Genomic DNA, 123625 nt, shown 5'->3' with positions numbered 1-123625 from the left:
GTGCTGGCGGGTGATGGAGTGATGCTGAGGAAGAGGTTTGGGCTGTTCCCGCTGCCATGGGTAGGAGCGGCGGGTGGTGGGGGCCCTCCACGAAGGGAGGGGGATGTTGTCACACGGGTAAAGCCGTTCTTGGTTTTCAATGTTCAAAATAACCCCAGGGCGGGGTGGGGTTTTACGCCTTCTTGTTTAAACTACTGCAAGAATATATTTTACCAACACTCAAAAATTCCTCATTCCCCACAAGTTCTTTGTTTTTTTATTTGTTTTTTTATTTTTTTTTTTTAATCTTTTTGGTAGCTGAACAGTTGGGAAAATGGTACAACCTTGGCGGCACCCCCCAACACCTCCCCACACTCATGTGCCTGCTCTAGCCCTTAGCAGAGCGCACTGTAGGTCTCCTGGGGTATGTACAGTTGTACTTTAATTGTGATTTGAATGGTACATTTCCACTGCCCACCTCTCCTCCTGCCTGCTTCCTCTCTCGCTGCATGGACCATGGCCCCCCGTTTCTGTTGGAAACAGCACTTTGGGGCAATGTCGTACCATGTGAGTGAATTCCCGCCTTACAATTTTTGGGTTTTTTCAACCCCATCCCTTTCTCTGCCACCTTCCCCTTGAATTTCTGCATTTTTTCTGCAGAAATAAAGTAACCAGACCTGGTACCCTGAGTCTCAACCCACTGTGGATGTGCTATTTAGAAAACACATTTGTTGTAATGTGTGTGTATATATAAATATATATATATAATGAATATATCAAGAATATTTCTAAATAAAGTTTTACAAAGCAGCCTCCACTCACTGTCTGCCTCTCTCCCAGCGCGTCGCTAGGATGCATCACTACTTTGGTATTTCAGTCCTGGGCATTGTGGGGTTAGGATGCCAGGATGGTTCATCCTCAGCTATTAAAAATCATTAACAGGCAGCAAAAACCTTGCAAAAGGATCTGCTAATTTTTTTCTTGCTTGGCTCAAACCATCCAGCCTGGACTGGGCTTTTGCAGAGAGAGCAAGCAGGAGGAAGAGCGCGCGGGGCCGGCAGGAAGGAAGACGGGCGGTGAAGCAATCCCCCCACCGCAGGCGAGCGTTACCAGCCGCCGCCACGTTACCCCCCAGCATATTATTTGCAGGTCCCAAAAAGGCTCTGATGGTCTTTTCCCCTCTTTTGGGGAGGGGGATAGTGCGGGGAGGGGGCTGCTTGGGGCAGTGCTGCTTCCCCTTCACAGACTGGCAGTGTTTGGTCACGATTTAATAGGCAATGATAGTAATTCCTCTTTTTTTTTTTTTTTTTAAGAAAAAAAAAAAAAGAAGTTGTTATCACAGCCATATGCACAAATACTTTAAAAACCAATTGAGCTGGTAAATTAGCTAGGGAGTGTTTACAGGCTATAGTGGTCCACTGAACATGTGTGTGTGCATGTGTGTATATATTTATATATATATTTTTTTCATATATATATATAACTACAGCACCATGCTGCTGATGGTGGCCAACACCATAACCATATCATGGAGCAGCTGAAGAGGAATGGCACAGTGGGTATTGCCTTTAATTTCTATGATTTTCAGAGTCCTTACCTACTTAAACAGGGTCTTTTAGCACATTCTTTGCTTTTTAAAGCATCCCCCCCAAATCCTAGCTGCTCACCCCGCCACACCCAGCAGCCTGGCGTCCAGTGTTTGCTTTTAAAGTTTCTAGGTGACATTTCCCCCTGGGTGAAAGATGGGGGACCCTTCTTGGGTTCCACCCTGGGGGGGTGTGGGGAGCCCTGCCCAGGCACAGCCCCACGCTTGGGACACGGGTGACCCCCCCCAGCCGGGGCCAGGCTGGTTTCCATCCTGGGTGCTGGGACAAGGCGTGGGGCAGTGTGGGGCTGCTGGGTGTTTATCTGGGGTTGGGCGATCATGGCTGCACAGCCGGTTTTAATTCCCGTCCCCCCGTCCCGCTGCCGGCCCGACGAGAGCTGATAGCTCACCCACCGTTTATCTCTCCCTCCCACCTCCCAGCCCTCTCCCTCCCTCCTTCCATCGCTAGAACAATTCTCCTTCCATCTCCCCCTTCTGCTTTTTTGTTTTCTTCAGTTAAAACATCCTACATGACCACACGGCCCTTGCCACCAGCAAAGGGAAGAACAGCCTCAAAGGGAATGTGTCAAACCACTCCCTGCACATATATATTTAATATATAGATCTCTAGTCTATAGAAAGGGCTGCGAGGGTGCCGATGCCGCCCTCTCTGTGGTGGGATGGCCAATGTGCATCACTCCTGATAAAAGCCCAGTGGTGGGGAGACCCTGGGAGCTGCTGTGCTGGGACAGGCTCCAGGGATGTGTCCCCACCTGGGTGGCTGGTGGCCCCGTCTTGGCCGAACTGAAAGGAGCATCGCCCTTCCAGCACCTTCCTCTCCGGAGCAGCTGGACCTCGCTGCTGCTCGGCCACTAAGATGCAAATGTCTCAGAAGTTAGCAGCCATCATCTGCCTTTTTTTTCTGTTTTTCAAAGTAATTTTTGAAAGCCCTTCCCACTCTTGTCTTCCGACAGAAAATTTAATTCATTTCCCATCAAATGTTTTTGTTTTTGGTTTGTTTTTTTTTTTTTACAATTGTGTTGCGTTGCAAGTGGTGATGAGCACTGCTCTGTGGATTCAAATATGTGGGGGGAAAAAAACCCAACACCAATCTACTTTTTTCTCTGTTTATGCAAAACAGAGGAGAAAGTTGTGAAAAGCACCTTAGGCCCTGGTCCCCACTGCACAGAACTAATCGGCGCAGCAGGAGGGCAATAGCCTGGGTGTCATGGGTGGCATTGCCCTCAGCTGGGACAGACCCAGGGTTCATCTCTCACTGGTGGCATCAAAAGGTGATGGGGGTTCTGGTCTGTCTCCTACTGTAGGGAATTTTCTGGCAAATAGCAGTTTCTTCATAAATTTGAAGCAGGTGCATTTAAAGATATTTTGTTCACCCATGTTTCTAACATGTGCTGGGAACCTGCTGACATTCAGGTTCCTGGTGGCAGAAAAATCCCCGTACCATTGCATGGATGACACTGGGGAACGAGAACAGAGGGAAAGTGTCACTGAGATAAAATTGAATTAAAAAAAAAAAAAAAAAAGAGAAGGTGGGAGGGACACATATGTCTGAGACAATGAAACAAGAAACAAAAAAAAAAAAAAACAAATCACCCAAAATATGGGCAGCTTTCACTTTCAAGCCGCATTATCTGGTTTTATTTGCAGCCTTTCTGGCAAAACCATGTTGAGGGCAGCCTGCACTGGCACCCCCGCCTGGGAACACCACCAGAGCCAAGAGCAAGGACCTGTTTTGTTAAGGGCATTCCCACATTATTGAATTAAATATGCTCACAGAAATGACAGGACCCAAACATTCCCACCCTGGCAGACGATAAGAAAGCTTCGCCTCTTTGCCATTACAGGCCAGTGACAACAGGAGGGAGTAATTTATGGCTCTCTGGGACTGCTCGATACGCTCCTCGTCCCGGGGCTCAGCCCCGACATTCCCACTGCCGCACAAAGGCTGCAGCCGGCCAGCGGTGCCCAGGGGACGCCGCGCTGTCACACGCCGAGAGGAGATGAGCAGCAAGCAGCATCCCCTTTCTCCTCCCAGCCCTTTTCTTCCTCTCCAGTCCTCCTGCCTCTCCCTTCACCTTATTTCTTGCTCACATTTTTTTTTTTTTTTTTTTTTTTTTCAGTTTCCATCCAAAAATTGGTGCTGAGGAAGCTCTGTCTCGGTGGGGCTGGGGGATGGATGGGAGAAGATTGAGGATGTTCTGAGACCCTGGGGGCTCATAAAGAGGGATCTGCACCACTGATGGGGATGCAGGAAACCTCCCATGGAGGGTCCAGCAGGCACTTTCAAACTTGTCCCCCTGGTAGAAATTCCTTTTCCCCTGCTCTCAGAGCTATTCTCAGCCGCCCTGGTGACCTTTCCGGGGAACAATTTACTATTGTGTTTTGGTGAAGCCCGGCCTCTATTTTTACACTCTGTTTTGCTGATGTGGGCGCAGGGAGCGAGACGAGAATCCAGCAGGAAATGGGAGGGAGCGTCTGGAGCGCGGCTAAAACTGCCCCGGCACTTTGATGTGCCTGGCCAAGCCCGGCCGGCAGCACGAGGTGGGGACAGGGGCTTCGTTCCCTGCCCAGCCCTCCCGTAAATCCCACATGGCACCAGCTTAACCCAGCTGTGCCAAGGTGGGAATAGATCTTGCACCAAAGGGCTTTTGGCAAAGCGGCCAGCAAAACCGCGGCGGTACTGTGCTCCTCGGTGTGTGCATAGTGCAAACTCAAAGGCAGCTTTCTGCTGGCATTGTGTTTCTTAAGGGATGCTGGAAACAAGAGGAGGAGATGACTTGTTGACGGGGCTGGGAGAGGTTTGGGGACTTGCCCAAGGGCGTCTGGGAAAGCTGTGGCAGGGCATCCTGTGTTGCATCACGTGAAATGAGCAGGTTGACAGCAGGAGGGGACGGCAGGTCTTTGTGTGAGGTGCTGTCGAGCCATGGTCCTCCCTGATGTGGGAGCCTGAGCTGGGCTTTTGGGGGTGAGTGACTTCAAAAATGCCAAGCCTAGAGTGACTGGGAGAGCGTGGCTGCCCACGTGCCCTGTTCACCCTGTGTCTGTGGCATGGAACACCAGAGCATCCCACCCCAGAGGTATAGCTAGGGAGGTGGCCAAGCCCTGGGGGTGAGAGCAGGGCCAGCCCTGTCCCCCAGCCGCTCTGCTTCCACCACCATCACCACCTGCAGCACCCTGCTGCCCCAGGGCTTGGCCAGAGCCCACCGAAACCAGAGGCAAGGTTCTCCTGCGTGTCTGAAAGGTCCAGCCACAGTCTCACCCGCTGCCCCTCCAAGGCTTTACAGCAGCTGTCCCATCTCCAGAGCCCTTCACTTGCATCCCACCAGCAATACATCCCTTCATGTGCTGCTGGAGCCGAACCAAAACACATCAACACCTTCCCAGTCGTGCGTCTTGCAACCATCCATCAACGCAGCATTGCTCCTCTGAGCAGTCTGCCCTGGCCCTGGGAACAGTGTTGAAATGGGAGCTGGAGGCTGGGGGGGATGGGGGAGGACTGGGGGGCAGCTGGAGCCGGTGAACAGCGTGCTGCCATGGGTGCTGTGGGTGGGAAGCTGCCACTCAGGGTCGTGGGGAGGTGGGCTCTGTCTGTGCTCGGTGGGCGTGCGGCTGGTGAAGTGGTGCCCTGTGGATGCTGGGCCAGGGAGCAGGCGAGGAACAAGGCTGAGGCTCTGGTGTGAGGCACCACAGGAGGTGCATTAGCAGCCACGCAGCAGCATAGCTGTTTGTGTGCACCAAGAGTCACAAATGTACTCACACCCCACACGTACCTGCCCGTGCACGAGTGCGTGCACACGACAGGCAAGCGTGCACCCTGACTTGCTCACAAACGCACGGCCCATGTGCTCTTACACGCGTGATGGTGCACAAACATGCTCACAAACTCATGCACTCATTCTCGCACGTCCCACACCTGTGGGCACGTTTGTGGATGCAGCTCTGGGGACACAGTCCTAAATACGCATATTTGGATGGATGTGGACATGCCGTCCTGCGTGTGTCGTCAAGCCACCCAGGCCCATGACTTGCTCACACACATGTGTCCCCGGCCCCTTGCATGCTGCCCCGCTGGTTGTCCCCACGCTATAAAACACCCGGGGTGGTTTTGCTCTTGGTTGCATCATCAGAAATCACTTCCAAGCTGCTCCCTGCCTCCTCTGAGCAAACTCTGAGCTTCTTTTTCCCTGCTTCTAGGTCGGGTGGCACCAACGTGTCCCAAGCGGGTACCGGATGCTTTTCCCACGGTGTTTTTTGGGGTGGCGGGAACGGCTGAGCGTGCCCAGCGTGCCAGAAGTGACAACCGTTGCTCCTATCTGGGCAGGCACTGGGCGGGAGGGCTGCCTGCCCTGTCCCTACCCTCCAGCTGGCTCTGTCGCCGCTCCGAGCTGTCTATCTTGCTGCGTGCAGGCATGGGGGGGGGGGAATGGGGATGGTGTCCCCCAGCCTCCCCCCTCCTCCAGACAGCACACGCTGCGTGTGAGCCCCGGCGTGTTTTGTCCCTTCCGACGGCGACACGGTCCCAAGGGTGGCGGCGCTGGGGCAACATCCCTCACCCCCACCCTGCGCGCTGGGACCTGCTCTCCGGCAGCAGCTCGCAGTGGGTGCCCTCGCAGTGCCGCGGTCTGGCACCCACGCGGGTGACGCGGGGGGGGTCCCGCCCTCGCCCGCGCCACCGCTGCCCCAGGCAGCCGCCTCTGGGCGGGCGCCTGCTTTGAACAGCGCCCGGGGATCCCCTTTCTCGCCGATAAACGGCGGATCAAAGCCGACCGCAGCACCAGCGCTTCCTGCCAGCGTGGGGGGGGCGCGGGGGGGCGCGGGGGGCGCGGGGGGGCGCGGGGGGGCGCGGGGGGGCCGGGCCCGGGGATCCGCCCGCCGCCGCCAGAGGGCGCCCTCGCTGCGGCCCCGCCCCGCCCTCGCGCCGGGCTCGGGGGGGTTAGAAACGGGATTTCTTAAGGGGGTTTAGTGTTTTCTGGGTGTTATCCGAATAAAGTATGGTAAAGGCATATCTAATATTGACGAGTTGAAACACTTAGAAATTAAGATCTTGGCTTTATGTATATTGGATTTATGGACTGAAGCTTCCTCTCTCCTCTCCTCTCCTCTCCTCTCCTCTCCTCTCCTCTCCTCTCCTCTCCTCTCCTCTCCTCTCCTCTCCTCTCCTCTCCTCTCCTCTCCTCTCCTCTCCTCTCCTCTCCTCTCCTCTCCTCTCCTCTCCTCTCCTCTCCTCTCCTCTCCTCTCCTCTCCTCTCCTCTCCTCTCCTCTCCTCTCCTCTCCTCTCCTCTCCTCTCCTCTCCTCTCCTCTCCTCTCCTCTCCTCTCCTCTCCTCTCCTCTCCTCTCCTCTCCTCTCCTCTCCTCTCCTGATGGGCTCTGTGCCTGTGGTCACAGGACCCCAGCTGGCCAGGGGAACACGGGCTACCAAGTCCCCCGGGATTTTGGCAGGGGCAAGGCGACCCTGCAAAGGATCACACTTCCCGGTGGGAGAGCCAGTGGCTGTGCCAATGCTCTGCTATTTATAGAGTTTTAATTAACAGCCCGCCCAGTCCTGGAAACAGCCTCTCTTCCTCAGTCCCAGGCAAAGGCATCTCTCAGGGGTCTTCACCTTTTGTCCTCAAAACCTATTCAGGGCTGGATGCGAGGGCAGCCTGTTCTCAGCCACTGAGGCACAACAGCACAGCTCAGGGTTGTTCAGCCCTTCCCTATCCATCCCATCCCTCCTGCGGGAGCCCTGTCTCCCTGTCCCCATCTCATGGCACCCAGTGTGGCTGTGGCAGCATCCTGACAGGGCTGGCAACCTCCAAGGCTTCAGGAAGGGGCTAAGGCTCCCCAGAAGCTCCCCCCAACTTCAATGTACCCTGAGAAATGCCTCTCTCACCCCTTGGACACACATGAAATCCCTCTGGCCTTTCATGTCCCTCCTACTCCTTTCCCCAGCAACAGAAGCCACTGCTCAGAGCAGAAGATGATGTGGTTTTTCCCATCTCCTCTGCTACCTGCATCTGTTTGCTTGTGTGGCAGCCAGAAAAGTGACTTCATACATTTGATCTTTTTTTTTCCCCCCTTTTTTTTTTTTTAATTTTATTTTATTTTTCAACCAGCCCAATGCTCTAGCCTGTTGCAGAGTCGAGGGTGAACCATCCAGGCCAAATCCTGCGCCTGTGTTATGGTAATTGCGGCTGCCACCCAGCAGATGCAGCCCACTGAAATAATAAGGCTGTTTAACAAGCACGGAGGAGGAGAGGGGAGCTTTTGTTTGGCACTTGCTGAGGTTGGAGTACACTTGTAAGGCAACAACTGGAGCTCGTTGAAAAGAAGTGGAGGTTATTAGATGCGTTTCGCTCACTGCTGATGGCCCCATTATTTTTTTCCCTTCAGATGCCAGGCAAAAACACCGGTGCTGAGAAGGAAGAGGAGAGAGATGCCACCTGAAAATGTGCTGTTTTTGCTGGTGAGCGTAGAAATAAATAGGGCTGGTGCCTGCTGGCAGGGCCCTGGCAGGTTGAACCCCACAGTTCAGGGATGCTCAGGGTGATCTCCTGTATTGGGGGGGGCTGTTCACTCTGCCCAGGGCCCACCCTTGGCCCCAGTAAGGCTGTGGAGGCTGGAGGAAGGAAAGTACCTTCCTCAGATGGTGCTGAGAGGGGCACCCTACTGAAATTAGGCTCTTCTCTACCCATTGGAGACCCAGAGGGTCATGTAGGGGTGTCCTCATGGGACATGGCCTTCCCTAGTGCTCCTCTGCTTTCCAGGAGGCCGGGTCCTGCCTGTTGAAAGACAGCAAAGCCAAGCAGGGCTCAGTGGTGCACTTAATAGCACTTGAAGCTGTCGAAACCCCAGGCTCATCACCAGCAAAGGAATTTATCAGGTTTTAGAGGGCAATGGGTTGCTGATGGGGGATGAAACCTTACCCTTGGGGATTATAATCCCATTTTGAAGTGTTGCAGCTTTGGATAGGAGGCTGACAGAGGGTAGATCTGGGTGCAAAGGGGTTTTTATCTTCCCCCAAGTAAGTGGGGACAAGAAGATGATTAGATGGGTTGGAAGTCTGCCCATCCATCCCTTTACCTACTTATCTACCCCTCTGTTTCGATGCATCTCTCTCCAGCCCTATCTTTGCTCTGAAGAAAACACCAATCCCCTTCAGAAGCCGGGAATAAAATCGATATATTCCCTCTCCAATTCAGGTAGCTCCCCATAAATCTTCCCAGCTTCAGTCTGGTCTCCCAGGACTCCCGGCTCTGTTGGGAACCTATTTAATCAGCTGAGATGATCAGCGCTGTTTGCTCCCGAAAGGCTCTTTGAACTCTTTGTCTCTTCGTTGAATGATGCTTGTGTCCCCCGAGGATTTAGCCAGACAGGCCTATTCTGCGTGACAGCTCGCAGGTTAATAACGCCAGGTGCTGGCAGCACCCACCAAAGCCGGGCCGTGAGCCCAGGGCGCTGGGAAGAGTCCCAGCCCCTCTGCCAAGCCCTTATCGCAACATCTTCCCGTGGCCCCTTGCTTGGCTCGCTGCAAAGCTCCATAAAACCACACCAAATTGCAAGCCCAGCACGAAGAGCATCCAGCCTGGTGCCAGGGGAAGAGAATTATAGCTCCTTTTGAGGAGGCTTGGCAAATGCTCAAGGGGGTGTGTGTGAAATTGTAGCTATCCCACCTCACACCCCACCCTCCCCATCCTGGGGGTGCAGGCTCAGTTTTTGGCATATTTTAGTGCATTTTAGGTTTTAAGTGGTTGGGAATCAGCCTCACATGGGTAACTTTGCTGAGGGATGGTGGTTTCTGGGAAAGGTTTCTCATGCTGGTCCAGGCCTTGGGAGCAGGGGGCTCAGCATTGATCAGAATCTGGCCTCCAGGTAGCAAATATGGAGTTGTCCAAATCAGCAGGACTCCTTCCACTGACTTGGACCAGTGTTCAACCAGGGAAACGCTGAAGTGTCACCTTCAATAGCCAGGCTCCTCTTCTAAGCTGTGCTGAAATAGTACTGGAGGTGGCTGCTACCTGCCTCTCCAACAACCTCTGAGCAACTTAACTTCGTGAGAAACTGCCAGATCCTCACGTCAGCTCCATCCAGCTCTAGCCTGAGGGGTTGGTGTTTCTCCTTCCAAAGGCTGCTGCTCTCCATAAACCACAATTTAGCATGGGCCATCATCAAGACAGGCAGAGCAACCTAATCTACGCATGCATTAGGGTGTTGGAAAACAATAATCCAAGAAGGAAACACATTATCTGGCCTTGTTACTTTACAAAGTAATTTAAATTAATTTTTCCCTAGAGTGGTTAGGGAGCACTGCAACTTGCCCTTGTCTATTCTCTCCAGCTAATGAAGCTTTACCAGCGACTACTCGTGAATTCCTATTAAGACCTCATCTTAGAGGTTACAGGGCAATGCAATTTCTGCTCCTGGGAAAGATGCCTATGAATTTATAATTGTAAGTCCATGTTTGATAGGGATTAGCATCTGAAAGGGGTAGAGTGGTGAGTAAGAGAGAAAACATTATTTCAATTAGCAGAAGAAAAGCAACTTAACGTCTGATTGTAGTTTACTCTTTTAATTTTCTCCTATTCTGGCATCTGGGATAATTATTTCCTGAAACGATCCACCCTCACCAAGCCAGCCAACTCTTTCCTTCTCCTCCTCTTGTCCATCTTGGTTGTGATTCACATGGAAATGGTTGACCAGTTGTTTTTTCTTCCTTTTCCTCCTTCTCCCAGGCAATAGCCAGACTCATCAAATTTAGGACTGGAGAGGAGGATGCTGTACTACGCCAGACTGAAATGAGATGTGATGTTCCTCTTAACACCAAGGAGGTGCAGGACACGAAGGATGGGGCGTTGCTCCACAGCCAGGCTCATGGCCAGGCTGTGGCCAGCAGCTTGGCACGGTGCCGGTGCCCGACTCTCCCAGGCAGTGCCCCGATGCCTAAAGCTTCGTTCTGTGTTCAGAAATGACTTCCAATCCCCCCCCTTTCCTCCCACCCCATAAACGCAGGTGCCATTTGCTCTGCAGGGCCTTGGCGCTTGCACTAACCTGTGCTCCAGCTATTTTCTTCTGGCTTCTTGGCCTCATATTTCCTAATGACGGTGCAATCAGTTTTCAGGTGGGAGATTCCTCGTGAGAAGGCTTGTTGTTATTTAAGGAAGATCATGAAATCCATCCTTAATGAAAGGACAGGAGAAAACCCTTCCACCAAGTTACACTGAAGCCTGAGATTATCATTTTTATGGGCTTCCAATCTTTCCTGCCTCATGTCTTATCAGTGAATGCAGCTGGAGGCTTCAAAAACCCTCCCAGCTTGCTGCTGATTTTATGGGATGAAGATTAGAGATGATCGGATAGTAAATTATTCATTCAATTCGATATCACTGGGCAGGAGGGAATATCCAGAGCAGAGTCAACTCCCTTCTCCCTTTCTGAGCATCATGTAGTGGGATCCCAGCTATCTGCCACTCCAGCAGTGCAGTGGCACTTTCCCTTGCACTCAGAGATGATTAGGGGTGCAATACACCCTCTGAACAGATGGGAAAGCTGAGGCAGAATCACAGATGCAGGCTCATCCCCCAGAAATAAGGCAGACCAAAGGCAGGTGGATTTTCTTCTTGCTTCAGGGATTTTTAGGTTGATTCCTCTTAGCCCAGGGCAAGGCAGGATGGATCAGGTAGGTGTTTTCTCAGCCTAATTTTCCTGAGGTTGATGTGAATGTGCTGTCGGATCCCTAGCAGCTACTAACCTCATGGACAGAGGAGCTGGGAGCTCAGAGGGGACAAATCCTGGCAGCTGTGTGAAAATGGGCAGCTGGATAGAGGAGAGAGCCCATTGCTGCCATTAGATGTACAGAGCAGCAGCATCAGGCCTCAGCACAGACAGTGGTCGGTGTGAATGCTGCCTAGAGAACCATGCCAAAAATCAACTGGTGTGTAAAACATCATCCAGAGAGTCCCGCAAAGCACGCATGGGTCATGGTGATGCTACTGAGCAGCTCTCAAGAGAAAATGCAGGGCACACGTAGTGCCTGGTGCTGGTGCCATGTCTGGGCCCCATTCAGGCAGCTGCTGGGTACCAGCTCCCAGCGAGTGTCCTGCCAGCAGCGGTCCTGGCTGATCCCAACAGGATCCCTGAAAAGGGGAGAATCCAAATTCTACCCAAATGAGGGTCCGGGAGGTGTCACGGCCACCCCCATGCCACCCTTCTCTCCATTCTGCTTATGCAAGACCTGCAATTAGTGTCAGCCCTGGGGGACTCATGAATGGTCTAATAAAGTGTCTAATAAAATGCTGAGAGGTTTGTTTTTTTTTTTTTTTTCCTTGGCCCTGTGTGTGTGTGCAGGAGGGGAGCAATCAGCCCAGCTGAACCCCAGGCTAGTGGGGGTGGACAGTGATGGCACAGGGCCATGCCCCATTGCCACACTATTGACACCAGGGTTTTCATCAGCACATAAATAAGAAAATATATTGCTGTTTAAAGGCATTTTTAAAGAGGGGGAGTGAAGCACAGAGCTATGATGGACAAAAAGCCGCCTTCTGCTGCTCTTTCTCCACACTGGCATGCTAGGCCAAGAAAATGTCCTTTTTATAGTGGCTGTAACTTCTGGCTCTCCTCTGGCAGCATCCATCCCAGGCTAGATTTGAAAGCCAGTGTCCATGGGAAATTAGAGAATTCTGGGGCAGGTGGGAAATATTTGATTTTAATGTAAAGTATCAAAGTAAACAAGCAATTAAATATTGTCTTTGTGGCTTTGTTTTTTCCCTTTTTTTTTTTTGAGCAGTAAATTCAACAAGTTTTTTGAAATGCAACAAATTCATCAAGTTTTTTCTCTAGGGGATGTTCAGGCTTGCTTTCATCTATTTTCTTTATTTTGATGGGTCTTGCTGAGCGAGGGAGAGGAGATGGAGGGGTGACGGAGGGAAGGAAGAAGGGACGAAGGAAGGAAGGAAGGAAGGAAGTGAAGGAGAAAGAAAAATAACCTCCATAAAAACACAGAGCCCCACAACGTTTTTTGAAGAGGAACTGGCATCTGTACTCTGAGCCGTATCACCCAGGAACACATTAGGCTCAGGAATGTGCTTTGAGCGAATGCTAATTTTGGTTAAAACCGACGTATTTCTTTGTTGGAAAAAAGATGTCAATTTTTGGAGGATATCTCTGTAAATCCTGAAATCCCAAGACCCTCTTTGTGTGACCTGTTGTACAGGCAACTGCTCACATGAGTCATCGGTAGAGAACTGAGCTGGGTTTGGGTTTGACTAAATGCTGCCAATGTGATTTGCCCCTTCTGTGCCTCAGTTTCCCTCACCTGTGAAATGGACCTGTAGGGCTTTGACTCACCATAGGTATGTGATGCTGAGGGCTTAAATGAGAAAGACAGCAAGATTTCCAATGTCCTGCAGCGGATACGTGCAGCTTCTCACCTCTGCAAGTCCCAAGCCAGGGCCAGAATGACAAAAGGATGAGCCAGATGGCAAATTATTTGCTGAAATTTCAGACTTTGTCCCTGCAACAAGCCTGTTGCCATTACAGTGACTTGCTGTTTCTCATCCCCCTAGGCCAGACCCATCAATATACAACCAAGCAGGTGCCACAGGCAGTTCTTTTGGCCCCAATAGCACATACCTTCCTAATAGCTGCTAGGGGCTAAAGGAGATGCACTGGAGCCCAGGGGAGCTTTGAGATAAGCAAATTACACATTCCCTGCCCTCATCAGCAAGCCCAGAACAGTTAAATTTCCTTAAACTTCATATAAATGTTGGAATGTGCAATAGTAAAATACTATTTGCTCCTCAGGAGGGAGCTGACAACAAGACCCCTGTCTGGAAGGCACAGCAGCTCTGCCTTCATCTCGGGGTCTGGTCCACCACATTCTGTCCCCCCAACACACCGTAGTATATGAGTGGATCCTTGAGACATCTTTATCCTTGGAAAATCCACCTAGGGTCCCTGGAGGTGGGCTGGGCAGAGTGCTGGGGCAAGAAGACAACCTGGAGTACATGCGGAGGAGGACCAGAAGGAACCTGTGAGCAACCTGCCACAGCCCCAAGCGTGACTGGGGGGTGGATTGCAATAGCAGAGAGATGTCTCTGACCATGAATTTTCCAAGGGCAGCAGCAGGACTGGCTTCTCTAGTACTTCTGATCTGCTGATAAAGCCTTCTGCTCTAAATAGCTAGGTTTTTTTGCTGGACTTTTGCTAAGAGACAAGCAACAGGCAGGCAGAAAAGATCGCAAGCTGTGTGCTTTCCTGGATAGATAACGTGGAAACAAGTCATGGGGAACCCAAAGTTCACTGTCATTTTTATTTCTTCAAAGGCCATTCCTTTTTCCCTGTAGCAGGATTAGATTGCTTATATAGGGCCTTATTATGGGCAGTTCCCTGTCTTGCCACTTCCTTGCCGGGTTCAGCAGGAGAGTCCCTGCCCCACGGAGTTCATAAGCAAAAACTAGCAGGGTTGGGAATGGGATTCTCCCACTTTGCGGGTGGGAATTTGGCCATGGAAAGGAATTCGGGAGAGAGCCAGGAACTGACCTGCAGTCTTGTGTGGCTCAAGTCAGGTCCAGCTAATTTTCAGGATAAATTGCATTATTCTAGATTCAGGGGAAAGACGAGGGATGAAGGATGGCAATCCTGCATCAGTGGGTATGTATTCCTGAGGGTCCTGCACATTCCCGAGTGTGGGTCCCTTGTGGGTGCCTGCGTGGGGACCCGGCACCCAGGTGGGATCCCTGATGGGGGGAACACCAGACCCAGAGGTCCTGGAGCTCAGATGCTACTGAGGGGGATTTCTCAGTGGCCCTGGGTGCTGGGCTTACGAGATGCTATGACACACCACAAGAAGAGTGACAACAAAACCACTGGCTCACAGTTTTAAAATTTCCTTCATGAATAACTGAAGTTGCTCAGCTGTGAAGCCAAAGAGCTTTTATTCTTCCTGCGGGATGGGTCTGTCATCAGTCCAAACCTGTCATGGGCTGGGAAGCTGCTTAACTCGGGCCCTGCAACCTTCCCTGTCCCGCAGCATCTGTGTGGCTGGTGTGAAGGGCCAGCCTTGCTATCTGCTTCAGGTCTTTTGGTGTTTCTACGTCTTCTGGTGTTGAAGAAATTTTGGAAACAGCCCTGAAGACTCAATAAAATAAATGCTGTGTTTGCTCTATTTAGCAGTCTCTCCATTAAACAAGGCGTGGGAGGTGGGAGTCAGTACTCAGCATTGAGTCTGGTTTATTAAATGGATGTTTTTAAGACACAAATGTGTTTTGCTGGGTTGTTAATGACACTTGCTGAACAGAAAAGAGCAAGGAAGAGAGTGGGAGCCATGCCAGGCAGCTCCCTGCATCCCCAGGACCTGGGGTCCCACGGGGTGGGAAGGGATGTCAGAGCTGGGGCATTGCTGGACCCCTTGGCTCTCCTGCTGTGGGGAGGGGGATTTGGGGGACACCCAGGTCCTGTTTAACCATGTTCCCCAAACACCACAGCCGTGCCAGAGAAGAGGTTTACCCATCTGGGCGTCGTTTCTTCCTCCTGGGCTGATGCAAATGTTTTGTGGCTGAGTCCCCTTCCACGCCCTAAGGGGACTGTCGGGTTCAAGTCACCGTGCCCCAAATTCCCCGCCGGCCTCAAGAGAAAGAAGCACCTCCTTCCAACCCTTCCCGCAGCAGGATTTGAATAACCAGGTGTGAGCATCAGCCTCCCTCGTTAATGCGTTTGATAATTGACCAAGTGCTCATTCCTGTGGGAGGGCGGCGTGCCCAAGCGCAGCGCCCTGCGAGGAGGGGCCGCGATCGGCTGCTCCTTCGTGCCCCGAGAGCCCACGGCCCTGCTTGTCGCCATGCGTGCCCGCTGCCTCCTCCTCCTCCTCCTCCTCGGGCTGCTCCTGGCTCTGGAGCCTGCCTGCTGCCAGGAAGGTGAGTGCAGGCAGCTGCCTGACCTCCCGGGGAAACTGAGGCAGGGGGAAGGCAGGAAGGCTGGCGGGAGCTGCTCGGTGGGGTGGCTTTGGGGACAAGGGACAACTGTGAAAGAGCCTCTTGGGAAGAGAAAAAACATCCCAGCTCTGGCTTCACGTCAGCAGGCAGTGGGGACGGGTGGGTGTCCGGTGGGTTGGGAGGTCTTGGCGGAGCCGGGGCATGGAGACTTTTCTACCTGTTTTGCTGAAGGCTGAAACTGCCGTCCGGGGCTTATCTTACCTGCTTACACGGAGATAAAGCAGCTCAGATTTACCTCTGGCAGGACTGTGCACCAAGATGAGTAATCTGTTTTCTTAAGGTTTTTTTTTTTTTTTCTTTCTTTTTTTCTTTCTTCTTGCTCTCGTCCCTGGGCAAGTGTTGTGCTGGGTTGCTTCCCGAGCTTGCAGGTTTTCCTGTTAATCTGTAATTTTGATCATTGCCGAGGTGAGGGAGCAAATATTTTCCTCTGCAAATTGTCCTCCTGTCCCCTTCCCAAAGACTTAAATGAGAAAGTTCCTATGCCTAGGACTTTATGTTTATGAAATTTGTGGAAGGACTTGTCTAACGCTAGAAATAATGAGTAATTAAAACTCATCTGATACTGCCAAAGACCTGGAAAATTCCCTCCCCCTTTCTCCTCCTGATGCCCCAGCCCTGACCTCTCTTCCTGTATTTGTTTACCAACTTGTTGAGGATTTAATAGTGTGGGGTCTCCACTGTCAGCAGGATTGAAAGTTCTGCTCTTGCCTGGAAAGAGGTAAAAAACCCCCAACTTTAATGAGGATTCAGAGCCTGGCACAGATTCCTCAGAGAGGGGAAAAGACGGGGGCCAGCTGATGCTTTCCAAGAACTCGGGGAAGATGTATCAAAAAGCAGATCTGTGTCTTCAAACCAGCCGTTGTGTATGGAAATGGAGTTACAACACATTGTCATTGGCACTTCTCTTGGTCTTATTTGTAGCTGCAGATGTGTGTATACACGTCTGCCAGGGGTGCAGATCCCACATTGTTTAGTTAGCTTAAAAGATCTCATTCAGGAGGGAAAACCTCATCATTGGGGTGGGGTGAAACAGAGAGGTGGCAGAGCCAGAGGGACAGGCTGTCCCAGGACAGACATCCCTGGGAAAGCATTTTTCCAGGAACACAGTCCTGTTTCCACTGGTGAGACTCATCCTTACGGGCCATCCCTCCTGGCAGGGCAGCAAGGTGTGCTCTGGTGGGGCTCCAGCCAGGCACTGCCCCCCAGGGCTGCCATCTGCATACTCACTCCCCAGAAGATGCTATCAAGGCCTTGCCTCCTCCTGGTTCCCATTCCTTCTTTCTTATGCCCACGCGAGTTCTCCACACCCCACTGGGGTATTTCAGTCTGAGCCTGATGTGGAGGCTTTTGCCATTCCCCTGCCATCTTCATCTCCCCTTGCAGCCAGGCTCTACATGGTCTCTCAAAGCCAGAACTGCTCGGGGTTTTTTTTTTTTTTGTTTTTCCTTTTGGCCTTGGGTGCTCTGAAATTTGGTTTAAACAGCCATCTGAGCAAGGTTTCCGCACAGCTGCTTGGAGGTTCCCTACTACTTATCTTCTCGTCTCCTTTGCTTGAAGATCGTGAGGTGCAAACTTGGCAATTTCAGTCATTGCCGACTTCATTCCCCAGTTGACCTTGAACTCTTTTAACCCTAGCAGAAACCTCACAGAGGGCTGGATCTGATCCCCTCCTAGGCTTAGGCTGGAAATCCTGGCCCTGGCAGGAAAAATAAACCACAACTAATAAATAAATGTGGCTGAGATAACAGCCAAGAGCAGAGTGAAGGAGGAAGCAAAGCGGGACAAAGCTCATCCTGGAGGCAAAAGGTCTGTTTGGAGCTGCACCCACAGGGAGGTTGGCAGCAGGAGCATCTCCTGCCCATCAGGTCAGGCAGGAGGGGACAAAGCTCTGCTCTTCCTCACTGCCACCACCCCCTCAGTGCCCCCACGATGGGTTGTCAGCCAAAACAGGCTGATAGAAGAGGGAATTTCCGTCTGAATTCCTCCCGCTTGAGTTTTGGCCCCGGGACCTTATAGTAAACACAGCAAGTATCCCAGTGGGGGGGATGAAGGCCGTTGTTCAGGGCTGCTCTCCCAGAGGTGCCACCACTTTCTGGCCTGGCACAGGCAGTAAATCAGTCAGCCAGGCTGATTTCACTTCCAATAGGAAAAGAAAAGCTTTGGGATTGTTTTTTTTTTTTTTTTTATGTGTTGTTTTTTCTTTTGTTGTTTTGCTTTGTTTTAATTAACAAAAGCCTCTTGCAGTAAGGCCTCAAGGAGCTGGAGGTCTTAACAAAGGACAGTCCCCCTCCCCAAAACCAGAGAAGGGAGATGAGAGCTGTCAGCAGCGGAGCCGGCGTGGGGCTGGCTGTGAATGAGGAGTTTGCACACGTGGAGCACACAGCCCACTTTCATTGCCACTAGTAAAGATTATCTGCTGTTTATAGTGGAAATTTCTCTCCTGTGAGACAGATGAAGTGTCCAGCTAGTGTAAAGCTCCTGAGTGAGACCAAAATACTGGGGCAGCTTGGCCTCGCAGGTGCCAGTGGCATGGGCTGGGTCCAAGTAGTCCGAAGCTGATGCTGGGGCTGGCAGAGAGCATCCTGCCCCATCTGCCTGCACAGAGGGACCTCATCTATGTGCAAGGGTTGGTGTTTCACTCAGCAGAAAGTGGAAAAGCTGGGCCTGAATAAATGGTAATTGAATCCCAAAGGGATGTGTCTGCATGGACAAGGTCTCCTTTCAGTGCTGATGTGACAACACTTAAGGATGGGTTTGACTATGTCTGAGTGTTCTGTTGCCCAAACGCTAGCAGGAAGAGAGGAGCAGCCATCCCAAGCAAGGACTGGGACAAGGTTTCCTCTTCTCATCACCCTGCCCTTGAGCTCCTCTCACATCCAGTAATACATCTAGCAGCCTTCCCACCAGTGGCTGGATCACTGCTTAGGTCTGGCTAGAGAAAAATGAACCTGTGAGTCCATCTGACCCCAGGGGAGCCAGGGATGCTGTGGCCGGCTCCCGGCCCCTTGCCAGTGCTTCCTGGCCTTTATGCTGGAGGCTGTTGCTCTGAACACTTCAATCTTCAGTTTCCCATCATAAATCAGCTTGCTGCTCTGGAAGCTTGTTGAATGGTAGATTTTACCGAAATCCACATCAGCAACCGTTTGCTGTGAGAGCGGCAACTGAATTTTATGCTGTCCCTGTTGTGGGATCCTTATTTTACCAGGTAGTATTTGGAAAATAACCTGGGAACAATATCTGTGGCATCCGGGAATGGAGAATAAACAGTTTGCTGAAACCACTCTTCCTTCTTTCCCCTGTCACTTTGGGCAAACATCCTCCTTCCCTCCATGTTACCCAGTCCTTTGTTCCCCCATTGGAGTCACCTGTGCCCCACTGTGTACATATATGTATGTATATATGGGGCTTCACAGCTGCAAGGCACTATACTCCACATGCAAACATCAGCAAAACTGCTGTTATTTGCACTTTTTTCATTGCTATCACCCAGGTAAACCTGCCTGGATTAAGAGCAGCACTCTCTGCTCAGACTTGAAGGATCAAGCTCTTGGCTGAATGTTGGTGAAGCTGGACAGGAGAAGCTCAGCCAAGCAGATAAAGACTGAGGATGTATTTCTAACATGTGCCCTCTTTTTTGCTGCAGCCCGGGGCAGTCTCCAGCCGTGGTCGCAGGGTGTCATTGCAGTGGTTGTGTTTCTAGTCCTGGTGGCCATCGCTTTCGTGGTCAATAGGTTCTGGTGTAAGGAGAAAGTGTAAGTGTGGGAACCCTGAGGGTTGCTTTGGGTTGGGCTTAGTTGCCTCTGTACAGGTCGCTTCCAGCCGCCTCCATCCCCATGCCAGGGCTGGGAACACCATGATCGCTGTGCTGGCAGCTGGGCAGGGAGAGAAAAGACTCCCTGGCCTGGTCTCTCCTCCCTGTTACCAGACGCGAGCGTGCACCATCCGTCCCCGCTGCTCCCCACGCAGGGGCACCCCCAAGCAGAGCACTGGGATGCTGCCACAAGAAAGTGCTGTGCTGGGGATGGGAGAGCCGCAGCATCGTGGCTGGTTTACGTGGATGCATGTCTCAAGGGGCTGACCTGAGCTCAGTTTCCTAGAGATTTGGGGGTGCAATTCCTAGGGGCATTATATCCATGGGAAAACAAGCTTAAAACAGCTTAATTTGCAAAGCAAATGGAGCCAAGTCGGCTGAAGGCAATGAGAAGAGCTGGGAGAAGAGGGAGGTAGCTGAGCCATGGCAGCACTGTCTGCCTGGAGCCCATGGCTCAGGAGAACAAGGTGGCCTTAACCATCAGAAAAAGGCTCTGTGGGACCAGTTACCTCTTCCCCACTGCCAGCTGAGCAAAGCCACCGGTTGTTGGTCCTGCTCAGCAGACCCAGGCTAACTGGCTAAGTTGTAGTAATATAATCTTGAACCTGAGCCCAAAGTCAACTGGGAATGAAGAGACAAAGTGCCCTATAGCTTGGTTCCCAGTTCCTCTGCACTGGCACTGGCACTTTGTACTCAAAGTTGCTGGAGTCCTTTTGTATCTGCACATCCCTGCAGCCTCTCCAGGCTGAGGACATGGGGACTTGGGGTGTACCCTGATGCTCAGCAGGTCAGCTTCTGATCCAGTTGTATTTAAAGAGGGCCCTTTAGGATGCATTCGGGGCCAATGGATAGCACAATGTGTAATATATATGTATTTATATGGTCTGATTTGCAACTGCAGTCTTTGTTTCCCAAAGAAGAACCTTTGTCCTCAAACTGGAGGAGCCCCCAGCCCATGGACTGGGAGGCAGGGATGGTGTTTCCCACTGCTGCCCGTGCCCGGCTGCCTCTTCCCAGCCTGGAGGCAGAGGATGCTGAGGAGGGCTTGAGGGGGAATGGCGGCTTGTTTAATTAATCTGGCCCCTCTTCAGACGAGCGGGCAGCGAGGCTCGGCAGCCTGGCACGCTGCCAGCTCCGCGCTGTCACTGTGACAGCAGCTATCAGCTCATGCCACTGCCTGTTTATCCCAGTCTGTTCCTTGGAAAACCTCTGAAATTGCCTTTGGGCGAGTGCTGGAGGAGGCAGGGGTGCACACGCGGCGTGGACCTACACCCACCCTCCGCAGCTAAACCACCCCCAGCAATGTTTGGGCCATGGGCCCACTCCAGAGCCAAGCCTTTAGGCTCCTGCTGGGGTCTAACACCCAGTCCCTGCCCCGTGACTCCTTCTGTGAGCAATCCAGACTCACATCTGAGAGAAAGCAGCTCAGCTTTGCACGCGTGGACGTGCACCCGTGCACCCCTCCTGCACCAGGGTTGCGGCACCCACAGAGCCTCGGTGTTTGTCTCGGTGTCACTTGGGACACGTAGGGGACTATTTTGCAACCGATTACACAGAAGAAGACTGGAAAAACCAGTTAGTGGGAGAAAACAATCCCACGTACTGACAAATGAGTCTTGCTGATTGCCAGCCCAGCACTGGGAGTCCCAGCTCCAGAGACAGGGATTGTTACTCTGCAAAACAGCTGCGAGGGCGTCTCTCCTTGCCCATGTCCTGCTGGGAAGGGGGCTGAGCTGGGTGTCGAAGGCCAGGATCACACATCCAGGTCCTTTACTGTCTCTGTAGTGTCAGAGCAGTCCCTTCTTCTCTGCCATCACCACTGCGAGCTGCTCCCCAGCATGGCATCTCTGTTGTTCTGTCTCAGCTCCTCTTTTCTCCCCACTCCAGGGAAAATGTCGAGACAGTGGTGAGTGTTGAGAACAAGCAAGACGCTGTCATGTCCAACGGCCATGAAGGGAGATACCTAACCTCTGCAGCTGACTTCAGGTGAAGGACTTGCTCAGACCTCCTGCCCATGGTTCCTGGGCTCTGTTCCATCCCCTTGGGGACAGCTCAGACATGCAGAGCTGCGGTCTCTCCCACTCTGGTCTCACATGTCCCATGCACCTGGTTTTGGGGATTTTAACCGCTTCAGGGGCTAAGAAGAAGGCAATGAGGGAGTATCCCCTTGTCCCTAGTCTCTCCCTGTCCCTTCAGCTGAGCACCATGGTCCATCCACCACCTTGCAACCTGCTACACAACATTTTTCTTATGCTACATCACACCTTTCAAACAGAGGAAACCACCAAAAGTGGCTGTAGATCACCACACAGATGTTGACTCTCAAAACAGCCCTTGATAGAAACTAGAGCAATTCCCACCCTGTGCTTGGCTCTCGTCTTGGCAGGGGGACCCCTCACCATCTCACCCCTCGGTTCACGGCCAGCACCAGAGAGGTCAGGGTGGTGGCTTTGGGGAGACTGGTCTTGCTGGAGGTGAGCTCACGGCTGTGCTTCTCCCTCCCAACTCAGGTCCAGAGAGAGCCACCATGCCTACGAGAACACCCTGGAACCCGAAGAGAGGGTGATCACCACTGCCATGTAGCGGGTGCCCCAGCCAGCTGCCCTCCTTCTTCCTCTCACTTTGCTTCCCGCTGTCACCATGTGCATTTTCACAGGGACGTTCTGCACTGGCATCCCCCATGCACGATGGCTCCTGACCTCTCCATGGCACCGTCATGTCCTGATCTTTTCTCTTCCTACTTGCCGGATGTGCTCTTCTGCCTCGGGGGCAGGTGCCCACACATGTGTACATCCCCAGGAGAGGTCCAGAGGTGCCACCTCTCCTGTCCAACAGTCACCCCATCTGGCTGGCGAGGCTGATGTCCCCAGTTCCAGGGGGATGTTGATCTGCTCCAGACATGGAGGGGTCCCCGCTGGGTGCCTAGGACCTCCTCCCACCCCCAGCCACCCTCTGAGGAGCTGTTGATAGAAAACTCGTTCTCTTCTCCATATTTCACCCTCCTTTTTACAACTTACACCATGAATTTTAATGTCAGAACAAACCTTCTCCCCTGTATATAACTTCCCTGTGAGCAATAAAGAGAATTGTTGCCCATATGACAGCAAAGATGGTTGTTTTTCTAATCACCCAAAGGACTTTCTGGCATCTGGAAGTACTCCCAGCCTTCAGGCAGTTTGGGAAGGGAAGGACACTGGGGGAAGGGGACGTGAGGGTGGGAAGGGTGCTTAGACAGAGGTCAACACCCCCATCTTGCCCATGATCCCTCCTGGGTAGGATCCATCTCCTATTTCATCACTTGGATGAAGCCAAGAGTGCTTTTGCATGTGTCTGTGTGTCAACAGGGGACATAAGAAGATGGAACTTTTTTTTTTTTTTTTTTCTCAGCATTAGAACCACCCCAGAGCTGCAAAGGGCTGTATATGGAGGTGAGCATCCTTTCCCTCCATTTTCCAGGTGGGGAAACTGAGGCACAGCACTAAGCCAGCACTTCCAAGTGCTGCTTAATGGGTGAAAGGTAGCCTTCCCTGAATCCCACTGGCCACAGGACACAGACCCACAGCTAACTGTGGACGATTTCCAGGGCTGGAAGCTGGAAATTGCAATCAGTTACTGGTGGTGGTAGGATGTGGCTGGGGGTTGCTCCGGGCAGTGCTGGCTCTCCCCAGAGCAGCTGGCCATGGTGCAACTCGCTCTTGCCAGACTGTTCATTAACCAGGGTCCATTTTTTGCTGTTGTGGGATCAGTGCTGGGGCCACTCTGGGAGCGAAGAGTGCTCCCAAGCCATGGCATTTGCAGATCTGTAATGCCTTGGCCTTTCCTCAGACATTGGTTGCCCAAGGGGTGTGCAGGGTCCTCCCCTTGACCAGTGAGAGAAGGGTTAAGGGGCTCTGCAATCAAGGACAGCTCAGGGGCTGCAGGTGGAGCAGGACTTGGAGGGGTGAGATGGGATGGGGTGGGAGGATATAAGAGGGGTATTTTTGCCAGTCCCTGTGTTTGGGGGAAGCAGGGTGGTTTTGGAGCTCTGCTGTGCAAGTGGGATGAGGTGACAGGAGGACATTAAGTGCCTGAGCCACCTCCTGTTCCCTCTTTCTGCTGAGCATAGAGGCAAGGGGAAATGTTAGACCTGCTGTGAAACAGCAGCTGTGATGGGTTGGGATCTGGGAGGAGCCCTGGCCTTTGCTCAGGAGGTGTTTTGGAGGCCCATTTGCAGGCAGTGATTCCAGAAACAGGCAGGGGGTGGTTGGGGCTGGAGGTACCTCTTCGCCTCTCAGTAGCAGAGCTCCTGCTGCGTGTTTCAACCCTGAATGGGCTTTCCTGTTGCAAGGGCTGTTCTCTGCTCCACTGCATCTGCCAGTGACCTTAAAAGCTTCAAAGCTGTCCTGGAGGAGGTGCTGCCCAGCACGGCGCAGGCAGCCCGCTGCTTCCCCAGGTAGGGGCTTGCACAACACCCTGTTTTCCTATGACACTGAAACCTGACGGGTATTCACTCCCCAAAGTGAAGATGCGACAGTCCTAGTGGGGGGCTCAGCCCAAAATGGGCCACTTCCCATTGCTGGGAGCCCTCCGGGGTGGAGTAGGGAGCTGGAGCTGGACCTGGCTGCCACCACTCATCAGGAGCCACTCTCGCTTTCCACAGGTGAAGCTGTCCAGGTCCCTAGTGGGTGGTGACATAAAAATTCAGGCATAGGAGTAAAACAGGAGCCTTCCAGTAACAGACCTACCCTGAAAGGCATCTCTCTGAAAAGCCTCATGTAGGCAAGAATTTTGAAAACACCCTCGAGACTTGGCATTGGGAAATCACAGCTCCAGCTGAGAAATTGCATGAGGGTAGAAAAAAAACAGGCAGAAGGGTTGGAGGGGTCAAGCCCTTGGGTGCGGAGGCACGATGGCTGCCGTCTCCAACATCACGTCAGAGCTGTTCCCTTCTCCCACCTTCCCTTGGGCAGCTGGAGGCTGAGCCAGCCCCAGGCTGGGTCCTGGACCTCCCCACTTGTGCCTCTGATGGATGCTGCTCCCCTGACTTTTGCAGGTGCCAAACATCACGCGGGTTTGGAAAAAACAAGCTCCCCGGAGTTCCGGAGTTCTGCTTCACTCAGCAGGGTTTAAGGAGGATTAGTCATTGCGTGTTCCTGCCGCATCAGCACTTGGGCTGGGGGCTGGGGGTGTGGCGAGAGGAGAGGAGCACATTAATTTTTACCTCTCAGTTGCAAAAGGAGTTAGAAATGGCATCCTCATAATGAGTAACAGTGAGAGTTTATTCCCTGCCCTGTGCACACCCCGGGTATGTGACGAATGCCCAAGCTGTTCCCGCAGCAGTGCCTGGGTGTGGGTTTGGAGTGGAGGTGTGCTGGGGGCTCCGTGGGTCCCTTTCCCTGTGGATCCCTCCCACGGTCATAGTTCCAAGCAAGCAGAGGGATGGGGCTTTACCGCTGCATGTTCTGGGCTAGCTCAGGAACCTTGATGCTTGCTCTTATCCCAGCCAGTGCCCCTTCAGAGTTCACTTTCCTGGGGAAAACCTCTTTCTCAAGAGCCACTGCATTACCTGCCCAGTGGGACCTCACCTCTGCATAGCCTGTGATGTTGTCCTGCCTCAGTTTCCCTTGTCTGTCAAGCACGGCCCAAGGCTGGCTGTGTGAAGCAGGCTGCTTTCCCACAAGCTGTGCAGCTGGCTCATGGCTGCTTCTTGGCGTGATCCTAAAAAGAACAAAAGAGAGTGAGCATAAATGAAATTTATTGTTGGAAAATCTTAATTAGATTTTAAGCCCCAAAGGGAGAAAAGTGAGGTATTATCTGACACAGCTAATGAGTGTTAAGGGTCCATTGTTATATTTCTTGTTTACCTTTCTGTGCTGGCTGATACGGCCCGGATCCTTGCCTGTACTGCCATAATTAGGATATCTCATCTCTTGCTGATAGGGTCGGGGATGCTCTTTAAAGCACAATGCTGTCTCATCCCTCCCTGGCAGGATGAGCGTGATCAGGAAGGCAACTTCTGCTGTCCCAGCACTCTCAACCGCTGCGTTGACCCTGTGAGCTGAGGCGTGCCCTCCGGAGCCAGGGCTGTACCTGATATCCCTCAGGTGATGGACACCTGTAACAGCCTTGGTGACCTCTCTGAAGGGCCCTGAGCCAACTTGTCTGGGGGCCAAATCCTTCCCAGCACCTTTCTCAAGGCAGCAGGGGAGGTGGCCGTGTCCTCCACAAGTCACCCCACGCCCACCGATGAAGGGGAAGGACATCAGTGGGTACCCCATCCTACCTCTCACTCAGTAATGCCAGTGTCTCTGAAACTTGGGCTTCAGGAAGATGTTCAGGGTTGGGACCTGCTGTGGACAGGATAGTCTCCTTTTGGGTAGAAGATATTCAGGATGTTGTTTTCGCATTACCACTTTGTTACAAGATGTACCACAGCTTTCCTTTGTGGCCTAGGAGGGTACAGCTCATCTCTTGGACCCACAGATAACAGGGAATTTGTTGAAAGCTACCTTTACTCTGATGCTTCTCTGATCTCTCCTGAGGCTCTTTAGCTGTGGAGGCTTAAGGTGTTTCTGTTCCAGCTGTGACCACAACCCTGGAGCAGCATAGGCAGGTGGACACCTACCATATGATTTATTCCAACGTAGTTTAATTAAAGACTTGTCATGTGCAGGTAAACCGCTGCTGAAAGGACCACCAGCTCTAGCCCTGGCCTCAAGTAATGTAGCCTGGTCTTTATGTCCTGGCATAGGGTGCCTTGACACCCAAGCAATGTAATTTGGACCTCCAGAAGCAAATTGGGAGCCTGTCCTACCATCGTGGTCCTTCGGGCTGTGGAAGGAGCCCAGCCACACAGGTGGAAGCCAGGAGTGCGGTGTGTAGGAGTGGCTGTGTGTGGGCAAGGGGGCTGCAAAGTTTTTGGTCTCGATTCAAGCCACTGAAAGCCAAAAGTAAAATACCATCCATTGTTGGTTTATACAACCATAGTAGCCAAACAAACATCCCCGGAGCCTGTCCTTATCACTTTATTACACCTGCTAGAGTGAATAGATTAAAGAGGATGGGAGAGGGGGGAGAAAGCAGAAGAATCCAGCAGAAAAACTGGGGTTTGGGATTGTTAATTATTCTCTGGGGTCTCTAATCTTTAACTGGCAAACAGCATCACTAACTGTCTTAAAGCCCCTCCTGGAACATCCTGATAATAAGCCATCTGCATGAAGGCACCCTGTTATCTGCCCTCCTCCAGCCGCCTGTGACATGGCTGGAGTGGGAGATAATGAATGTGTGGTGTGTAATAACGACACGTCATTCATGATTATCGGCCTGATACCCAACCTTTTAGCTCCATTGTTTGTGCTTCAAAAAAGAAGAAAAAAAAATTAAAAAGGAGGAGGGAAAGAAGAAAAAGGGGAAATTTTGGTGCTACGGTCTGTCCCGGGGTCCCCGAAGTGTCTCCCTGCCAAAGGGGCTGGCTCTCATAGCATCTCCCAGAGGGTTTGGTGGTACCCTGGAAGGACTCGTCTGTGGATTGGTGGCTGCTGTAGTCATGGTGATGGAGGGAGAGCCGAGACAGCGCAAAAATGTCACTGCCTGGCAGGGAGACATTTGGGGCAAATGCTGAGGCGATTAGATCTGTGTCACTGGGTGCTGCCCAGCTCCCCGTGCTGCTGCTTTTTGCTGCTCTCAAAGCCATTTAGAGGTGGCTTGGCAGAGGAGGTTATCTTGTACATGCTGCTGTCCAGAAACTGCCAGTGTTTGAAGGTGAGGGGGATGTTTGAGTTGCCTGGTTTCACCTGGATAAGCTGAAAAATGGAAGAATTTTCTCTTGGTTGCTGCTGCATTATGGCTCCATAATGGATTGGTGCTGTGAAATCCTCCCCCCAAAGATTTGGTCCTTCAAACTACAAACTAGGGTTAAATGTAATTCTTAATGGGGAGAGATTTTAAAGTGTTTGTCTCAGGTTACCTCAATTATTGTCAGAACTGCCTGGAATAATGATCCTTTTTTTTTTTTTTTTTTTTTTTTTTTTTTTGCATAACAGATGGAAGTAATTTCTCCTCTTTCCTGAGCAGATTTCCCAGAGCGGTTTCCCCGGGGAAGGTCTCTGCTGGAAGTGGTTGGGGTTTGGCAGTTTGTAACAGCCAGCAGGACCCTTGGAAACCAAACGAGCAGCCTCCATCATGGCAGTAAGTAGGCTGATGGTCTCAAAACATAGGGCTGGGCGGCCAAGCAGGGCATGGTGTGGAGGCAGGGATGGGCTGCAGCTGTGGGTCCTCATCAGATCTAACTTTTCCTGCTCTGGCCTTATCCCCCCATGCCCAAACCAGAAGATGCTGTAGGGACGTCTTCAGGTGCCACCTAGTTTTCTTTGCAACCCACCACCAAGGAGACTGGGCTGGGTCTTTGTGGTCAAGCATTCCCCAGTCTCATTGCTTGGATCACAAGCCAGAAAGTGGATGAGCAGAGCTACGAAGCGGCTTTCTTGTTCCTGGATGGGTGGCTGAAGTGTCTGACAAACAGGGCCAGTTGTGAAAAGCTGTATCAAACTGCTGCCCTCCAATGGCCTCACTGTGCTGGAGCTGGCAGGAGAGCTGGAATCTGACCTCTGAGACCAACCTGAGTCCACGGGCAGTGCAAGGGTGGTGGCATCAGCACCTACACAACCCGCACCCAACCTCTTCCTGGGGGTGAGAACGGAACGGTCGGGAGAAGAGGAACTCAGACTCCAGCTGCCTTGTAAAATAAATAAAATCTGTACCTTGCTGGTTATTCACAGCACCCCTACCCTGCTAGGTACTGAGACAGCCAAAACAAAGGTCTGGATCCAACCCTAGAGGAACATTGTTTCTCAAACTGAGGACGCAGCAGGCGGCTGAGATGGAGAACAGGGGGCTGCAGGGGTTTGTTCAGATGAGAAGATGCTCAGATTTGGCTGTCCTGGTCTGGCCATCACCAGAGGTGAGCTTCCCAGACAGATGGACATGGTTTGTCTATGTTAGTGCCTGCAATGATACTGATGATGCTATTGCCATGGGTGAAAGCCGGACAAACAGATTTGTCTTTCACCATGGCATGGCACAGCACATGGGCAGCCCTCCGTGCCTCAGTTTCCCCTGATGCCTGCTGAGTGCCAGGCACTTGCAGTGACAAGCTTTCCCTGTGTTGTGGGTAATGCCACCATCATACTGGGGACTGTGACAGAGCAATGCCTGCTCTGCTGCCCTGCGTGGGTGGGGATGGGGATGTCCCAAGGGATCGGGCCCACCTGCTGCCCTGCTGGGCCTGGCAGTGCTCCCTGCCAAGCCCAGGGGGGGTTTGCCGGGGCCCGGGGAGGACTTTGGGTTTTTCTGGGTCTCCCACTGCCACCTAGTGATCCGTTTTCCACCCTGGACCTGCAGCTCACCCAGACAGTTCCCCTTGGCCTGGGACCCCACCTCTGGCTGGTGCTGGGATGAGGGCCTGCGGTGGGTCCCTACACCCCCAAACAAGCCCGGCCCCAGGGTGAGCGCCCACCTGCACCCCTCGCTCAGCTCACTCATGTACTGACAGTCAGTTCTCAGCCTCTGCAGAAACAGGCTTGAGATGGACTCGTGCTCCCTCTTGGGACTTCAGTTTTTTGCAAGCTGATTTTGTTCTTACCACCAGCATTTACGGGGCAGGGGGGTGTGTGTTGGCAGTGATTTTTGTTTTGCTTAGTTTGACCTCAGAGTGTTTCAGTTGTTTCCTTACCACAGAAACTCCCGGAGGCAGAGGTGAGGTCTTGGTGACCCACAGTGTGGGAGGGGTGGAAACAGGCTCCTCAGCCTCAACAGGGGACAAACGCACTGAAACAGCCCTTGCAGCTTGAGAAAACACTTGCAGGGCTGCAGCCCTGGGCACAGACTTGTCTCTGGGCTGCTGGGACTCATCCTGCACCCACTTTCTCCCCGCCCCCCCAAATACAAAGGAAGCCAAAGCCACGCTTGGGGAGCATCTCCACAAGGCTTTATTCTCATTTCAGAGAAGACAACAAGGCTGATTGCATGTTGTTTTCAGCATGGTGGGTGCTTGTTCCAGGTTAGCTGGTGACACGTCTTTGCACTGGCTCCTGAGCAGCCTCAACTCAAGGAAGTTCAGCGCCAGGGCAGAAAAACCTGCTGGCTTTTGTCTCTATAACAGCAGGCACAGCGTCAGCCCCAGAATGGATTAGGGGGAATAGTTTGGAGGGTGGTGCGTGGGGATGCAGTGTGGCTGCAGGGAGGAGCTCTCCTGCACCAGCACACCCAGGCTGGAGGCAGGGGAGGGACATGGTGCTTGGGCAGTGTCCGGGCTTTAGACACCCGTGCAAACCATGCCAGTGTTATTCACTGCCATGGCCGAGCAGGGGACTGGCAACGTTGCAGATACACAAGCAGGTGACAGTTCTGCCAGGCAGTGTGCAAGGGCAGGTTGGAGGTGAGGAGATGAGTAGGACATGGAGGATGCCCGTGGAGGTGAAGGCTGAGCCACAGCTGTGCTGCAAAATCTTCTTGGCAGTGCTGTTCCCTGTGCAAGGATGGGACCTGGACCTGCTGGGTTCAGCGTGTGTGTAAGGGGGCTCAGTGTGCCTCCCTGGACAGCAGCAGGGAAGGAGGTTAATGTGGGAGAGGACCAAGGTAGCCAGGGTGGGGCTGTTTGTTGTCCCCTTCTTAAACTTCTGGGTGGAGGGTGGTCCTTGGGAAAGCACTTGCCCCTCACCATGGTACCCCACAGGATCAGTGAATCTTCTTCAAATGCAGGTGGATCCCATTGCTGGACCTGAGGATGAGCTGTGGCATCAGTCTGGGAGGCCTGGATGGGTCAGGGCAGAGCTTGAAACGAAGCAAGGTGAGAGCCAGTGCCACCTTCATCTCATTCATGGCAAACTGCTGCCCGATGCAGTTCCTGAGGAGAGGATGACAAATGCTTCCACTGTAGCCTTCATCCCTGACTGCCCTAGAGCTGGGCTCAGCCCATGTGCAAGCTTCTCAAAGAAACACCTTTGGGGTGCTAGGGGACCTCCACCTGCTGCAAGGATGAAGCCACAGCTTATCTAGGAATCCCCTCATGACACACCAAAATGCATCCAGCTCTGCAGTGGGGTATTGCTGTTGTTTGTTAGTCAGTATTGAAAAAAAGCATATGAAATTGAGAGAACTGGGGATTTCTTCACTAGAGAGTGCTGTATGGATCCAGCTCAAAACCCAGACTCCTCAGGTTATTTTTGAGGCTGTGTGGGGTATCTCCTCTTGCAAGTTACTGGGACCTCAGTATCTTGCATCTGTCTATCAATACAGCATGGGAACCACAGGGACTTGGGCCCAGCTTGGCTTTGAAGTGCACTGGATATTTACCCCTGAACAAGGGAGATCATGTTCCCAGTGCAGGCAACAGAAAATGTAAATATCTCCATAAATCCACAATAAAATTGTGTGAAAGTCTACAGTGACCACATAGCTTGGAGTGTGGGAAATGTTCTAGAACATTCAGCATGGTGGAGATCCTGTTACAGAAAGCCTGCTTGAGCTGGCCAAACCAACTTGGCTTATGGGTGCTGAGAGAGGATTAGCTTCAGGAGCTTGGCTCTGAGCTAGGTCTCCCATGCAAGGCAGCCTATGGGGAAAGAGAGAGATGAAGGATCTCCCACCTGGATCCAGCAGAGAAAGGCAGGAAAGCATGGGAGTGCCTCTGTGCTGAGTTCTCTGGAGAAAACCTTAGGGGATCATATACCTGTAGGAGCAACAAAAGCTGTCTGGTCAGTGTTGGTTCTGACATGACCAACACCAGCTTCTCTCCCAGTTCCCAAGGTAGGGCTGGATGTGGCCTCTGCTGCCCCAGAGGAGCTGCAGCTGACATTCATCCCTCTCCAAAGCCAGGAAGGTGGATGAAAAGAAGGCACTAATGGCTACGTGGATCTTCCCCTTGGAGATATCCAGATCATCCACTACAATACCCAAGATGCCTGCAGGCATTTTCTCATCCATGGCAGCAATGATCAAGTTAGGCTCCCTCCTGTCCAGAGATGCCTGATCCTGTCTTGCCAAAGAGCTACTGCAGAGAGGCAGCTCCAGACCCTCCTCCAGGTTTCCTGACTATTTCTTTCCTTGAAGCATCTAAAACATCAGCTTTGAATCGCTTTTTGTCATGTTCAAAGCCCTTGGGGTGTTTGATAATTTCATTGAACTCTGCATTTGGACTGTTGGAATAAGAAGGGGAAAAAACCAAGCCATGGTAGAGAGGCACAGGCTGTCTTGTTCAAGGGGAGTGGATATCTGGGCTCAGAGGTCATCTTCCCCTTCTTGTTATAAAGGTAAAATACCTCGGGGTCTTGCCACACATCCCGGTTCCTGTGAATAGCAAATATGCTCAGTCCAACCTGGCAGCCTGGAAAAGTAAGAAAAAGCTGGTGACATCTCAGAGTGAAGATCCAGGAGAGGTGTTAGTGGGATGCTCTCCCTCCCTGGGCTCTGCAGGGGCTGTTGCAGGAGATCTGGCAGGGACAGTGCCCAGCCTGTCCAGGCAGGTCACCTCCTGAAACCCTCACATGGAAGAAACAACAGCCTCAGAGTTGGGCCCCATTTTGATACCAGGGAATGAACATTCAGTCTTGGTCAGGATCAACACTCTGCAAGTCAGCTTTGAGCTCTATGAACACCCCAGTGCCCTGGAGCACGTCCTTGGACTCTCTCCAGTCACCCTTCTTGAAGAACTGTGATGGTGAGCTGTGGTAGCCCTGTACAGCCCTTTGGAGAGAGAAGGGAGGCTGGAAGCCCCACCAGCTCCTCCACATAACATCTCTAGTAAGGATGTCCTACTTGCCATGGACGGCAGTGTGAAGGATGAACAAACTCAACAGACCTGCTGGCAAGCTGCGTCCATCAGAAAATGTGACAGCTTTAGAGAGGTATCGGGACACGGAAGGAACCGGTGGGAACAGACGCAAGCTCTCTTTGATGCACATTGTGGTGTAAGTCATCTTCCCAAGGTCCTCCCTAAAAGCAAAGCAGAGGGTCAGGCTGTTTTTGAGTGGCAACAATGAGGACACCAGCAATGGGGACTGAGTAGGCTGAACCACTGTATCTCCCATCTCCTGTTGGGGTTTCTCCTTCTCCTGGTGCCAGAATTGCTACATGAAAAGCAGAATGCCCCAGTGCAGGTGCAGTATAAGGTGGATGAAGTTTCCTTCTCAGAATGAGTGAAAAGAGTTCAAAGTAAAGGAATAAGACATCCTAGCTCACCACTCAATGGTATCTCGGTCTCCCAAGATCCCCTGGATCTCCTCCCTGCACTGTTGCTGGTACTCTGGATATAATGACAGGCAGTACAAGAGCCAGGAGATCCCACTGGCTGTCGTATCGTGGCCCTCAAACATGAACGTGTCCACCTCGGCACGCAGGTCCTCATCAGATAGCCCAACTCCATTTGCATCCTAACAAAGAGGAAAGTGCATCATTCTCAGGTCCACATCAATTGGACTTGCTCCTTTGAGTATAAAAATTACCCTAGATAGTGATGAAGAAGGGCCCAATTTGGTGTCTTTTGTATCTCCCTGTACACCAGGAAGTAAGCCGGTAGAAAATATATCTTATAGATGTGAAAACAGTCAGGCCTGCTGATAGCTGACTCTGCAGTCAACAGAGCTATAGAGTTGGGCTTTGTTGGGATACCAGATCCCAGCCCTTCAGAAGGACACCCTATTTTATCCCTTACCAAGGGTCCCTGTTATGTTTTTCAGTAGTTTGGTTTGGACAACTTTTGTTTCAGATTGAGACAGAAAAGGAAGCAGTGACTCCAGAAAAACAGAGTGAGCACAGCATGGATCTCTTTCCTGAACACCAAATGACAACTTCTGTCCAGAATATCTGAAGGTGTCTGTGATGGTAAAACTACAGAGAGTAAGGAACAAAATCTCTTGAGAGAACTACAGCCACGGTGGCACCCTTGTAACCTTTTCAAAGATGTAATTCTTCTCTGGTTTTTGACAGCTCACTTATTTTAAACTATTAATGTGCTCAATGAAAATGAATGAGGAAGATAAAAGTTTGCTCAATGCTCAGTCACTGCATCTCACACATTTGTATTTTCTTCCCTTTCAATCCACCTTTCCTCGAGCTAGCAAATCTGGAGTGGGGAAGCTGTTGCCAGCAACTCCAGCCAGGGGCAGTGAGCTCCCTGCTGATGCATCCTCAGTGTCATGTGGCTATGTTCTTTGGCATTTCATATAGTTATTTCAGACATTCACCTTGGAACAAAGAAGAATGTCCAGAAAATCCAGATGTTTCTTCTTCTGGATCTTGTCAAGTTCCTTCTCACTGGAGAGCAACATCTTTCTTTCTTTTATTACTTTATCTGCATAGAAGAATGATCAGTTAAGCGCGTCCTGCCCCTCCAGAGACCTCATGTCCTTGTCTGCTCAGTCAGCAGCTTGGACTCTGTTTAATGTGTAACCCTCTGGCCAGTGCATGCTGCAACCCTTCTCTGAGCTGTTCAAGATCCAAGTGGGAGAGAGGTTCAGCTAGGAGACAGGGCTGGGGAAAAAGGGGGAGAAAAATACCTGTGTGGGTATGGGCCATCTTGCAGGCATTCCGAAACTGATGGCCTTTGGGAGTCAAGTCATAGAAGACATCCTTGAAAGAAAAAGTCTGAACTCTGTCACTCACGAGGGAGCTCAGGTCATAAACAGCTCTGATATAATAGTCTGAGTTGCTGTAAGGAGACCAAGGTTGAAGCTGGGGTTAGCAATATGAGCGGGGCAACAGGAGCACTTGCTTTCCCAGAATTCTGAAGTTCAGTCACTGACCTCTGAGTTTGACAGTTGGTATTACAACTGAAGGCGCATTTCATGATGCTGTCTAGTGCCATCAAGCTAACGTCTTGAAAGAGCTCCACTGACTTCTCCTCTGTGTTCTGCTTTTCCCATTTATCCTAGTGGTGCAGACAGGGGTAAAGAGGGACAGACTGACACCCACAATCAGGCCATAATTTCCTGTCCTTCTTCCCAGATCTGCACTGCTAATTGCTCTCTTTTTTGCAAGCAGAGACCCTAGTTCACTATATATTCTGTGAATCTATTCAAACTCTTCTGTGCATTTCTTTTTCCAGGTTTTCTATTACTGGGATAGGAAAGGATATTCTAGCAGTGCTTGATTTTATTGGCAAGCAGATGAAAGAGAGAATAAGTGTAACGTCCAGAGGAAGGTGAGGGGAGAAATTTCAGAACTTCAAAACTACTCCAAAAGTTCAGTGAAACTCGAAGAAACATCTAAGTCCAGTCTCTTTCCCTCAGTCATTCTCAGACTTGATTATTTTCACTGGTGCACAGCTGAAAGGTAAAAGTAGCAGGAGTGATGATTCTTACCAACATCACTTTGACTGAGTCTGACATCAAGGCCACATAAGATTTCAGCACGTCATAATGAAAGGCTGGGGTGAGCAGCTTCCGATGCTGGAACCATTTGGTTCCATCCAAGAGCAACAGTCCCCGCCCTGGAAACACAAAGAGCAAAGGCACAACCAGCTCCTCTGGGCTCCGGTCACAGCTCTGGCAGTTTTACTACTGCTTTTGGCCAAGTGCATGCTAACGTGCAGGGTCTGGGAGGAGGAATAGCTGGTGGTGGAGCCTTTTCTTCAGCCTCTCTGAGGCCATTCACAGCAGCGCTCTTCGGATGGAGGAGAAGCATGCCCACATGTCCTTCACTGCAACCAGCTGTGCACACCTAATCTACCCTGAAACCAAACCCATGATGGCAGAGGCACGGGATTTTCTCTCTCAGATGTGTTTTTCTGCCGTAAATGAAATACTTGGGTGCCTTTTGTAGCACACGCTGACAGCTGTTAACAAGATCTTAAAGCTGTGTGCAAGCCATGAACCCTCCTGTCCTTTGTGTGTGTCATCCCAGTTATTCACAGTCGCATTCAGTCCCTGAGCACACTGAAGGTTGTTTTGTGAAGGTCAGGGTGTGTGATCCAAAGCATCTGATGTGCTCCACAACTAGGTGGGCACCACCAGTACTAATGCTCACACTCAAACAAACCCTCTCATTTGCGAGCTCTCGTTTTAGAATGGAAGAAAGCAAAATACAGGAAGACAAGACAATAGCTGCTGAAATGGGCAATACAGCTGAAAGTGATAAGGGAAGAGAATGACTTACCAATCCAGGGAGCTAAGAATTTGTAAGGTATATTGGGCTTGCCATCTATAAAACAAAATAGATACCAGAACAGTATGAATGGCTAATGAATTCAACATAACAAAAATTAAAAATCATGAAAAATTGACATTAGAGCTTGTCTTTTAAATCACAATATAGAATTAGTCTCATTTCAACATGTAAAATACTCTACTACAGATATGACCTCAATGAACTTGAGAAAGCCAGAGAAAGGTGTAACGAAAAATGCGTGTGGAAAATAAATGGCCATGGCAAATCTCAAAGTTGAGAACTATAGATGGGAGTTACTGGAGATGTCCATGTATGTATCACTCACAGACATCATGCTCCACGGAAAGCAGCAGACGAGAAAAATTAAGATGTCTTCTGAGAGCTATTGCCATGCCAGCTCACCCATATTACCAAGTTTACTGGGAAGCACAGATATTGTGGTGGTAGATGCCATAGAAGCAGTAAGACCAGTGATAATGGAGATAGTGAACTGGGAGGAATAGGCACGTGGTCACTGTTTTGTACAAGAATACAAACTGCTCCATGAAAGCTAGGGAGGCCTAGGAGTATGTGAAGGGGAGCAAAAGAGGAATTGCAATATCTGTGAAGGAAGTTGGCAAAGGGGATGACTCCAGGCAAGTTTCCCATGATTTTCTCCATAGGGAAGTGTCAAGGACATGACTTCCCAAAACCAGATGTAGACACTTACCCGTTTGGCCAAGTACACTTTTGGCATATTCAGGATGGTGGACTATTAGAGAAGGCAGGAGTGGTCCAAACCATCTGGGAAAAGCATAGTGGTATTCTTCTCCCCATGACACTACCTGTCTTAAGATTTTATCGGAAGTTATCTGCAATGACAGTTAAGCAGAGACTGAATTCAGGCAGAAAAAGAGGGATGTGCCAGGGGAAGCAGAGGTTAAACTTGCCCTCTCATGGAGAGCACATGCAATCCTCTCTTGGGAAATGGGGAAAGTGAGTGGGCCTTTTGTGGCTTTGTCTTCTTAAGTAGATGTAGTGGAAGAGACTCTTATTGGTAGCAGGTTTAGTGCAGGAGAGACATTTTATGGTTGCTCATATTTAAATAACTTAATGAAAATCCCAGAAATCACCTAACCCCATGTTGAAGCACATGATCCTAAACAATGTGGCTCTGCTTTTTACCAAAGTGATGCCCATCTCATATCCAGGCACCCTTTCTGCCTGCCCTGCAAAAGTCTTGTCACTCCCTGAGCAAAGAGGTCCTCTCCTCCGGGAAGGAGTGCTAACAGGGGACATGTACAACCCACCTGATGCCCTCTCACATCCTGACTGATGTCTTCCACACTTGTTGGGACAAACCCACCCTGATTAAGTGCAGATCCCTCCTTACCACATGATTGTGGCCATACAGCCAGTGTTTTGGGGGACCAGGGAATGCCTCCAGAGCTTTGATGAGTTTCTTCCTCTCCCGGTAGAACTGGGCCACCTTCAGGAGCATGAAGATGACACCAAGCACCACAGACAGCTGCAGAACGACAGCAGAAGGTCTGGCTATGTTGTCCAGCAGCGACACCATGCTGGCCCTGTGTCCTGATGCTGCCTTCTGCTGCCTGCTCCTCTTCTGCTCCTCCTGTGCCTGCGCCTGATGGGGAGCTAGGTGCAGGTAAAAATCCTCTCCCTCTTGCTCTGCTGGAGCTGAGCCTGGTGAGGCATTGCTGGCAGCAATTTATAGCAGCAGGAACATCACGGTAAGAGCTGAGTCAGCTTGGTCAGCAGCCCGATTGCCTGCTGCTCCTACTCACCCTTTGACCTGCTTCCAGCAACCTGTGGACAGAGGCGGTTTGTTAACAAACAACCTCTACATATTTGCTAGTTTCTTTGAAGTTCTGTAAACCCCAGCAGTAAGTGAAAGCACTCAGAGTCATCCATGCCTAGGTGGATGAAGCCACAGGACGGGGAAGGTAAGAGGCAGCCAGGCTTAGGCTCCAGCTGAGCTCCGTGCTGTCCTCAGCCAAATTCAGGTATGGAAGCTGTTCATCTGCCTGTATGAAGTGAGGAACAAATGGGCCATGTCTGCCCAACACACGGGCTGGGCAGATCCAGCTGCCTCCAGCTGTAAAACAGTGCTCTGAGTGACTGCAACATCACACAGCACCACTGGACTATAATCAAAAGAATGGACATAACCTGATCAGCACAGAAGGGGCCATGGCCCTGTTCTCCAGGAGGTCCTACCATAGACAAGTCAGGAGACAAAACTGCTGCCCAGAAGAATTACCATGGTCAATAGATAAGACAAGGAGAGGGAGAGCAGCAGAGCAGCAAAATGAACTGCAGTGAGATTGAGGACATGTCTACCCTGAAAGGGAGGAGTGATGGTAAGGTTGTGTTCCCTCTACAGTCCTGGTGCATCCTTCCTCCCCCATCTACATGACATCCCACCATCCTCCAAAAAAGGCTTCACATCACCACATTTACCTCTCCAATGCAGTGCTTGGTTGGGCCCCATTTAAGAGCCCTTCTAGCAATCCCTGAGCAGATCCTGCTGGTTACTTGGGCTCACATCCCATAGGCACAGAAGCCTGGAATGGCTTGGAGGGAATTATGGAGTTGGTGGAGGACTTGAGCAGGAAGCCTGCCATATGTGGGTGACTTCCAGGCATACTGCAAAGAGGAGGATCCCCGGATAGGCTGAAATCACTTCCCATTTGGATGTTGGGATATTATGAGGATCAAATGAGTCATCAGCTGCTGAACCTTGCAGTCTGATGGACTACTACATAGGGGCTGCTGAATTTTGTGGGTGTTTCTCTTCAACTTAGCTTCTGATGTTAGCAGGGTCTTCTGATGTTCTGACACTTTCCTTTAGTTTTTAGTCCAAATTATGCCATGTCCAATTAAAACTCATGTTTTCTGCTAATAGAGTAATTTTACTGAAAAATCTACTGTTTATCTGGTATTCATTGTCCAGATATATACTTTTTATAGCAACAAAGACATGGAGATTTTTGGCTGAAATGAATCTCCACAGCCCCAGTGAAAGTATTTAAACTTTTTAGACAGAAAAAATATATTAAAAAGTCTTACAGGACCCACTGTCTGGGAATTACCTGACTCCACAAAAATATTTGAAAGTTAGTGAAGTGAGTAACCTTTCCCTCATCTGGCTTGTGGCCTATTTGTTAATTAATGATCACGAAGATGAAGCCCTAGGTACAGACAGTACCGTTTATATTTCAGCCTCAGGGAGATGTGAAGTGTCTGGCTGCTATGAACCCGTGTGAGGGATTGTTGATATATTGCTCGTCTGTTGTGATATGCTGCTCATTGCAAATAGGCTGAAGGTCAAGGCATGTGCCAGTTTGGGTGCAGCATAGGAAGGTGCTCAGCTGTGAAAGCTGGACTCAACCTGTGCTCTTTGAGAGAAAAATCAACAGAACTTCAGCAATGCTTAGGTGTAGTGCACAGCACTCCTCAGGAAGAAGCATTGTTAAATCAACTCCCTTTTCACCTGAAATTTTCACATGCAACTGCTTTGAGCTTTCAAACCCTCTTGGGAACTCACAGTATAAAGAGCCATATCTGAGGGTATTTGGGGCAGCATTACTTTGCATCTGTTTAGATTCCTTTGCTGAAATACACAACCTAATTCAATGAGGCTTTTTTTCTCTTCATGTGTGGGTAAACTAGGGCACAGAGCAAGAAGACTTAGCCTGACTCTCTTTCCAACACAGGCACTACAATATTCCTTGTGGGTCCTTTCAAGGGAGAGGATTTGTTCTCACTGCCATGAGCTAGAAGATAGTGAGTGCCATTCAAAGACTGAACCTCTCAGCTTCACTGTTCACAGAGGGACCCTGCGAGTTCAGCTGGCTCCAACTTCCTATCCCTTGGAGGGATGTTTGTGCAGCCTACTGTTTCTGTCTCCTCTTGGAAGTTCAGCTGTGGATTTTCAGAGTGAACAATCAATCAATACCTGCTGATGTTAGCTAGTGTGATACACAGTCTCTGTCATGTGCATCATCACCTAGTTCTCAGATGGTGATATTTTGCAAATGTTTGTTCATGATGTATCGGAAGCAGTAGTTTCTAACAGTGGCCTCCAGTCCCAGCAGTGATGTTTCAGGAGCTCCTCACACACTTTTGGGTTTGCATCCTGAGGCTGGAAGCCTGGACATTTCCACATAAGATGGGACAAGAACGTTGACATTGAGACACCTGCCATCATGAGTACCCAGAGTGCAAAAGGCACTGGGCATGTCAGCTGGCTAACAGCCAGCTCCTACCATGTGTGTCCAGATGCCTGATAAAGTTTGGGCTGAAGATGGGGTCTGTCCATTGCTTCGGCATGCTGGTAGTAGAAGACTGCTCTAGAAACACGCTTTCTCTTGAAAGACATCAACTGTGATCTACTCTTAATCTGTTCCTGGGCTGCAAATACCCTTTTTCTAGTCTGCCAACGTTGTCTATAACACTAAGTTTCTTCAGCATTTCTCCAATTATAATAGTTGCATAAGTTCTTCAGCTGGAATGAGGTGACCCAGTCAACACTACGGCTGTCAGCATGGCACTGGGCTTTCGTTAGCACAGCAGGAAGATGCATTGGAAAGAACCAATGACAACAGCTGAAAATCTCCCCTGTCTCTCCAGACCTAGGTGCTTGGCTGCTTGAGCCTTGTTCTAGCACATTTCTTCATCTCCTCAATGTTACTGTTCCCTGAACTGGACCGCTGTAACTTACATTTAAATGGTGTCCCTGGTTCTTCAGACTGGGAAGAAGAGGAAGGAGTTATATTCTCTGGCTGGCATTTGTCATCCTGCTTTCTCCCCACCAGTTGCTGACATTCTGAGTCCTTTGGGCCAAAGACTAGTAAGCCATTACAGCCACACCACTCAAAAATTTTGAAGTTTAAAGAACACACCAACCTTCCTTGTGTTGTCTCGGAGAACATAGCTGTCAGGCACTGAACAGTGTTAGCTTTTCACACACTTGGCCGTGTCCATGAAACTAAGTCTATCTCATTATGCAGAGCCAACTGGATCTGTGCAAAAGTTCAGAGGAGAGTTAAAGGTTGTTCTTTAGGATGCAGAAAGCTGCAGTCTGTCAGCTTAGGCATTTCTTAGAGAGGGCTTTGGCTGTAGCTAGAGCAAGAGGGACCCTATTTGCCATACAATTTCACATTCCTGAGCAAGAGCACATGACTCCAGGGACCTCATGGCCATAGAAGGCGTAGGAGACACATCTAGCTCTTCCTATGATCCTCCACTTGTCTTGCAGCACTGTGATTAATGGGCTTCCCATCAGGAGAGGAAGCAGTGCAGGCTGGTTAGCTGGCTGGCCAGTTGGCTGGTGGGCGAGCTGACTGGGAAGTATCTGTATTGCAATTGGTCAGGAGGCTCCTGCCGATGCTTCTTGTCTACCTGAGGAGGAAGAGAAGGATTAACATACAGCATAAGGAGCCACTTTTGGGCCTTCTGAGCCAGATTTACAGCTCTGCAAGCTGCCTTCAAAATGTGAAGCTGACCTAAATAGAGTGGGCAGGTGAAGGGTGTGAGGAGAGCAATGTTATCATGTACTTGTTATCAAATGAGGTCACTGAGAGAGTTTGGACAGGTCTGCCATGATGCCTGGGATTAACCCTGAAGTTAGGTTTAAGTGGTATATGCTACAAGAGACCCCATTCCCCATCTCCAATGCATCATGGACTCTGTCCCGAAGCTGTCCTTCCTTCAGGCTTTTTTTTCATTTCAACCAGCTCTAAAATGGCCTTTAGGCTCTTCCAGGGACCTCTCTCTAGAAAACAGTCCATAAACAACTAGCTTCTTGTCTGGCCTTGCCCATGACTGTGGAGGGAGGAGAAGGGTAACTTCATGGGGCTGAGGAAAATGGAAGGTGGGATTGTTACTGTGGATCTCTCATGTGAAGACCTGAAGCACACCCGTAAATCCAGAAATGTTGTGTAGTTGGTTGATTTATAAGGTCCACATAAGGGAAACAGGGAGAGTTGGGGGTTGAGCCTTTGGTCAGCATCAGTGGAGCTGTTTTGGGGTGTCCTGTGGCATCTACCCACTTACCAGACAGTCTGATCTGGATCTAGCCAGCATCTTTCAGCAATCATCAGAATCACTCAGAAATCCCCCCAAGATCCACAGATCCACAGGTGGAGGGGCCAGGTCAGTGGAGTTGCTGTCATGGCCTCAGATGAAATTTATACCAACACAGGAATTCTCACTAGTGACAAAGTCCCTGGATAATGGGTTTGACCATGGGGTTACAGAACAAGGTGGATTTTTACCCATCTGACTCCCTGATAGATATTTAATAACCAGTGACAACTGTTGACTGTGGAACCAAGGAGATATGAGTTGCCTTGAAGGCCAAGTGACATGTCAAGCATTGAGCTGATAGGGAGGGAACATAGGGGACAAAGTGGCTAAATCCACATTTATGGGGATTTGGGTCAAGAATTTGAACTTGAGTGGTAGAAAAACTGGGTGCCTAATCCAGCCTCTAGCCTCTGCATTTTCTGTTTCATTGGTGGAGGGGAGAGAAATGCCTTTCTCACGTAATTTCAGAGATTTCATGGCAAGAAGGGCCATGAACATCTGGTCTGACACTCTTTAGAACAGCCTGGGGAAGATAATTCAGGGGTTTTTGCAGGGGAAGAAACCATGGAAATTCAAAAGGGAAAGTGAAGTGGCCACAGAGCTGCAAGTGGAGAAAAGTGAAAGGGGACAGCACTGGTCTGGTCATTGTAAGGGATTGGGACAAGGACAGAAACAGTCAGCTCTTAGCACCAGGAGAACCTACAGCCCTGTTGTTCCCAGGCATCCTGACTAAAGTACAGAGTCTCCAAAAGATCTCAGCATGAAAAAGCAGCTACAAGAGTGTCCTGTTATCTAGAGAAGTCCAGGGAGATCAGCAGGATGAACAGAGGCTTGGCTTGACCTTCTGGACATCTGAGGCTGACAAAACTACAGTTGGGTGTTAAAGAACACTTGAATACTTGGAAGGTCAAATATTTGCAGAGGGTCTCTGCATGGTTGACTTGATGCTGTGGATGTCCACATGATGGCCGTGTATGCCATGACAGGTCAGGCCATAAACATAAAAGAAAATAAATGTTACACTGAAGAATTCCTGTCCCATACCACAACCATGGACACATCAGGCTATGGAAGTTGCTTTCATGTTCTTGGGAATTTCTCCAACTAATATAGACATCTAAACGTAAGAAGATCTTCCTCACTGATTTAACTCATACTGTTGACATTCACTGCAGAAGAACTGGTTGACTGAGCAAGAAATTTAGGTGGCAAATCAGTACTTTGCCCCAGAGTGTGACCTTGCAGCAGCTGCTTTCCCGGGTTGTGTCTGTGTTTATTCGGATAGGAAGAAGAGTCCAGGACCATCTGTCCCTGTGTGTTCCTGCAGAGCTTAGTGCTGACAGATGAAATGGAGCTGTAATGCCAAAAAAAATAATAGCGTTTCAAGCTTCCAAACACATGATATATGAGGAAATCACGGCAAGAGCCCAGCAAGTGTTGCAGAGTAATGTGAGCTGCCTGGATCCCATCTGACCACACATGTCTCGAGGATGAATTTATATCTGGAAGCATTTAGTATAGCTGTCTTACAAATATGTTGCAATACTTACTTAATTTACAGGCTGCTTCGAGTGTAAAATTGCTGGTACCACCTGATAATGGGTTAGCTCGGAGAGCGGCGTTGGTCCTGTGCAGGAACCGCATCCCACAGCGGTGCGAGCAAACTGCTCTCGCTGCTGGTTCCGCTGCTCCCGTCGTGCTTGGCAGCACGTGAGAAAGTGCCACCACCAGAATGTGACAGACAAGTACCCTTTGCATGACTGGGATGTTGCTGTACAGCTATTATGACAGTCTCTGTGGGGAAAGGAATAACTGCATGAATAGGTGGTGTCTTTGCTCTGCCATTATTGAAAGACCAAGCTGTAGCAATAGGAAAAATCCAAGATCTTTTTAACTGAAACAAAGACTTACCCTGTTGCACCCCACATAGCCCGTCTCACGGGTTCTTGTTAAATTAGTTGTCTGAAGGTCTGAAACTGTCAGTCCAAGGTCAGCTCATCATTTTTGCTATTACCTTTTCTGCAAAAAGTAGGGACGGATTAAAGAATAGGTAACCTCTCTGCATCTAGTCCTTGACTGTCTTTATTGCTCTGAGTTATACAACCCATGTGACCAGGTCTTTTTATTACTACCATGTCTCTAATATCTAGGAGGGGAAAGGTAACTGGGGGGAGGCACTCTCAGTAATTACATTCTGGAAATATCTTGCTCACTCTGTCACTGGGACACAGTTGCCCCAGAAGCCCTGTTGCAGCCTCAGCCCAGCTCTCCAGTTCAAAAGCAGAGCAGCCATGGAAGATGTGGGATGCAGGATGTGGAATGTGGGATGATGCAGGATGCAGGATGCAGGATGCAGGATGCAGGATGCGGGGTGTGGGATGTGGGACGCAGGCTGGCTGGCCTGGCATGAAGTGCTGACCCACATGGCATGGGAAGATTAGGAGCTGGGCTGCCATGTGTGGCATTATTTAGAAGACCTCCTGTCCTCAGACGATGTTAGCACCAAGGAGAGCTTTGTGTGCAGATCTGATGTTGGGTTTGGGTATGGGACTGCAGGGACAACCGGGTTCCACTCCCTCCCCATGCCAAGAAGCCACAAGCACAATGCAGAGAGGAGGATGTGAATGCTGCTGAGCACCTTTCCTTTTTCTCTTCAGATATGAAAAGGCAGATTTTTATTGAATCCTAAAAGTCATGTAGGGGACAATGACTGAACAGGGTGGAGGCAGGACCAGCCTGGATCTTCCTTCCCAGGGCCAGGAGCACTGACGTGTTGGACAATCCAGGTGGGAAAGCAGCACTGCAGCCTTTCCTCTACCCCCTGTTCAGTCCGCTCCCAAAAGCCAGACCAGAGGTACCCTTACATCACAGTCATTGTCTTCTTTGGGCTTTTGGACTATGCAGCAAAAATGGTGACCTGCTTTTAAAACTTCTGAAAACACAGATTCCTCAGGCAGACTGTGTCAGGGCTTATGAAACCTTAGGGAGTGCTTTATGCTATGTAATGTGTATCTACTAAATGCAGTTTAGCAGCTGCCATTTGTTTTCATGAGGACTGTTATGCCAAGTTCCCCTAGTTTGATCCCCTTTTACCTACTTCCTTTCAGTGGTTACACCATGATTTTGGCCTTGTAATCCTCATCAGATGTCCTTGCTTTAATCTTTCACATTTGCATGCCTAGGTTCATCCACTCCTTTTTAGATAGCATTTATTTCAAATCTTATCTTTAAAAGAAAATTGAATCCAATATAGAGATGCATGTCATTTGCTTCCAGTGACTTCAGCTATTCTGATTAAAAAATTTCTCATTTTACACTTTAGAATATGTAGGCAAGGTACATTTGGGAGTAAATGTAGTTGGCTTTATACTTAAATCTCCAAACAGGGTTGAAGGACACTGTCTCATTTCATCTAGTGAAAGGAGATGCAAGTGAAAAATTTTTGAGAAATATTTGTATTTACGTATCCAAGTATGATGTTTGCTTTGATTACAACAGCAAGATATTATTGATTTGTATTACCTTTGTCAGCCTCTATATCTACAAAATACCTTTCGGAGAGATTGCTGCCTATCAGTCGTTTCCATTCTTGGTTTTGTGCAGTGGCTGTGGCTGCTCTTGTGCTTTGTGCTTGTGCTTATAGACTCACATCCCATTCACTTCAGCATTTTTTCAATTTATCAAGATAATTTTGTATCCTTATACCACCCTCCGCAGAGCTTGCAGTGTCTCATAGTTTTATAACGCTTTACATTTTAATGAACACACTCGGTCTCTCTCCATTGCAGGGATATCTCTGATTTCAACTCGAGAGCTGCACCTCGTGTCTGAAGAGGGGAGAGGCAGCTGGAATGAGCGGGCGTTCGCCCGGGCTGCCCCGGCGCAGCGGCTGCAGCCGCAGTGAGCATCCCCCACAAAGCAACTGCCATACCGTCGTGCTCACGTTCCTGCTTCTTTGAGAAGAGCTGGCTCAGGCCAAAATAAATTGGATTAGCTTGGAAGCGAAAATAAGTTGAACTGGGATTCAGTTTTCCTGGCATAGACAGAAAGCCAACATTGCTGAAGGGCAGGAAATAGAGACGAAGAAGCACATGGAAAAGCACATTTACTGAGAAATCTTATTTTCATTTTGCTTTCTGGAGTCTTGATCCTTATGTATATAAATGAAGGCAACCGCTAAGACTGTGTGATGATTGAGCTGACATTTGACAAGGACTGCCTTTATGCATAAGTTTAAATATATTTTGAAAATATATCTTTCTCATTTTAGTTCTTTTGGTGGAATTCATTACAAAGGAAGGGAGTAGCATCATCATTCAGATTGCAATATGAGGTTCAATAAGTTTCTGAGTTTTTCTTAAGAAAAAAATTTTCATCCTGGGAGACTTTACCTCCAGAAAGTCTTGGTATTCAAAGGAACAAGAAGTTTGAAAAGAGAAATGGCATTTTGAATCCCTTCTGCTTTTGAGCCCAGAAAATAGTAATAGGGTAAGACTGAAGTCTGATTCTTGGTTCTCTCATGTGCTTTTTTTGCCAGACAATATAGCATATAAAATAATCTGTCATATTCTGAAATCCCTTCTTACCCACCCAGACCACCTAAGGGAAGTGGGGTAACCCTAATGGCTCAGGCTGGCCCCTGAGCTCCCCACTTTCCCAAACTCCATTCATGGTCTTCCATGAGAAGTTGATGGAAGTTTTATTTTTTAATTATTTTTTACTTATTAGTATTTATTTTTAAATAATTATTTTTTTTAATTATCAATTCAATATCACAGATTTTCAAGTCTTTTGCCTAGAAATTAGTAGGTCTTCCTGCAAACCCTTTCCAGGCACCTGTGGTGCTCTCAATAAGCAGGACAGACTCATGAAGGTGTGTGCAGGAGGGACGAGGCTGGGAGATGCTTCCAGCACTGTCGATGGCTCCTGGCACTGAGGGTGCATGAACTGCCTGGTCTGGCAGATGCTCTCCAGATGTTTTCTCAAGGTGATGATAACAGCTAAAGGCTGTCCTCTCACCTAGGTGGCTTGCGCACTGCACAGCCCTGCACATCAAACTTAGGCACTGAATCCAGATAGCTGGTGACACTAAGCCTTTCTTTACCTTTAAATCCTCTGTCCTCTGCAAGCTCTAAGTGTGAATTTTAAATTGCACTTGTAATGTGCTTCTGTTCCCACCTGTGGGATGTCTGTGCATTTCCATGGCCCTGAAAAGATAGTTCCAATGGGTACATTTCCCATGGGCATAAAGAGCAAAGAAGTTCCTGGTGGGACACAGCCAGGGTCAGCTTCATTTGCAGCCAGTTCCGTTCATTCAGTGTCTGGCTGTGGTGGTCTGATCACTGACTGCTTCAGGTCTCAGCACAGGAGAAGAGAGGAAAGGGACTTGATTGGCACCTTGTCTTCCCTGACCATTCTGTACTGTCTCAGGTCACCAGGTGGCAATCTATAGCTCAGGTCTCACTTGAAATTGTAAGTTAAAGGGTCACAATCAACTAAAGGCAGGGAGAGGAACAGCCAGTACAAGGAGATGCAATCTTGCTCCATCTTCCTACCATCAGAGCACAGGTCTGCTGGTGAGCCATCTGCCCCGTGGCCTTCTCGGCACAGGGGCCACCTGCCTTGATATAAAAGCTTTCCTCTGCCTGCACTAGTTTTACTGCTGTCACTTGTGTCCTTGGTCAGTGACATAGGCCATTTTTGCAATCTTTGCTTTATGTTATTCCTTCTAGTGCTTTCGTGCCTTCTAGAGCTTTCATGCTTCATGCACAGCACTCCTGCTGTCGCTGTGATGGGTTTCTGCATGGCTCTGCTGTGCTGAACTCCACCGTGCTGGGTCTGTTCAATGTATGAGAACGACTGTGGGTTTCCATGGGAATATTGGCATCACCCCAGTATTTATCTCCTCAGCCACTGTAGCTGGAACAGCCCTAGTTTAGTAATCGAGGAGAGGTGAGTTTGCAACTTTTACCCAGTGAACTTTTACCCAGAGACCTTGAAATATGATTGAGCATAACTGAAGAAGTGAGGTGAGTTTGCAGCTTTTACCCAATAAACTTTTACCAAGTGACCTCGAAATATGATTGAACGTAACTGAAGAAACTGGCTTTTATCAACTTTTACTTGCCATATCACTAGAGGCTGTGACTGAGCAACTTTAAGCCAGGTGCATTTACTTCTTTCCTCCCACACCAGAGCCTCAGCAGGAAGAGATAAATCACTGCTTTCCTTTAACTTATTCCGGGATATGGAGTGACCCAGCTTTTGCTCCTTGCAAGCTATGGATGCAAAACCATGGCAGGGTGGGAATCTTTTGCTATTTTTTGTGTACCCAGGCTTAACAAAGTTGTAACTGAATTCAGGGTGAAGCTGGGTGGTGCAGCTGTGTCCTTTGTCTTACCCATGTGTGTAGGAGATTTCTTTCTTCTACCATTTCTTCTGAAATGGGATATTACTGAATCATAGCAATTGCTTCAGGGAAGCCTGGAGGTTTTGGTTGGAGGAGGAATTAATTTGTGGCTTGGGTGCCTGGAGCACCGTGAGGTATGGAGATCAGAAGTGAAGCTGGCTGATGGATGTGCCTTCTAAGCGAGCACCCCACGGCTGGCAGGTGTTATCAATGGCAGCTGGATGTGCTGGCACAGAGGTAAGTGGAGTGGTCGCAAGAAGGGTTTGTGGAGGGCTCTGAGGTAACTATGGATACAGATGTGGTTAGAGGAGGTACGGGTGATGTGGCAGAGTAGGTGCACGGGCGACCCTGTTTGCACAATATACTGGCCTGGTTTTTGCAGCTTCTCAAGTACAGCTGTTCTGAGGACGCTTTTGGTGTGGTTTGCAGTGAGTTGGTAATATGATCAGAGTAAGAGATGACAGGAGATATTTGTATTATTGCTGTTATTTATTGTGGGCACCTTTTCTGTACTTAAAATTAAAATTGGGCAAAACCTTATGTCTGATATAACCTTCCATTAATGGGACTCGCCAGTGACTGGGCTCATGGTGTTGATAGTCTATCACAGTATATCCCACAAAATGGTCCTGCTGTTTCCCCCACTGCTATCTGCCCTATCTCTGCAGATGAGAGCTGTCTTACCACACAGCAACCTGCTCATGATGTCAGGACTGCAGTCGACATCACCGCAACACTAACTGCAACAGCAGCATTTGGGATTTCCCAGCTTAACACTTTCTACCCCGATAATGATTCCTGCAGAGGCAGAGGACAGCTCGCTAGTGTCCTCCAGTGTGCCCCAGGCACACAACTCTTACAACTATCAGTTTAGGAAAATAATAATAATTAAAAAAAAAGGCAAAAACCCCCTTTCTAGCGATAATAACTCCTCTCTTGCAGCTTTAAATGAAGATTGCACATTGGACGCCCGTTAAGGGGTTGCCCATGGAAGGATATGCTGCGTTGGCTGCAACTGGAGACCTGCAGACAGGGGTCTGGCCAGACACCCCCAGGGTTGTCTCTTGCTGCTCATGGGTTTCCTCTCCATCTCCCATTTCTAAAGGGGTTTTACACTGTATTTGTGATGAAGTGGGAAAGCATCAGCAATAAAAACTGACACAGCTGCTGTTACAGGAATAATTATTGGTTTACTGACACAAAAATTACAGAATATTTTGCAGTTTAGGCAGAATTTCAGAGCCCAAACTGGAATCAGTGCTTACAACTAAACAGAGACACACTGAGTGTGAGAAGAAAGACAGAGGTCTGCCACGGGCTGACCCTGCTGCGGGAGAGGAGGGCTGACCTCTAGGCACTGAGGAAGGTGATGATAACAGAACAGGACTGGCAATGGTCACGGTCTCGGCCAGAACTTGTGTGCAAAGGCAGGATTTAGTAAGAAGGAAGCTGGTGGGACCTGCAGGTGTTCCCAGGCCAGGCCAGCCCTTACGGCAGAGCAAGGGGACAGTCAGCAAATAGGCATGGCCATGCCTGGCTGCTCTGAGATCGGTGCTCACGGAGCAGATGGCAGTGGGTCTGTGCAGTGCTGTCTAGACTACCCAGGCCCAGGCCAAAAAGGGCTTTCAGTTAGTGGAAGAAGCACAGAAATCAGGAATTCTTATCCTCAAATCCTGCCCTGCACCTTTTTCCCCAGAGAAACATTGTTCTGTCATCTGCTTGGTCCCTCCATCTGGCGAAGGCAGGATGTTTTCCAGCATCAGTGGATTTTTTTTAGATACAGGTGAATCCCATTCTTGGAGCGAAGGATGATCTGAGGTATTTTGCAGGGAGGCTTGGCAGGGTCAGGCGAGAGCTCAAAGCGGAGCAGAGTCAAGGCCAGTGCCACCTTCATCTCGTTCATGGCGAACTGCTGCCCGATGCAGTTCCTGGGGTAAAACAGAGCAACTCAGCCACTCCATCTCTGTGCTGGGCTCAACAAACCCCCGCATCCAGCTCCCAGCTCCCTCACACCAGCACACAGCCCTTCCCCTCTGCAGCTCTGGGGGACCCCAGGCAGTGTTTTGGGTAGCAAAAGCAGGGGGATGGGCTGAGCAAAGGGAACCTGGGGGAGCATTGGGAGCTCCTGAATGTGTGTTCAATGAGCACTGGGAGGGAGGCGAGAGAAGGAAGCCAAAGGAGACGCCAGCAGAGCAGAGGTGGTGAGTCTCCAAGCAGGAGGGTCTGCAACATTTTTGCCTTGGTGGGGTGAGCAGAGGGTGAAGGGCAGAACTGGGGGTGGGGGAGAAGGGGGAATCAAAGTGGGGGGGTGTGTGGGATGGGGTCTCTCCATCAAGGAGGCGAGGAGAGCAGGTAAGCCCGGGATGCTGCAGGCTCCTTGCATGATGCCAGCAAGGTAGTCCACAGTTTTAGGACCCAGTTCCCTGTCCCCAGGAGGAGGCCAGCAATGTTTCCTTCCCATTTTGCCTGCTGGTATCAGAAGCCCTCTGCAGCACAAACACTTGTTACATGTTTGTGAACTGTTTAACGCTGCAGGGCCAGGACTTCAGGTGGTGGTCTCTGAAAGCACTCTGTCAGTGCTTCCCTGACAGCAGTTGTAACAGCAGCACACACTTTTCAGGCTCCCAGTTTCCAGGGATGCATGTTTTCTCTGTGAACTAATCCTTCAGCGTTCAATACACTTTACCTCATTCCAGCAGAAAAAGGCAGAAAGGCGTGAGAGTGTCTGCCAGAGATGTTCTCCGGTGAAAACCGCAAAGGGTCAAACACCTGGAAATGAAGAATACACAGCAAGAAAAAGTGATTATTTAAGGAACACAGTACTAACCCCTACCTTCAGAAATGTGACACGCCATAATTTCTGAACAATTGCATTGGAGAGAGATTAATTCTGAGATGGACTGAAACTCATACATCAGACTCCCTTGCTTTCCACTGAGCCTGGCAATGGTGTTGCCAAGATAAACCAGACATAGATATGCTGAAAACCAGGGAGCCAGGGTTCAATTTTCTGTGTGGAGACAGAGCAAAAAATAATTTTTTTGCTGGTTAATACAAGCTCTTCAAAGCACTTTGTCTGACTGTTTGGGCAGCACCCAGCCGTAACGCTGCTGTCTGACCACCCTGTGCTGCAGCTAGTTGAGACTAATGCAGAGCGGTCGCTTCTCAGTGTGATTCCCATAGGCAAAGATGTTCAGGAGCAAGGGCAGGGCTCTGCTCCCCTGCTAACAGGTGAGGGGGACATTGGAAGAGACACAGCATAAAGGGGAAAAATTACTAGAAGGGCAAAAGAACTCACCAAAGGGTCTTTCCATACTGCAGGGTTTCTGTGAATGAGATAAATGCTTATCGCAGCGATGCTGCCTGTAAAGCAGTCAAGGAGAACAGGGGTCAGTGACAAAGAAACTAAAGGAAAGCTTGTTGTGTGTTCACACAAAGGTCTGTTTAAAGCACCATGGTCTTCTCTGTCAACTGGAAACCCATGAGGGTTTTGTCACTGGTTTCAGAGAAACCTAAACATTTTCCACTTGTTTAGTTGTAAGCAGCCAAACAGTGGAAATAAGGAAGGCACCGGCACCGTAGGCTCAAGGTCCCCCCAACAACATTACCTGCTTCTGTGCCAAACCAGAGAAGGAAAGCAGCAGCACAGGGCAATTTGCATGCCACAAGTTGGGATGGGACCAGTCCCTGTCCCCCTGTGTCTCCAGTTTGCCAAAATGGGTGAACCATGAACTTGTGCTTGGCCAGGAAGAGAAGGGGCTTTTGGCAATGGCATGGCTGCCCCACAGCGATGGTGGCAGGAAGGATGTCATGGGGATGCTGCTGTACAGTCCAGACATCAGTCTATCAACGGGACACCAACATCTGCACAATCCTACGTGAACATCTGTGCTGGCAAGGAGCAGGTCACAGAGGCAGGGCTGTCACCTCTGTTCTGTGGCAGGCAGCGAGGATGCGGCTGATGTCTGAGAACACAGTTTTGTGAAGTGGGAATAGGATTTACAGACCTTCTGGCAAGGTGCGTCCATCGGGGAAGGTGATGGGTTTGCTGAGCTGCCGGGATACGCCGGGCACTGGTGGGTAAAGGCGAAGGCTCTCCCTGATGCACATGGTGCTGTAAGTCATCTTGCCCAGGTCCTCCCTGCCGGGACAGAGGCAGGCTGAGCCCCAGGCTCCCCCCACTGCCCTGTGCTGGGGGACCACTTGCCCCACAGCCATCAGCCCCCTGGGCAGACCCCCCCTTGCAACAGATGGGGTGTACGGAGGGACCCGCAATGTCCAACCAAAGGCTGCTGCAAGCTGTGGACCCCAGGACACCTCTGAACAATCTTAATGACATCTAAACATGCTCAAGTGGACAGTGACGGTGAAAGGTGAAAAGCCACGACTACAACGCCCTGTGGCAAGAAAGCAGGACAGAGGAAAGAGCAACATTGGTGGCCCAGGTCTTGGCATGGCATCCAGCATGTCCCTCCTGGTCTGGGCTGGTTTGTCCTGTGTCTGCCCTGGTAATATGAGCCCTGAAGCTCTGAAGGGCAGAGAAGTAGATTTAGCTGAAGGATGCCATATCTGCTCCATCCTATGAAGTCCCTGTGCATGCAGCAACCTTTAGCACCCCAGCTTTCAAACCCTGAAGACATTGCTCACTTAGAAATGGCAGCGATGGGAAAAAAGTTACCAGGTGAGGAGATGTGCAGCCTTACCACTGAAGTGTCTCCCGGTGTCCCAGGATCCCCTGGATTTCCTCCCGGCACCGTGCCTGATGCTCGGGGTGTGATGCCAGGCAGTACAAGAGCCAGGAGATCCCGCTGGCTGTCGTATCGTGGCCCTCAAACATGAACGTGTCCACCTCAGCACGCAGGTCCTCATCGGACAGTCCAGCTCCGTTCTCATCCTAACAGTCCAGAGACAGTTTCAATGGCCCATGTATAAAAAACCCAATATTATAATATAAATAACATATATAATATAGATAATACAGATAATATAGATGATGTATATATCATAGTGGCCCATACATATATAATATAATATACCAGGAGGAACCGTTATATTCTTTCAGCTATTGCAAAGTAGAGTGGTGATGACCCTGGGATACATATAAACAAAATCAATCTCTGTTTAGACTGACTTCAGGGCCCCTTTTCCTTCACTTATAAATCCTGTTACCCCCCCCATATTAAGCTATCAGGACTGTGAAATCCCTCTGCATGTTGTATTCCCCAGCAGATGCTACCAACATTTGATGGAAAATTGTATCACCTTGGCTTCTCCTCAACTGGGCAGGACTGGGCTAATTTATTATAATGGCTTGTGCAGTCCTAAGGGTCTCTGGTAGTTTGTGGCACCCCTGCAAAGACTGACTGGCTTTTGCACCCTGCTGCCCTGCTGCACACCCGCTCCTCGCCACTTACTTTGGCACACAGCAGAATGTCCAAGAAGTCCAAATGTCTCTTCTTCTGGATCTTTTCAAATTCCTGTTCATCTTTAAGGGACTCCTTTCGCTCCTGTATTACCTTATCTGGGGAAGAAAGAGTTGAAGGTTCAGCAGAGGCAGATGCTGAGCTGCAATATCACCCTGTGAATGCAAAGCTCACCCAGGGGGGTGACCACTGCTCAGTCTATGATGCATTTGATGTGTGCTTCTGCATCCCAGGCAGTTTGCCCTTTTCAGCAGCACAGCAACAAATGCCATGCACGTTGTCATCCTTTTCTGTAAACTTCTTTGTCCACCACAGACTCCTCTGTCTATTTTATCCACCCCTCCTGCATTAAAATCACTGGAAAGGAAAATCATTCCTTGTATCGGTGTTGTCTACAGCACCCATCCCTTGTCTGACCAGCCTCTGGTCCTTTAACAGGAGTCTTCCCAGAGGGGAATTCCTCCGTTGGTCCAGTTTAGTAACACAGGATCTGTGAGACCCCCTTGCTTCATGCCTAGATCAGACCACTGCTGCAAGCTGATGCTCTGCTTGGATTGCAGCTCCGAGCCTCCGGGCAGGATCGCTGCATGGGCAAGGGGGTAACTCGAGTGCCTCTGGTCAGCCATCACGCACTCTGCATGAAAGCTTTGTGAGAGGATGAAGGCAGGGAATACCTGTGTGGTCGTGAGCGAGCTGGCAGACCTTCCTGAACTGATATCCGTGGGGACTGAGCCAGTAAATGATGTCATTGTGGTAGGGGAAGATGCGGAGGCGCTGGTGCACCATGTGGCACAGGTTGTAGACAGCCTGGATGTAGGTGTTTCTCCTGGGCAGAGGGGAATGGTGGAAGTTTGTAAATTTGGGAGCATCGCAACAAGCGATTTGCCCATTTCCCTTCTGAGCTGCAAACTTTCTGCCAGGGTCTGGGGGCAGCCAGCACTGACCTGTTGGTCTGGCAGTTGCTGTGACAACTGAAGGCACATTTCATTATGTTATCAAGAGTCATCAAGCTGATGTGCTCAAAGAGCTCCACCGGTTTCCCGTCTGTGATCAACTGCTCCCATTTATCCTAGAGCACAAAGGAGAAAGAAATGAGAAGGGAAGGGACAGTTCTGCGTGATTTAGCATCATTCCCTGATTGAATGACTGCTCAGCTAGGGATACGTCCCAGAGAAATGGAAAAAAAGCAGAGGATCTCTTAGTTGCTGTCAAAATCTCAGAGAAGGGAAGCCAAGAGCAGGATGGTTAATACAAGATTTGCCTCAGGCAGCTGCTACTCTTGAATCCTGGCATCCGTGAGCCCTGGTACATCTTACCCTGGGGCAAAGGCACCCTGGAGAAGCCCAGGATGGGTGCATAGCTGGGTGATGGGGCATGTTATCCAAGTCTTTCTTACAGTGCAGTGTCTCTCCTGCACAAGAGCAGCATATGTCAGCATTGGACTTCACCGAGTCTGTTCTCAAGTACATATGAGTTTGGTGCCTAAGATGCAAACTTCTGATCAAGGCTTTTCCTCCATCTCATGATCTCTCTGCTGCTGTGCTTTTCCAGCATATAATATAGGAGCTCTTGCTCAACTCTTCCTATAGGGGATCTTTACAGAAAATATAAACAGTATCTCTCTTGCCCAGCAGACATGAAATGATGTTGAATCCTCTGTCCCTTCATGGCTGTAAGGTACCGGTGGTCTCAAAAGCTGAGAAGGGGAGGAGGTGGAGGAATACAGTCACGTCTGATCTCCCACAGCACGAAACCAGGCTGGGGAACAGGGATTATGTGGACAGACATATGTCCTTAGCACATGCAACGATTGCCACCTGGTGGCATGGGCTCCTACAATAGGCACTTTGCATTGTCTGCAAGGAATTATAAACTGCCAGGCACTTGTGTGCATTGCAAAAGTTCTCCTGGCTCTCCAGCCCCTGGCTCCTGGCTGCTCTCTGGGCTGGAAGGAGGGAGGAGAGCCAGGATCCATGTGGAGGTGCTGGGGAGTTTGGATGGAGGGAGGCAAAGGAGAAGGAATAGGTCCAGCACCCAGACTCCTGCTGGTCCACATGCACAAAGACTGGTGCCCCTCACTTGCAATTCATACTGGTGTCCATCGTGCCCAGAACCAATGGATGGAAGAGCAGTGCAGTTTCACTGTGTATTATCCAAGGCAGAGATTGCAATCCAGTCACGGGTATGTTGACAGCAAATGATACTCTTTAACCTTAGGTCACAGCATAGCTCTGCTCCAATCTTTATATTTTTGGGATTTGTTATGAACCTTTATTTACTTCAGTTATTCACTTACAAAAACAATTTATAAGAAGTTGCAGATGGGATTGAGATTATGCACAGTTTGGGGATGGCAGTGACATTAATCCTCTAATCTTAGCCCTAGAGCCCAAAGCAGTACCAGAGACATAGTCCCTGCAGGAAACTCATGGGCAGGGATTTGTGGTGGCTCAGAAAGATTGACTGCCGGGACACAGCCTGTCCTTACAATTACCAGGTTGTGAGTAAGGACACTGCAAGAAAACCCTGCTCCAGCATTTATCTACTAAACAGTCAGGATCAGGAGAAAAAAAGAGGGCAGAGAGAGGAGCATCAGATATGAGTCCTACCAGCATCACGTTAGTAGACTCTGCCATCAGAGCCACGTACGGTTTCAAGATGTCGTAATGAAACCCTGGAGTCAGGAGTTTTCGATGTTGGTGCCATTTTGGTCCATGTAAGATCAGCAACCCATTCCCTGGGGAAACACAGGCAAGGCATATTTTGCTGGACATAAGCAGGCTGCTTTCACCTGCCTGTGGACACAGCCTCCACCTGCAAGGAGCATGATTAAATCTGCTGTCTGAGCTGCTACAAGAGAGTATTTCCAAATGTTGTCATCAGCTCCAGGGTTCCCAGGGCCAAGCAGAGCCCTGCTCACAAAAATGACACAGCACTGCCTCCATAAAGAAACAACCAACACTGCTGGAGCTGAGAGCTTCAGATCAGCAGGTGCATTTTTCACTGGTCCTCCACCGAATCTGAGCTTCTCCCACCACCACCCTTTGCTCTCTATGGACATGTAAGTGGTTCTCATTTGTACATATGACTATATCTGAACTTTGTGCCTCTGAATCACAAAAAATGGCATTATTTAATATCTTTTTCAAAAAATGTATTAATTTCATGAAGCTTTTAGCTATAACTGCATCAAGGAACAAGCACAATGCTGTTTATTTATAGCATGTTCTTGACTAACTTCAGAATCATTCCTGGTAGGCAAAGCCCCAGGAATACATACCGATCCAGGGGACAAGGTGTTTATAGCTGATGTTATCCTTGGGATCTGTAAAAAATCATCAAGAAAGAGAAAATAAAATGGTACATGTTTCAGTAGCATTAACCCACTGGTTTTCACCTGAAAGGTCCCTCTGGACTCTCACTTTTGGTTGGGTATGAAGCAGAAGCAGTGGCACCCCTGCAGAATTCATCAGTATTTCACAACAAAACATTTAGGCCTTTGGCCTATTTACAAAAAACACATATAAAAGCAGATGCCCAGATTGCAATAAACAAGAGTATTGGTAGTCCAAAGTCTGGATAAATTATTAACCCACCCAGACAGCACTGTTTAGCATCTTTCTTTCTGGATGCACTAAAAATAAAGCTCCACAGTAGGAGCCAGGGTTCTGATCTTAGAAAAAAGCTTCCAGCTGTCTTCTCCTTGCTGGGGTCAGGCACTGAGAAGATAACTTTTCAAGGAGCACTTGAGGAAGTTTGATTTGCCAGATTTGGAAGGTTCCCGTCACCCTCACAGCCCTGTGCCTGATGCACCAAAGGCATGGCACAAAGGAGTGGTATCTCTCCATGCTTTTAGATGATTTCTGCAAGACACCATCTCTGTGAAACCCTCCCTTGCTGTGAATTTTTAGGCTGGCATGGGAAATCTGCAGGGCTATGGTCATTGCTCCACAGCTGAAAGCATCATCTTCTCACCTCCTCTGGCCAACAGAGCCTTGGCATAGTCAGGATCAGTGACAACCAGGAATGCTAAGAAACTCCCGAACCAGACAGGGTGAGCATGTAAGTATTTCTGTGCCCAGATCTCCACCTTGTCCAGCACCTCTTCCTCCTTGAGAAACTGTAGTTGTGGGGAAGTAAAAGGAGAAAGAACACTTAGATTCAGAGAAAAAAAAAAAAATCTTCCAAACCACTGTCTTAAAAGTCTCAAAGTCTTTCTGTATCACAAAACCAGGTAATGGCAAATAAGGTATTGTCCCTCTGGGTTTTCAGAGTATCAGAAGTAGAGATGCTTGTTACATTTAAACCTCATATAAAATAATTCTTCCTTATCAATTGACCCTAACCATGGAGAATGTTCTTAGGGACAGTGGTGGTGCCTATCATGTACATACATTTTCTGCTCTTTTTCCATAGCCACCCCAAAGAAGACTCAGATTTGCCCCAGACAGCATCTGCATTTTGTGACATGCAAATATGTTCTCACTTGCACATGGCTGAGCAGTTAGCACCCTGCAGCTGTGAGAAAATACAGCAACATTTTTACAGCAGCCAACAGCATCGCTGCTGTGTCTGCCCTGGTGTAATGATGCCTCCTGACCGGGAAACCTGGGCCACAGCTTCCTCCAACCATTTAGGTGGAAAAGGCCAGTGTCCAGGTAAAATTCAACAGAATGAGTCCAAAGTCACCAACGGAGTGTACAGAGCAGGGGAGACTGGTTAATAACATCAGATTAAGATTTCATTGATTTTTAGGAATTTAATTTAATGAGTGATGAAGAGCTGGTGCTCCCAGAAAGGTTCATCTCCAGTCCTTGGAAGCCGCACACGGAAGAGTTACGTGAGCACCGGTGTTTGTATTAGTGACACTGGTGGGTTCACTCTTCAAAAGTAATCACAGTTTTATTGCTTTTATAGCCGGTGTTGTATATTAAACAGGCAATAGCCAAAGAACAAGTGGAAAGATCAGTGGAAAGATCCAAAGTCCCAGGCAGAGAAAAAAAGATCACAGAAACAAAAACATATAAGAATTCTCTTTTCTTTGAACAGAAACTATTCTGCCACAATATGCAGGGGAAAGGATTTTGGTGAGGTAGGGCTGACATAGATGCTGCTGCTTTGACTTGAAGCTTTAAGTTCAATTACATCTACATAGTAGTGTAGAAATCAGCCACAGAGTCACTCTATTGACTGAGTCAAGTGAATATTTGCTCAGTCGCTTTGGTGCTGAGTTATCTCAGCTCAGCTTTTAGTTTGGTCAGTGTTTCTCAATCCATGAGATGGCTTGTACCCAAATAATCACCCACATCAGGCTTATCTCAGAGAGGATGCTCAGGAGCCGTGGGGCATCTGCCAGGGGACTGCACAGGCTGTGTGGGGGCACAGCCACACTCCGTGCACTGAGGCTGAGCCCCCTTCCTTGTGAGCTGGGGGGGTTCCTGCAGCACCTCCCGTGTGTCTCTTGCATTTGGCATAATGACAAACTACATCCAGTTATCATTAATGATAGAAAATTACCGTTCAACTTCTCTTGCTCAAGTTCAAGATTTTGGACTTATTAAAGAGAACCATAAATTTCTCTGGTTGCAAGGACCAAGTTTTGGGGTAAAAGGACACAGCCCTTCCAGCACCCACCCCTTCAACAATGCCAGAAGAAGCAGGGCTTGGCTTGGTGCCTTTAGGTGAGTGACACTTGAACACGCAAAAGCCCTTTGATATGTCTGCTTGTGCTTCCTCCCGTCACAAAATCGCAGAAAGCATAAATGGAAGTAATTAGGAGATGCTGAGTAAGCCTCGCTGGCAGAAGTCCTAATGCTAGAAGCCTTTGCATTCAACCTTGTTTTTGGAGTGCCAGCCCGGGTTTATGCTATGAAGAACCATCCCTATGCTGGCAGAGGGTGGGATGGGTTTATTTGAGAGGAGAGGTTACTCCCAAGGTGAGTAACCTCTTCCTGCTGTGCCAAGCACTCCCTGGGCAGACAGTGTAAAGTTCTGCGGGCTGCGGAGGAACAGGAATGGAAAGCTCCTGCTTCTTAACAGGGGCTCCAGCTACCAGGCTCTGCATGAAAGACCATCACTTCTACTTCTTCCTGCCTTGGGAGCTTGAAAAGAAAAGTATAACCCCTGCTTGGATCTAAGGAAATGCAAGTTTTTAAATGGATCCAACACTAAAAGCCTCTGGGAAGAGGCTCTTAAAGGTGCTTTTAATGACTATGCACTGATAGCACACAAAACAGAAAACACAGGAGCTGAAATCTGAGCATGAAGTTGCGCTGTGCTCAGTCAGAACCAGGCTTGGCTCCCCTCCACCAGCCGCTGCATAGGGCAGATGCCGGCCAAGGGCTGCCGAGGGACCGACAGCCCCCAACACCCACGGGGCAGCGACCCTGCTCTCCTCTGATTCCCACTAACCATGGCCATGGGAGGCCGCTTTGGCCAGCTTGGGGCTGGCACTTTGTGTTTGAACTAAGTCGTGCTGCTGCAGCGAGACTGAAAAGCTGTACACAACCTCCCCTGATATTAATGTGATTTCTACCAAGTGACTTGAATAAGCAGAGGCAAATACCTAAGAATGTTTAAAACAAAGTGATGTATTCCCAGGAGACCCACTCAAAGTGTAACAAATATATTTGAGGTACTAAACTGACCTGATTCAAAACTGGCAATTAATCACTTTAAATCAACAGAATAGGAAATGTCAGTGCTCCTCCCGAATACAGCTCTAAGGTTTTCCTCTGAGGTGAGTGTAAACTTTGTATTCAGCACTGCCAGTTTCCTCACTGGCTCAGTGAACTGTTGGGCTCTGGTGAATTCAGCACCATTTGATCAGCAAATTACTAAATTTGTAAAACAGGAACTCTTCAAAAAATACTGCCTGAGGTAAAAGTCCAGCTATGAACAACCTAACCACAATGGGAGCAAGTGATTGGCCCGAATGGTTAAATCCTACTCCAGGATAAATAGTCACAACTGACAAACAGGCGAACATACTTTATTTAACTGCAGTTTTAAAGTCTAACTGGCAGTGCAACAAATCCCTGAACTGGCCCATCTTCATGCTTAGGTTGCCAAAAGACTGCCTGTCTGGGGCTGCCATGGCACAGTCAAGCCCTGGGACGTCCCCACCAGATTTCCCAGCTACTTTTCAGGATGCCAGTTATTTAATATGCCACATTTGGCTGGTGCAGGGCATCAGCAGAGCACAGGAGAGCTCAGGGCGATTTGAAGCAACCTTTAGCATGTATGGAAGCTCAGGAAGCTGCCAAAGAAATGTGGAAATCTGTTTGTCAAGGCAGCCACGCTGATCTGTGTGGGCAAGCACGAACCTTGGGGAAGAGTCATCCATGTCATGACTGCCCAGAACAAAGCTTGCTTATGTATGCAAGTTTAATTAGTCGTGGCCTTAAAAAGACCTGTGGCCCCTGTGCCGGATGCTAAACCTGGGGCATTCTGTGGCTTAAACACGGCTCAAAATGATCAATGCCCTGTCTGGCTCACCTGGTCACGAAGCTGATGCAAACTGGAGCCGAGAGGTGACAGCGGAGCCTGCCCCGGCACGGAGCAGCACGGCTGCTGGGTTACTGCACCAGTGCCAGGTTACACCTTGCCCACGCCACGTTCTATTATTGCTTTCTTTATTTGCAAGCCAGCTACCACCTCCTTCCAGCGTGCATTCTGCAGCAGCCCGAGCGTGCTGTTCTCTGGGCATCACGAGCAGAGAAAGCCGTTTGCACGGCTGAGGGAAAAAAAAAAAAAAAAAAAAAAAAAAGGATGCTCACCTTTCCCATCCCCTTGGGACTGGCAGAAGCAATTCTCCTGGACCACGGGTATGACTCCCGGCAGCATCATTCCCTCTGACGTGGGGAAACTGATCCTCACCCTCCCTCCTCCCCCCCACCCCACGGCAGCGCAGACCCGGCTCTCGCCCTACCTCGTGGACGTGGCCGAAGAGCCAGTGGGTCGGGTGGCCGGGGAAGTCGGCCAGCGCCCTGAGCAGCTCCCGCCGCCGGTGGTACAGCTGGATGGCCTTCAGCAGCACGCAGGTCAGGCAGAAAACGGCAGCCAAGTGCAGCACCCGGGAGACATCGACGCCCAGCCAGGAGAGCTTCATCCCTCCCGGGGAAGGCAGCGCCCGGCCGCCCGCCGCTCCCGGCTGGCTCGGGCGGAGGCCGCTGTCCCCGCCCGGGGACACGCAGCCAATGCAGGGCGGAGAGGTAGGTGGGGAGGCCGAGCGGCTGCCAAATCACGGCAGGGCTTGTTGGGAAGAAAGCAGCCCGCGGGGACCCGGGGAGCGGCACCGCTTGCCCGCGAAGTGAGCTCCGAGCTGTTGTTGTTGCTCGCCCTTCCTCCCCTGCTGCCGGCGGCCGCTTCCACCCCAAGGCCGCGGGCGCCGGCGGGGATGAGGATGAGGAGGGAGGGAAAGAGCTGTCAGGCTGCTCACAGCCTCCCCCCTCCCCGCCCTGCCGGCCTGTGCACCGCCACCCGGGAAAGCTGCAAAGACCGAGCGTGATCGGGGCTTTTAGGGAAGAAAAAAAGAAAGAAAAAAAGAAAGAAAGAAAAAGAGCCTGGCTGAGTGGGTGTGTGTAACAACCATCCCACAGGGCGTGGAAAGTCGGCATTGGGGAATAGCGCTCCTTTACATGCAGGTCTTTAGGCTTTTAGTGCGTGCAAGCCTGAAGAAGACAGGCATACTCTGGGCTTCCTCCTCCGCCCCGAGGTCTTCATCGCATTTTCCTGCCTCCCAAGGTTTCACCCTCATCTCTCCATCCATTCCCGTCCCGGCATCCCAGCCGCCAGCTCCTTCCCTCCCTGCCGCCGCCCCCCCTGAGCGAGCTGTCATTTTAAAGCCGCATCTTTAAAACGTCCGGGACACGATCTCCACCGCAGTGAGCGCGGGGAATCCCGCACCGGGCTGGTTTTGCGGTGCCGGGTCAGCCGAGCGGGGGCTGGCTAACGCGGCAGCTGCGGAGCAGCTTTGGGGCGGGCAGGAGGCAGGCGGGCTGCCAGGCCGCACCGCTTCCTCGCCACCGTTCTCTCTGGGAAGAAGGGTCCCCGCCGAGCCCGGCGGGCGAGGGGACCCGCGGGGGGAGGCACCGGCCGGGCCCCCTCCTTCCCCGCTCGTCCCACCCGCCGGGGGCGGGGCTCGAACCCGCGGTTCCCCCCGCCCGCTTGCCGGCCGCCGTGGAGGGCGCTCCCGGGCCTTTGCGGCCCGAGCGGGGGCGGCCCCGCGCCGCCCAATGGGAACGTGGCTTGCTGGCAGGTGGGAGGCGGCGGGGCCGGGAGCTGCCATGGCGCGGGCGGGGCGGGTGGCGGAGGCGGCGGGGCCGGGTGTGCCGCCGCGGGGCCGGCGGGGGAGCAGCGGCCCCGCGGAGCGCCTGTAGCCGCGGCCGGGCCGCGGGCTGGCGAGCCGGGGCGCGCTGGCGGCGGCGGCAGCGGCGGAGGAGGCGGCGGAGGAGGAGGAGGAGGGGGGAGGCGGGAGCCAGCCGCCGGCCGCGCCGCCGCTGCCGCCCCACAAGAGGATGAAGAAGCGGAAGGAGCTGAACGCTCTCATCGGCCTGGCCGCCGACGGCCGCAGGAAGAAGCCTGCCAAGAAGGGCTCGGGCCACCGGCTGCTGCGCACCGAGCCGCCCGCCTCCGACTCCGAGTCCAGCTCCGAGGAGGACGAGTTCGCGGGGACGCGGGGACGCTGCGGCAAGTGAGTCTCCGGGGCTGCCGCGGCGTCCCCGGCCCGGCCCGGCCCGGCCCGGTCCCGCCCGGGGCTCGGCAGCCCCTCGCCTCAGCGCCGGGCTGCGCGGCGGGGCTGGCGGCGGCTGCGTGCCCGTCAGCGGGGCCGCGCCGCGGTCGCGGGGGGGTCGTGGGGCGCTGAGGGCGGCCAGAAAGGACCCGCGGAGTGTGTCTGGCCCAGCAGGTCGCCTGGCAGGGGGTGGGAGTAGGGCTGAACCATCCTCTGGCTTTTTCCTTTTTGTTTTTGGTTTTGTTGTTTTTTTTTGTTTGTTTGTTTGGTTTTGTTTGTTTGTTTTGTTGTTTGTTTTTTGTTGTTTTTTTTTTTTTCCTGTTTTATGCTCACTGTAACTGAAGTCCTTAGAGCAGCTGGGGAGCAGTTGCTTGAAACGTTGAGCACAGTTGCCCGTGTGTGTTCAGCATGGCACAGTCCTGTGTCTGTGAGCTGGCGCAGCGCTGGTTTTCTCATGGACATGACGTGCTTTTGCCAATAAATAAACTTTTCGCTTAAGTAACAGCATTGTTAACCAGCCTCTAAGAATGAAAGTAGGCACATCACAGAGAAATACAGGCTTTTGCAGTTTAGGATTAAACATTATGGTAATACCCTTTCTTGAAGCCTGCTTTCCAAGCTATCAAGCAGATGTTCTGAACATAAGTTTATGTGAGCAGAGGGAAAGGGGACTAAGGGAAACCTGACAGCTGCTCTTAAATATGCTAGATGTGCCTCCTGAGCATAAACTGAACAGAGTAATAGCCCTGATATCACTGTGTAGCCTTATTTATTCTTGGAAAAGCTGTTTGTTAGTTCCTGGCAGTCAAAGCATGTGCTGGTCTAGTGCTGTCCCCTACTTTGATAGAATAGTATTTTAAATAAAACTTTCCTAGGTACTGTTGAATATTCAGTGGTTTATTTTTGTTTTATCCAGAGGAGACTATCTACGATGCTGCAAGTTCTGTTACCCATTATGTGCATTTGTCATTCTTGCCGCTTGTGTGGTAGCGTGCGTTGGCTTGGTGTGGATGCAGGTGGCTCTCAAGGAGGATTTGGATGCAATAAAGGAGAAGTTTCGAACCAGTAAGTATAAGTATAATTGCACTGTGTCACATTTGCTTTGGTCAGTATGAAGAGGCTTAGTTGCCTACCTGCTTATTCAAACTCTAAAAGTACTGACTAGACAAACTGCCCCTGAATTGAGGAGTCCTCTGAGCCAAAAACACTTGCAGGCTGGGTAAATTTAAGGCAAATGTTATATATTCTTGCCTGCTCTATATCTTCTGAGGAGCAGGGACACTGAACTAGGTGGGTCTGCAGTTGCTTGTACATACATTTCTGAAATTCCTGACTTTGGTCTCGGGAGTGCTCTTTTCCCTAATTAAAAATAAAAAGTTCTGATCAGCCCCATAAAAGCAGTCTAAGGGATTTTTATACATCCCTTACAAGAACATGGTTTTCCATTAATTTTTTCTTGAGCTCTTTTAAAAACCTCTAATACTTGCGCTGGCATTATTGCAATATGAATGTTGCTTTGATGTTATGTTTTTTCTTTGCATCCTCTAAATGTTTATCTTGCTTGCATTGACCTGTCCTTGTTCAACTTTTATGTCATGTTGCATATGGTATGGAATTAGGTCATGTTTAATACTTTGAAGTATAGAGTTAATGTGAAGCATTTTGCTTGTAGGTCTCAGGTTTTCTTTGTCCATGTAAGATTTCAGTATTAGAACATCTGCAGTGCTGAGGTATAACAAATGGTGAGATTTACATGTAATGCATGCTCTCTGTTTGCTATACCTCACCTCTGGACACAAGACATATTTTGGTGCCTTATTTTAGTAGTTTTCAAAATCTTATATATTGAAAAAACGCAAAGATAAGCTGAGGAGCTCTGTGAATGGACCAGAAGAGAGTGAAGCTTAAGCGTTCAGGTAGTCTCTAGCTGCTTCAGGAAGGCTAGGTATATTTTGCCTGAGGAGCACAGCTGTTGACTGTGGGTTTTATCGCATAGCTTTGGTCTTCATCTTTGAGTTTTTGTGCCCAGAACATGGGGATGACCTTAAAAATAACACTGGTAAAATCAGTTTCAAAATTAGGAGGCAGCTAGGGCTGGAGGTAAGCTAAGGGCTTGATTTGCTTGTGGTAAAAGACATATTGAGGAAATGTGTGTAGGAATTACTTGCTGTTGGTGTTCAGGGCTTCCTGTTCAAGTGTGTAACTGCTGTGAGGTGGGGAGTTGTCTGCCAAGGTGTAACCTGCTGACTGACTAGGAGCGAGAGAAAGTGTTGATGATAGATGTGCTTTTATATTAACTGATACTGAACTCTGAAAGTTATCTGTAACTGGTGTCCATCAGTTAGGGAGGATGCCTTTGGTTACAGGTGCTGTTTGGTGGCTGTAAGCGTACCCAACAACTCTGCAGTATCTGTTTCTGTGTCCTGGGTAAGCTGACTGCCACTCTTTGTGTACTGGTCTCCTCCTTTACCTACGTACGGGCAGTAGGAGTTTTGCATGATGACAACATTTATTGGCTTTGGTATAGATAAGTTTCATCATTCCTGTTCTATACAGACCTCTTTGTTAAAGCAGTTGTTCTTTCTGCGCTTACTGTCTGGCAATTACAGATATGCTTCTTTTCTCCCGAATAGCTCTGATAGAAAAGCTGTGCATTTAATACTTTGTCCAGTGATAAAATAGTCTCAGATTTCCTTACCACTGTAATAGCATACCTAGAAGCTGATTGGGAGTCTCATAATGGGGCACAGCATTAAAAACGACAACAAAGCAGACAGCAAGAATAACCTGATTCCAAAAGGTAATATTATGCTTTGGTGAGATGTGTGGGTAGATGAAGAAACAAAGACACAGGATCCATCTGTCCTACAGCAAGTTTGGAAAAAAGAACCTTCCTCCTCTGAATCTTCATCCAGATTTTGTCCCTATAAGAGCAGATGCCCGTGGCAGTATTTGTTAATGTTCTGCCATCCTTTGAACAAGCTGAGTACGGCATGAGTGCTTTTTAAAAATAACACGTCTTTGCATCTAGTATGTGTAGGATAGGGGGAAGTCATTGTGGTGTTTCCCTTCGGTTTAGTAATGATGGTAGGAATGCACATAGTACTTAACCTTCCTAGCACTGCAAAAATCTCTGGAGTCTCATTGTACACAGTGAGAGTGGCAAAACAGAGTAACTTCTCTACACAGGAGCTTCTGAAACATCAGATTCAGTGTGAACTGCTTGTGTCAAATGCACAATTAGCTCTCATCCTGTTTTGGCTAAAATATACCTCTCAAAGTCTGTCTTAACCAAATATGTTATTTAGATCTTGGGTGATAATGCAGATTACTCTGTACCTAGAAATTACTTTTAGTATTTGCTTCAAGAAAAGTGAAGCAAGTTTTTGAAGAGGCATGGCTTTCCAGTTATGTGGGCATCCACTCCACGGGCATGAAGCACTCCTGAAGGCTTCCCCTTCTGACCGGATGGATTACACATGGAAGTTTGTTCAGGGAGCTGCCAGTTACATACCACATAGGCCCCACTGCTCTTGGCAGTCTGGTCTGAACGATGGCAGTTTGTTGTGGAGCGTTCCCGTGCTGCCACGTTACAGGGTGGAGGTGCAGGTTTTGGAGAACTCTCTCATCTCCATCTCAAAACCTTTGCTTATTTGTTTCCCAGACCTAGGGATTTAGGATTGCCTAATAGCCCTTGCAGCTAAACAGCTTAGTCACTGCAGACCTGAAGAGCTGCATTTCTGAGGCTCACTTGAATTGGTTTGAGTTGCATGTTTCCCTCTTCCTGTAGTATTAATTGCAGTAATAACTGCCTTTATTTCCAAGGACCTTGTTTACTGATTTGTTTACCAACAGACATTAGTGGGTAAACTTACACATTTTTTTTTCAGTTGTCTTTCTGTCACATGGAACAACTGTAATCACATTAATCTCTTTGGAATTCACTTCATAGTCAGCTGCCCCTTTGCAAGCTTGAAAAGGGCACTGAGTTTCATTTCATGTGCTTCCTTTGCCCTGGTACTGTTGGCAGTTCTTATTCACAGTCCCATTACTATTTCATGTTCCTGTGTGAAAGTAATGCAAAATAACTGCACTAAATAAAGACCTGCTGAGGCTTGCCAGAGTGACAGTACTATTGCGAAGTGTTGAATTTAGTATGATCCCTATGTGTTCTCTCTGCAGATGTTAGTACTCTTAAAAAAAAAAAAAAAAAAGCTGTGATTCTGAACAAACACTTAATTCTGAATTGGCAGTAAACCCATATCTAGAAACTGTTGTTGCCTTCTTTCACTGCTGTAGATACTGCTGCTTGTAATTTGTTTTCTGCCTTGCAGTGTTGTTTTCCTGGACTTTTAAAAAATAATTTAATTTTTTTTTCTTTTTTTTTTTTTTAGTGGAATCTAATCAAAAGACATCATTACAAGAAATTCCTAAACTGAATGAAGATTTGGTGCAGAAGCAAAAGCAACTAGAACAAATTGAGACTGGAGAACTGGGGCTAAATAAAATTTGGATAAATATCACAGAGATCAATAAACAGGTGAGAGAGATCAGTGCTTGGTTTTGAAAATTAATAAAATATTCCATTCAAGTTTGTTTTTACAGAAATTAATTTCAAATGCAATGCTGAGCTTTTATCTAAGGACTTCTTTGACCATATGCTAAACTTCTGTTTTTAAAGTAAAAATGGAGTATAAGCCTCATTTATTAAACAAGAAAAAAAAGTTTGAGCATCCAGTTGGACAGGAACCTGATCAGAAAGAGGAGAAATCACACATCTAGTGGAAAGACTTCAGGCAGAACTTAAAAGAACCTGAGAACTGTGGAGTTCTTAATTTTCCTGCCAAACAGTTGTGATGTTTATGACAAGAGATTTGATATTTCAAGTTTCCGAGGGTGTCTGCAAACGTTTTGGAAGTGTGGAAAGGAGTTACCCGAACCAGTGCTACAAATGAAGTCCTGGTGTCTTGTGAATATAAAATCTACTAATACACACTTGGAATCTCAGCCAGCGTGAGTCTTAGCTCTGTTTATGTGGCTAGAACTAAGCCACTTTTCAGAAAGCTGTTTCCTCAGCTGCTGTATTAACTCATGCTTCAAACAAAGCATCCACCAAGGCTTTTACTGAAATTCTTGCCTCGGAGGGTAAAAGTTCAGAGCTGCTCACAGTTGGTAGTGTCGAGCTGTGTGTGAGGAACCCTCCCTGACACTGGAGTTTTGGGTTTAATTTTTAAGAGTACTGAGGTGCTTGCTCAGATTGTTTTTTCTTCAGTCCCATGCAGTGGTAAAGTGCTTAATGGGGCACATAAATATATTTGAAAATTTTACTTGCTTTCTTTGGCATCTGTCAGTATGCATTATTCACAGATACTTAGGTGCCTCACCGGACTGGGAAAATGCTGTCATCTGCACCTGGATGTTAAAGATACTTGCATATGTTTTTTGCAGGCCCACAGGTTACTTCAGGATCTGAGCCAGCTCTTCAATTTAGTTATTGTTTTTTTTCCATGAATTGTTAGGATGTGCTGGTGGGAATTATTTCAGCCAATATCCACAGCTGTGGAATCAGAGACTGCATGCCAGCTGATCAACATTGGCCTAATGTAAAATTAGGATCTTGACCATTTCTTCGGCTTGCATAACAACTTTTTTTTTTTAACCAGAAGAAAGTAGCTTTATCTGCTCTATTTTTGTGTTGTCAAATGTGAGAAGAAATTATTTTTCTCCTTTTTCACTACTAATGGCTACAAATTGATCTTAAAGTGATAGTGTTAGCAATTAACAACTAGCATGTAGTTATTTCTAGTGTATTTGATCAACTTCTCAGTTGGAATGAATAAGTAATCTTGAAGACCCATTGAATAATTTGCTGTGTGGGTTAAACAGTTGACAAATTGAGTTAACCTGCTGTACCTAGATTGTCACTGGTCCACTTCTGTAGCAGAAGGTTTGGGTGATATGTGCAATTTCTTTGCTTGTTACTCAGCTAGAGGAGTTCCATGGCTTCTCTGGGTTTTGCCAGGCAGGTTTGATTGCTAAATGCAGAAGTGGATGACTGTTTCCTCCATGTAAAGGCTTGTTGCACAATTTTTTAAATCTTTCTTGGGCCACAGTGTCTCTCTAAGGGAATGAATGTAAAATGGGCAGAGGGTGCCTTGCTGAAACGAACAGGCTTCTATGGCTTTCATTCAGTTAAAAAAAAAAAATCAAAAAATCTCGCTTTGTTATAAGAGGCAGAATTTTTTTTAATGTAACCTAGGCAGGACTTCTGACCTAGAAACCAGGGGTGTTTTGTGTGTTTGTACATATAATTTTGTCTTGCCTTTGTGTTATAAATGAGGTACAAATTAAGTCATTGGTATTGGGGAAGGTCAGAATCAATATTATGTCGTCTAATTCTAAATATTCCTCTTTGGTTTTAGATATCACTATTGACCTCAACAGTAAATCATCTCAAAAACAACATAAAGTCTGCTTCTGATCTGATTTATCTTCCTCTCACAGTAGAGAAACTTCAGAAGGCAAGTACTGCTATTGCTAAACATGTTCTGTGGTGCTAAGGTGCAGCTGAGCTCTTTGGGACAGCAGTGGCAACAGAAGTTGTCTGAATTGCATGTGAAGAATATTTGCTTCTCTTGTTTTAAAATTGGACTTCATATTCTTGATATTGTATGGTCCTACAGTAATGTATGGCAGGTAAAAAATAAGAAGGCCTTGTTTCTCCCTTTCTGGAGATGCATTTGTTTGTATTATGTTGTCACTTCTTTATCTTGGAACTGATCTTGCTGGTTGCTTTCCTTCAGGCTTCTAATCTTAAAATTAAGGCACTTGCAAAAAGTCTGTCTGCAGTTTTACAACTCTGCTTGCAAATAGGTGCTTTGTTTACAGTCTTGAGGTGGGTAGGGGTCTATCTTGGGAGTGGTGGGCCTGGAACATTAGCGTGGGAGCTTTCTTGGTGTTCAGTACATGCTCAGCAAAAGATGAATTGCACTGGGATGGTTTTCTGACAGTCCCTTGAAAGATGGGCCCTACTGTGTGACACAAGCTGACTTGTTAAATTGAATTCTGTTAATACAGTGTCTTACCACATGCCTTAGCTGAGCATTCTTTATCACAGAACTGTTCTATTTATTTTTGATAAAAAGAATGGCTTCCTGAAACTTTGCCAGCTCTTCCATGACAGTTCTGTTTATTTAGCAATAAACATTTATGTTGGGCTAACACCTAATGTCAGTCCAGTCTTTTTGGCTTTTATAGATTTCCACTTCTCATTTCCTATACCTACAAAATTAATGTGTAATCAACAGGCTAGTTGCATGCAAAGCAATTAGTGTGGTTTGGCTGGTCAGGCTGCTAGGATTTCTTTTTCAGGCAGGAGTACAAAGCTACTTCCTAAGCTTCTAATTTGCTGTTAGGAGCATGCTGGATTTTCGCTGTGTCATATCAGAAGTAAGTCTTAGGGTAGTACCTAGTCTGGAACCTGCACCTACTTTATATATAGAAAAACCTTGTCATCTTGCTGCCTTCATTACTGTCAGGACAAAGTGTTAGGGCCAACAGGTTTCAACTTGCAACGATCTGAACAGCAAGGTTTTTTCATGTTGAAATAAGTCTAACCTTGGTCTTACTTTGTGAAAATCAAAGATCTTGTGAACTTTTGAGTTCTTTCCAGTCTCTTCTGTTGAGTCTAAATAAGGTGTTAGATGTGGCATCTGTATCCACTACTGTCTTGCTTGCATTTATGTTTTGGAAGGTTGATATAATAAAACCAGAGCTGGAATCCTTCCAGGAGGTATATTTCAAGGTGTTGAGTGTGGAAAAACTATTTGGAGGTTTTAAATACAATAGTTTTAATGATTTTTAAGTATCATGCTAATAAAAAGTGATAGGTTTCAAGACTGACTTCTTTTTGACCTCAGTGTGCATGCTGCACTACCTCCTGTCACACAGGAGAACTTCAGTGGGTGTGGGTAGCCTGGCTTTTTAATAGCTCTGGTGAAAAATCTCCTCCTCAACTGTCCATTGCATCCAGCTGTCTTTGGAAATACCTGCCTTTCTTGGGAGAAATCATCTACAGCAGTCCTGGCTAACTGGGGAGGTCCCAGCTGACTGAAGGTTAGCAAATGTGACATCCATCAAGAAGGCCTGTACCTCTTCCAGGCCTGTCTGTCTGACCTTGGTGCCAGGGAAGGTTCTGGAGCAGATCATCTTGAGTGACATCGCATGGCACGTACAGGGCAACCAGGTGGTCAGACCAGTCAGCATGGGCTTATGAAAGGCAGGTCTTGATTGACTAACCTGATCTCCTCTGACAAGGTGACCTGCTTAGTGGATGAGGGGAAGGCTGTGGATGTTCTCTACCTAGACTTTAGTAAGGCCTTTGACACAGGTTCCCACAGCATTCTCCTGGACAAACTGACTGCTCATGGCTTAGATGGATATACTGTTCTCTGAGTGAAAAACTGGCTGGGTGGCTAGTCCCAAAGAGTGGTGGTGAATGAAGCTAAGTCCAGTTGGCAGCTGGTCGCAAGTGGTGTTCTCCAGAGCTCAGTATTGGGGCCAGTTGTGTTTTAATATCTTTATCAATGATCTGGACAAGGGGATTGAGTGCACACTCAGTAAGTTTGAAGATGACACCAAGTTGGGCAGGGGTGTTGTTCTGCTGGAGGGTAGGAAGGCCCTACAGAGGGATCTGGACAGGCTGGATTGAGTCAAGGCCAATTGTATGAGGTTTAGCAAGGCTCAGTGCCGGATCCTGCGCTTGGGTCACAGCAACCCCCTGCAATGCTACAGGCTTGGGCAAGAGTGGCTGGAAAGCTGCCCGCTGGAAAAAGACCTGGGGGTGTTGGTTGGCAGCTGGCTGAATATGAACTGACAGTGTGTCCAGGTGGCCAAGAAGGCCAGTAGTATCCTGGCTTGTATCAGAAACAGTGTGGCCAGCAGGACTAGGGAAGTGACTGTCCCCCTGTACTTGGCAGTGGTGAGTCTGCACCTTGAATACTGTGTTCAGTTTTGGGCCTCTCACTACAAGAAAGACATTGAGGTGCTGGAGTGTGTCCAGAGAAGGGTTACAAAGCTGGTGAAGGGTCTAGAGAACAAGTCTTACAAGGAGTGGCTGATGGAGCTGGGGTTGTTTAATCTGGAGAAAAGATGTCTGAGGGGAGACCTTATTGCTCTACAACTACCTTAAAGGAGGTTGTAGCGAGGTGGGTGTTAGTCTCTTTTCCCAGGTAACAAGTGATAGGACAAGGGGAAATGGCCTCAAGTTGCGCCAGAGGAGGTTTAGATTGGGTATTAGGAAAAATTCCTTCACTGAAAGTGTTGTCAATCATTGGAACAGGCTGCCCAGGGAAGTGGTGGAGTCACCATCCCTGGAGGTATTTAAACGATGTGTAGAGGTGGTGCTTAGGGATGTGGTTTAGTGGTGAACTTGACAGTGTTAGGTTAACGGTTGGGCTTGATGATCTTAAAGGTACTTTCCAACCTAAGTGATTCTATGCAAAGGCTGCTATTCTTAGAATAGGATTTTAGTTTTCTTAAGCCTTTTTCCCTGTAGGTACTGTTCCTGAAAATGGGGAGCTGCCTGCTGGTGTTAGTCCTGAAGGGTTACTGAGGGAACTCCTCTTGTACAGCAGCTTTTGCGAAAGGTGCTAAAGGTCTCCTTAGGCTCTCCAGGACAGATAAATTACTGAACTTGTGTTCAGACTTGTGGAATAAAGAGCTGGAGGAAGATTTGTGTGGATATAATTTGAATATAGTCTGGGTAGCTAGAGGGTCACTTTAGTGCCGTAAGAGTTTATGACTATAATAGGGTCATAGGAAAAGGGGATTTTTAGGTGGGTTCTGTTTGTTTTAATGATTGAAGAAAGTATTAAATATGGAATAAGAAGCATAGGGGCATGTTCTGTCCCACTACTGTAACTTTCACTAGTTTGTAGATGTCCTAGCTGACCATCTGACACTGATAGGTGCTATGCGGTCAGCTGCTGAAGCACCAGTGCAGCTTTACAGAATTGTTACTTTCTAACCTTAGAGCTGGGGCTAGGTGAAGGCAAAGGAAGAATGAGACAGGAGTAGTCAGAAACAAAGGCAGCTGTCAGAGCACACCGACTGTACAGGCAGAATTCACGGGGGCTTTCCTGATGCTTCAGAGCTATTACTTAATTTTAAAAAAGGCAATATGTCCTTGAAAAATCTTATCTGCAACCTTTGGCAGGCTAGTTTTGCAGTGTATGATGTGTCTGATGGGTAGTCCTGAAAGACAATTACGGCAGGATAAATTGGTGATGTCGACATCCTTGTATTCAATACATACACTCCATGTAGAGAGGAGGTAAGATATCTTCATATCAGGATTTTATTTGTTTTAATTGATGCCAGAACATTTCTGTTGTTTTTGGGAATAGTAAACCTGTAACTTTGGTTATTTAGCTTAAGCTCTTATGGTTGTAGAGTGTGTTTGTTTACTGAACTGGAGATGCGATGGGTATAATTTGCAGTTTTGCCTGCAAAGAAAGTTCTGAATACTTCAAATTCATGCGCATGTTTTTGTGGCAGTCTGCCTGCAGTTTCACTAACAAAACATTGTGTTTAGCACATTGAAACTTCGGGACAGTGTGGTTTGAGGAAGGCTGAGGTTTTTCTCATCTTCTTTATTCCAGACTGTAGCGAACATAGGTAGCATGCTTACAAGTGTTTCTCATGATGTTGAAAATCTACAGACAGCTATTGAAGAATACAAGAAATCCATAGAAAAACTCCAGAATGATGTGGTAAGAAAATGTACTGATTTAACATTGCATTTGAACAGTTACCTTTATGGAGCAAGTTTAAGAACTGTGTGGACTTCTGCCTTATGCCTTTGAAATACTTTTGAAGTTTCAGTAGGTGCTGGTTGGTATATTAATAAGTTAATTTTATGATCCCTGTATGGCATCTCCTATATGGTACCAAACAGGTATTTCTCTGGAGCCAGAATAGTTGATCCCTACTACACTTATTGTCCTGCAGATTTTTGCTTCCTACTACACAGATGTGGAGCTTTGGGAATCTCTGCTTCTGTGTGGTGCAGGGTACTATTTATGGTAACTGTCTGCACTGTTTTAGGGTTGGGGTGGGAGAAGCGTTGAGATACAGAGTTTGTTGGTTGAATTAAGGACGCATATAGGGATGAAATTACTGACCATCTTTACCAGAAACTACCCACTGTATTTATACTGACATCTCACGTGGGGCTAATAGAGCCAATAATTAAGGCTTTTCAGCTAAAGTGCAATACAGCATTACTTTAATAGGAGTACTTGCAGATAAAATCTAAATTAGATACATTTATAAAACTTGATTCAGTCAGTGGATGCTACGAAAACATTGCAGATACGGCAGTGTGTATGATAGCAGTAAAATGTGAATCATAATACTTCATTAAAGGGATAAGAGATAATTAGGAGGGTATAATTAAAATAAATTTGGACTTTTGTTTGAAAAGGAAAACTGTATTAGCTTAGTTAAAATACTTCATTCACAACAGACATGAGTAGCTATAATTGTAGCAAAAGATCCTTAACTACAGCCTGCCAGTTATTAAAAGCTTAGTATTTTTTTACAGGCATTTGGTAACATAATTTTCTACTTCTTTCCTTAGAAGGAATTAAAACAGATACCTTCACTTCCCTCCACTGTTGTGCCAAGGACTGAGAGAAATCAGACAGAAAATTGCAAAAAGGTATTTTTCTCCCTTGCATAAGTAGCACTGGTACAAGTATCACTGATACATAACTTTGTGTGTTTTGCAGTACTGTAGTGTACAAAAAAGTATGTTTTTTATCAGAACAGTACAGATGTCATACATCAAATCAAAATAGATAATTTTGCTACAGTTTGTTCCTGTGTTTGTGCAAATGGGAAAGTACCCTAGTCAGTACTTTTTTTGTGTTCTAACTGGGTGAGGAGTAAAAAGACTGAAACAAATATTCGACAAATTATAGGTGAACTTTGCCCATGTAAATGGAAATGAGTTAAAGGCTTTTTATGGAATGGCTTTTATAGCAGGTATTTGCCAATCTGAGCAAATTGGGAGTGGCATGTAGTGAGTCACCCTTAATGTAATGAGGTGTGGAAAGCAAGATTTCAGCAACAACAAAAAAAAAATGTGTGGGTGTTTAGCTGAATGGGTTGGAATGGAATGACTGCTTTTATTTACATTTAATACAATTGATATCTTCCTCAAAAATGAATCTTGTGTATAAATATGCCTAGTACATGCTTTCTTGGGAAAAATAGTTGTTGCGGTTACTAAGCTTGCCCTGGAAAATTAGATGAATAGGCTTTCTGTGTTTGCTGGCACAGCTGAAGGGATTACATTAGCAAGAGAGGTTAGCCCTGAGGAAGAATCTCAGTTTCAAACTTCGAAAGCTGGAATAACTTTCCGGAAGCTTTCAGTTAAATGTTTTCAGCAGTGTCAGTAGAGAGCCAGTCTGAAGTCTGCCCAGTTAAACTGGGTCAGTCACCATGTTGCTGATAGCAAGAGCACTGCAGAAGTTGAGTAAACTGATGTGCTGGTTTTATATTTCAGGAAAGCCAGTCACTGCATGTAGCTTTGGAAGAGCTAAATACTACTGTAGTGGCATACCGAAAGTTGAATGACATAAAGCTTCTAAATGTGGATTCAGCCATTGGTAACCTTAGCCGGAGGGTTATGCTGTTAGAAAACTCTCCCCTTGCTTTGAATAATCTGGACAAAAGAGAGAACTTGTCTACCAATGTGGTAAGTGATAACTAAGGGTGTCTACTCAGAGTAGTAGTTTCAATACTTTCTATATACTACAGATACAATTTTTCAGACCTAACTTAAAGAAAATGTCAGAATTAAACTTGAGACACTTAAGATTTCATTTTAAAAGGCTGGAATTTGTTCCATATTTCTGAACAGATAACCAACATTAAGAGTATCTCTGAAGTGATCATTTCTATCCTGCAGAATCTACAGAAAAATGTTCAAAACACCGTGACATTTAAGACTTTTGAGACTGCTTAATGGGACAGGATTCACAAACCTCTTTATGTTTTAGGAAGGCACTCTAACATGGGTCCGTTAAGACCACTGAGGAGCTAGGTGGGCCTCTGGATTGTTCATCAGTGCTTAAATGCTAATGAAAAAAAAAAAATTGCTTTCTGTATGCCAGATTGGGGCCAGTAGCTGAGAAGGTGTTCTGTATGTTTAGCAATGCAGTTCAGACCCACTGTCTTCGTATTTATTCTAGCCTGCATTTGTCCTGTCTTTTTCCTGCTTCATGATTGCCAAATTTGAAGCTCTGTTGTAGAAAACAATAAGCACATGAATAAACTCTGCTGTTGTTCTTTTTTTCCTGTAGGATGCAACTACCTCTCTAAAAGTGGAAAATGAAGATCAAATAGATAATGAAACTCATTCAAATAAAGAACTGAAGGTAAAGTAAGGTAACACAAATTACACTGGATTAGTAGAGCATGTCATTGTCTTTGTAATCATGTTTTAAATGTAATTTGAGGAAAGACCTGCAAGCAGGCTAGTCAGATCAAGGTTCTTCTAAAAATCCAGAGTAGAAGGACAAGCTTATTTACCGCATTTTAGGGACAGGAAGTCAATGAGGATGGAAGAAAAGTTGTAATAGTTTGAAGTCTTGCCTTTCTGACTACACATGGGATAACATAGCAGAGCTGCTGTAATAGCCTTCCCTGCAGCTGAAAGAATGTTGGGAGGTTCAGACCCTGGTCCAGTGGAACAGGGGACTGGCAGCCAGATCATCTGAGTACCCATTGCGGTGCTCTCAGCAAAGCTAGCCCAACTGTTGTGGGTTCGCACCGCAGATGGGGTTACGGCATGGGTCCAGGTTTAAAAACATTCCTGGGTTGACTTGGAGTGGAATTGTTGAAAGCTGCCTCTCAGTAATGATCTGATGACTGAGCAAGTTTAACAGACTAACTGAATGGCCAAATTGTGGGCTGGGGATGAGAGGCAGCACCGCTGAAGTTAGTTTCCATCTCGTGGAAGGAAGGCAGGTGAACGAACTGGCTGGGCTGTCAGCTCTAGGCTTAGACTGGATTGATGTGAACCCAACCTGTCATCTGGAACCTACTCCTAAAAAGAGCGAAGGAGCCCCAGATTAAAAAATGTGGTGGTTTTACTTTGACAGAGATATAATGACTTCTGCACTAAGGTGGTCAGTACTGCAGACAAACATTCGAAACAATTATGCAATTCAATTCATGTATAAATCACTCCAAGTATGCTTGACTGTTTTATATTACGATTTTTCAGTCTTGCTTGTTCATATAAGAAATATGGAAATTAAATGTCAGATCCTTTTGAAATCAGTGTCTGCAAAATAGTTGCCTACTTTTCAGGTTGAGGTACTGATTCTGTTATTTTCCTGCAGACCATGTGAATTTATTCCTTACATCTTTCAATAGAATTTTTATTTAAGAATATTGTTTACAATTTTAAACTTGATCGGCCTGGAGACCTCCAAGTCACTCAAATGTACTTACATGTTTTAAATTACTTCTTTTCCTGATCATCTCCATCTACTGAAGAGGTGCTGTTTAAGAAATTTTTTTTCTACATATGCAGGAAACAGCAACTAGAGATTCTCAGGTATCAAAACTAAGAGAGAAGCTTCAGCTGATCAGTGCTCTCACAGGCAAGCCAGAAAATGACAGACCCATTGCGACATCAAAGAATGGTAAGAATGTCTTATAATAGCAATCCATAAACCTGAAGGTTCCCTGTGTAATTCAAAGAATAACTAATGAAGGGGGATAATGTACTGTTCCTTAAGATTTTGGTGAAGATTATTTTAACTGAAGTGGTAGGAAACCAGTGGCTCTAAAACAGAAAACAATACATGAATATAATAGTTTGAAGGTGTTTTTCCATGTGTATAGCATGATTCACGTGCATCAGTAGCTTGTATATGAAGGCATACCATGATTAACCTGTGGAAATTTATACCCAGTAATATCTGGTTTTGCTTTTTCAAAAATCTAAGTGTAACATAAAGGAAAGGTCTGCATCTCTGTTGACTTGTCTCAGTTCTGCACTTCTGCTGTATAGATGCAGGTAGTGCTGAAGATAAGATTTCAGGTACTTCATTACAATAGAACTGTGCTTGTTAATATGCTAAGCAGCAACTTAGAAGTTTAGACGTTACTGTTGGGGAAGATAGATACCTGAATTGACAAGGTGGAAACAACACGGGTGGGCAGATGTAATGAGCTTAATAAAGCTTGTTCAGCACTTCTAGACTGGGAAGCAGAAGGCACTTCCAAGTCATTCTTTGTATGGGGTTTACAAATACACATCTCCTAGTACAGCAAGAAAGATTAAAGCTGTATAGCTGTCCAGTAAAAAGTTTTCTTCCTCTATTCTTCCAGTTACTGGTTAAAAGGGTCAACACTGATGTATTCTGAAATGATTTTGCAGCATCTTTATCCCATATAGCATCTGTGATGGGAAAAAAAAATTATTGGATTGGGTTTTTTGTTTCTGCTAACTGTAATTTTGTGGAATCAGTGAGATTAATAGAAATTGTTTTGTAACAGCTGAAAGTAGTCAGAGTACTACAGCAAAGCCCACAGACCTTTCCAGGCTGGCTTCAAGGTCGGCTGATGACAACACAGAGAGTAACGAACAGCTGAGACATCTGTCTGTACCAGGAGTTTCCAGCATTGAAGGTATGTCCTTTGTAGGCTGACCTTTTTCTGAATATTTCATGTACATGTTTAGGAGACAGTAAGTATAAATGGAATTATAGTGGAGTGGCTGGGCATTCTGGGAGAAGTGAGGTCAGCTTTAAGATCTTGAGAATTATGGGCTTTTTTGTCTTTTAAAAATAAGGTAATTGGGGAGGGGGGGGAACCCAACAACAATAAAAAAAACCCCCCACAAACTAAAAGGAAAGAGTAGTATTTAAAGAACAGAAACTGGGATTTAAACAGGAGTATGAATTATAATTGAGTACCAAAGTATTATACCAAGTGCCTCAGAGATTGTGAGAAAATTTAAGGGCAGAATTAGGGTGCTGAAGGAAAATGAAGTAGGTGTTGAGTGTGTATGTTTTGCTTTGTGCTTTTTTTTTTTTTTTCTTCTTTTTTTTTTTTTTTTTTAAGAGAATACTGGTCAAATGAATGGTTTCTGGGTCTTGCTGTTCTCTTCAGCTACTGAAAGGGCAATGCTTTGCATCAGGAAATGAATAGACACTTTTCCCTTTATATCATCTGTGCTGTTGGTATAGCAACAGTCATTCAGAGCTTGCTTTTGTGGAGGGTGACTGCATCTGCATGCAGTTAGTGGTTGTAGAACGGGCTATTCGTTGTGGCCAGAAATAGGGATTGCTTTTTTCAGATTTCATGTAACTTAATCCAGAAATGTTTGTGTGCTTTTTCTCCTAAACTGTTAGTGACAGCTTGCGACAATGCAGACGGCAAACTACATACTAGAGGATGCTTTATTTAATTACTAAGCAGTAAAACATAGTGCAGTAAAACTGGAAGAGCAGTTTATAGGATATTCCTGTGTACTTCAAGGAGCTACTTTTCAATCCTTGTTCTCTTTGCAGATCTTAAGAATTTGTTTGAAAAAACAACTGGAGATGCTGATGGAAAACTGTCATATGAAGATCTTCAAAAGCTGCTTGGCTCTACAGCCCAAGAGTCACAGAGCTTTAAAAAATTTGATACAGATGGAGATGAGAAATACTCATTACAAGAACTGAGATTAGCATTAGATGTATAGGATATATATTTAGAAATGTGATACTGATGGATGCTACTGTAGCTAAAGGAAACTATGGGACATGAAAAACTACATCTGCACTTTCCCAGTGTTTTACTGATCTTTGGAGCTAAATTACTGTACACATTGCCACCTCTTTTTTCATTTGCATTTATTGAAAAGGAATTTTTAAATTTATATGTCGATAGAACATAATATTGGGACTGTGTTAAAATTCAGAAAATTCCTAAGCTTGGAAACATTTTATTCTCATTCTTTCCTTTTCGAGGGAATTCTTGTTTTTAATTTAAAATGTGTACATACTAAAATAAAACTATGGTTTTATATTTCACTGAAATTTGCCTTAAATTAGAGAGCTGCACTTTATGTAGAGCAGAAGGAAATCTGTCTTGTAAAGATGGGCTGCTTCTGCTTGTAAATATTTGAGGTAGAGTAAATTATGCATATTTAAGGGGAAGTTTGTGTCAGGGGCTGTGTTGGTAGTAAGCTGTTGATAATGAGAGACTGAGCCTAAAAGGAGTGTTAAGAGCTTCAGCTAAAGTTCTGATTTTGACTATATCCATGAATGTGTTTATACTAAGACAGAGGAAAGCAGAAGTGGTAAATCATGCCCATCTATAGCAGGATTTATTTTTAGAGAGAAGGGTCGAAAGTGTTTTTACATCATGAGCCTACAGGCGCAATTACCTACCAAGTGCTTGGGTTTTCACTTCAGTGTTCTTTTAGCTTTGCTGTATTGCGTCCAGATTACATTTTATGAGATAAGCCTATCTGTTTTTTAAAAAATAAAGTATTGAATAACAGATGCTTACAAGGTAAAAGTCTACAATGCAGCCTGCTGAGTAGCACCCAGATAGTTCATGCCTTGGGTACAGTCAGCGCTGTGCTGATGGTCTCGCTGACTGGAGATCTTTTGAACAGGGTTGCTGGTGTGGCCGGGTTCTTCCATCCACTGTTGTTTGGGTCGCTCTGATGAAGTGTCCAGAGTAAAGCTCCTGGTCACTAGGAGTGTGAGCAGGTAGGGAAGGCCCAGAGTAGACTTATGGGCTGTTTCCTGACTAGTGTGAGCATGATCACTTCTTGGTACCTTTACCTTTTGTGTTCTTGCCAACAGAAGGATGTAAAAGGCAGGACAGGAGTGTGCAGTCGCATCCGTGTCCTTTACTGACACATGCTTTGTAAGTGAGGTTTCCTTACTGTAGAGGAAGTTAAGAGTTTGTTTATCCTAGTGGATCTAAACACAGACGGTTTATAGCCTTCTGGAACATAGAAAATTACTTTTGCAGAAGAGATTCTCTTGCAGGCTAGATCAGGGCCAAGTTGGATGATTTTGCTCACAGATATTACAGATCTTGTTGGGAGTTTTTTGCATGATTAGTGAATTGAAGTTGCCCCCCTCACTGAAACCTGTTTATGTGGAAGTTGGTTCACAATTGTTGACTTTTATATAACTCTAGACTGGATGTTTTATGAATAACTGTATTCTGGAAGTATGAATCAGTGAAGGAATGTACAAAATGGAACCCTGTCACCCATTGCCTAGGCTTCTTTCACTGTTGCTCTTCTATCCTGTTTGGGTAATGCAGATGTGACCCAATACAGAAATGCTTTTGATGTGATGTTTGAAAACACAGTATTTAAAAACAAAACAAAACCAACCAACCTGGGCTTTGAGAGGACAAGAAGCCAACACTTGCTTCTTGCTGCTTCCCACACCCTTTTATACGCTACTGTATAATTCCTTAACCAAATAAAAAAAAAGAGCAATAAAATATAACCATTCTGGTATTTTATTTGTACATACTGTATCATAGCCACATGCCAGAGTTTGCAAAATATTTTTGGAAGTATGGTTTGTGTGAAATGTAACTTACCTTAAAATTTAAGGGATTATTGTATCGCCATGTGAATCTTAGTATTTTGTTTTGTTGCGGTCTGCTTTACTTTTAGCAGGCTCTTCAGCAGCAGTAGCGAAACCGTCGGCCTAGAGACGGCGCGTCCTGCTCCAGCCGCCCGCGTCCTGCCCGCGGCCAAGGAGCCGAGCTGGTCTGCAACTGGCACTGGGGCAGAGCTGTCAGCAGTGCTGCTTCATTTCCCTGTTGAGAGCATAGGCGACTGCTAATTGCTGTAGTCACTACTGTTGCAGGATGGACTCGTGCTATCAATTTAACAAAATCCGATTGTCCCCGAGTACAGTGGTCGCTTCTGTTTGGCCTCGGGCAGCCGGTAGCGGTGTGCTGCAGCCTGGGAGCACTGGGCCCTGGAAATTTTTTGCCACGCCACCGGTCTCCGTCCTGCGTGCTGCCCGAAGCCGCGGCGTTGGCAGACTTCCTCCCCCGTGTTTTAGTCGCGCTGCAGGGCGCGTAAAAGGCACGGGCATAGTAAACACACTTGTTTGGATCGGCTCTCTGCTGTAGCTCATGCCTAGAGTCCGTGGGTTTCCAAAGGGGCGGTTATTGGGTTCATTTTCAGGCTGTATTTGTGGGTTTTTTTGGGTGACCCCTGTGTAGGGACCACTGTCTTTCATGTCATTGACTGACCTTTACAGGGAGGGCGTGCATCGTCCTGTGCGCCGCTGGGTTTGCGCTGCGGCTCTCCGCGCTTTTTTTTTTTTTTTTTTTTTTTTTTTTTAATTCTCTCTCTTTAACCGTGTCACTGAACTTTCAATTTCTCGAAATAAAAGTTCCTCCCCCAGCGCGCGTCTCCGGCCGGTTGATTTTGGGTGCGGGACGGGGCGGAGCGCTGAGGCGGGCGGAGCGCGAGGCGGCGGGCGCCATGGCGGGGCCGCTGCAGCAGGCCGGGGCGCTGGGGGCGGCGCTGAGGAGCCGCGCCGCGCTCCGCCCGCTGGGGCTGCCGGCCGCGCCGTGCCGGGAGCTGGCGGGGCCGGGGCCCGGGCCCGGGGGGGCGCCGCTGGAGGAGAACCCCTTCTACGGGAAGTACCGGCACAAGATCCAGGAGCTGCGGAGGTGCGGGCGGGGAGGGGGTGGATCTGAGGTAACCGGAGGGCCTGGGGGGAAAAAAGGGCAGCGGGGGGGCTGTGGGGGGGCAGGGGGGTGTGTGTGCTGCTTTTTGGGAAGAAGGGGTGCAGGGGGAGCTGGGTTTTTTTAGGAGGAGGGAGGTCAGTTTTAGCTTTGATGAGACAATTCGTTTGGGCCTAATGCTGCCTTTAGATTCACATGCAGTTGGCGCCAGGTGAATGAGAGTCGTCTCCCAACATGATCGGCTTGATAAGAGATAGTTCTGCTAACAAAAAATTAAAGTTTTAACATGAATCAGTACCACAGTAAATATTCTAAAAGGCCAAGTGATGTTAATCACCCAATACTGTTAATAGTCCCTTTTCTGATTCAGATCCAGTCCGGAAGTGTTTGAATCCCGTATGGAAAAAAGAAATGAAGTGAAAAAGCAACCTGTAGGATATTCCAATCAAGGAGAATTTATCAGATGTATGGAAGAAAAGGCAAGGCCAATTTTCTTTGTAATTCACATATATTAAAGCTGTAATATCATTTATATAGGATCAGCATAATGCTACAAACATACAGTGTTCAGGTTAGTAAGGAGCCCCAGAATTTCACTCTCGAGTGGCTAGAAGTATTGCTCTGTATTCCAGTGTATTTTGCTGTTTTTCAGACTGTAAATTATGTGCCTAATACCTTAAGTGTTTAATTGGCTCCAGATTAGTTTGGCTAGATAGAGTGATGTGGTCTTGTGTTTATCATTTTTTAGTGAATGCAAGAAAACTGTTGAATAATATTTGATCCAAAATGCGTAATAGTTTGCTTTTAACTAATCCTTTCTGGCCTTGAAATTTGTAATTCACATTGTTGTTAATTTTATTTACTTCTCCTAATCAATCATTTATTTTAATAAAAATGCACATCTGTGTGATCTTGAAGTATCTTAAACTTGAGCTCCTACTCAGGTGACTTTTGTCAGCAGCCATGTTATGCATGGAAAGGAAGGCAAATAAATGGTATTAAAGTATCAGCTATAAAAGCTAAAGAATAATGTTTTCTTCTAGGCAGAAGGCTTGGGCACAAAGACATCAAAGGGAGGATTCACAAAGGATAAGGTAAGGGAGACAAACCTAAGTGTTAGGAGAGGACATGCTGGCAAATCAAGGACGTAGATTAACTTGTATAGCTACCATCAATGCTTCAGCAAAGAGCTGCTTGACATAAAACTAATGTTCCTTATGCTGCACTTGAGTATAAGATTTTAATTTACTGTTGGGATCATGTTTGATCTTAAAACTCCAGCTCTCTGGGTTTTTATTATCCTGTCCTTTCTCTTTGAAAGTTCCTACTAGTTAGGGGCTCTGTACTGAGTGTTTTCAATATAAATGGAAAGGGTTAAACTGCCTTTACAGCATGTACATATATTTTCAGAGATCAGCCAGCAGAGGGACTAGAGAATGATTTTATTCTCTTTCACATTTTCCTATTTTGGCAAACTTTCTGTGTAAATCTGCCAACAGAGCATGTGTCTGAGATGGCTGCAGGCAAAAGGCTGCAGCTCCTCTTGCAGCTTCAGTATAGATCTGCACAACTGGAGCAAAATGTATCTTGTGTCCTGATGGAATTTCTTCTATTCCATCTGAAGGTGTGAGTCCACTTTTCCGTGCGTTACTGCTTGTAATTTACTAGTTTCTTTGGCAATTAAGAGGACTAAGTCACACTGTAAATTGAATTAAGTTCCTCTAGCTTGATTTTGTTATCTGTAATTGCATCCATTCTGTATTCTCACTTGAATCAGAGCTGTTGTCATGCCAAATTCCTTATGCTTTCTTTTGCAGACGCTTGACTCAATTCTTAATGTTGAGATGGTGAAGGAAAAATCAGCAGAGGAGATAAAACAGGTGATAAATTTAAATGGAATAAAGTTTGCTCTACATATGTGCTTAATAGTAATCTACATGTGAGGATGGAAATTTTACTTAGACTGAAAAGTAAAACTTGTGTGGATGTATATTTATAAAAAGCACAGTCACAGTTTTCTCCATATAGGTAAGTCCACCTAGGATGTACCCACTTCATAAAATAACACATCTGGACTTGATCACTCAAAAACTGTCTCTGCTGTAATTCTTATTGTTGCCATTTAATGTGTGGTCTTAGCAAGCTCCTGTCAGGTTTGAAGCCAGGTAAAGGGAAATCCTAGCAGTAGCTCATATGGATTATGTTACATCTGTTTTGCTGGAATAAAACCAAAGCTTTTGCCACCTTGTACCTTTGTTTGCGCTGTCATTCAGGAGCCTCAGTACTCATACTAAAGTTGGTTAGGGTGAGAAGGAGGTGGGTGGATCTGTTTGAAGAACAGTGTGAATTAAGTTATTCTCCCTAATATCTGCTTGACTTTGCAATGTATTCCCTTTTATCTAGTTATAAGTCACATCTTTTGTCCATTTATTAAAGACTTTTAGCTTTTATGTTGGTATTGCTGTCCTGCTGTGGTGAAGAAAAAGATTGTAAACACAGGAATATTATGCAAAGTCTTGTCTACTGTTGAAAATGTTTTGTATGTTCTTTACTAAAAACAAACAAACAAACAAAACCAAAAACCCCTCAAACTCTTTAGAAATTGTTAGTGTGATTGTTGGGAAAAATGTTAGAAGTAATTCTGATGGCTAGTAAATCTTGAGCCATCTCTAAGCCTACTGCTTATTTCTGTTATCTTGTTGAGATTTGTTCTTTGGTACAAGTACTCTGGAACCTTAGGAGAAGCATATTGCATTAGCAGGCAAGTCAATCAGGCTTGATCAAAAAATTATTTTTCTAAGTGCTTATAAAAGTAAGTTGACAAATGCAATTCTTCTTAAAGCATTTAATATTACTGCTAGATGCTTGATTTTAACTGTATCTAATCTCCTTTGTTTGCAGATTTGGAATCAGTATTTTTCTGCAAAAGATACGGTTTATGCTGTTATCCCTGTAAGTAGTTCCCCTATAGCTATGCACTTGAAAGGCCAGTGTGCAAAACTTTCCTTTCTAACTGTGATTCTGTTGCTTTTAAAAGCAATCACTGAGGGAAAATGAGGTTTCAAGAACAAACTTTTTCCAGATTGAGTGATCCTATTGCCCCAAATAAAGACTTTTGTTTCCAGAAATGTGTATTCCTCTTTTTTTCACTTACATCAGTCTCAATAAAGCTAGTACCTTTTTCTGCACACCTGGCTTGAATGTCCAGGCATTTTTTCTTACGAGTATCCAATACTCTTTGCAGGGCCCTAGTATGTATTAGGGTAGCATTTGTATTTTCACATAATTTTTTTCAGAGTTGCTCATTTCTTTCCCTTCTTCCTTGCAGCACGGACTGCTAACTCAAGTTTAATATGGCAGCACTAGCACACTTGGCCAATAACTTGCACGTGGCTAATCGCTTACAACTTACTTTCATACATTTAAAATTATTGGCAGCACTGTCTTTCATTGAGGTTGCATGGTGCTTCCTGTGATAAGATCATAATCTTACTCCTGATAACTTTACCAGATGTTAATTGTAGTTAATCTGTGTTAGGCCAAAGGAGTTTTTTTTGCTTCTGGGATTTCTTCTTATTCTTTGCTTCATAGTCTCTGTGTGATTGTGATCTCTTAAATCTGTCTTTTCACAGCTCAGCTCAAGCTGTGTGTTCCTTGAGTTCTTGAAACGTCGTTTAGAGCTGGGGTCTGCTTTACGGTTGTACTTGGCCCTTTGAGCTGCAACTGAAGTCAGTGGGAGGCTATATTCTAAGTGTATGAAGTGCTGTATGCTCTGAAAATGGCAGTGTGGGATTTGAAGTCAAGCAGCTTCGTGTTTCAGCTTTCCCAACATGTGGATGTTGGGAAAATAATTTAAATTGCACATTTACTGTAGCAGATGGCCAAAGCCAGGGATTCCAGTGAAGATGGTGTAGGTCTTTCATTAGTGGGGCTGGCACTGTTCTTTGGTGCACTGTTTTAGAGGAGCTTTGGAAGCTTCTAAGGCTTTTAACACAAACCACATCCTAGGCACATTAGGAAGTAGTTCATGGTGTCGCTAGAAGCGGGGGGAAAACCTGTCTTTTGCCAGAAGCTTTTTGTTGACTGGAAGAAAGGCCCTGTATAATTCTTAAGTGCTCAGAAGCATACACAGAGGAATTTCGTGTTGATCAATGCCATGTGTTTTCCCTCCTGCACACCTCAGAGTAGGTATCAATATATGGCACCAGGAAGAGAAGAGTAGGCAAAAGATTTGGAGGAACACGGAGAACACATGAATGAGATTGCCAGGTTTCAGGGATGACCAAACGTGTTTGTGGTTTTAGTATAAACGTAAGCAATAAGTATGTTTGAGTAAATATGTAGGCTGCATTTTAATACTGAAAAACAGATGACTGATGTAAAATCCACAGTTTGGGGCCAGGGATATGTCATCTTGCTCAGCTGTTGACACCACATGATGCAGTGGAGCTATTACTGGAAGAGGACGTAATGCAAGCCTCATGCGTGGGCCCCCCGCCTCCAAGGAATAAAGCTTTGGATCCAATGAGTTTGCTGTTGCATCTTAGAGACAGCATTGTTAAAATGGGGTACTGATGACATTTAGGTAACGAAGAATTAAATACAGTTTTCCACACACTCATTGTTAGCTGTTCCCGCAGTAAGACCTTCTGTAGATGGAAGTTGTGCCCTGTAAAGGTTAATGAGGTGATTCTGAATAACTCTGCAACCATGTTTGTGTTACAAGAACTTAATTTCTCTTTTTCCTTCCCCAAAGGCAGAGAAGTTTGATTTAATATGGAAGAGAGCCCAGAAATGTCCATCGGTACGTATGGCAGAGACTCGCAATGCGTGGATGTATAGCTGTAATGCATTTATCCTCTCTGAAGCCTAATGCATCAACTTTTGACCCTCCTGCATTCAGATTTATCATATCAGCTCGATTAGTAAAGTCCAGGTGTTCAAATACTTGTCTTAGTGTTCAGATAAAAGCAATGGCTATTCATATGTATTAAACAGTTTGATCGAGCTATCAGCTATCTAGATATAATAGCCGTAGGGTTCAGAAACGAGAGCACAGAACCTCCCAGGGAAGGAATTTAGCTACATGCCTTTGGTTTCCATTTATTGATGTCTTGTGTTTAAGTCTCTTCTGTGCAGTGTTGTGAAGAGCCAAGCCTTTTAGGCCAGCTTCCTTGATGTTCCTGCATATCTTTCCTTATTGCTTAAAGCATCCTTGCTTTAACTTGGAGGAACTGTTGTTAGCTATAGCTACGTGTCACCATGGCATTTCATTGCACATATATGGAGAAAGTGAGTTCTCTTGTCTTAACAGTTGGTATGAATTGCTCCTCTTTTCTTTTTATGTTTCTTTGCTGGCAGTGAAGGTAGGCAGGAGTATGTGAAAAGGCAAACAGACAAAGAAAACAATATATTGGGGTTCTGTCCACAGAAAGAGCTGAACCGTGTCATTTATTAGCCTGTTTTTCATCATCATAAATGCGCATACCCATGCTTTCTTCACCCAGCTGTTGATATGTGATAGGTAAATACTGGTAAGGTAGTGTGAGCTATTTGCATGGAAGCCATGCTGGGCAGGCACTATGCTGTGTCAGTAATGCATCTTTGTAAGGGCATGTGAGTTATCGAAAAAGACTATATGGCATGCACTGCAAAATGTATAAGTTCTGTTGTAGAGCACTGTAATTCATCAGCTGTGAAGGCAAGGAAGGGGGAATCGGATGTAGTCAAACCCTTTGTTACAGATAACAGAGTAAATACTCTGTGGGTTGTGTCTTAGGTGTATGCCAACACTGCAAAGCATAAAATACTGCGAATGTGTAATACGGTTATTTCAGAAATGAGTGGATTCCCAAGATGTGGGTTCACTGTTTCTCACATGGGTCGGTGGATATCTTGTAAGCTTCAATTAGAAGATTCCTGTGTGAATAAGTATGTTGTTACTTTGAAGAAGTTAAACTACAAAAGAGCAGAAGAGCTAACAAGCTAAAGGATATCTTTCTGCAGTTTTGTACCATGTGCTGCTGGATTAATACTGTTTTCTGTTGAAAGTGATGTGTTTTTACAGTAATTGGTGTGCTGAAGCGTGGACTTTGTGCAAATTTCACTGTGCTGACACAGAAATTAAATGCTTCATTCCTTTATGAAAACAAAGTATATAGACTTTGCTGTGCTGAGAGTCTATATACTTTGTTTACAAAAGCAGTAGATCTGACTGGGACTTTACTGGATTGATGAATTGGTCCTGCATATTTCACTTGCCAAGAGCAAGATCAAATAGATCTGCCTTCCCGAGCTAGTTGGAGCCTGGAAAGTTATTTATATCTTTAAGTGCATTTCTGTGCAGTGCACTGGCATTTAGTCAGGTATACTGCATGTTTTTCTGCTTCCACATTGTCCTTTCCCTTGGTGTGGGAAAATGAGCAAGTACCTAGCCTATGGAGCCGAACAGACTAAATTTTCTGTAGAGAGAAAATGCTTGCTGCCTGTCCTGGAACAGTTGGTGAAATGACAGGATTAAATACTCTGAATGTTCCTTACCTTATATTTGACCATTTCTGCTGTTAATTTTCTAGAAGTGAACAAAAAGGTCAGAGTCTGAATGTTCTCCACTGTCCTTTCCTTTGTCTGTCTCGTATAATACTGATAAAAATATGTGCGAGAATATTTGCTAATGAAATAATACTGATAAGGTAATGTTGGCTTATTGTCTGCTTTTATGCTGGAGAACAGTATGACATGGCCATCATTTTCTTCTAACAAAGGGAGAAATTTTTTTTTATCTGCAGTTTCTGTATGCTTTGCCAAGAAAAGAAGGCTACGAGTTCTTTGTGGGGCAGTGGTCAGGAACAGAATTGCACTTCACTTCCCTAATAAACGTTCAGGTGAGTGATTGAAATAAAAGGTCCAAAAATGGCATAGGGTCCAGAAATATCTAGTATCAGTATATTACAATATAGAATATTTGCTAAATGGTTTAACAAACAGGTTGTCTAGCTTAACTTTAAAAGAATTATCAGGGAAAACCTGCCATTAATTATGGGTAAATTAATAAATTAATTACAGGTAAATTAGGAGATTTATGGGAATTAACTGTATAATCTAAAGGAGAATGAGGTAAAAGTCAAATAATCTCAAAACAGAAGCAAGAATCAAATTTTTTAGAACTGTTTGTGCAAGCTACTTAATATACCACTAGATGCTCTAAGATGAAATGTCCTCCTGACAATTGTGGGTTATTTTAAATGAAAAATGGTCTTTAGTCAAGAAAAAACCCAGCCTAAATCTTCACATCCCTTTTTTTCTGTACATACCAGGAATAGTGAACTTTTAATTAGAACTGACCCTTAAGCCCTGAAAAATTATTGCCTCCGTAGCAGTTAATACTCAAAGTTTTGTAATCAATCCTCCAAATCTGCAGTAGAACTGAAGTTCTTTATGGGATACTGACCCATGTCTTTGTCTCCTTCAGACCCAAGGTGAAACTGCTCCTAGCCAGTTGGTCTTGTACCATTATCCTGAGCTGCAGAAAGAAAAAGGGATAGTATTAATGACAGCAGAAATGGACTCCAAGTTCTTGGTAAGAGAAACCTGCTCACTGGATTCCTTCATTTTACGTTGCAGCTCCTCCTACACTTTTGAATTAAAACCAAATTAAAGTGAACTCTTTAAAAGACGCTTTCCCAAAGAATGGTCTTACTAGATTTCTTTAACCTAATCTATTTAATACTAGTAAAAGCTAGAAGGACATCATCAGTCTGTCTATCTGGAGATTTAAGATCATGTATTTTTTTTTTTCTTACTTTGGGTATTATAGTTTATTGTTACGGAAAAAAAAAAAGTGCTTTTTTTTTTTTTTTGCTTATTAATGGAAGCAAATTTAAGTGAAAGCTGTTGCTACCAGCCAACAAGTTAAAACAGAGTTTTTGAAGCTTAATGCTACTTATCAAATCAGTAGACCTCCAGAGCCTTGTGTTAGGTTTCTGTGTGCCTTTGCTCTTTTCTCTATGTGTGGGTGTACTGTTATTTGCATGTCTAATAGCACAGTGCCAGGACTAATGGCACTGGGGATTATACTGGCAGAACAAGATAACTAAAGCATCCCACCTCTAACTGACCTGCTTATACCAGTTCTGAAACGCTGTGCAGAGGAGTCATTGGTAATGCATTTGCCCTGTTGTATCTCAGAGTGAACAATCAATTTTTGCAAATAGGTCAACCAGAGGAAAAGAAAGATGAGACTTTGATGCACCTCCAGCACCTTAGAGTGAGCAGGGATCGTGAAAGGCGTATTTGACCTCTGAGGTGTATGCTCAGCAGGAGAGTACTTTAAAGGCACAGTGCTAAAGTGTGGAAGTAGGTCAGGAACAAGAGGGAGGTAGTTTAAGAGATTTGCTAAACTGAGGTGACTTGGAATCGAGTCACTCGATGAGTAGGACTGCAGCCTTTCAGCTGCTGAAGGGTTGTTTTCAATGGGATGTTCAAATACAAGAAAACTCAATAGTAACACGTTCTTTGTTTTAATTTGCAGGTGGTCCATGAAGCACAGTGCTTGGCAAATCAGGTGCAGCTTTTCTATGCAACAGATCGTTCTGAGACCTATGAATTAGTGGAGACCTTCAACCACAGATCTAGTGAATTTAAGTATATGTCAGTTATAGCAGAGCTTGAGCAAAGCGGGCTCGGAAGAGAACTGAGGCCTGGTCAGGTTTCTGACAAGTCGTAGAGCCTGACCTGCAGGTGAAGTGAGCCAGCAGCAGGCAGGGGTCTTCCTAGATGGGGTGGTCCTGTCTCTTCTGTTTTACGAACTTGGTTTGGCTACAGAAAGGATCTGGAGACATCCTGGGAGTGTGATAGTCAAGCCTGTCTGGTACTGATGCAAAATGAGGACTTGGGCCATTTGAATGACAATAACTAATTGCCAAAATGGGGCCTTTCAGTGTAACTTCATCAGAACAAGCCGTTTTCCTGTCCTGTAACTTCCTGCTGCATGCTATATTTTTGAAATCTAAAATGAAGTGACAGAATGGGAGCTATGTAATGGACTGTACTGACATCAGGAGAGAGCTAACAACCAGTGTTTCTTCTCAGTAAATGATTTGAAATGCCCTGTGCCATTATAATTGCATGGTCTGGTGCTTTTTAATCTGTGTGGAATTTATACAGACTTGTCCATCAAGAAGAAACAATAAGACCAGTGGTCTAAAACAGACTACTCTTTGTTACTTTGTGTGTGAGGTTCCTTGCTCAGATGTATACTGTGGCCTGTGTTTTTCTCAGGATTAAAAAATAGAATGACTAGATTTGTTCTGGGAATTTTGCTGCTTAATTGGTATATAAATTTTATCCTGTTGATGTGTTTTTGTCTTAGAGATATTTTTTTTTTTTGAGGAATATGATATTATGAGCATGGTTTTATTTTTGTATATTTTTTAATAGTGTAGAGGAATTACTGCCTGCTGTATAGGATTAATTTTTCTCACACTGGCATCTACAAATGGTATTTGAAGGGACAGAAAATAGCTCTTGTTCCTGTTTCAGGAAAGGCACTATCCATAATAAAAGCAAGATGGACTGGCGCAGTAACAGAGAGCGAGCCACCAACCGGCTTCTCAATTGCTAAGTGACAACTCATGAGAAAAATGTATTGGTATGAACATGCATAGCTGCTTTAGCATGGCAGCCTTGGTAGGAATCTGGCTTTTAAGGAGTACAGCTGGCTTGGTTTTTTAAACCTGCCTTCAACAGAAGAATCCCAAAGCATTCATGCTTAGAGCTTTTCTTGTTTTCATTCCCAGCAGAGGCAGCCAGCCCGTCTGTGGACAAGGGCATTCTGCAGCAGCACGACGTGCAGCCTGTGCCTGCGCTACCAGCCCACCACCACTGCACAGGTGGACAGGTAAACAGGACAGCCTGGAGCTTCCCAGGAGCAACGCTGAACACTTTCCCATATCCACATCAAGTCCCTGGCACTAAATTGCCCTTAGCACTAATTATCCATTATGTCTGGGCCGCACTGCATCCTCCATCAGCCTGCTGAAGCTGGCAAGCATTCCCTCCTTTGCCAACGAAACGGAGGCAAGAAGGGGATGCAGCTAGGTTCTGTCAGAGGATGACATATTTTTGGGGCAGGGCTGGTAACCGATTTTCTGTGCTACCCTTAACCACAACCTGATACGGAGGTTTGATTAATTATAAAGGGCTCTTACACAATCTGTTTGCTAGTGTAATTGTAGGACCCTGTCGCTGTAATACTGTCACTCCATACTTTTGCAGCTCATTCTTTGGACACGAACAGTGTTCAGCTAAGCACTAATGGTTGATAGTAAGGTTTTATTGTTGGGGTCTATTTTAGCAGTGACTCATATATGCTGGGTGTGAACTCGTCCATTCAGGGAATTATGTTTTTCGGAGAGGCACATCTGAAGCTTTGCTGCAAAGAGATGGTCTTTCTTCCTGGTAATGGTGTCTCTTTGTTTCTGATTGTGTTGAGTCTGTGAGTCTGTGCATAGCAGGAGAATAATCAGAGGAGATGTGGATAGGGCTGTTAGAATATGAACAGCAAAGCACCTTTATTAAAGAGCCTTTCTACTTCTACAGGATTCATGCTCCATTTATCATTTTTCCTTAGCTGAAATAAGGGCAGTTTTGATTCATTATTCACTTCCTGCTTTGAAGAAGTCAAAGTTGCTGTATTCATTTTTAATACAGCTGTAATATAACATCCCTGGATGAGTAATGGGCAACAGGAGTGAAATTCAAGGCTTCCAAATCTACACCTGAGCCTCCTTGTGAGCTTAAAAGATCAGAGTCTTTAGTGAAGGCTGTAGCAGTCAGTACCTGTAATTTTGAGTGTTTTTTTTCAACCCATCGTGTAATTAATCCAAATCTACGGACTTCTCCAAGGTCTTAAAATAGACAGAAATGGCAAAGTCAAGAAAAGGAAACATTTCTTGCATTGCATGCATTGGAGCAGCTTTTAAATAAGACCCAAACTGAAAAGGCCAAGCTGATCATGCTGCCTGCAGCCATATTGCAAGAGACTGCATTTTCTGGCCCTGGCGAAGGTGGAATGGACTGATGGAGGGGGCTTTTTTTCTGCAGGTGTATTCATGTGCCTCGAAGTGCACACCGTAACACCTTAACCCTTGTCTCAGGGTGAGACCACTTGACACAGGAATGACTGACTTGGTGTCACTGACCTGGTGCTGTATCGCATCTCCCCGAGAAGAAGAGGAGCAAAAAGCTGGCTAGATTTGTATGTACGTGTGTGTGCAGTGGCAGGGAGACAGCTGAGGGCTTACAAAACTGAAAGGTGCACACCCTCCTGGGAGGTATTCCCAGATCTGCTGCTGAGGATGGGGTTGGTTGCAGCCCCAGAAATGTTACTGCTGTGTTTTCTCCAGGAAGGCAGGCTGATGGACTGTGCTGTTGTGAGCGGGGAAGCTTCAGACAACTATTCCCTACTGTATTCCTGTAGGATCTGTATACAGATTGTATTCCTACAGATAATGTCATGTTGGCATTCAGATTGTAAGAGTAGATGGCCCGGTAGCCTGAGATGCTGCGTCGTCAAACCAGAGCATCTTGGTCATGGAAAACAGAGTTGTTTCACTATTCAGTGGCCCAGTTGTAGGGTGCAAGTTTGACACATTGTGAATAAACTCCCTAATTTGTAAATGGAAAAGTGGAAACTTTTGGTACTTTTGGAAATATATATGCTAATGTGTGCGCTTGTGCTACAGTTAGAACTTGAACAGCCCACTCAGATCTGTGCTGACTGCTGCTGTGATGGCAATGAGGCTGAAACCGGGACAAAGACCCATAATAAAAATGTCCAGGAGAAACTTTAGGCCTGATCTCCTGTCCCAACGAACGCTTGCTGTAAGGGGGAGTAACTCAGCTGAAGAACTGGCCCCACAAACCATCCTTGCTGCAGAAATAGGCCAGCTGTGGTGGCCGTGTGCCTTTTCTGGCTCGTACTTACGCATGAACGGCGCTGCCGGCAGCCTGGCAGGGGCTGCCCACGGGGCCCTACGAGCCGCAGCTCTGCGCAAACTGGCAGCTGTGCCGGGGTTGAGCCGCTAGAAACTCGCGTGGGGTGGTTAGATTGGAGGCATTTAGGATCCGTGTTGAGCCTAAGGGCTGGTGGAAATAACGCTGTTGGTTTGGGCGCGGGGAGGGAAGGGAACTGCGAGGCTTCTGGGCCGTGCAGCCGCTAGAGGGAAGGTTTGTCTCCTTATTCTGAGCTGTCGGCACACACACAGCTTGCGTGAGCCTGTCTGGTCAGCTCTCTGAGCTTAGGGTGAGTTTTGTGCTAAAAAGCACTTAGATGCCCAGGCTGCTCCTCTGTGGTCGATAATGTGGTGGGCTGCACTGTGTTAGACAACAGTTCCCCTAAGCCCAGCGTCCTAGATCCTAAATGAACTGCCCTGGGGAAGGGCAAGCATCCTGTGCTAGTTTTCCAGGTCGCTTTGTTGATTTTTCAGCCGTTTGTGAGCCAGGGTTATCCTGAGCTGTCTTTAGTAGCCCTCGAGTGATCGTGTTCACGGAGGAGAAGCCCAAGTCACCCTGTGGCTCTGTGTAGGCTTCAGCCCCTGCAGCAGCCTGCAGCAAGGACTTCACGGGAGAACCAGGTGCTGTAGGTGCCACCTCCTTCCCTCGGTGCTGTCTGCGCTCTGCCTCTGGCTGGAGGAGAGCCCAGGCTCAGGGACGTGGCAGCAGCTCCTGCTAGGGAGCAGCAGAGCAAGTTTAGCAGCCAGATGCTCTTTGTTACCAGCATCTCGAACCCCCGGCTTGCCCACGCACCCCTGTCACCCCAGGGAGATGTACCCCCACGTCAGCAGGAAACCCAGAGCCCGTCCTGCTCCCCTGGTTTGCGAAAGGCAAACAGGAGACACCCTGGTTTGTGAAAGGCGGCTGTCGCAGCAATCAAGGAAGTGCAGATTGAAGGATGATGTTCTTACCCTCACTTAAAATGCTGACTCCAGTGCTTTTTCATCTGTGCCGGTTTTTTTCCCTCTGCCTTAGAAAATAGCAAGACTCCAGTGCCCTCTGATCCGCAGCTGAGGAAGTTCTCAGTCCCTATCTTTGAGCCTGCGCAGGACTTGGTGGAGCAGAGAGGGGGAACTGACTGTTCCTGACGCTGCATAGCCGAGGCGGGCACGTCCTTTGCCTCTCTGGGAATAACTGGAGCAACCCCATTGTTCCCTTTGCTGTGTCTTGTGGTCTGTGCAGGCACACAAAGCCTGGGAACGAGCGTCTCCCTGGCCCGGGGGGTGCTGCGCCGAAGGGGTGCTGGCCGTGCAAGGGAGAGCCTGGCCCAGTGCCGCAGGGGGCTTGCAGGAGGCTCACTGCACCCACCCCCCAGCCCAGCTGTGTCCTGCCAGGATGTGTGAAGCTGCATCCCCGCGTTGGGCTTCTTTCCATGACCACCCGTGAGGTCCGATGGAGCCGCCCAGTGCTCCGGGCTTGCTTCCTTCCCCGCTTCCTTCCCCCCGATAAATTCAGCTATGCACCTGCCTTCAGGAGCGAGGCCAAACTCCCCCCTCTTCCTTTCTCCAGGGCAGACAAATGCCCTCTTCACAATAACACATCCCTCCTGCCCCAATCCTGCCCCTCAGACCTCTTCCTCTTTCCCAAGTGACTCCTGCCCTCCCTCCCTGCAGCTGGGACCCCGGGAGGCTCCGGGACTGCGGGCTCTCTGCTCTGCGAGGTTTCCAAAACCTCATGCAAAGGGGTAACTCCCTGACTGGGAGGTGCTGCCCACCCCTGTGGACTTGTGGGGTGGCAGCTGATGCAACTTCAGCCCTCGTGCTGTTTTCCTGGCCCCTCTCCTTTGGCTCCAGACCACTGAGGGTGGGAGGACCCCATCTTTCCTCTTAAGTATTTTGGCTCCATCTCGCCTGGATATAAATCCTGGCCATGAGTTTCCTCCAGGATCTTTGCTACACGGCCAAGCCCCCTCAGTTTTGGGTTTGTGCCATTTTTTGGCTGGGGTTTCAGTTGAAAGTTTCCTCCTGGCTTGACGTTAGCTGTCAGGAGTTACATCTGCTCTGCAGACCTCCTTCTCCTGCTCACAAGGTCGGAGGACATTTTGTGGTTTCCTGCATCCCTTGGGGAGGAGCGCAGACACGGGTGCCTGCCAGGTCCCTGGAGTGGAGGACAGCAGCGTTGCTCAGCCCTTGCTGGGATTTGGGGTGGCTGCGATGCGCAAGCAGGGCGCATCCAGCATTGGGGATGCTCCCTCAGGTGCTGAAAAAAGACTTCACAGAGCTGCTGTTGCTGCAGCCAGACATGGAGCTGGTTTGCCAGCAGCTAGGAAGAGTCTGCTGGGCTACTTGAGCCAGATCCTGATTTTAGGGGTGTTGCTTTGACCTGAGACTATCTGCAATGACAGTGAGAGGTTCGCTCAGGGGTGGGAAAAGGCTGATGTGGAAAAGGCTCTGCCTCCACAAACCAGCCCACATGCCCTGGGGTGGATGTACACCCAGATCTGAGCTTTCGAGGTTAGGGATTTACTGAATTAGCTGAACGTTGTGCCTTGAGGGCATCACCCATAGCTGAGAAGCCCCATTACAGGGGAAGGAGTCCAAATCCTGCAGAGATGCGTCCTGCTGGATGCATGGTCTGTATGGGGTCAGAAGGTAAATCCACAGCTGCAGCAGCAGAAGCCAGGCGGGGTTCAGGGAGGCAAACCCTCATCCTAAACCCTCCTGCTTCATACAAACATACCCAGTGGCCGGATCCTCCTGCCGTCTCAGGCTACCGGGTTTGTGGTTTCCTTTCTCACACTCCTGCTGCTCCTTACCCCCACCTCACCCTGCACCCCGGCCCCCAGCTCACAGCATCACCTGCAAATGCTTGGTTGAACCCGAGTTTAACACCCATTAAAGCAAAGCCTAGAAATGTTTCCCTCACTAGAACTGTCCTGGTGCCAAACAATTTGCAGATGTTTCCAGCAACACGAGTATCAAGTCTCGCCGTGGCTGAGCCGGGCTGCTCCCCCGGGGAAAGACGCTGCCGTGCCAGGAAGGGGACCATGAGCTCCAGGGCCATGCTGCGGCCTCCCACCCCACCGCGGCACCCATGAATATCACACGTGGGGCACACCACCAGTTTTACATCCCCACCCAGGCGTCTGACCCCGAAGCAGAGTCCCGGCCCGCGCCGAGCCCTCCCACGCTGGCGCTGAGCGTGCTGGCGCAGGCTTGCTTTCGCCGAGCGGTATTTAAGTACTGCAGTGCGCTTCAGAACTCACCCCACCTCCGAGACCGACAGAAAGTAAGTCTGCTCTGTGCAGCAGAAGTTTTTCTGGTTTTTTGTTTTTTTTTTTTTTTTTTTCTTTCTCTTTGGCTTTTCTGTTTTGGACGGCGTCCAGCTTGGCCTGGCACTGAAACCTCCGGCTGATTTTTGTGTGCGTGCAGAGGGGGAAGGATGAAGGGAGAGGGACTGCGCAAAAGAGGAGGGAGGGAAAATACTGTGCAATTTCATCGCCTTTCCCCCAGCGTGCTGCTGTCCCGTGAAAGCCTGGAACCAGCCAGCGGCGTGGGACTGCGCACCAAAAAGGACCTCAGCATCCAGGAAGGGTGCGTGGGTGCCGGTGCGGGTGCCCACCCATGAGCGTGGGTGCTCGCCGCGGCGCTGGAGAGGGCCGGCAGCCCGGTTTCCCCGCGGGTTTTGCAGGGACAGCTGGAGCTGCCGGCGGGGTCAGGATGTGACATCACCGGCTGGAGAAAAACCCTCGGCCCCGGGTTTCGCTAACGAAACCCCAGCGAGCGCCGGAGCGCAGCAGCTCTCCCTGCTGCTGTGATCCCCAGCCCGCCGACAGTCCTGACAGGGAGCCTCGTTTGGACTACTTAATTTTTCCTCCGTTTTTCCTTAGTAAGAGCACAAAGTGCTGCAGAGGGATTTGGGACTGGAAGCTGGCTGTGCCGGGGGATGAGGTGAGTCCTGGGGGTGGAAAAAGCCAGTGATGCACCCCTGAGGATGCTCCTGGGGTGTTTTTAAGCACGGGTTGGGCAAGACCTGGTTGGGGTTAGCCTAGGAAGGAGCAATCCTTCACCCAACCAGGGCACAGACGCCTGCAGAAGGCTCTTCCCCTTCCTCCAGCGTGCCTCAGCTCAGCTGCCAGTGTGCAAATACCAAGGGAGCCTGTTTTGGGGATGCAGGAGGGTCTGGGAGCTGGCGGCGGTGGGGCAGGGAGTACTGCAGACAGCTGGCAGTGCACAAGAAGCGGGGGGACCCACAGGGAAAGGCAGCACCCTGTGTGGGCAGACACCCGTTTCCTGGGTGGGACAGTCCCGGCAGCAGATTTGCCAGTGTCGGAGGGAGGGCAGAAAGTTGTGGGTGGGGTGTGGGGGGGAAACTGGGTGAGAGCAAGCAGTGGAGATGGGTTTTCAGCAGCTGGTTTATCTCCTCTCGTCTTCTTCCCTGAGCTCGCAGGCCTGGAGCTCCCGGTGTTTGGGATTACGGCTCTGACGGCAGAGTAATCGCCCTCGGGACCGAACCAGAGCAGTTGGACACAGCAGAGGTCACTGGACGCCTCTCTGCAGGGTTCCCAGCAAGTCACCGGTGGCAGCAGCGACATCCCAGCCCCCAGGAATGAGGTACCGCCAAAGAGCCCCTGGCCCCACCGGGTATCACCCCCAAAATGAATTGGACATGCTGCCTCTAGCCTGGAGAGATGGGGCTTTGCTTTTCTGCTTGGACGCATCTTGGGTGACTTGGGAAAAACTTTTCTAGTGGCTTTGGGCCAGGCTGTGGTCCTCAGGGAGCTGCTGCTTTGCTGGTGGTGTGGCAGGGAGGCAGGGTAAGGAGTGGGTCAGGGCTGGGGGTCAGTGGGAGCAGATGGGGGGCAAGCCAAGGTGCGTGTGGTCCCGTTCCTGCAGGTCGTGCTGGGTCCATTTTGCATGAGCTGGGGCTTTCCAGGTGCCAGGCAAGCCAGGGGAAGCACCAGAACAGCTTCCCACTGGCAGCTGCCCCCAGCCAGGGCACAGCGGGGTGAGTCTTGCTGCTGCTCCCGAGGTGGATGCTCAGGGCTGCCTTGGAGGATCCTCTCACCTCGCGTGGGTCTCTGTGGCACCGGGGGGGGGGTTTTGCACAAAGAGGGTCTGGCGGTAGGGAGATGCTGCTGAGAGCTCAGGGCTTCTTTGCCGTTCCCCCAGCCCGTGTGCTGGGCCTTGATCCCCCTCCCAGCATCTTGTCTTGGCTTGTTTCCTGGAATTTTCCGTCGTTTGGGTTATATTTGGGATCAGCAGCCAATAACCCCGTTTCTCACGGACAGCCCAGCTGGGGCTTGGCTCCAGCAGGAAGCACAGATGGAGCGGGGCCAGCACCCCGAGACTGTGCTCCCCAGTATCCTCCTTATGCAGTCCTCCTTCCTTAGATGATTAAAACTTAGACGTGGCTATTGCAAAGGTTGGAAAAGAGGGGATACCTTCCCTTCCCTGGGAGCACTGTGCGCCCACAGCCCCTGCCTGGATTGGGGCTGGAGTGGCTGCAGTTCAAGGGTTGCTCAGGAAAAGCAGCCTTGGTCTTCGGGACACAAGTCCACCAAGAGAAAGCCCTAACCAGCAAAGATACTCTGCGACAGGTTGAAGACCAAACTTTGCAACAGGACTTCTCTGGGGCTTGAAGTTCGGAGACAGGGCTGTCGAGTCAGCAGCCAGACAGTAACGTTTCCTAGAGCAGCGAAAAGCCAGCCGAGCCCCAGGGCCAGCTGGTTTCTGGTCAGACTTTCCAGCTGGAGGCTGGCTGGCTGTTTTGGGGCTCTGGCAGGCAGTGGCTGAGCTGATGCCTGCCCTGCTCCTCTGCCAGGCACCCGGCAGGATGGGACTTTTATGCTGTGTGTGGTGGGGAGAAGGGAATCCCCTAAAGCAGGGAAGCAGAAGTACACATCTGGGCTGCTGAAAGCAAGATGCCCCGGGGAAGCCCGAAGGGGATGTGCAGAGCTGTAGTATTTAACCTACACTTTGCTCTGTGGTGCCTGGAGCTGCATGGATACGGGCTCCATCTCCACAGCCTCTTCTCAAAGTGGGAACCGGAGTCTCCCTGCAGATTGCCCGGGGCGTTGGAACCCTCGCTGTGCGCCGAGGGCTGGAGCTGCTAAAGCAGCTGCCTGCGGCTTCCAGTCAGATACTTGTGCAAGTGTGTAACTGTCTCAGGCCAGATCCAGAGAGGACGCGCTCGGCACCAGAGCTGTGGGAGGTGCTGGTGTCAGAGCCTTCCTCCCTCCTTACCTCTCACGATCAATAACGCTTCCCAGGGGAAACTGCAAAGCACTTTTCCCTCTGAAGCCTTTGCTTTTGTAGCCCTTGATATAAAAGCAGCCTGGGGAAGGAGAGGAGTTTTGAAATTGGGGAAACTGAGGCAGGGAGCGTGGGACCATCCCTGGTGCCATCACCCTGGAGACCAGAGATGTGTCTGACTGATCCTTCCCACTGGGTTTCTGACTAAAGCTTATTTGGGGTCAAAACCGGAGGTTTTCTTTGGTGACCTTGCCTTGCGCCTGCAGGACTGGGAGGGAGGAAGCCCCCCCTCCTGCTGCTCTGCCTGCTTTCCCCTTTTGTTTTGCCAGTTTCTAAACAGACCTTCCAGAGTTGTTTTTAATTTACAACAAAGGCTTTGCCTTGCTGTGTTCCTCTGTGGTTTTCAAATGATAAAAAAAGAAAAAGAAAAAAAAAAAGCTTAAGTAAAAAACCAAAACAACCCTCAAATGTGAAATTAGTGGCTTAGTTTGACCCTGAACTTACAACACCCCCATCCAGTTCATTTCCTTTCATCTCAGGACCTGCCAGCAATCTAGGAAATCAGTTTTTCACGTGTCTCTGCCTGCTACATCCCCAGCAGCAGCTCTGCCTTGCCCTTGCAGAGCTTAACCCTGCATTCATTTGGTTCTTGCTAAACCTAACTGAGTTTTGCTTCTGCTGTCACTGGTGAAAACAGGGGCAGGATCGAAGCCAGCAGCCTTCACAGCCGTGGACGGGGTTTTGTGGCCGTTCAGCTGGGTTGATAGCCAGACCTCTGCAAAGCCGAGGCTATTTTGGGAGTGCGAATGGGGGTGAGCACTGAGCATGCCACGGCGCGGGTGTCCCACGGGAAGCGGCGGCCTCTTTCCGCCCAGCAGCTTTGCTCATCCTCCTCCGACTGTCCTTGGCAGGAACACGGGGTGACAGTGGGGTGACAGCTCCGTGTCTGCCTGCTTCACTCCATGCCCACTCCTGGGAGCGGGACAAGGTTTGATTTGGGGGGTTTGCAGATACTTCAGGAAGGGGCATGTGAGCCCCCGGGGTGCCGGCACCACCCCGTGATGGGAACTGCGGCGTGGTGACGTGGGCTTGCAGCCTTTGCCAAGGCTCCTCTTGGGGAAGCTTTGATTTTGCACGTGGGAACCGAAGGCAGAGCGCTGCAGGCTGCCGCCATGGTGCCGGTCCAGGCCCCGCTGGCACGGGCCGGCGGCGGGATGTGCACGGTCATGTCACAGGCAGCTGCTGTCTAAGCTTGCTGAACGGCAGCTCGCGCTTTGGATTTCCCAAAACGGGCAGTGCGAGCACCGATTTGGACTTGGACGGGTCTCCTGTTCCCCCAAGCCCCAGCGGACCACAGCCTGATTTCCAGGAACGCGACAGCTCTGAACATCAGGCTCAGCTGGACTCTGCGCCACAGCTAAACCTTGGGAGATCTCCCATTTTCCATCTCTTTATGTGGATCTGTCCCAAGTACTTGGCCAGTGAGGGAAGAGCACCAGCCGAGTTGGATGCATAAAGGTGAACACCAGGAAAACCTGTTCTTGCATTCGCTGCTGATGCCCTTTTCCAGCAGTTAGACTCAGGATGTGTCCGGGTCCATTCCCAAAGGACTTTGCTTTTCTTCCCAGAAAGCGGGGGCAGGTGCTGGGTCCCTGCCCAAGGGGAAGCTGAGGCATTGGTGACTTTGCAGAGCCTGTTTGCTCCAAGCTGGTAGGTCCCACCTCAGCACCTCAGCTGCAGGGGCCAGAGCTGGTGTTTCAAGCCCTGGTCCTGGCCTCCACGCAGCTCCCTCCCTGCGCTGCTCACATCCCTCCCTGCACATCAATCTCTCTGGGCAATGAAAGCTTTGGAGCGAAGTAGAGAACAAATCTGTTCTTTGGCCTGGTGCCTCTCACTGCTTCTTCAGATCATAAATCCCAGGATGTGTTTTTGGCTTTGTGTTAAATTTAATTTCTGGAGAACATTTTTTCTCCAGTAAAGATTGACAAAGCCTTTTAATGACTTGGTAATTTAGTAGCGATGCTGGCGAGGATCCTGAAAGCAAAACCACTCGCGTGACTCCAGCGTGCGTGGCTGCCCGGGGAGCAGAGAAGCTGCGGTGCGGTGCTGGCGTCCCGCGGGCTCGGGGGACAGGTCTGCTCTGAGCACTTGGGCAGCAATGGGTTTTGCTCCCCTATTCCCAGGAATCTCTAACAGTTGTATGGTAGGAAAACACTCAGCAGATGTTTAGCAGGTTTGTTGCCCTTTGGGTTTTGTGTTTGTTTTTGTTTTTTTTTTTTTTTTTTTAAAAAAACTGGTGTTTTATTCAGCTGGTACTGAAGCATGAAGCACATTCCCACCTGCCTGATGAGTAAGAGCAGCTTGCAGGGTAACACAGACATCCAGATGTGGATAATTCAGAGATGCAGTTGTGGAATGAGTTACAAGTCTGGCTTCAGGAGATAAGGTGCAGAGTTTATTTCCCAGTCAGTGGCTCAGTATTTGCAGAGGACTTGAAGTGTGAGGCACATGAACAAGGGAACCCCTCTGTATTCATGGAGAACTGATTTCTCTGCTGATGGCCTTTGCCAGTGACACTTTTGATGGGATATCATCTGACAGGGTGGCTTCTCATCACCCTGGAACAACCCAGTCTCTGCATGGAAGAGCCTGCAAACAGCAGTAGCTCCTGAAGCAGAGCGAATGGAGCTGAGGCCAGCAGAAATGGCAACAAAGAGAAATGCCTGTTGGCACGACCTGCCTTGATGAAATCCCAGGGAAACCTCCTGGGTCACAGCCCAGTCCCTGTCTGAACTGATGTTAACCCAGAGGGACTGTGGGACCTGGTGGGATCAGTCCAGTCTAACACAGGGATAACCAAGTTGTTCATCCTCCGTCTACCCAGCAAAGGGACCGAGGACACAGGCTTGGTGTGGTGCCCTGCGATGCCCACCCAGCCTGGCGGGGTGGCAGTAACTGGGATTTACCTGGGTGCTGGGCCAAGGGGCTGCTCAGCTTTTTGGGGGTCAGAGTCTGACTGGGGATGGGGATGAGGGAGCTGTGGGATGGATTAATGAGTGCTGCATCATCCCTGTCCTGGGAAGCTGGCAAGTATCAGATGGGGAAAACCTGACTTCTCATTAGGGGCATGATTGGGTTTTTTTGCTTATTTTAATGGCCTTTATATTTTAGCCAAAGCCCTCTGATGCTGGCTGGTGACAGGAGAGAGAAAGGAAAAATAATTCACGTATGAGGGTATGGACAGCAGCAAGGCAGGGACAGCCCCATGTCCTGGTTTGGTGGTGGCAGCCCCATGTCCTTGCTTGGCGTCAGAGCCAGTTAGTGACAAATGCTTTAGGGGGGGGGGGCAAAAGCACCAGAGGTGCTGCTGGCCCACTCCCTCCCTCCCTCCCACGCTGGCTGCAGGGCCGGGCACTGCTCAGCTCCAGTGTGCCTACAGGCAGACCCTGCTGGATGCCTCACCCCGAAGGGTATCCCAGCACTTCCTACATTATTTTATTAGGATCCCCACTGCAGTATTTATAAATAAATATATATGTATGTATATGTACGTATTTTAGAAACTGCTATGCATTAGCAAACTCCCCAGGAGGCTTTTTTTTAGAGGTGTTATCAACAGGATGTGTCTTGAATATGTGACGGCTGGGTGGGAAGCCCCAGATAAGGGATTTTCTTTACAGCCTTGCTGTGCCCAGAGTCCCCTGGCCTCCGTGGGTCTCCCTTGGGACTGCCATACCAGAGACCCTTCCCCTTGGGACAGGCAGGAGTCAGGACGTGATGCCAGCTCCCTCCATCAGCTGGCATGTTGGAGAGCTGGTGCTCTTTTTTTGAAGTGGGGAACAAGCCCTTTGGCATTGTTGGAGGCAGCTGCTTGGGGCAAGGGAGGAAAAAGCATCCAAGGAACATCCCCCCTACTCGTTGCCCTTTGGCAATAAATGAGGACAACAGGGCTGGAGCTACTAAAATCCCACCCAGCCACATGAGCTGGGGAAGATTTGCAGATACTCCGGTGTTAAAGTCGTCCTGCATAAAACTGCGCGATGGCTGTGACCTCCTCCATGGGGCAAAATGAACCTGAAAACATACGATTCCAGGTCTGGTGGTTCATGGGTACAGCAGAGCGTGGAGGGGTCTGGTACCACCATGCTGTGAGTTACAGAACGGTGGCAAAGCAACGTTTCAGCCTGTGGGAAAGGCTGTGGTTAGTGCACTAATGGCACTCCTGCTGGGGTTTCCGACCAGAGTCTGCACCCACACCAGGGTTTTCCCCTCCCAGCCACATGCTGGCCGTGGTGCAGAAATCCCCCCCAGGCAGATCCTGCCAGTGTCTGGGATGATCACTAGGTCCTGCTGCTTCCCAGTGATGCCCCCATGGGTGGGCTTTGAGGGGAGCATAGGATTTATCTTGCAAGATGTTTAGCTGGTGTCTGCTGGGCAAAAGAGGATCTGCCTGTGGCTCAGGACTAAGTTTACAAAACTTAGAGTTTATATACAAAGCTTTTGGCTAAAATCTGTCTTTTTAATGATGAATGTGCATCCAAGTTTTGCTCGGGCACCATTCCTTCCTGCTCATGACTTTGGGTAAGTCGCTTCCTCTTTCCGTGAATCTTTCTCTTCCTTTTTTTTTTTTTTTTTTTTAACTCTTTTTCCATCTCCTCCCATCAGGGGGAGGCTGTTGGAGGACTTTTTCTTCCCTAGACCTCAGCAAAGCATTTAGCACAAGGGGGCCTTGATCTCACGTTACCACCACTGACGATGAGTGCAGGTAACAAAACGCACAATTTCAGCCTGTCTGGGACAGCCTGGGGTGGATGGGATTTCCGCTGGAGCTTCAGGGAGGAAAAGGAAAAAAAAAGGGAAATACCATAGCCCTCATCTGTGCTGCTAACCTCGGGCAGGAAGGGGTGAGCTCAGCACTTTGCTGAGCTGTGACTGCCAGAGCGAGTCACCCAGAACATGGGGGCTCGCCACCCCAAGGGCTCCTGTGTGCATTGTGTGCACGCCTGGAGGGCCAGCAGCATCCTGGCACTGTGCTGGGCTGCCGTTTCCCTTCTTCGGATGCAGGTTTTGTTCTTTTGGACAAACACACGAGGCAGAACAACAAAAATAAACCCCCCCTTTTCCCATTGATCTCAGCGCTGGGGCTGTGTGAACCAGCAGCCAGCTGCGGTTCCAACGCAGTCCCCAGGGCATCACTCGCCAGCCACCACAGCAGGGTCGGGGGTTATTTGTGCTGAGAAATCCCTGGGAAAAAGACATTTCTCCTTTGACGGAAGAGGAAAGGGCCACCCGGTTGGGTCTGCTCAGGCTGGTGAACTCTGCTGATATCGTGGCTCTTGCTTTATTGCAGCAGTTATTGATAAAAGCCCTGGAGGTAAGAGGCTGGCTGGAGCATGGCAAGCTCCTGGTGTGCTCAGTGGCTCTGTCTGCCATCGAGCCCTGCACAGGGCACGGGTGGCAGCGCTCACCCTCTCCGGTGCCGGGAGCTGCTGTGTGAGGTGGCAGCAGCCACTCCAGGTCACCCTGGTGGGTGTGGAGGGGCCAGGAGCAAAATCCCAAATCTCCGTCTCCATGTGCTGCCAGAGCAACAGGGCCAGCCAGCATCCTGGTGCGAACTCATCCCTGCGAGCGTGCCCACGTGGGCAGCTGGCTTCATACATGACCAAAATTTGTCCCTTTCTTCTCCCAGAGACCTCCACCCCTGAAGACCCCAGCCTTGGGTTTCACGTTGCGCCGAGCCTCTGCGCTCACCCTGGCCAGCTCTGCCCGCCATGGCGTTGTGTCTCAAGCAAGTCTTCAACAAAGACAAAACGTTCCGTCCCCGAAAGAAGTTTGAGCCGGGCACCCAGCGCTTTGAGCTGTACAAGAAAGCCCAGGCCTCCCTCAAGTCTGGGCTGGACCTGAAAGCAGTGGTGCAGCTGCCTCCCGGCGAGAGCATCAATGACTGGATCGCCGTGCACGTGGTGGACTTCTTCAACCGCATCAACCTCATCTACGGCACCATGTCAGAGTACTGCACGGAAAAGACCTGCCCCATCATGTCTGGTGGACTCAAGTATGAGTACAGGTGGCAGGATGATAGCAAATACAAGAAGCCAACAAAGCTGTCGGCTCCGCAGTACATGTGTATGCTGATGGACTGGATCGAGATGCTCATTAACAACGAGGACATCTTCCCCACCAGGATAGGTGAGTGTGCTCTGGTTCTTCACGAGAAAGCTGGGGTTGTAACTGGTGCAGGTTCCCAAGCTGTTGGTGCACCTCAGGGTTGGTATTGCTGAACTTTGTGGTCCCAAGGGTTGTGGTCTTTCCTGTTTCAGGTGTTCCTCAGTGTCTGTCCCACACTCCTTTGCTGCAAACTGAGCTTGGGATTCCTCATCCTGCTCCTAAGGGATGTGGAAAACAATGTTGTCCTTTTCTGTGCTTGAACTTTTTCCAAGTATTCTGCGCTTGTGAAAAATGGGGGCTGGTAGGTCATCAGCTTCTTTGCCCTTCCTCAAAGAGCTGAGCTGCAGGGCTGGTTAGAAGTGGTCATCACACCCCTGCAGCACGTTCTTCTCTTGACTAGCCAACTCAGTTTCTTTCTGGTTTCCCAGGTAGGTTCATGGTGCCAAGGTCTAACCCTCGCCCCACCTTGCTGCTTCACTTCTCAGCCCCTTTCCATCTCTGATAATTCATCTCAGCTCTGATTATATATCACATCTTGTTATTTAGTTAAGGCAACCCCTGAGCAGAGATCTGGCCTTTCCAGCTGCCAACCCCGAGGGTGTATGAATGCACCCCTTCAAAATGTTCAGACCCAAAGGCTTGCAGCAGCTGCCAAGGGCAACACAGCTTGCAAATTAACCCCTCTGCTGCTGACCTGCAGTGCTTGGCAGCTGCCAGGGCTGACAGTTGCCCTGCTACTTAGCTGCTTCCTTGTCACTTGGAGAGATGAGCCCAAGGGTTGGAGCTGATGTGTTGGCTGGTGGGGCTGCTGGAGCCTCTGGTCGTGCCTTGGAGCAGTTGCTTTTCAGATGAATCACAAAGCTACTTGACTGTAAAAGAAGATTTTACAGGGTAAAATCCTCAAGGGGAGGGTGGGCAGGGGGGTGGGGGGAAGGCATGGTTTTGCAAGTCTGCTTGAACTTTTCTGCTTTCCCAAGCAGCACAGCTGACAGAGCTGTATGAAATCAGTGCAGTTTAGGCTCAGGATTTTAATACGCTGGGAAACATTGAAGAAAATGGTCTATGTGGGATTACTGACAGCCACTAACTGTTGCAGCCCCATTGCCTGTGCTCTAGTACCTAGTTGTCTTTTTTGGGAAAGTCTCTGGCCCTCAGCCTCAGAAGGGTTGTGGCTCTCTGCAAGCAAGAGGGGAAGCAGCATCTGCAGGCTGGTTGTGCCAAACTATTCATTTTGGCTCCTGGGATGGGGTGACCACCCAGACCCCTGGTCTGACCCAGCTGCATTGTTTTTGCCTGGGGTTGGGGTGGTACAACTCTCCTTCTGAGTTTTTTTTTTTGTTTTTCTCTCCCCCTCCATCACCTGCAGGCAATCGCTGCCGCCTTCCTCTCACCGGCAGTGTGGGCTCCTCATGTCGGACAGGCAGATAGGCTGCCTTTGGGGTGCACGGGGGGGCCAGCCCCTGGGATTCACCAGGGGCGTTTGCTGTGCCGTGGAGGCATCCCTCCCTCGTGGGCTCAGTGGGCTTCACATCGCAGCAGACAGGGGAGGCTGGACATGTGCCTGGCTGACAGGGTCAGTGCAGGATGCTGTGCGCCGGCAGCCCCAGCCGTGCTGGGGACAACAAAGTCCCCATTGATCCTGGCAGCGGCTAGACACAGGCTCACTGCTGCCAAGGGGCAAAATGGCAGCCACAGGGTACAGGCTGGGCCTTCCTCTTCCCAAGGTGGCTTGTTCACAAGCTCTTTGTGCCATTCAAAGCAGGGGCGCAGGCGTGGATTTACTCCATTTTCCCTCTGGTCAGAAAGGAGAGTGTCCTGGTCCAATTTCGTGCCTTTCGGGTGGGATTTGGGATGTGATGCTGCTTGAAAGCTGCTCTGAGGAGTCAGGGCTACAGGGAGTCTTAACACTGTGGAAAGGCACGGAGGGATGGTGGCATCGCAGCACCCTCTGCTCTCCCATGTCTCCCTCTGAGGTGCAAAAGCCAAGTACAGTCATGGCCCTGCTGATTTTCACCCCGTTGTTGGCACTTCTCCCTCTGAGGTGTAACAAATTCCAACGTAGGGAGGGACAACTGGTGCCTCTGGTTTCCACTTCTCCTTTCCTTTTGGCATGGGGCACTTCTGGGTGAGATCTGGCCTGGCCACAGGCGGTCAGAGAGCAAACCCATTTTTTTTCTCTTCCAAAGCCATTCCTGGGGTCCCTCTTCCAAGTCCCCTTGTTGCAGGGACCCTTGTGTCCCCGAGTGACTTCAGTTACCTTGTTGGCGTGTCTTGATGGTTCTGGCCTCACACATGCGAAAGGGAACTTAGCCTGAGATCACACTTTAAAACGCAGGGAAGTCTGTTGGGGGAGGCAGGGGGAGGAGGGAGCCGGTGGTATTTTGTCATCAGTGTGTCCCCAGTTAACTGTCTTTCACTGGCCTGCCTTGTGCACTGGGTAATTGCTCAGCAGCTCTGGCATTTCAGGAGATGGAGGTATTTGGCCAAAGCGAAATGTCACATCCACCCGTTCCTGAGGGGGCTGCTCCTTGTCCCCGCGCCGGATGATGGGGGAGGCTGCGGGACGTGCAGCAGGGAAGGACACGGAGGTGCTCAGCCTCCCTCCTAAAGAGCCAGCCCCTTGGGCAAAGACACAGGGCGAAGGGACTAAGGCAGTGAGAGGATGAGGGGGGATGTGAGCTGTTTTAAGGAGGGTAAAGGAGTTTGATGAGGGGAAATGATAAATCTCATGCTTTGGAGTCACACTGAGGCTCTTCAATATTAGCAGCAGAGATGGAGTTTAGCATGAAGGCTTGTTCCACTCCTGCTTGTACCGGAGAGGTCCACTGGCACAGCTGACCGCTATCTCGGTGGCTGCTTCATGAGCTGTGTGCATCTCAGCTTTCTCTCCGGGCCACTCTTTGCCATGTGCAGCAAAACTGTCCCAGCATAAAATCTCCCTGGCTAAGGCCACCTGACAGCAGCCAAAATAGACTTTTTTTTTTTTAATTTTTTTAGAAACAGTAAGTGTTCCCCAAACTTGCTACTGTTGCCTGAGGCTAACCTCAGCATCCTTCTCCATCCAAAAGCTACAAAGCCTGAAGCAGCACATGATTCAGCAGGGCTCACTCACGGCTTTCCTGACAGTTGAGAGGTATCTCATGGGGCAGAGGGGGGAAATCCTTCACCCTGGGGTGAGAGGCTCATCTGGAAATGAGCAGAGATGGTTCACTGGCTCGTTGGCTCGCAGGGTCCTTTGGCATCATGGGGGAAACCCTGGCTGTGTAAACAGGCACAACCCCAGTGATCGGAGCAAAGCTGGGCTGATTTGCACCACTAAAGCATCTGGTCCTTCGGCACGTGTCAGAGGTGGGAGAGGAGCAGAGCGACCCGGGTGACAAACACCTTTGGTTTAGCCAAGCTGTGTGATGCAGAGCTTGTGCCGGCTCTGCAGCGAGGCCAGAGGGGCAGCTGACATCCCAGACAGCAGCCAGGGAGCCCGCAGGCAGCTTGTGCCCTGGCCGAGTTAACCAGCGGGATCCGCAGCCCTCGGATGGCACCCTTGCACCAGTAGAAAATCCCTGTGGAGGTTTAATGGGGCTGCCAAGCCCTCTGTGAACCGCAGCGAGGGTTGGGGGGGAGATACCGCATCTTCCCCATCCCCAGGGAAATCCACCTGCAGGGCTCGGTCCCACTTAAAGGCTTTGCTGTATAATCCTTCCTCTGGAGAGGAAACCTGTTTGTCTGCTGGTCAAGATGAGACAAATCCCTGCATGGGGTGAGCTATGCCAACCTGATTCCTATAAATTTACAGCAGCAGTGGCTTTCCCAGACAACCCATATCAGTTTGCATGTGCTAGTGCTCTGTTTCCACTCTTCCAGCCATTGCAGCTGTCCTGAAAAATACATTTAAATGAAGACTAAGCATTGTTCCCATGGAGGGAGGAGAATAAATGATTCTACAGGTGTATTTTTACCAGCTGGTAAAACTGTATCGGTAGATTTCTTCAGTGAGTGGCCACATGAACAAATTGCCACCTGGAAAATATTGGCTCCTCCTGGTACTCGTTCTGCCCTGTGGTGCCCGGTTTTAGGGAGCTGTTGGCGGGCAGTAGCACACTGGGGAGCAGGGTTGGGTGGACGGGCTTTGCAGGTCCCGTGGCAGCCAGCCGTGTCTGCACCAGTCAGCCCCCCATCAGGCTGCTGGTTGCACAAGGCCAGGCATCCTACATCAGCACCGTCGCGGCTGCTGAAACCTCTCCGTTATTAAATCAGTGCAGACACGGGGTTTGGACCAGACCCAGCGCCGGAAACACCCCGTGCTCTCTGCCAAATGTGCCGGTGGCTCTAAAGCGCATCAGTCATAGGAGGTTTTGGAGCAGTTCTTAGAAAGCTTTTCAAAACTCAAGCTCTGCCATTCTAGCATGGTCCCAAAGCAATTATAACAAACAGAGAGAACTTGGTGCAGAATTAGCCAATACTTTCTCCCCATAACAACAGGAGAAAAATGTTCATAATTCAGCTAATTATTGCCGTTCTCTCCGCTGCCTATTTTTTACATGTTTTGTCTTTTTTTTTCTGCCTATTTTCTTCCAAAATTAACACCACACCAGCTTGCAGCTGCCATCATGCCATTAGTTTTAAATGGGGCTTTAAATACTTATTTTTAGGAAAAAATGAATCACCGAACACCACAGTGGCCAAAATGGAATTGAGAAATAATAACAACAACAGTAATGGATCTCGTACTTCATTGAATTACTGTTTTTGTAGAGGAAAAAAATACAATTGCCAAGAAGCAAAATAGCTTTCCAGTACTGATTCATCGTGAAAAAATTAAATTGACTTGAGCACGAGGGTTAGGGACAGGAGGAGATCCAAGAGCCATTCGCAGTCCCTTACTGTAAGCGCAGGCACTTTGTTACCTCTCATTTTCATTTCCTTTTACACACAGTCCCACATGGTTTCCTTATGTTTCGAAGCAATCAGCACAGAGTGGGGAAAACAGATTTCTCGGCATATTAAATCACATCTTGGGGTTTTCATGCAAAACACACAAGATAAACTGAAGGTGCTAATTCATTCCAGGGCTGTGAGTCATGCCGCTCGCCAGCGCCCTGGCTGCGATGCAGTGAGTGAAATTGTACCTGCTGTACTTAGAGCTTTTGCCCTGGCTTGGAGCACGGGTAAGGTTCTCCCTTTTCCATCGCCATGGATGGCTGCTCTGCTCCACTCCTGGGATTCAGCTGCGTTTCCGTGCTGGGACAGGGGATGCTCCCAGCCGCCGGCTGTCTGGACTGTGTGCAGCATCTGGGTAGCACATGCCTGTGATCACGGGTGGAGGAGAAGAGCTGACATTGTGTACAAATCTTTTTCCCGGCATCTGACCGAGCTCACATTGTGCCCTGTGGTCCCCTCCTCAACGCTCATCATGCAAGAAGAGTCAGAGGAGGGTTACCACTTGCCAGATTGTGGGTTTGCTGCTGCTTTCCAAGGTTGCTGGATGGTGAGCACCAGTGAATTAAATGTAAAGGTAATTTCGATGCCTTTAAATCAATCCAGGTGGGTTTTGTGGTGTTCTGCTGTCCCTTGGGGATGCACTCGGAGGCGTTGCTGGGTCCCTGTATGTGTGTAGGGCGGCGTGACCCTAACAGGGTGGGTTGTCTAAACTTGGGGCTCCACCCTGACTTTGCCCTGGCCTGCCATACTTCTGCTAACAGGTCATCTCAGTCGCGCACAGCCAGTCCCACCAAGCTGCTACTCCTGCTGGTTTGTGCCACCATGCACCACCTCTGAGATGGAGGAAGTCCCCCAAGCGAGGGCCACCACTGCCCCACTCCCAAGTGCCACTTATCGGCACGTTGGCCGCTAATGGGGTCCCTCTGCTGTAACGCTGATCTGCCTGGGCCAGGCTGGCAGGGAGGTGGGAGCCACAGGGGCGCAGCCTGTCACCCTCCATGCTTGGGGAACGGGCCCCACTGCTCCCCACTTGCAGTCACGGTGACTCCTCCTAGCAGCCAGGATGTCTCTGACACGAATGTACAGGGACCTGCCCGCTTCGGTTGAAAGCTATAAACATCTGCAGGGGCAGGATGGGTGCGTGGCCAGCGCCCAGCTCCCTGCCCCGGGGCTTGCCCCTGGCTGGGGTGTGCTGGCTGCAGTGCGTGCCTACCTGCAGGGAGGAGGCACAGCCTGCTTTCGCTGTGTCCCCTCGCGTGCTGGAGGGGATGTCACAAGCGTTGTCTGCTGGGCATCCGCTGCGCCGGCAGCCGTGACCCAGGGTAAGCCGTATTTCTGCCAGATCTTTCTGCTTCTCCCCCCGGGTTGGTCAGACGCAGCCGTCACTGGAGAGCCCTTTCCTTTCAGCTCTGGGTGAGTGGATGGAGACTTTCTCCAGCTCCTCGCCAGCGTGGCCAGTGCCTGTCGGGGCTGCTGTGGGTTGCTTTCCAAGTGAGTGGAGATCAGCAGCGAAGCGCGACTGCTGCTGGCGGATGCAACCTGCTTATCAGATATCCGCCTTGCTTCCTCCCCGTGGGGAAGTGCTTTGATCCAGTGGTGCAGGCCCCCGTGCCAGACGCAAGGTCCAGTCAAGTATCCGTTGCCTGTATTGAGGGTCCTGGCACAGGAGGCACAGACGTGGCTCCAACAGGGAAGCAGGACCCGATGGCCCAGGGTCATGCCCTGTGCCGCTGGGGCTGCCCGTGCCTCCCTGGGCGTGTGTGCGAGTGAGATGGGTGATGTGGGGAGAAAGAGCCAGGGGCAGACCCCAGTGAGCCCTGCACCCCAAGGACCGCAGTGGGTCGTGGTGTCACGACACGGGAGGGTGAGGGGTGACCTGTAGAAGTCGTCCATCAGTGACAGCCAGCCACCACCATGTCTGGAGGGGATGGCCACACACTGACACCTTGTGATGGACACAAAGAAGAGCAGCCCAGTCTCACCTCCTGGGAGCTGGTGCTGCTGCTGGGTTCATGTGGTGGGGTAGCCCAGAAGGGTACTCGTAGGTCCTGGCACCTTGATGGTATCTTTCCAGGCATCATTAGGTATAGGATAGCTCAGCAGCTACCATAATTACCAATGGCCACAAGATTTGGACTAGATGACCTTTAAAGGTTTCTTCCAACCCAAACTATTCTATGATTTATGCTAAACCTCTGTTCCCTGATGCAAGACTGCTTTTGGAGAAGCCGGGATATAGCTGGAGGTGTCGCCCCTCTAAGTCTCTCAGCTCCCAGCATGTCCACGAACACTTGCTGGTAACTGATTTATAGGACAAGACAGTTCCTGGCTAACCTCAGGACAGAAGTGGTGGAAAGCCACTTGTCACCATCTGCCAGCTCTGGAGGTGGCTCATCTAACTGCAGTATCTGGACTGTAGATGCTATCAGCCCTGGGAGCCTGAGATCCTTTTGATCTGCTGTTCGCTGTCTATTCTTATTTCTTTCTCAGCTCAGGACTGGCTTGACGTTTGCTACTTTCCTTCACTACCACTCTTCTCAGTTTGGCGATAAATGCCCGGTGGCTGGTCAGGCCTGCTTTCTTCCTCGCTGCTTGCTTTGACCGGAGGAGGCACTAGGCAAGTGCAATGGGTGACAAACTGGAGGCAACAAACGCATTGCTGTCTGCCTGCTGGCACCTTGCTGAGTTCCCGGCAGTGACCGCTCGCCTCTGGGCCCAGGGAGACAGGCTGTTCAGAACAGTGTGTATTCCCGAGCCAGGGCCTGCCAATGCACGTTCATCAGAAATTACTTATTACAATGAATTTTTCTTTATTAAAAAAAAATGTTTCTTGACTGGTTCATCAAAGCTGGTCTGCAGGGGCTGTCCTAATGGCACGCCTGAGTCCTCAGCTGGGTGATTATGTCTTTTATTTGTTCAGCAAATTCTCACTCAGTGCAAAAAGCTCAAATGAAGCTGCTGATAAAGTCCCTCCTGACTGCAGGGAAACCTGGAGATCTCTCTCTGATCCCTGCCCTTATCCGAGGGGCAGGCAAGGAGAGCTCCACAGTCAAGGGTGCAGGGCAGGAGCAGATCTCCAGTACCATCTCTAAGCTTCTGGCATGGGGAAAGCCTGGTTGTACTTTACTAGATACGAATACTTTTCCCAGCAAATCCTAACGGTCTCTGTTAGAGCTGGCGGTGAAACGGGTCACGCCGAGGTCCCCGCTGCAGGAGCAGCCCCGGGGCTGCAGCGGGCTCGTGGTTATGCAGAGCAGCAGCTGTGAATCAGTCTCAAAACCACCTCTCTGTGTTTGTGTGGTGCTGAGCCGAGATATGTGTCCTCCTCCAAGTGATGGCTGGGACATCCACCTGTGGCACGAGCACACGTGCTTCTGCCCTGCCCGCCGCATCGGCGCCAGGAGCAAAGCAAAGTGAGACGAGGCTGGGCTGAGGGTGACTCTGGTTTAGACCAAAGAGCATTTTCTGTTGCGAGTGCTGCGATACTGAACCCAGCACCCGCCGAATCCTGGCCACTGAAAGCACAGGCTCCACGCATCATGTTGGATGGACAGATCCTCTGTATTTGCCACCCACGGAGGAAAGGGGCATGGCACTGCTGCTGGGAAACAAAACTGCTAGGAGACTTGGGGGAAAATAGCTTAATTGCCTAGAGAGGCTGATGAGAAAGATTCAAAGATAAAATTACCATTTTTAATTTTTTTAGCGAAGAGATTTGCTGATGCTTTCCACAGCACAAAAATGTGTGAGTTGGCCAGGGTTTAGCAGAGGTTACTTGGAAAGATTTTTAAGAGGTTATGTGCTGCATTAATAAGAAGCTAAGGGAGGAGGCTGGTAGAACCGTGGGAAGGAAGGTTTTTATCTTCTTCTTTGCAAATTTGCACTGAATTGCTCAGGGGAAAGGAATAAGCTTCAGGAAAACAAATTCCAGTTGTTTTATTTTCCTCCTCTCAAAAAATACGCTTGGGGTTTCAAAGCCATGTTTCCTTTAGTGATTTGCCCCAAGCTCGCTGACACTGACTGTATCACACCTCTGAGATTTTCACTGTGATATCAGTACATTCAGACAAGGATGCAAATGTAGAGTATGAAATTGTGTCCCTGTGTGGGACAAGACCAAAAGTTATATAGCAATGCGTGGTGGGTCCCACTGTTGAACAACCTGGGAGGACATCTCAGGAGGGAGCATCGTACAGGTGGAATGAAATTACAACCTAAACATCACTAAGATGGGAGTCTTCTTCCTGTTTTAATGAGATGTTTGAAACAAGGATCAGGAAAAAAAGTAGAAACCCCACCTGTTTCTGTTGATGCATCAGAAGTGATGTTGGAGGCTGTGTGAAGGAAGAAAAGCAGTATGAACCATGCTTTTGGTTCAGAGTTCCATGGAAGGTATCTTTTCTGCTGGAATGAGGTTTAGTTTTGCTCATGGACCTGGATAAATACAATTTGACTTATGCTATGCCTGCACAGGCTTGTAGGCAAAAGGCAGGGCGAGAGGGCAGAAGAATCCTCTGCCAGATTGCTCTGGGTAGAGACAGATGTGGAGACATGGGGCCTCCTCCACTGGATGAGAAATTTTCTATTCTAAGGCAGCTCCCCAAATTCTTAAATCATGCCTGTGTGAAACTGCTAGTTGGGCAGTGAGGAAGTATGTGGGGAGAGCTAGATGGCACACTGCTCTGGAGTAGCTGTTACTCTTGACATTAGCCAAGGGAGTCCTTCCTCATCATTCATGAGTGCCTGTTAATCATGACAGTGACATTTAAAAGCTAGCTGTTGTTTTTTTTTTTTTTTAAAAAAAAACGGTCAAATGGCTTCCAACTTGCTTCTGCTTTGCAGGTGTTCCCTTCCCCAAGCAGTTCCAGCAAGTTTGCACTAAGATCCTCACCCGCCTCTTCCGTGTCTTTGTCCATGTCTACATCCACCACTTTGACAGCATCATCAACATGGGTGCTGAGGCTCACGTCAACACCTGCTACAAGCACTTTTACTACTTCATCAGGGAGTTCAGCCTCATTGACCATCGGGAGCTGGAGCCTTTGGTAAGGATGCCCCAGGGTTGGGGAGGTGGAGGGGGTGAGTGGCGTGGCCTGAACACAGCACTGGAACATTCAGGCGGGGGTGGACTCTGAGCAGTGCAGTCACCCTCTCCGGACTCTTTCAGCCATCCTACTGTTTTCTATCCTGTAACCATCAGCCTTAGTGCTCTGAGAGAGAACCTCCCAGCAACACTAAGGAAACCCTTTACCCTTTGAAAACTCTCCTTAAAATGCCTCCGCAGCCTTGTCTATGAATTGCTCTTCAGTATCCTCAGGCCCACCCTAACATAGTGTCCCTCTATACTGTCTTGGTAGCTCTAATGCAATCTGCACATCAGAGTGTCTCCAGCCAGTTGTGTCCACATGACTTTCAGGGGTCAGATTTGAGCCCAAGTCTCCTCTCCAGAGTCTCGAGTTTTCCTGTTAGGGACTAAGGCCCTTGTTTGAGATCCCAGTGTGAATTACAATGAGGCATTACAGTGTGAATTACTCTGCAGAAAGGCAAGCCCCAATAGGACATGTGGCTCCAGACAACAGCTATAGAGGCCAAGCGGGAGAGGCCTCACTCTATCTCCAAGTTTCTCTGCAGCCTCCCTTGGGAAGCTATTAGCCAGGCAGAGAGTTCTTGAAAACAGCAGGACTGGTAGGAAGCAGAGGCCAGACAGCCCAGGCACATAAACTAGAAAATGCACATAGTTTTGTAAGAGAAGCAAGTGTGTCACAGGCAAGGGTTGAATATGATCTGACCTAGGGAGGACATGCTGCAACAGGGAGAAGAATTAATAGGGAACCCAGCAGTTAGCACACTGTGATAGGGGCTGGGTTGCAGAAAAGGCTGTATCCAGCAGCAGAGTGCCAGGGAAGAACAATATCTAATTCCAGAGAGAAAGAGCTGAGAAAAGTCCCAGCATGAGCTGCCTGTTTCCGAGTATCTGGGGGCGGGGGGGCATGCCCCTGCCCCTAAGTGCTGAGCGCTTTACTCCTTCTCTGCTTTCATTTGTCTCAGTCAGTTTGCTGCCTGTCTGCTCTGGTCATGATTTGGCGGGGGATGGAGAGATGATGATCTAATCAGGGGAAACTTGAATGACAACAGCATCAACATTAATTATTTCATGGAGTTTGACTGTGATCTATATTATCACAATGGCCCTTAGCTCCAGAAAATGGCAGCTCAGTGTCACCCTGTCCTCTGTTACTCTTCCTCACCACTGCTCCTCATAACAAACTTCTTTAGCATTGAAATACAGCCCATAATGGTATCTCCTTTGACTGATGCTTGCTAATGTAAATAATTGGCACCTAATAGCCAAAGCAGAGGATGACATTGTTAAATAGGCTTTCAATGACAGTGACTCACATGCAACAACAGATGATTTATGGGTCTGGATGAATCTAAGATGAACAGATTTTCCCATGTGATGCAACCAAGGTTAAACTACAGGGAAATGAGACACATTTACCTCTGGTCTATCTGTGTATCATTTCATGGTGTGCCCACTGCCTGGCATCCAAGCCTCAATCAGACCCAACCAGATGGGAGACCTCCTTCCCTCAGGCAATGACTTGCTGTGGTTGTGTATGAGTGTCCTGCAACCAGAGGATAGCTGTGTCTGGCATGCAATGCTGAGTTGAGGGTGGAGGCACAAGTTTCCGTATCTTATGAGCAACTTTCTAAAACAAAGTGGTCTTTCTGACCATGCTGTTACGCCAGGGAGGCTGCTGCTTCACACTGATATCAGTCACAAAGTCTGCATGGGTTAGGATTGATCCAGTAGCTTCCAAAAGCATTCCTTTCTGCTGCAGGCAGGGAAAGCAGTAATGGGAAGTTTCTCCATACACATCCCAGGGGCTTTCCAACAAGCCCCTGGGAGCCCAGTGTGGCTCTGGTTCACTGTGCTGTGGAGTGTGTGGGGAGCCCAGCATCCATGCTGTTTTGGCTTTGTTTCAGCAGCAATTGTGAAGATGCACAAATATTAACGTCCAACCTCCACAGCACTTTACACTTGACCTTAGTCCACTTTCCTGTGACTAATTACTCTCCCCAGCCCAGGGCAGAGCACCAGTGACTTGCTTTGCTCATTTCCCTTCTCACTGGGCTGCATCACAGCTGTTGTCCTGCTCCTAGGTGTTTTTATGTTCTGAAGGATTCATCAGCTGGTTCGACACTTAAGCAAGGATAGGCAGTGCACTGCATCTGCCTTCATGTTAGGCTAAGACTGCAGGGTATCGTTTTTATAAGTTCACGAGGTTTGTGGAAAGGCGATAATCTCTCAGTAGGGATGAGATGAACTGTCCTTGAGAGGTTCAGTCCCTCTTGATTGCCTCATGAACTCAGACCTAACCTTGCATTTAGATGGCCAGTTAGTCCACATGAATCCCATAACAGAGGAGACTGCTGCCTGCAGAGGTGCCTGTTCCCTGCATGTGACTATGGAAGGCCACCAAGCATGTGGAGGGAGCACATCTGGATCAGGACCGCAGGTCTGAGTGCTGTATTACGGCTGGTGCTTCCCAGATGTGGACTTTCTACTGAGGAGCCCCAGTTTTCAGATTTAGGAGTAAGAAGAAAGAAAAAAACAGCACCTCCCCAGCTATAAAATGTCTTGTTAGGCCCACATACCTTAGAAAAAATACAAGGATTGTGAGATGAAGGAGTTCTTGGTTTCTAAGCCTGCCTCTGGCTGAATATCCCTTTTCTGCCTCTCTTTCCCTTTTGCCAAGCTTCTTTGGGACATGATTTCCTAGCAGCAAGTCTTGGCAGTCAAGAATGAGACAGATCCTTTGTCCAGGCAGAACCAGCGAAAGGCAGTGAGTCACTCTCTTAAGAAAACAAGAAATACGGGGGCAGAGAGAAGCCGTGCACTTGCTTCCTTGACAAGGACAGGTCATGGTGTTGGGCAGCAGCACTGGCAGACGTCCAGCTTGTTACGTATTAAGGCAGAGCTGTGGGGATTTCCAGAGTGTGATGAATGCCTTGGACATTTGGGGCCAGCTTGAGGAGCTCACAGGCAGCTTGGCAGCCTATCCTGTTCCAAGGCTGCCTTTGTGCGTGCTGCTGTGCTAGTGGGGTGGGCTGGATGCTGCTGCAAGAGGATGTTCACAGTCTTCTCACCCCCCTCTTTCTCCTTCTGAGACGTTTGCAAAGACTTCCCATTTGCAACGTGATTTTGTGGCACAGCATCATCTTTTCATCTGATAGCAGGGCTCTGGGATCAAGAGTTTTTGCATGTTACTCCAACAGAGAAGTCCTCTCTTTGCCAGTCTCCCCCAGTGGATTTTAGAACCAAAGCTCTCAGCACTGAACTGCTGAGACTGCAGCTTCTCTCCCCCTTGGTTATACAGGATCCTTTTATAGGATTACTCAAAGTCATCCTACTTTCCTAGTTCTCCTTTTTTCAGAGTTGCATCCTTCCTTCCTTCCTTCCCTCTCTGCAGACCAGTCCTACTTCAGAACTATTTTGGGAGCACATTTTAATGTGCAAAACCATCTCTGGAGCGTGGGAGGGGGTCTGTGTGCACATGCAGATTCAAAAGCCACGAACCTGATGAGCCAAAGAGAATCACAAACTTTCCTTGCTGCAGCAAGGTACATGATTTGCAAACTATTAGTTGAGATCCTTAAGACAAGTATTATCTTCCACCAGCTGAAGGCTGGACACCTACCTTCCTAATGCAGCTGGCATGATGCCATCCTGGCTAAAGAAAACACTCTGCTAACCTAAACACAGCTCACTCTCACAGGAGGCTTCCTGTGGCCCTCTGTTATTAGCACTCGTTTGTGCTCCAACGTGACCATGGGATCCGTTGCCAAAACCCCAAGTCCTTTGGGTGAGCTGTTGTCACCTCCCAGAGCGAGAGCTGGGCGCAGCTCCGTGTCCCATCTCCCTAGGCAGCTGCAAACAGCAGCTCTGAGAGCGGCACCGCCTCGCCTGGCTGTTCCGCGGCTGAGTCAGGAGCAGGACCTGCACCTTTCAACATCTCAGCCAACGCTCTTTCCTTGGACTGCTCTCAAAGGTAGGGCATGGCCAAAATAACCTTGTGCAACAGACACTGAGGAGGATGCCAGGAAGGAGCTGCTGAGGCAGAGCGGTTCCCAGGAGGGCTGGCATGGGAAATAACGAAATGCTCCCCACGACTCCCACGGTTGCTTCCTTGCGTTGTTTTTGGACACTTACCAAACTGCCTGACATGTCAGTCTACTAAAACCTGTCTTTTGCACTTACTGGTTCTTTCTTTTCTCTCCCCCTTCAATGCAGAAAGAAATGACAGAACGAATTTGTCACTGAAGCATTTTGGCAGGCGAACTCAGCCGGCTCATTCAGAGTCCGATGGGACAAGACACCCTGTGGTGGGAAACCTCTTCCCAAGGACTTGCTCTGGGCATTTCACCTCAATGGACTATGAACACTGCCAAAGAGCCTCTTCAGGCCAGGGCTGAACCCTAAGCTCGCCAAGCATCTCTGGACAGAATTTTTTTTAATAGATCCGTCTCTGTCGTATGGCTCCTTTCTTAGAAAGCCACTGACTTACGGGACAATGAGGCAAGTCTGGTTGACTTTTGCACACTCTGGTTTATAGGACAGAATCCCATGCCTGATAACATCCCTTCAGCTAACCTTCTTCTTTTTTTGGCCTCAGCTACACTGATCTCCAAATGTTTTATTTGTCATTCCTGCCCTGAGACCAGGTGTGACTTTGGCTTTCGAGTCATGGCTGCTACCTTTCCCACATGTGCAGTGGGTTTGTGATAGCATCCCAGATCAGCTCTGCAAAGTTGGTGACATTTGATCCCAGCTGCCTTCCTGTGGCTAGTTGCTGATGTTTTTAACCATGAGCTCTGAATGTCTCTCCTTCTGCCCTAATCCATGCTTTTCCAAAGGGACCGTTTTTCCCTGCAAGGGATTTTTCATGCTTGGCAAAGGGGACTTCACGATGTTCCAAGATGCATCCAACACTGCTTGGACTGATGGCAAGGTGGCCCCATGACAGAGGAGGAGAACTAGGCCACTTTTCAGTGCGATCAGCACAGTCTACCTGAGAAAGACTCGGAAAGTGGTGGAAAGAAACTGTTGCCAGAAAGCAACATTTGAACACGTCAGTATTTCCTTACATGTTGTCTTGGCTCGAGGTCAGTAGATGCTGGCTGTAGAAATTGTTGTGTTTCCATTATCCAACCCTACAGCACAGTAAATCAGGTGGAGAAGGACTTTAAGACTATCCTGTTCTTCCAAAAAGACAGGATTAGTCCTTCTTAAGCCTTTTTGACCTTTTGAAAGCATATTATTGCTTCCTGGTCTGTGCCATTATTTCCCTGAAAGGTATCACATCTCAACACTTTTCCCTCTCCTGCTTGCAATGCCTGACAACTAGGGTTGTGTTCCCTGTGTCTTTTCTTTTTTCTTTTGACAAGAGTTGAAGTCTTTTTTACTGTTTTGGGGGAATTAAAATCAAATTGTCTGAGCCACAGCATTGTTATGTTTGTGTTTTCTCCCCTTTTTCTGGGCAAGTTTTGTATACCAGACACAGATGATATTTATAATCTGGGGTTTGTCCATTGTTGGGGTAGGGAGGGGATGCGGCTAAAAAATGTAAATATTTAGGCCAATATTAAAGTGCACAAGTGAATTTTTAGTGCTCAAAGCACTTATTTTGTTGTGAAAAATCTATTTTTTTCTAATCTTGTGTACCAGATATATATTTTTACATGGAAATAAAACAGAGCAAAATGGACACAAAACCACTTGATACATCATTCCAATATTTTCAGTGTAAAATAATCAGTAAAAGTCCAAACATATTTGTTCTGTTACTAATTAAAAAAACATTAATAAACCTGGTGTACTTCATTCTTCCCTGATTCAGCTGTTGTAAGACAGGCACCATGAAAAAGCACCCAGGATAACCTGAAGAGTGGATTTCCCCTGAGAACTGCAGCACTGATGGGTCTCAATGCCATGCTGAGACCTCAGCTTGCATCTCAGAAAGCGGCTTGACATAGGCTAGTATTGCTGCCCTGCACCATCCCTGTGCCGACTTTTCATCAGCTTCCCACCTGAAGGTATTTTTCCAGTGATACACAGTAGTGAACTTTACTCACTACCTTTTGCAAAGGTGCGTGGTTCCTGGGTCCTGGGAGCCATGTTCCAGCCCCTCCACATAAATCAGAACCACAGGCACAAACTGCTGTGTGGTGCAGAGGCAGGAGGTGACAACAGCTCTGTTGGGAACCTTCTGCCTTCCTGAGGAGTGAGGCCTGGTTGGACTCAATGCACAGGACCCTCTGGGAGCTGGTAAGGTCGGGACTTAGGGAGAAGCTG

At 48.4% G+C, this 123625-nt stretch overlaps 6 protein-coding genes and 2 long non-coding RNA genes across 15 annotated transcripts; 5 read left to right on the top strand and 3 right to left on the bottom strand.

Annotated features, from left to right (window-relative positions):
- Positions 1-10119: 10119 nt before the first annotated feature.
- LOC116963502 lies at positions 10120-10840 on the bottom strand. Its single transcript, XR_004408215.2, has 2 exons — positions 10615-10840; positions 10120-10356 (listed from the first exon to the last, which is right to left on the bottom strand). It is a non-coding gene; the product is annotated as an uncharacterized LOC116963502 (long non-coding RNA).
- A 4352-nt stretch (positions 10841-15192) lies between these two features.
- PDZK1IP1 (PDZK1 interacting protein 1) lies at positions 15193-22463 on the top strand. 2 transcript variants are annotated; one of them, XM_033000650.2, is made up of 4 exons: positions 15193-15476; positions 19198-19306; positions 21253-21351; positions 21876-22463. In XM_033000650.2, the coding sequence occupies exons 1-4, from the start codon at positions 15401-15403 to the stop codon at positions 21946-21948; spliced, it is 357 nt and encodes a 118-aa protein (XP_032856541.1). In that variant the 5' UTR covers positions 15193-15400; the 3' UTR covers positions 21949-22463. The 2 variants fall into 2 exon arrangements, with proteins under 2 accessions (XP_032856541.1, XP_032856540.1); XM_033000649.2 differs by lacking the exon at positions 19198-19306.
- Positions 22464-26903: 4440 nt separating this feature from the next.
- On the top strand, positions 26904-36994 carry LOC122152638. Its single transcript, XR_006164706.1, has 4 exons — positions 26904-27105; positions 27418-27531; positions 28139-28303; positions 36963-36994. It is a non-coding gene; the product is annotated as an uncharacterized LOC122152638 (long non-coding RNA).
- Positions 29308-37250, bottom strand: LOC104366138 (cytochrome P450 4B1). The gene is made up of 12 exons (XM_042785928.1): positions 36878-37250; positions 36215-36356; positions 35494-35538; positions 34701-34828; positions 34143-34267; positions 33897-34048; positions 33585-33691; positions 32581-32771; positions 32201-32334; positions 31662-31726; positions 30990-31072; positions 29308-30247 (listed from the first exon to the last, which is right to left on the bottom strand). Exons 1-12 carry the CDS (start codon positions 37061-37063, stop codon positions 30079-30081), a joined length of 1527 nt encoding a protein of 508 aa, XP_042641862.1. The 5' UTR covers positions 37064-37250; the 3' UTR covers positions 29308-30078.
- An 11924-nt stretch (positions 37251-49174) lies between these two features.
- LOC104366137 (cytochrome P450 4B1-like) lies at positions 49175-62670 on the bottom strand. Its single transcript, XM_042784621.1, has 12 exons — positions 61358-62670; positions 57403-57547; positions 56708-56752; positions 56037-56164; positions 54372-54496; positions 54102-54253; positions 53419-53525; positions 52708-52898; positions 52012-52145; positions 51303-51367; positions 50691-50773; positions 49175-49932 (listed from the first exon to the last, which is right to left on the bottom strand). The coding sequence occupies exons 1-12, from the start codon at positions 61535-61537 to the stop codon at positions 49764-49766; spliced, it is 1524 nt and encodes a 507-aa protein (XP_042640555.1). The 5' UTR covers positions 61538-62670; the 3' UTR covers positions 49175-49763.
- A 199-nt stretch (positions 62671-62869) lies between these two features.
- On the top strand, positions 62870-81703 carry EFCAB14 (EF-hand calcium binding domain 14). The gene is made up of 11 exons (XM_042783943.1): positions 62870-63121; positions 64077-64225; positions 67555-67700; positions 69583-69681; positions 73822-73932; positions 74802-74882; positions 75732-75923; positions 76531-76605; positions 77769-77880; positions 78740-78871; positions 79756-81703. Exons 1-11 carry the CDS (start codon positions 62946-62948, stop codon positions 79929-79931), a joined length of 1449 nt encoding a protein of 482 aa, XP_042639877.1. The 5' UTR covers positions 62870-62945; the 3' UTR covers positions 79932-81703.
- A 970-nt stretch (positions 81704-82673) lies between these two features.
- Positions 82674-93508, top strand: ATPAF1 (ATP synthase mitochondrial F1 complex assembly factor 1). Of its 3 annotated transcripts, none has more exons than XM_042784607.1 (9): positions 82674-82897; positions 83283-83391; positions 83956-84006; positions 84730-84792; positions 85814-85864; positions 87669-87716; positions 89701-89796; positions 90384-90491; positions 91443-93508. In XM_042784607.1, exons 1-9 carry the CDS (start codon positions 82707-82709, stop codon positions 91635-91637), a joined length of 912 nt encoding a protein of 303 aa, XP_042640541.1. In that variant the 5' UTR covers positions 82674-82706; the 3' UTR covers positions 91638-93508. The 3 variants fall into 3 exon arrangements, with proteins under 3 accessions (XP_042640541.1, XP_032856651.1, XP_032856650.1); XM_033000760.2 differs by having other exon boundaries at positions 82762-82925; XM_033000759.2 differs by having other exon boundaries at positions 82816-82897; positions 83266-83391.
- A 4256-nt stretch (positions 93509-97764) lies between these two features.
- Positions 97765-121692, top strand: MOB3C (MOB kinase activator 3C). Of its 5 annotated transcripts, XM_033000841.2 has the most exons (6): positions 97765-98194; positions 98796-98856; positions 99349-99519; positions 106850-107349; positions 117109-117311; positions 121565-121692. In XM_033000841.2, the coding sequence occupies exons 4-6, from the start codon at positions 106932-106934 to the stop codon at positions 121592-121594; spliced, it is 651 nt and encodes a 216-aa protein (XP_032856732.1). In that variant the 5' UTR covers positions 97765-98194; positions 98796-98856; positions 99349-99519; positions 106850-106931; the 3' UTR covers positions 121595-121692. The 5 variants fall into 5 exon arrangements, with proteins under 5 accessions (XP_032856732.1, XP_032856731.1, XP_032856730.1 ...); XM_033000840.2 differs by lacking the exon at positions 97765-98194 and having other exon boundaries at positions 98214-98856; positions 99356-99519; XM_033000839.2 differs by lacking the exon at positions 97765-98194 and having other exon boundaries at positions 98214-98856.
- Positions 121693-123625: the final 1933 nt, after the last annotated feature.

This window comes from Tyto alba, unplaced genomic scaffold (genome assembly GCF_018691265.1).
Source record: "Tyto alba isolate M040663 unplaced genomic scaffold, T.alba_DEE_v4.0 Super-Scaffold_1000006, whole genome shotgun sequence".
NCBI classification, from domain to species: domain Eukaryota; kingdom Metazoa; phylum Chordata; class Aves; order Strigiformes; family Tytonidae; genus Tyto; species Tyto alba.
Note: the sequence above shows the minus strand (reverse complement) of the source record. Positions and strands in the feature narration are given on the sequence as shown.

What these genes read in the sequence shown, in the direction of transcription:
- PDZK1IP1 (XM_033000649.2), top strand. Translation starts at nt 15,271, where the DNA reads ATGCGTTTGATAATTGACCAAGTGCTCATTCCTGTGGGAGGGCGGCGT. An exon ending in GCCTGCCTGCTGCCAGGAAG is followed by an intron (nt 15,477 to 21,252) that starts GTGAGTGCAGGC and finishes TCCCCACTCCAG; the next exon opens with GGAAAATGTCGAGACAGTGG. An exon ending in ACCTCTGCAGCTGACTTCAG is followed by an intron (nt 21,352 to 21,875) that starts GTGAAGGACTTG and finishes CTCCCAACTCAG; the next exon opens with GTCCAGAGAGAGCCACCATG.
- LOC104366138 (XM_042785928.1), bottom strand. Translation starts at nt 37,063, where the DNA reads ATGGTGTCGCTGCTGGACAACATAGCCAGACCTTCTGCTGTCGTTCTG. An exon ending in ACTCAGTCAAAGTGATGTTG is followed by an intron (nt 34,268 to 34,700) that starts GTAAGAATCATC and finishes CTGCACCACTAG; the next exon opens with GATAAATGGGAAAAGCAGAA. An exon ending in GATGGCCCATACCCACACAG is followed by an intron (nt 33,692 to 33,896) that starts GTATTTTTCTCC and finishes TCTTCTATGCAG; the next exon opens with ATAAAGTAATAAAAGAAAGA.
- LOC104366137 (XM_042784621.1), bottom strand. Translation starts at nt 61,537, where the DNA reads ATGAAGCTCTCCTGGCTGGGCGTCGATGTCTCCCGGGTGCTGCACTTG. An exon ending in GGCTCTGTTGGCCAGAGGAG is followed by an intron (nt 56,753 to 57,402) that starts GTGAGAAGATGA and finishes GATTTTTTACAG; the next exon opens with ATCCCAAGGATAACATCAGC. An exon ending in AGCAACTGCCAGACCAACAG is followed by an intron (nt 54,254 to 54,371) that starts GTCAGTGCTGGC and finishes CCCTCTGCCCAG; the next exon opens with GAGAAACACCTACATCCAGG.
- EFCAB14 (XM_042783943.1), top strand. Translation starts at nt 62,946, where the DNA reads ATGAAGAAGCGGAAGGAGCTGAACGCTCTCATCGGCCTGGCCGCCGAC. An exon ending in ATTCAAATAAAGAACTGAAG is followed by an intron (nt 76,606 to 77,768) that starts GTAAAGTAAGGT and finishes CTACATATGCAG; the next exon opens with GAAACAGCAACTAGAGATTC. An exon ending in AGGAGTTTCCAGCATTGAAG is followed by an intron (nt 78,872 to 79,755) that starts GTATGTCCTTTG and finishes TTCTCTTTGCAG; the next exon opens with ATCTTAAGAATTTGTTTGAA.
- ATPAF1 (XM_042784607.1), top strand. Translation starts at nt 82,707, where the DNA reads ATGGCGGGGCCGCTGCAGCAGGCCGGGGCGCTGGGGGCGGCGCTGAGG. An exon ending in AAGATCCAGGAGCTGCGGAG is followed by an intron (nt 82,898 to 83,282) that starts GTGCGGGCGGGG and finishes TTTCTGATTCAG; the next exon opens with ATCCAGTCCGGAAGTGTTTG. An exon ending in GAGCCCAGAAATGTCCATCG is followed by an intron (nt 87,717 to 89,700) that starts GTACGTATGGCA and finishes TTTTATCTGCAG; the next exon opens with TTTCTGTATGCTTTGCCAAG.
- MOB3C (XM_033000841.2), top strand. Translation starts at nt 106,932, where the DNA reads ATGGCGTTGTGTCTCAAGCAAGTCTTCAACAAAGACAAAACGTTCCGT. An exon ending in CATCTTCCCCACCAGGATAG is followed by an intron (nt 107,350 to 117,108) that starts GTGAGTGTGCTC and finishes TCTGCTTTGCAG; the next exon opens with GTGTTCCCTTCCCCAAGCAG. An exon ending in ATCGGGAGCTGGAGCCTTTG is followed by an intron (nt 117,312 to 121,564) that starts GTAAGGATGCCC and finishes CCTTCAATGCAG; the next exon opens with AAAGAAATGACAGAACGAAT.